The following is a 122,221-nucleotide window of genomic DNA, read 5'->3' on the forward strand; positions in this document are numbered from 1 at the left end:
CACATACCAAGACATGTTTTGAAGGTTTGAAGTTGGTCGATTTTTCGCTTTTTGCGACAAGCCTTTGACAGTACTTAAAAAATCATGTGAATTTTAAAATTAAACCAAAGCTCCTTAAAATGCCACAAATAAAAGTCAAATTAGTTATACTTTGAAGTAAAAACACCCCCGATCTCTTAAGAAACATCCTCCTTCAGTACTAGCGCGCTAAAGGTGCTAAATTTTACTGTATTTTTTCGCATAATTAATTGGGTAAAAACCCGAATTTTCGTTTTTCCCCGTTTCCTCCGACACATTTGATTTTTCAAACTTTGAAATAATTTTTTTGAATATATCTCCCTACAGGGTTTTCCAGGCAAATTATCAGAATTTTCGATTTTTTTCGCCTGACCAGCAATTCTCGATATTTACAGTCACGGCCTCTTAATATGGACATTATGATTAACAACTTGATATTTATTCATTTATTTATTTAATCAATATTTAAACAGGGACATCACATTTAGCATAGCTAGTTTAAAAACGAAGGCGCGCTGTATAAGGAAGTCTTCTCTGGGCAGACCTAGGCTCATTTGTCACCCACCGTTGACGTGTGCGGGTCAAATTTAAATGCTGGTAGACGAACAAAAGGAGCTAATGAGAGATAAATTGTTTACTTCCACCAGCATGGTGGCATGAGGTAAAGTGCGAACCACCTACTTCGATCTCAAATTCACCGCCACAAATAAAGACAGTTTCCATTAGAGAAAGGAAATACAAATCTCAAAAATTCTTGTATTGTGATGAAGACATAAGACAATTTTGAGGAATGCGCCGGCTGTTCACTGCTTTGGAGTAGCTGTAGCTCAGCTGACTTGACTCTAAGAGTTCTACATCACACGACGGTTGATTGACAAATGATCCAGTGGGACCCAAGGTTCCTTTTTATAGCGCGCCTTCGTGTTTAAAGAGAGCCCTGCGAAACAAAATTTGACAGTAGAGAGTTTACACAAGAAATTAACAAATAAAAGGTAAAACTCATTGAACAAAATATATACAAAGTCTATTAATTAAATCCAAGCAATTAAATCCAACTAGTTAAATCTAACTAATTAAATCCAACTAATTAAATCTGCTTAAAAAACCGCTTACACTTAGTTTTAAAAGTTTCAAGGCTTTCCAGTGATCTCATTGCTTTGGGCAGATTGTTAAAAGTGCACCCACCGTTATATCTAAAAATTGCCTTGATATTAACTGCTTTTGGCCAAAGGAAGACGAATCAAATCCCTATGTCGAGTATTATATGTATGATATTTCTTAGCTTGAGTAAAATCACTTAATAAGTAGGAAGGTGCCATGCCGTTCATAGATTTGAAGACCAGCATGCATTTAAGATAGTCTCTACAAGACTGAAGGCAACGCCAATCAAGAATACGAACAATATCTGTTTCACTCACAGCCCTATTTAAGATGATACTCGCCGCACGCCTATGAAGCTTATCAAGGTACCCTTTAGATACAGCCCCACAACTATCCCGTACAACTGAGCAATATTCAAAAAGGGGGAGTATCATTGCGTTGTACAAAATGATACAGGATGACTGAGGCAAGATCTTTCAAGCTCTACGTAACATTCCTAATCTAGACGAGATCTTCTTTAAAAGGTAATTAATGAGGGACTTCCAAGAAAGTGTTGGATCCATAAAAACACCTAGTAGTTAAACTTTTCTAATCTCTCTAAGTCACAGCCGTTAGATGATATGGAGAACGACTTAGAGGCAAGCCTTTGATGAGTACCCACAAGCATTATTTTGGATTTGGTAGAGTTTAGTATTAGGTAATTAGCACTAAGCCACTGAGTAACACTTTCTAAATCAGATGTCAGACTAGACTCAATGATGCTAACATCGCCACTAGCAAAGTAAAGTAGTGTGTCATCAGCATATAGCTCAACATTAGAATATTTAAAGACATGAGACATGTCATTAATATACATTACAAAGAGCAAGGGCCCTAAAACGCTACCCTGGGGGGGACTCCAAAATCGATTTTCTGAGGCTCTGAGACTATCCGATTAACACAAACACTTTGAGAACGATTGGTTTAGTACGCGCAAAACCACTGTCTCGCAGAGGTACAAAAACCAAAAGACTGCACTAACTTATCTAAAAGAAGGTTGTGGTCGAGAGTGTCAAAAGCCTTGCTAAGATCCAAAAATACCAGTCTAGACAACAATCCTTAATCGATATTCTCTAAAAGGGTGTTAGTTACATGTATCAAACAGGTTGAAGTGCTGTGGAGAGGGCGAAAGCCAGACTGCGATGAAAACAGCAAGTTGTTGAGCTGTAGATGGTCATAAACGATTTTGTGTACCCCTCTTTCAAGGATCTTGAAGAATACAGGTAGAACAGATAGGGGCCTGTAGTTAGATGGATCACTTTTATTACCAGCCTTACATACAGGTGTTACAAGGGCGTGCTTCCATTCATCTGGTAGATAACCTTCTCGTAAAGATCTGTTCATAGGCAAGGTAAGGGGCTCAGATATTGCGTCTGAGCCATCCTTTAGAAGTCGTACTTGTAATCCTGGGACGCCTGTTGACTTTTTCACTTTTAAGGACTTTAAATGCTTTTTAAAAAAATCTGGTTCAATCTGGGAGAGCTTGAACGAAGATGGTAATCTTGTTTGAGTTGGGATAATATAGGTACTATCTCGCAATAAACCTTCTCTTAGATTTCCAATGATGGTTTTAAAAAATGGAGCTAAATGAGAAGATAACATCTTGTGTTCTGTGATATTATAACCGTCGACAACAATCTGACTTGAACGAGTACCAGATGAAATAGCTGACTTCATGGCGTTCCAGAGTTTTCTTGAATCGTTTTTGTTTTCCTCAACCAGATTGGAATAGTAGTTACGTTTAGCATAACGAATCTGAGATACAACTTTATTTCTAATAGCTCTGTAAATGGCCCAGTCATTGCAAAATCCTGATTTTTGTGCCTTCTTGTGGTAAAAATTTCTCACCTTAATCAGATTTCTGATGTTTTCATTTAACCATGGAAGAGTAGAAGATCGAATTCTCATTGTCATGAAGGGGGCGTGTTTATCCGCTATTTTCATAAAGGTTCTTTTGAAGGGCATCCAAGCTTCATTTATTGTGATGGAGGTGTCGATGTTTTTCCAAGAGGCAGAGTGCAGATCATCAGCCAAAGTTTGAGAAGAATAGTTATTAAAGCGTCTACATCGCACAGTATTTATTTCTCCTCTGGGAATTCTCGCTCGTCGGACGATGTAAACAAGTCGGTGATCATTAATAGAACAGTTCAAAAAGCCAGAAGTAACAATTCTGTCAGCGTTGGTTGTAAATGCCACGTCAATTAAAGTTTTTGATGCTTCGGTGATTCTCGTAGGGTCTTCGATAAGTTGGGAAAATTGATAGGTGCTAAACAATCTGATGACTTCTTCTGTATCGTGAAGCAGTTTCTTTGGAGATAGATCGTAGTTTAAGTCTCCAAACAGTGATTTTTCTATATTTATTATAACATTTTATATGGGAAAAGAATTTCTTAAACTTAATGTAGGAATAGCCGATAATTTTCACCTTTGCTTTGTCGCATGGCCCGATAAAGAACTGTTTTTCTGTTATTAGTAAATGACATAAAAAAGTTCTTAGATCTGATTGGATAGAAGAAATGCTGTTTTCATAGCGAACTCAACGCGAAAAAAAAAGTGCAAAAGTAAGTTAAAAAGTGAGGTTATAAAAGAAAAATTAAAAAGAACGAAACTAAACACGGCTAGAAAATTGTTTGATTGAATGCGAAGAACAAAAAAAAGTTAAAAAAGAAAAGAGTAAGAAAAACTGGCATGTTTGAGTACATTGGTTCTACTAGCAATTTGTGTACATCTCCATTTTCCCCTCTATGTTACCAGTAGTTAATCACATGATTTTTTTTTTTTAGGAATTGAAAAGCACGCGTATCTTTTTTTCAAAGATTACAGACTTGAGCATTTTTTTTTTTGGTCTTTAAAAGAAATTGCTTGTGCTTATCTGCACCAACTTGCACTCAAACTCATGTGATTACCTTTACCAATTTAATGCTAAGTAGAGCAAATTAAAAAGAAATTTCCTTTTAAAAACTAGTATTAAAATAATCTATTTATCTCTACGTTGAACGCGGCATCATGCCTCCATCTCCATCGGCTGATTTTCTTCATGCACATTTTCCACACCAGGGCGTGTCTCGTCTTGAAGCTGAAAAAAATTGAATTCATTACGTATCATGCATCATGCAAAGAATCCTTGAGCTAGTGTACAGACAACTTAACTTATTACATTCTAGAGTTAATGAGTAATTATCACGCATGTACAGTGGAACCTACATATATTCATAATAGGAAACCATCAGCGAGCTCAATATTTATAGTGGAATTGCCAACAATTTTCTCTTTTTATTGATGGGTCTAAAGTTCAAAATCATACGCTATTAAAGAATTAACAAACCGCTGATAGATCCAGGTCCAACTCTCCTGTTTGAAAAACTATATCTCGGTTTTCGTTCATTAGTGTCGCCTCCATTGTCATGAAGGACGCATTGCTCTTCGGCATGGTAAAAATGAGATTCTTGCCAAGTTTCATTTCATCAATTTTGCGTCGATCGACCTGGGAAGTAGACACCAAAAGGTTGGTCAGTAATGCACTTATTATCACAATCTTACAGGCCTTTTAACGTACCGCTCTTCGCACCGCGCTGGATAGAGAAATATATTTATGATCATAAATTATCGGAGATCTGAAAGGACAGCAACACAAAGCACTAAGACCAGAAAAATCAAGAAAACGGTTTTACCTGCTTTTCGGCTTGGAAATCTTCCATGACTAAATGGGCAAGAAGCTTGGTACCTTCGCTTTTCCTCCAGCAAAAACTGTCTGAATATACAGACCGTAAATTGATCATACCTTGATCAAACTGCTTCTGCATGGAAAAAATGTATTCCATTATTCGATTTTCTTAGTGAATTCTGTTCCTAATAATGAACTGAGAGGCAAGAGTTTAGGAAAGTGGACCACCGTTTTCACTTTCTACCTAATGTGTTCAAAGGTTTCCGCCTTAGATGTACAAAAAAATAAAGGAAAAAAAAATAATTGCTTCTTTACATCTTCAAACCCTAGCCCATACCCCAGCCCCTCATATCACCTCTCTAGTTGTGGACCCTTATCATGAATCATATACAAGTATGTTCCATAATTTTATAAATCCTCAGTTCTCACCTGTTCCATAGATAACAGCGCAGAATCTTCTAAGGCCCTCGTTATAAACATAACTAGTTGTTTAAGTGGTCCTGTACCGCCAATTGGGGTTGGTCGTGCGTAGCTGAACACGTTTATTCTGTAATATTCGTCATCGGTACAAGACTGTTGGGTTGGCAAGGGAATGTAGTCTGACATATTGGATTCTTGTATTTAACAAATAGATCCTGAAGTTGTTGTTATTTCTTCGCTAGTTTCTGTCCTATGAAAAGAAACAGTGTGTGAGGAGTATATAAGTTAACCCATGGTCAAAGTAGCTATTTATGGACGATAAGGAATGCATGGTGCACGATATATCTTATGGATCCGTGTGTCTCATGATCCGAGCGAATGTATCCTCCACAATAGCGATCCCCAAAAGAACTCAGTTTAAAGAACAGATGGTATGTACACAAATATGTGCCTGGTGATATCAAAGGACTACACGAAATAAACGATATATATAGTGCAATATTTAGGAGCAGCATCTGATATTTTATGCTGACGGCTTTAAGACAATTGTCTTAGCTATTCTCCCTATTCATGGCTGGACAAATAAGCTCTCAGGAAAAAGACAAACTGTGTACCCCCCTCCGAAAATGAAAAAAGAAAAGAACTTAAAGGAAAAAAAAAAAAAGAATCAACAACTTTTATTTAAGAACCTTATTAAACTAAATTTACAGTTTGGGTTGCTACGAAGCGTGACCAAACTATTACAGCCCTGTAGATATAAAGATTTTCCATCTACGCGTCGATACACAAAACGCGAATAAGTTGAAAGAATCGCTCAAGTTACCTTTGAAGCCAATATTTCAGCTCTTCGGCAATACTCCCTTCAGCCTGGCCAGGCAATACTTAATCCAATCATCTTGAGCATAAATAGATAATTGTCCTTCTTCTGAAGCTCTGAGTACATTAACATGTAAGAAATCGTTTATCCACTCTTTCTGAAGGAAAACGATGTGTGATTGTCCAAAACACCTGTGGGAGATGATGCCGATTGTTATAGTTAAGTTTGAATTCACAAAGACCATTTCGAAATCATACTTCACCGAACCAAAGGGTTATCACCGCGTCTATAACCCTATTTACATCTAAGCCAAAATATGTTGTGAGGCTGTTTTCTTTCTTTCTTTTTTTTTTTTTTTTTTTAACAGGGGCGAATCTTATGTTCCCCATAGAAGCTGCTTAAACCACTGATTTCGGCCTCAAATAATCGCTACTTGAAACCTATAGAGGACTCGGTTTTGTAGTTTTCTGTTATCAATTTTCATTCGGTCAGACCCGTAGAAACTAAAATTTTTCTACTGTTGTGAATGCTATATATGCTTTTCCTAGCCCGCCATTGCCTCGTATAATACTTTGGCGTAATTGTATTGCAAAGGTTTTCCTGGGTGTCCATTTCGGATACTAAAAATCTGCGAGAAATCTACTTTTTCCACACTTTTTGAAAAGCCCGTATCGTGGCGGTGACGATAGACTCTTTCTCAGACATTAAACATCGCCTCAAGGAAACGATATCTTCCTTCCGTTACTTACCTGATAAGACCCTAATATCACTTGATATGAAACGATTATTTTAGTTTCTTTCCCAAGGGACAACTTTGAGGTCATAAGTTGGTGACGTTCGGCGAGCCTTGTCCAGTTAGTACAAGAGCAGAAGAAATGCTTTCATCAATGCCTAATCTCGTTATATTAGATCACCTGGACCCTGCTGAGACGTGCATCCGAAAAGGGTAATTCCCAAGCAGGTTCACTTTCAATTTATTTAATGTTTGACTTTGCAAGCAGTTTCAGTTTCAAGGGAAAAACCCCATCTTTTGTGTATTGACAATTTATCTCGTTGTTTCAAAGCATCACGTATTTCTATTTTGTTCAACCAGATTAAATTTGATGGAAAACGAAAACGGACTACAAACCGAGTGCAGAGCTAGCTCTGTAATGTTATCCAAGTTTGAGACCAAAATATGGAAAATAAGCGTTCTTTGCGACGAAAATACGCTGATGGGTTTTTTTTTTTTTTTTTGTGGCAACCTATGATTTATTCATCAGGGGGAAACCCCTTGGCCTTGTTTACATTTCAAAATAAGCTGATAAGCATAATTTTAGATTCAATAGCAGGGAAAGAGATGTTCATCGCATCATAACTTGACGACTCGGATCAGAAAACGAACCGCGACAGCAAAGATGCGTGCAGGCAAGTCAGGGGTTACAAATATGCAAATTAAGGGGTAAAACCGATATTAACATACGTTTTTATTCTTATCGATCGAGCAACAAACCTTTTCAGGCAGAATTTCTATTTTGCTTTACTTCATTAATTGCAGCAAGGCTTTTTTTTCTTATTTCTCTGAGTTGCATCGTGTTTTCTGATAGGATTTGCATTTCCTACCTGACCTGCTCCTTAATTTTACTGGTTTAATAACATGCATATTTAAAATAGGCTTTCATATCGTGCAGAAAGTCAGACTTGGAACTTCGAATGTATATTTACGGTTTTTGTAGTGAAGAAATTGAAGCTGCATGCGCTGCTCTTTACCATAAGAAAACGGGAGCCTATTAATCAATTTTGACTTTTTGAAGCCTACTCATTGACACTACAAGAATTTACCAATATATTGCACCATAACTTTTGCATCACCGCAATGTCGCAACATAATGCTTTGAGGCTGAAACATTTGTAATTTTCTAGAACTTTCCCGCTTTTCCATGAAACACTGAAACATAAATAGGTCTCCGTCATTTATCTTTATTTTTCTCCAAGGGACCACTTATTATTCATCTCCGGCGGGGTAAGGGGTGGGAGATGGGGGAGGGGGGGAATTGGGTGGGAGCTTCGCATGGACTTCATTTACATAAATAATTTTTTTTCTAAGGAACCAGTCGTTATTTGGGGTGGGAGTGGGTATTTGAGAACCACATAGTTTTCTTGGGGAACTGTTGGGGATTCACTTGTTATCAACAGAGGCTAAAGGAGGATCTGTAAAAAATTGACAGTCAAAATTGGGGTTTTATAAGAATATTACAGAGCCTTATGGGAGGATCAGGTACATTTAATTTTGACCCAACCAAAATTCTCTGATCCCCCGCACCCCCTCCCCCCCCCCTCAAATTCTCACTCAGGTGATAGATGAATGACTTGTCCAGATCTTGGACTTTCTTTCCGGGTGGGGATTACAAAATGCGTCTACAAAGTTCATTAAACGCAAGACAGGTATTCAAAGTTTGCTGCAGGTTTCATTATCGTCAAACCTTTTTCAGTTGTTCCCGAGTTAAAAGCAAAAGCGACTGCATTGATTTCCCAACAATAGGAAAAGGATTCAAAAACGGTATCTCCAGTTCTTTTATGATTAGTGGTTGCTACAAAGTCCACAAAAATGGACAGCCGACTTTGATCGAACACTGCTGTTTGATGGCGGAGGGAAATTCCTGGACCATATTAGTCAACTGCCGACCATATTCTAATCAACGCAAGAGGAAGAAAAAGTGGCGAAATATAATGGAGGTCTACCCCGATGCTGAGGTGGAGATAAAACACAACGATATTGAGTTGAAGTTGCCTGTGCTAACAAAAAATCTCGAGGTTGCTGCTTTTGGAGTGCCAAGAGAAGATGACCAGAAACGAATGCAAATGGCGATCTTTGGAAAAGAGCCCACACAAGGTCGCAATTGGAATATTCGGGTATATTTGATAGATGATTCAACGATGGCGTTTAAGGTAATGTTAATAGTAATGCAAGTGAGGACGACGATATGAATAATAATAATAATAATAATAATAATAATGTTAATGATAATGTATGTTCGAATGCATTGTTGTATATGGTAAAAAGTAAAGGAGGGCGGGGATTGCGCTCTGTTAAAATGGAGTACAAAGCCACAAAAATCAAGGGTGCAGTCAGACTCCATGGCAATGAAGATCGTGCACTGGGAATGGTACGGGAGTTTGAAGAGCAAGCGGCAAGGATGGGGCTTAAGTCCATTTTTAAAGAAGCGGCTAAGTGCGCGGAGGAGTTTGGGCAGGAGTTGGATTTGGAACACGAGCAAGAGATGAAGAAAGAGGTGCGGAGGTGCCAAATTGAGAAATTAGAAGATGAGATCAGAAACCAACGATGGCAAGGGCGTCTAGTGACTACCAGGCTGGAGGGTGAGAGTTTGAGTGCCGATGGGTGTTTCTGGTGGCTCACAGAGTGGAAGAACTGCCCATCACACACAATTGCTGGACTCGTCGAGCTATACGAGCAGCTCTTGCCAACGCGAGTATACAGAGTCAGAAGACCCACACAAGCGGGGAAGGCGAGGTGAGATGCGGATTATGTGGTAAGGCTCCAGAGAGCGTGGCTCATATCCTGTCAGGATGCAGTGCGCTGGCCCAGGGCAAGTATCTCTCTAGACACGACGCATCACTGAAGGTACTGTTTTACGAACTGTTGTATGATGAGGGAGTTATAGACGAGATACCACCCTGGTACTCACCCGACAAGCCCAAGCCCGTGTATGAGTCAGAGAATGTTAAAGCTTATCGGGATGTCCCTATATATGCTGATCAACAAGAGGTCAGATGCAATAGGGTGGATGCACGCATTGTAAATCATATGTGCCAGAGAGTTGTGACGCTGGAAATGAGCTGCCCGTTGGTTAACAATCGGACAAGAAAAGATGAAGAGAAGACATTGAAGTACGGACCCCTTCTATGGGAACTAAGGCAGCAGCTCCCAGGCTACGAGGTGGAGCAATATAACATCATAATGGATGCCCTCGGGGGGTGGTCACGGGAGCTGGATGTCATGATGCGCGAGTTGGTGGGAGGCAGAAGTACAGACGTACTGCGAAAGATGCAGAGGGCAGTGCTCTCGGGCACGCTGAATATTGCCCGGACTTTCAAGGTGGCAGTTTGAGTTCCTGTTAGAAGGAGGACCGTAGACACAACGAAAAAGCTTTTTAGGATTAGTTAATGTACATTTATTTTTTACTCCATGGCTCACAGGTTACGGTTTTCGCCCTGTGCTGCTTGATTAGAATGAAGCATTCAGTTGATTTCTCTGCGATTATAATAGCAATGATAATAATAATAATAAATAATAATAAATGATAACAGTAATAATAATAACAATAATAACTATGAAAATACTTAGGATTGTAATAGTAGGAGTAATATTTATTTATGATAAAATAGAAATAACAGTGGAAGCATAAATTGCTGTCAACACATTAGGTCCAATGAAGATTCAGACGTTACTGGTTCATATTCAATTCTAAAAAGCTGACTCAGCAGAAGAAAAAGTCAGCTTCTGAACGCGACCAGGACGTTTCTTTTTCAGATAAAGACAAGAACTCTTTCGGAGTAGTGTTTCATCAGCTTCTTAGCGTTATATAAATCTGTTTAATTATTCATAGTTCATTATTTTTTAATAATTTACTCATTCTTTTTACTCCGTTTAGTGGTTGGCTTTGTTTAGCTTGTTAACGTATCATATTTACTTTATAACAGATGGTTTGCAAGAAAGAAGAAGAAAAAGGGAACCGACTTCTTACAACTCTTTCAGGCTTGTTTGTGTCCAACAGCAAGGAAAACATCAAAATTGAGTTAACTGATCTGGATCCAGGATGGGAGATAAAAGGAGCCAACGTAAAGGTGAACTGATGTTTGTGATGGCGAGAAAAAGTTTATAGTTGGTCTGCAATGAATATAGATTTATTGTTTAAGAAAGTAAGGCGTATAGAGAAGAAAAACGTCCAATTAAAGTTACATTGAAATCAGAGTCAATTTTAAAGCCAATCAAGCGGACTTAAATTACACTGAAACTCTAAAAACGTGAAATACACAATAAAAGAAAACAAAAACGGAACGCCTTCTCAATAATTGGTTCTAAACTCTGGAACGGGATACTATGCTTTCTGAGAAACTGCCAAAAAATCACTCAAAGTGTAAATCATGCAAAATATACTGTCCAGTGTTCTCGAAAAAGAAGATTCGTATTATAAGTGTTGGTTGCCCACTGACTACGAGAAGATTGTCCCTCGTCTTTGAGAAAATTTGCATTGACAAAGTTTGAATGAGGAGTTTCCAAATTATGAATACTTAAAGTTTATTCTTAGGGGTAGGCTTTCCTTGACACTTTTTGAATCAGTGGTGCATAGAAAATTTGCGACAAATTTGTGGCCAATCAGTTTAAAAAGCTATGATTGGGAAATGATGTTGTCTGTTTGGATGTCTCTATTTTAGGTGATAAGTATAAAGACTGCATGGAATTCGCCTGAAAACTCCGTAAATTTCCCTCTCTGTGTCTTTAAAGTAAGTCACGTGGATCTCACGAAGCAGCAGTTCTTTTGCGAAATAACAGTCTCACATGATCATGACAGCGCCAATACTGAGATGGTGGCTTTTTTCGAGCAGGTAAATCAACGGCAGGCTATCAAAAAATAATTATGATGATGACAATAATAATAATCATAATAATAACAATACAAGTAATAACAATGATAATGATAATGTTGATGATGATGAAAACAACAACAACAAAAAAATCAATAAAATACGGATAATGACAATAATGAAAATAACAATTAATAACTCGGACAAAATAATAGTGACCAAATTTTTCTTCAATCGGGATCTAACATTTTCTCACTGTTACGTATGATGCACGACCCTCGCAGCAGAGAGCGCTATTTATGCAATAGTGAAAATCAGACCTGACAAAAAAAATCAGGCCTGTACGGGATTCGAACCACTGACCTCTGCGATACTGGTGCAGCGCTCTACCAATTGAGCTAACAAGCCAACTGGGAGCAGGCCGTTAAGTTGATTCGTAATAAACCCGTGATGATAAATCAGATACAATGAATATATGAAGTTCATATATTTTGAACTGCGGTATTATAGATACGTATGATGCACGACCCTCGCAGCAGAGAGCGCTATTATCTCACTGTCGTAGTCAAGCTAGCAAGCTTTGTTCATGTACGTATCGAAACTACGCCCATGAAATACGAGATTGGAGTAAAAACTTACTCGCTCAAAATTGCTTTGAATAATATAACTCTAATTCGTTTATTTTTCAGAGACGAGGCGTAGGAGTGAAGCAGCCAAAGAAACATAAAGGCAACCCCGTGAAACCTCCACACGGTAAGTTATATTTGCTAGTCAAGGGAGGAAGGAAATGATAAGTAATCATGATTGTGCCATTACATCTGTGCATTTAATCTGCAATCCTAAACAATTTTTTATGAGTATGTTATTCTTAGATTTCAAGCAATAACTTATGATGCTAATAGTTAGGTGGTCATGGTAATAATAGCAGCAATAAAGATGATAAGGATAATAGAATTAATACTGGAATTTACAATAATAATTTAAAATCATAATAAAGATGATATTTATAATCATAGCAATAAGCGTTGTAGGCTCCAATTCAAAGTTGAATTTATGAATTCCAGGTTCTCCTTTTTTGACCAGGAAAGTCCACCCAGTTGAAATATATCTCTCGCTTCTTGAGTCACACTCTCACACGAGGCTCCAGAGACGAATGGTAGGAAATGAATCTTATGCTTATTTGTGGAATTTTTTTTGATCGCAATAGACTAGAAAATACTGCTTTGGTTTATCCCCTAGTCAACAAGTACAGCGAATGTTATTTTATTTAAACTTCCTCCCACAGTTTTTGGTTATTTGAAGAAAATATTTGTAGACTAATTGTAAAAAATAGTTTTTAACATGCCTTGTTGTGTATGCTGTGTGATGTTGTTATCAATATAAGATAAGGTCATTAAATATACAAATTAAACTTTATTTCTATCGCTTCCCGCTAAAGCTAACCTCGAACTCATCTCTTTTTCACAGGATCCAGTGTTACTGACTGATTTCCTAAAAGAACTGGGAGAGTTTATCTACATGAAAATTTTCAGGCAAACCTGGGCCGGGTTGTTCAAAGCTGGGTTAAGATAAACCAGGGTTACCGTAAAAGCTGATTTCAGATCTGAAAGCTTTAAAAGGAAATTCAATGGAATTCCTTTTGTCTACAACTTGGTGTTTGGATGCTCTAAAAAGTGTAAGGAATGTTATCCCATAAAAGACTTGTGAACAAAGGATTAAAGAAACCCTGATTAGAATTTAACCTTGGGTTAGTGCTAATTAGCCTTCGAACAACTGGGCCCTAGTTTTTTCCTTTAACCCTAGCGCTTCCCAGTGTACCATCCTCTGTGGGCATCCTCTCTGAAGGTCCTTCAGGCTTTATTTGCACACGTCGACATAGGATTTTATATAGCGGGTAGAGGAAGCGGTCCGCATGATTTTGCAGACCGTCTAATAAATATTTAATCTCAAGGGCGAGAGAAAGAAATTCGAGTGAAAACAACTATGTTGAAGCCGTGAGAGTTTACAAGACTTACATACCTTGGTAAACATAATGTGGCTAACTTCAGGGCTCTGTGATAGAATACAGCTTTATTAAGGCAACCACTGAGCGTTTTAGGACGATGTATTATTATGGTATTAACAATTTCGTGCTTCTCAACAAGATGTTAATCTCATGTGGTTTTCGTAAGTTTCGATGGTGAATATTTTAATTTCATGAAAGCAAACTGCTTTTTCCAAGCTCCACCAGGCTAGCACAAGTATTTTATTTCCCTGAGATTTTCTTCACTTGTAGAATTTGCGAGCATTTGGTACGAAATTAAGCATGAGGTTAGAGGTTTTACACATGCTTCGCAGGCTTGTTTTGTATTCTAGGTGAAGCTTATAACCCTAAAAGCTTTCGCAGTTCCACGTTTCTAAAGTTGCAGTGATCAGGTTAACTTAGCAATTAAAAGCTGAAATGAAAAATGTGCAATTCCGAAATAATAAAGGTGTGCTGAAAAAGAGCTTGGGTGTTAAACAATAATAATAATGATGATAATAATAATAATAATGATGATAATAATGATCAAGGTGCTTTTGACAATGACGACAACAAAGGCTATAACAGAACTACAAAAGGCTTTTCTGGGAAAATACGAAACAAGGATGGTGACCTTTCAATTTGACATAAAATTTGAAAGAAAACTGACAAAGCAGCTTTTACTCATAGGCCGGGGTCCCATAAAACTCAACATGTCGCACCTTTTCACTAGTGTCTAAAATACAGTTTAGACATTAATGTCCACTTTCAGATAGGAGTGTGTTAGATGCAATTCAAGTCGCTAGTGTGCGATTTTAGACACTAGGGGCCGATTATATACACTGCTGTCCGATTTTAGACACTGACGTTCGATTTTCGACAGTAGTGCCCGATTTTAGACTCTTGTGTCCGACTTCAAACGCTGCTGCTCAATTTCTGACACTGAATTCAGCTAAAAGTGCTCTTTTTACACGGTAAGTTCCTTTTTTGAATTCCTTGTAAACGAATGACGAACGCTTGAAACTCCATTTTTTTTGCGATGGCTTGTAATATCATATTAACTCAGTTATATATTTTGATACCCACATCGACGCAGCCCAACTTTCTTTAGAAACTTCCCCCATCCCCATACTATCTCCGAACTTTTCCTTTATCCAAAACTTTATCATTCCTCTCTTCTTAAAGAGAAGGGAGTTAATAATAATCTCCAAGCTTCCAAAGAATAGGAAAACGTATCCACTCATTCCTTCAAACAACAGACAAGATACATTTTTATTTATTCTTACAAAGACAAAGTACTGTACATTCTATCTCATATAAGAATACTAACAAGTACAGCAACAGTCAACGTATCTTGAATATACTGGTAACTCTAAGAATAGATTAGCAACATCTCCTTTTTACGTATATAAGAACGATCCTTCGCAGTAAAGCACTATTTAAGCAATAGTGCTTATAATAGTGCTTATAATAGTGCTTATAATAGTGCTTTACTGCGAAGGATCGTTCTTATATACGTCTCATAACCGCAGTTCACTCATATGTTTCATATCTCCTTTTTAATATGGAAAACGCTAATTGGATACAGGTTTGACTCAATGATGTCCCATTATGGGACATCCTATCGAAGCGAGAACCAATAAGGGAGAATTATTAAGTCTTTAGTACACGCACTAATTAGTGACAAATAACTAACAGTAAGTTAATGAAGAGGAAGTTAATGAACACCCGGCCAAAAAAAAACTTCATGGTTATCAGGGGAAAAAAAGGCTAGGTACTTACTCATGATATTTTATAAGATACCAGGGGTGTTTTTTTTTTTTTTTTTTCTTTCCCACTCTTTTATTATCCCAGTTTGCTTTACACACCCCACTTTTTCAAACACTAAAATACACATATTCATTTGCAAGACTCGTGATATCTATTAAGGATACTATGCTATTTGGATTTCTTTTCAATATGACAAACAGTACTTGTCATTTTAAGGACTTGTTGAACAATTAACATCGAACAAATCACTATATTCATAGTTAAGCTAGCATGTGGGACTATATTCACAAGCTAGTATCACTTCCAACTTAGCTTTTGTTATCTTACTTCTACCTTGCGAGTTAAGTCCCATTTCATCGTGAATTCTGATGTTGTACCTTCTTTTAATCTTTTTGGAGTGTGATTTTGTTCTGGCAGCACTTGGCAGCAGCCACATATTATAATCAATTGTCACGAACGATAAAAGGGAACACAAGTTCGCAAGTTGCTATTTCCTTGCTGAGTTTTACTGAAATTAGAAGCAGTGGTTTCATATGCCAAACTTGGGAATCATGCAATAACAAGCTAAGTTAAAGCGTTTTAAATGAAAAAAAAAATTGAACGTTCGGGTAAGGTTCATTCTAATATCACGAGCATTTTATGTCAGTATGAATACTGAACTGATAGAAAGCTTTAAGTTTAAAAGAAACCTGTACAAACAATTTTTGACTGTTTTCGCTTTAACCTATGTTATCATTGCTAACACCCATTCTCAACTAGCATGGTCCATTGAGAGTATTTTATGTGCTAGTGCCGATTCACATTTTCAACAATATGTTTAATCACACTCAACACAAAAATTCGTCTAAAAGCTTTTGTCAAACTAGATCGATTCGAGTAACATAGTTGTGGTCTTTTTTATTGGTTTTGTTTTTTTTTTGTTTTGTTTTGTTTTGTTTTGTTTGTTTTGTTTTTTGTTTTGTTTTGTTTTTTGTTTGTTTTTGTTTTTTTGTTTTTGTTTTTTGTTTTTTGTTTTCCTTGTTTTCCCCTACCATGCTGCTTGGAGGCTAAGTTAGTAGAATTACGCAGCGTTCAAGCACAGCTCGCCTAATTTCTTTCAGGCGTCGGTATCTGTGGTGGCACCGAAATACAGCTAATTTACCGGCGATGATCAATTCGTCATCATCCACTGTTTCAAATAACATTTATTCCACAATGTCACACATGCATTTGGGATCAAATTCAATCCTTTACAGGGACTAGATTAGTAACCTAATTTATGCCGGGCTTCGCAGCCTAACGAGTATAAGGGAGAACTTCGAGTTTTACTCATGCTCCACTCAAGGCATTTGCATTAAAAAAAAGAAAAACTCAAAATTATCCTGACACCAAAACGCTCGTGTTTTTCTTTAATCCATAAAGCAATGCATGCAGTTGTATGGTTATTTTCCTCTGACCAAAATGTTTAAACATGCCTTTTTATTCTCTTTGCAAAACTTTTTTTTATTTTGAGGGTGGGGAGGAGCTCAAGCACTCTATTTCCTTGTTATTCAGTTCAAAGTTCAAAGTTCATGTTCAAAATTCATGTTTAACCTTTTGGAAGTGCTTGGCCATTTACGACAATATACATCCTGATTTCCTAACTTGGCACAGCAGCTTTTCTTTAAAAAAATCATCACCTGGTGTTTTTGTGTTTTATTTAATTTCTTTTTTTCATGCCAATTGAACTATATTTCTTCTTCAAAACCTATTAACAAATGGCTGCAAAATACACGATTGATATTCAAAACAATACCCTACCTTTCAAGCAAGAAATCTAGAAATAAAGCATAATAGATCATTATATTAGTAAATTTACGCATTTGTCTTCCTATAAGACGTTTGTAATATGGTACCTTTTTCTGTTACGCTATAAGGAACGTATTTTTTGAAAAGCCTTTACACAGCTGTATCCCACACAATTGCAAAGCGACTCGTACATCTAAGGTTGTTCCTATCTCGTTCAAACATTCAAAAGATATTTAATCACAACTCAACACTGAATAAAACGCCATAAAAGGAAGAATTTCTTGAGGATGCATACCAGTGACACCTTCAACTTTAATTTGGTTAAATACCAACTGCGAAGTGTATAATTTAGCAGCGACAACAAAAACCTTCAGAAAAAATGAGTCTCTCTTAAATGATTGGAATCTTGGATCAGCTCGTTAGTTCTTTTGTAGCTCTCTGCCCTGCCGACTAAAATACCTTTTTATTTCGTTTCACAACAATGTCCACACTGCACCGTTTTCCTTTCCTGGAGCGCTTGATAAAATTTGTTCAAATGGTGGTTCATGTTCTAGAAAAAGCTTTTAGAATGCCTTCCTACAAAATCATCTTCCTTACTCAATTTTAATCTTAAAAACACGAGCAACGAAGCAAAGGGATCAATGCCGCTCAAAGTTTACCTAACCTACTGCCTCTCGTCACAGCCACGGCCTAGTTTTAGCTGGAATAACAAATAGAAAGATAAAAAATCACTATAAACAAACCAACCGGTCTTCTCGTTAAAATGTCTGGGAGAAAGACAATTACAAGTTCAAAATCAATTTTCCATATTAGCTGAGAATGGGTGACGCTGAATCTCGACGATTTTACCATTTTTTGACATTCTCTAGTAGAGTTGAGAGAAAATTAATTGCATTAAAACAAAGCTAAAATGTCTTTACAAACTAGTCGCCTTCTCTTCCACCTTAAACCTAAGATCATCTTAAAATACAGATTGTACCCTGCAAAAATACAGGCGAAAAAATGTTATACTTGGTGATTATGGCTAAAAGAAAGCTGACGGGAAAATAAAAATAGAATAAAATGATACAAGATTAGAAGAAGCTATCTCGAATAAAACTACGTACCTTGTCTAGAGCTTCTCTCCAGGTGGTACAAAATTAACATAAAATAAAATGTTTTACATTATATATACAAGGCTAAAAAGATTAAGCAAAATGAAATGTTAAAACCAAACGTTTTCGGCTATTTGCCATCATCAGGGTTGAAGGTGTTGACCGTCTGTACATACATATATATCTTATGTGATTCCCGATGGGAAAAGTTTGGTATATATAATATCTTTTATTAAGTGAACATTATGGGCATAAAATGTTTTATTTGCGCAGTTCTACAATAATGGAAAAAAAAAAAAGAAAAAAGAAACTTACTAGAAACTAGTTCAACCTTACCTAAGTTGCTATATCTTGTTCAACTGGTTCATTGTCTTTAAACTCGTGCTCCTCCCCAGCACGTGTTTCGCCGCCCTGAAACTAAAGAAAAGTAATTTTCAAAGTAGTTAACATTTTGTGTTGTTTACTCACAGCCACAGCACTTAGTGATAAGCTCCAGGTGAGCAAGACTAGTGCCCGCGTGAAATATCCTTGCTTTACTTAAGGTAAGTGGAATAGGAGCTTAAAACACCTTTGAAAATTTGCGTGGTTATTATTAATAATGATGTTACTATTGTAATTACGGTGAAGCAGTGGAAATCATTTAGAATTAGCCTAATTTAATCCTTTAATCCCTAAGAGTGATTACCAGCTAATTTCTCCTATCAGTATCACATCTGAAACAGACATTGAGGTCATGACAAGGAAGTGATCATCAACTAGAGAGTCTCTTGATTTTTAAACAAATTCACTTAATTAATACCATATGAAAGTTATAGAGAACAGTATGGAGAATATGCATATTGATGTTAGGGTGTAAAAGACTGATGATACATGATTATATAATCTCAACCATCCAGCCTCATTTCACAACATTTTCCTGGAACATCTGCAGCATTCTTGATGCCTTCGTGTGGGTATTTTTCAAGCTTAATTTCTCTGGAAATACTTGGCTATTTAAAGTCACCATTCAGAATATTGAGGGGTAGCATTGGAATATCTGGCAGCTAGATACACATAGGGGCGAAATTCTTGAAACAAAATTGATTTCAATGACAAAAACTCACTGTTAAGAGGTCCACGTGCATCTCTCCAATCTCCAAGATATTCTCTTCATCTTCATTCATTAACTTTATTTTAGCTTTCATCATCGAGGCGTCGCTGACTGGCAAGCTGCAAACGACATTTTCTGCCAGCTTCATATGGTCAACCTTCTTCCTTTCAAGCTGGAAAATAATGCGTGATTGGTTTCACACTTTGTTGATTTATTACAAAATTAAACTAATACAATCGACGTTCTTTGTATGAAATTTACCAACCAATGTTCATGCCTTCAGAGCTACTAGACGAACAGATTTTGATCACAGCTTTAGAGCAACGTTTTTGAAGGAAATTACCGAGATACTAAAAGATAAATTGCGATGATGCACTGTCATTAACGTTTTCATTACAAGATGTAGCCGTCAACCGATTATTTGGTGGATCTAGATCTGAACTCTCCTGGGTCACTAATACGAGAAGAAAAAAAAGCATAGAAACAAAAAACAAAAAGAATTCTGACTGCGAATAATTACCTCCTTCTTGGCGTGAAAGTCCTCCAAGGATAAACACGCAAAGAGTTTTTCCCCTTGCGTTTTCTTCCATCGGAAACTGTTTGAGTATATCCTCTTTACGTTTTGATCACCTTGGATCTCCTATAAACAGTTAATAATAAATGCAGAGTTGATATGGATGTATATTGTAGTTACAAGAACCATCATGTACTATCAACGACTATCACCGAATACCTCAGCTGTCCTGTAGTTTGGAAATGTTGAAATTCGACAAGATAGTTAAACGAGCGAATGATTGTGAATGATACTTCTTGGGTGAGCAGTTATGCTTAAAACTCAAAGCGAAATTGCAAATGGTAAAATGACTTGGGCAACCGTTAAAAGTTCGGAGAATGTCTCGATGATCGATAAGTATTGCCTAGTGACTGTCCGAGCTATATAGCATAAACTGAAGGAGGTGCCTATTTTTAGCGAACGAATGCCAAATATTTTGATCTACTGTTAAATCGCCATATTGGATTGCCGGGATCGAAGTAAGCCTGGAACGAGTGAAAAAGAAAACGATAGGGTGGGGGTGAAAATGATCGATTTTAAGGGGGTTGTAGTCGTGTCAGTCTGTTCCAGGCTGTACACAATCTTAACAAACCAATATGGCGGCTTCGACATTCGATGGGAATGACTGATGGATCGGACGAATGGAAAGTCAAGTTCGTTGCCTAGTTTCCGAACTTGTTGGCCCACTAGTTGCCTGACTCGCTGGCGGACTTGCTTACTAACTAACCAGCTAACTACTTAACAATCAAAATGGCCAGCTCGGTGGCAGACTGGTTAGTGGAACCGATAGATTGTCTGACAGGCTGACTGTGCTAAAGTACCCGCTCTCACTTTAAGAACGTCTAAGCGGCCAGAATCCTCCAAGGCCCTGGTGACGTACATGACTAGTTGGTGTAGTGATCCTGTGCCCCCGTTTGTCGCTGGTCGTACATAACTGAAAATATCCACCATGTAATGGTCGTCATCGACGCAAGTTTCTTGGATACGCTCTGGTACGTTATCGGACATTATATCATAATTCTGCGCACAGGGGTAGGATGTTACTTCTTTGCTGTAAACTGCAGCATTAATAAAGAAAAAAATTGGATAAAAAAGATCGTAGAATAAATTTGAGGAGAAGCGTATATTTATATATATGGCGTATGCGTTTCCACGTTGCTTAGATCGTAGGCTTTAGTCTTGTTTTTGTTAACCTCTTGTGCAAACAAGTCATTTGCTTGTGGCAGAATTTATGCTACTGAATGACAATTCTCGTCCACGCATTGACTTAAATAACGGCATAAAGATCGATATTACAAAGAATACTTGTGACTCTATTCGCTGAGATGTGTTAAACACGTGTGTTAGACACGCGTGTTAAACACGAAGTTACATATGTACCTTGATAAGCCTCGTATATGTGTGTAAAGACCGCCTCAGACGAATAGATTAGTTACCTTTGTATGTGTTCCAAAATCCAAAACGAAATCCCGTCAGCAGTTTTCAATCTGGTGCCAAACAGAAAACTTCTGTCATTATGGGTTAATACTGATAATCTTCCTTTTGTCACTTCAGTATGAGATGTGCACTCTACTTTGCCTCCTAGATAACCTTTGATCGGGATGGTAAGGGATCAGTCCTTCTTTTAATAGACAAGAAATGCAATGGACCCCTGCGAAGACTTTCGTCATGGAAAGGTTTTAATATATTCATAGAATACGCCGAAATCACTCAAATGGGGCTTCCCCGAATAAAATGAAAACAAAGGCAAACATTTTACCTCCTAAAGTATTTTCGCTTTCGGGTCAATGAGTGGGAAAAAAATTAGTATTGTCTCAGAATCCATGCAGTTACATATCTGATATTCCTATCATAACAACAATTCAAATTGAACAAGATGCTTGTAAATGAATACCTCTAGTGACTCTTACCCCTTATTCGAAACCAAGATGATTCCTTGTTCGATTCTTTGTTGGCTGCGGTGAGTTATTCTCTTAAGCACCCAAAATTTCGAGCTAATTTGATTTGATATTTTCCGAGCCTCAGTATTAAACGACTGCTCAAATCCTGCTGCCCTTTTCACGCTAAAAAAAATTTAAGGATATGTTCGCTAGATGAAGACACGGCAAGCGAAATCCCTTACGGCGGTGACCTACTTTGCACTCTGCGCTCAAGACACAAACGTTTCACTGATGAATTTCTTTCTTTCTTTCCTATGGCAAGGGGGGTTTCCCTTTGCACTTTCGTTTTGAACACTACCAAACTTGCTTTCACATCAAAATTAAACGATCTTTTCTTTTGGGACGTTTGGGTTCTAAAAAGAGACTATTTTATTTGCTAAGACTGAGTGGTTGCGAAGGTTTTCCTTTTACTTCCTTTTTAGATTTTCGAATGTCCCGAAGGCTGTTACTTTGACGAAAGAGCCTGTCCTGTAAGAGATTTTGAAAGTGCAACAATAAAAAAAAAATGTAAAAAGTGTGGTGCTTCCATCAGCGCTTCTCGATTAGACTTACAGTAATTAATTTAAAAGTGCTCTCTTAAGAGTTTTCTGGAATTCAGATGTTGTGGCTCTGATAATTATTTCAAGGTTAAAAATGTGCTTCATTGCAATTTTTTTGTTTATCGGGGAAAACCCCGGCCTTTTACTCTTATTTTCGATTTACTCATGTAAGACCTGTTTCACAACATGTTCCTTACTTTGGCACTTTTGCAAGACTCGCTATTCGCAGCTCAATATGAAGAAAAAGTGTCAGTAAGAGGAACTATAATCTTATGAGAAGTTTAGTTTTACCTTTTGATTATTTTTAAACTTTCGCAGACGCCGACGGTGACGGTTGATGACCTGCTCCTATCATATTCAATGAATCGGTGGTCTCTGTTTTCATTTGTTCTGAAGACATTTGCCTTTATCATTTAGCTAAATGTAATTCAGAGATCAAATGGACATCGAAAAGGGCTTTGATAAGCAAACTTGGCAACATTAGATGCTTCTCGAGCTTTGTTTAGGGCGCTAATTTTGGCTAGAATATAAACTTAACCTCTAAAATGTTCATTAGGGGAAAACCCCTTGTTTTGATTTCTTTCATTTTCATGGTTAAGTTGCATATTGGCGACACGCACCCGACAAAATCCACCCAGTCAGCACGAATCAAGCAGCGCAAAGAGGGAAAGAGATGTTTGTGATGTTGAAACCATGTAAAACTCAAGAAAAGGCAAAAATCTGGCCCAGCAGCAAGAATGCGTCCAGGTAAGGCAATACGCATGTGTCAATGAAAGCACAAGTCTACAGTCACTGGATCCCACAAAAATGTATTTTGATGCAAGAATGTATCTTGCAAATAACGAAAATGTTGCATATATTAAAATTCATCAGTGTATTACCCAGAATTTAAAATAAGCGGCTGTACTTATGGGATAACACATTGAAAATATCATTGAAAATAAAGATTGAGTTATTCCCTTTTCACCTTTTCTGAACATATGAAATCATTTCAAATTTTATGAGGAAACTTTTTCTTAGTCAGCCGATCTTTGCAGCAAACACTTTCGATTTTTTTGTTTTGTTTGTTTTTTTACCTCTGATGTGGTGCAACATGGTTTTTAGTTGTTTTGGTCGTTCGTTCGTTCATTTGTTTAATTGTTTCGTTTTGTTTTATTTTTTAATTCAGAATGCCGGATGAGCTCCAATTTACTTCAGCACGTTAGTGCGGGTGAATTGTTTGTCAATAGGTTGTCATTTGATGTGGGGACTGTACTGAAGCACCTTTACAGACTCATCATCATCATCTTCATTATAACTTCAACTGTCACCATCTCCATCGTTAGCAGTCTCATCATCATCATTGTCATTATCACCTTCATCATCTCTATCAATATCAGTGCAATCATTATCATCATTATTGTTATTATCGTTATCATTATCATTAAGCAATCGATCGATTGGTTAGCTCAATTGCCCCCGGGTTAGCTCAATTGGTAGAGCGCCAGACTGTTGTGCGGGAGCTCGAGGGTTTTAGCCCCGGCCGGACCAACAATAACGGTCTTAAAATAACTGAGGGGAATTTGCTACCTTTCTATAATAACAAGAAATGGATAGAAATTCTAGTCTTCTCGGATAAGGACGGATAAACCGTAGGCCCCGTCTCCTGCAAGGTTAGGGGTAGGAGACGTTAATTTCCCACGCACAAGATTACTGTGTGGTGGATGTCCTCCCCTGGGGTGGGATGGGTGGGTTTACTGGGCCCGCATGTAATTGGCATATATTTACATATAGATTTATCGCTTTACTTGGTCATCTGGCTTTTTTAAGTCTAGTTCATTATTCATCTCCTTACCTTGTTTTTATGTCGTTTTTTAAAGGCGTGTAACTCGACTGATATGTTATCTTTATCTTTAACAGCGGTGATGGTCAGCGGCCGTTACATAATAAATCAAAATGGGCCCCTTCCTCCACAGCCCATTTTGATCGAACACTGCTGTTTGATGGTAAAGGGAAACGTATGGGATATCTCTATTAAATGCCGGCCACATTCCAATCAACGCAAGAAAAATGAAAACTGGATAAATATCAAAGAAGTGTATCCTGATGCCAAAGTGGAGAGAAAACGTAACGACATCCAGCTAACCTTGCCTTTGCTGAGAGAAAATCTTGAATTGGCAGCCTTTGGAGTTCCAGGAAAAGATGACCAGAAGCGAATGCAAATGGCGATCTTTGGAAAGGACCCAACAAAAGGCTGCGACTGGAAGATTAGGATTTATCTGATAGATGACTCCGAAATGGCGCTCAAGGTAACACATTTACTCATAATCACAATTTTTCTATAGGATTAAAGGTTAAGTTTAAACAAAAAAAAAAAAAAAGAAAAAAGGAGAGAAACAAAAGGAGTTGAAAATTAAGGTTATTGCCTCGATGATCTTAAATACTTCATCCTCATCCAGAATAAGTTTTTTGAATTCGGCCAGAATCTGGGTCTCCTAATTTGGTTTGCTCTTTGCTTTGATGAGTTATTTTTTTGTTGTTGTCTGTTTGTTCGGCATGTTGTTTTGTTTACTTGATCTGTTGAGCCTCTTCAGATGGTTCCTTTTATTCAATTTACAGCAGATTTGTAAGAAAGGAGAAGATTCAGGAATCAAATTGTTGACAACGCTGTCCAGCTTGTTTGTATCCAACAGTAAACAAGATATTAGCATGAAGTTTATTCACTTGGAAGCGGGATGGCAAATCGTTGGGGACGAAGTGAAAGTAAGCTCAGGCTACTCTATAGGGAGTGAGTGCGTTCTTAGATAGTATGACCTTAAGCGATAATTGACACTAGAAATGAGAGTTCGTTTTGATGCTAAAACACACATTAAACCAGTAGATAGCACCTGAAAACGCAGGCATTTAAGGATTTTGATTCCCAGGTTCTAAACTTTTATGCAATCCTTTTGCCTAGACGATAGCATCAAGAGATGCCTGGAATTCTCCAGAAAATGCGACAGATTTTCCTTACTGTGATTTTGTTGTGAGACACGCTGATATGACTAAGCAGCAGTTCTTCTGTAGAATAAGAGCAACACACGAAAACGACACGGCTGATAACGAGGTTGTGGCTTTTTTCCAAAAGGTAAATAAACTCATTATAACTTTTACCTTATTCATGTTATACCTCTACGGTTATATCAATGCTGCCGAAGTTACAAGACGCTTTACAACGAGGAAACCAAAGTAGAAATTACTCATCATTAAAGAAGAATTAATAAACACGACTAAAACATTGATTTCAAAAGATGTGGTTAAGCTACTAACAGTTTACTTTAAGGTGAAAACAAGTGGTTGGGGAAACAATTCAAATCGAAAACAAAACAAAACAAAAACAAAACAAAGACAAAACAAAGTAAAACAAGAAAAAACAAGAGAAAAAGAGAGGAAGAAAAATTGATCAAGAACTCGTTTTAAAACGACAGAGGCTTGATATCAAGATAGTTGATGTATCAATTTCGTTTCCCTATTTCATTCCACAGGACAATGATAGCAAGATCAACAAACCAACTGAAAAGAAACACAAGAAAACTTTTCAGATGAACTGTTCGAAGGGTTAGGCATATTTGTGCTTTTCAATGATTAGACTAAATTATGCTTCCTAGGTCAAATTTAGCTATGTTTCCCTCAATCAAATACACTCAATGTCTTTTAGATGTCAATAGTGGATACGGAGAGACGAGGAAAATGCTCATTCAAATTTAACAATTCTCACCGAACTTTACGTGACCTGTGCTTATAAGAAAGATGAATACTACAATATTTCTTCTGTCTAAAAGACAAGGGTTGTTTGGCTGAAATCTCCCAGCAGTTAACTCGTGAGATGAAATTTGGATCATTTGGTTTTTTTCTAACGACAACAGGATGGGCCACGCTTATTCAAGAGGGTTCGTAACTCAGAAGTAAACATTATCCAGCTTTTAAAACCTTTGGTGGAGAATGTTCGATCAAATTGAATAATCAATGCATTTAATCATTCACTAATCCATGATTTAATAATTTCATCAGAATCCAATGCTGCTGGATGACGTCCCGAAATGGATTGTCAGTGTTCAACTTCAGTACCAAGCCTTGCAGCTTTGTATAAGCGTTATGATTTTCGCCGTCCACTATAGACACGCTAAGGCTAATCAGAAGTCTCTAAAAATAATTAAAAAAAGCCTCGAATCGAATGGCAACAGGGACGGATAGCGTTAAATTGATCTTTACTTAGTTGGAAACATAGCTAAAAAGACTAGAGTGTAACAAGTCAAATTGATATGCAGGGGCCGAATTTTTTTGCCACTTGGACCAAGGTAAATGTCACTTTTCAATCTTTCAACACTTTAAGCAGTCAATTAAAAGGAAAATATGTCCGGCTGTTGGAGGTTTTCTTGTTTGATCCTTGTCTGATGACTCTTTTCTATATTTTTTTTATTCCTTTTCCTTTCTGTTTATATATATATATATATTTAATTCACTCCTTCATCTTATCTTTACAAATTATTTATCTTAATTTTTTATTTGGAAGAAGTTTTATTTTTTTCTTCCATGTTTGAGTACTGCATGCATGGTGCACACATTTCATTTTAAAAATTCGAGAGGAGCTGAACCAAGAAGATCATGATGGCGTTAAAAAAGCAGCGTGACACCCCTTCGCGACTTGAGCAATATCAGATTGAAAATTTAGCAAATAATCGAAAACTTTGCCCTTGTAACCATACGACCACATATATTGATTCGACTAATTGCCTTCAAGAAAGATCATCCCAAACATCTATACATTCAAGTTCACTCCCAAACCCCCTCCCCCCCCCAAAAAAAAAGGGAAAGAAAAAGAAAAATGAGAAATAAATGAAACTTGATCTCGGCATTACTATCTTTATTTTACCATAGCGTACACATAGCATTAAAACTGTGCGGAAAATATTCTCGTTCTAATGCCTTACTAAAAACTGTTCACATGATATAGACTACATCAAAGAGATATTACTTACATGTGATCAAAGCTGTTCGCTATAATACTATGTTAAGTTGCTGTATTTGTAGTCATTTTTCGCTAATCTAAAGAGCGTGGCTAAACAGTACACGTTGCACACTATGCACTATTATAGAGACTTATAACGATGTTTACATATTTACAGAGCGGATAAGAGTAGATCGGACGATTTAGACGTATTCGGTCGCCGTCTGTGCCTTCAACATAGGGCTCCGTACTTGCATCAACCTTAAAACGTTGCGGGCTCAGGACCCTGGATAGACCTAAGCCAGGCGGCTACCTCAGGTGACTAATGTAGTGCATCCAACCGCAGCCTTTGGCGCGAGGCTCGACATCGGCGTCAAACGCCTCTCCGCCTCACCAATAGAATCCCTTTCCTTTTCTTTACTCCGAGGTGTGGTCATGCTCAACCGCTGGTTTCGTCTCTTCCAAGTGAGTCTAGCGGGGAAAATGCAAGTAATCTGATTACTCTTTTATCGATGAAACGTTTCATCGTACTAATATGGTAAAGATGTTAAACCTATGAAACCAACATACAGCAGCTAAATCACTGTCTTTTAATCCATGAACATTTGATGTGATCGCGATCCTTTCAGCGAATATTTCAGCCTATCGCCTTACAGATTATGCATAAATCGATTGCATAGTCTAAAATATTTTTTTAGCCAAGCTTTCTCATTCACCTTCACTAATCAGTTTATCAAAGAAAGGTGTTTCTTAAGCATCTTCACTTATTCGTGACGTCGTTTGTTGCCCCAGCTCATTTTTGTCATTGTAAATAATTACAACGATACCTATTTCAGTTAATTGGTTAATTGATCATTATCCCATAGATCATTTATTTTGTTATTTTTTCGATCAATTTTTGAATTAGTCTTACACCACTTACCGAAGGAAGTTTCACCTCAAAGTGCTCTGTTTCAAGCAGACTCTCATTCCGTTCGTTCGTCAGCAATGCAGCGATCTTCAGAGAAGTTAAATTACCAAGCGGAAGAGTAAAACTGAGTTTCTCTGGTAGCTTGAACTGGTCAATCTTTGTTCTCTCCAACTGCGTCAATGCATGCAATAGCATTAAAAAATATTCAGCGAAAACAAAATTATCCTTCAAGCCACCAATCACACTCGATCGTCGAGGGGGCTCTCAAGGGCAATAATTAGATGACCGCTGACTAGAGGACAACTACAAAACAATTTCAATCTCAAACCTTTTAAAGGTGGGATATAGCCTCAATTGAAACTCTATCTCGACAAAAAAACTTGATTATGTGCAGGTCCTATTATTCAATCTTACTGCATGAAATTATTTTTCTTCAAAATTTTTTTTTTGGCTTTTTATTTTTTAACTAGTACTTTAGCCGAGAAATCACATGTTTCAGTTGCCATCTAACTCCCTTCCTGTTACGTTGGAATGTACTTCAAAGAAATCAGTTATTACCTTTTTAACTGCTTGAAAATCTCCCATTTTCAAATGGGCAATGATTGACGTGGCTCCTCTCTCTCTTAAACAGAGTCGATCAGTGTATGCCTTGATCAGGCCAAGTCGAGTTTGTTCCTCCTTAAAATATTACAACAATACCTCATTTTTTATTCACTCACACACTCATGATGAGTCATTTAAGTCCCAGATGTGACTTAAATTTAAATTTTCCTCAAACTGTTGCTACTTCATACAGTAATCATGTGATGACAATCAAGAAATGCATCAGTACAAGGGTGTTTGCCTTGATTAACCCAACAGAACCCAACTAAGCTACATGGAATTATAGAAAAGCCGGATTGGGAAATTGCTCCTCAGGTGTAAAGTGATATAAAAAGTTAAACGCATTTTCCACAATGTTTTCTCCCAGTCACTATCGCTCTCTAAAAAAACAAAAATTCTTATCTCATTCCGAAAGGTCGTGGCAGTAAAGCTTAAAATTCAAATGCTGATTAACTGAGAGACCCCTCTCCCACTACCCCACCCCCTCCCACTATCCACCCCCTCCCACTACCCCACCCCCTCCCACTACCCACCCCCTCCCACTTCCCCACCCCCTCCCTAACCCCACCCCCTCCCCACCCCCTCCTCCTCCCCTTACCCCACCCCCTGTAAGTGCTTTATTCGGTTTCTTACAGAACATTTCATCTTCGCAACCGATGTGGTCTGCTGAAGTTTCCATTTGGTTAAAAATTGATCAAGAGGTTCTTTAGATATTTGGAGAGAAGTGACCCATGATCCAACATCTCTCCTGGAAGGAAAGCATCACAGAACGTTATGTTTTACCACAATTGGCAGAAAATTCGCGATCTGATTGGCCAATTTGCCGTTGTCGATAAGGGTACAGATAACGCTGCTCGCAAAGTGTCAGCCACTGAAAGAATCGTTTCATTTGACGTCTATATCGTGGTAAAAGCCAAATTGACTGTGGCTTAGCGTGGTCTGTTCTCTTATCGACAACGATATTCTTCATTACATTTCCTAAGAGATACCTGTAGAAAACTTTTTCTCTGCCGGCCTCCATCTTTGGTCATATAGAGGAAAAGCTGCTTGCGAAGCTTAGCGTTGTCATGCTGTCCCGGTTGTACAAGGCTGTACATATCTATGATATAACAATCGTCGCAGCTCTCACCCAAGCATGCTCGTTGTCTCACCAGCGGCACGTCATCAGACATCTTTCTGTTAGAAGAGGGAAGAAAACATATTCAGATAAGCGAAAGTGCCGAGCTAAGTAGGTAAACAGCTTAGTTTGTGCCTAATTGAAAGACTGAATTAATCGTGTGCTATTCTTGCCGATATTGCGCACCCTTAGTCAGCCATGTTGGTTTAGTCGACTGAGGAGGCCTGGGAATGAGTGATAGGAAGTAAATTATGTGTTGCGAGGGGGTAGGGGAGGGAGACAAAAATTCCGTCTCCTTTTCCTCCCAAGTTATCCCCGTATGTTCCCTTCACTGTTTTTTTTTTTTTTTTGTCCTTTTAAAGATGGCGCACGTCCTGTGGCTACCTACAATACAGGCTAAAGGGTAATATCTCTCTGTTTGGAACATAAACAAGCTGCGAGATAAGAATAACACCCTCCGATAGAGCTTGAAAGATCAGCCCGGTGAAACCACAAATCGCTATATGCCTGAGATGAACTTGATAAAGAATAACATCACTAACGTGATATCAACAATTTTCGAATCTCATCGTAAGCAATTGGTTTAGATAGGATGGACCAACTGATCAACAGATTCACTGAACTTACACGCCCTCGCGATGATTTGGTTTCTTCTTGGTCTTTTCCAATTTCTCTGGCTCACAGTTTTGGTATCTCGGCAGTTAACACGCTCACTGAATTGTCGAGACGAGTTCCTTTTCTTTGCGTTATTTATTTGTTTTTTTTTTTATCGGTAGCTTTAGCTAGATGGGTCAAGATAGGGGTTTTTCCCTTTTGTATTTTGATAACACAGCACTTTCGATTTATTCACTCGTAAACTGGAACCAGGAGAAATACGTTTAAACATGTAGAAAGTAAAAACTCGATTATTTTCTTGTCTCTCACTGAAACGAATCATGAAAGTCGTAGCCTGGGTATTCCCTGACAGATACTTTAAAATAGCGTGATTGTGTCCAAATCCCGTGACGGTAAAATACGCATCATTGAATTCAATAACATCCTTTCAAAAGACAAACCGAAGCGTCTGCTCACGTGAAGTTTTAGTTTATTTATGACGAGAGTGCGGCCGGTCTTCTTCATTTCCGAATTTTCATTCCATCTGACGATTTCGAGACGGCAAACACACCGATCGAAATCAGAGGTAGTGCGCTACGGTAAAGAATATTTTACGAACTAATACGGCCATGAGTGGGTTGCGTATGATAGATTAAGTACGTTAGAGTGTAGATAATCACCTTTCACCACAGAGAGCCATTCCCTAATTGTATTAGCCTTACACTTTCTTTTCTGAGATAGTTCTTTCCTATTCTGATGAGTTCACAGATATTCTATAACACACCTCCTCTCTCAGCTGAGACACAAATGATCGGAATACGATTGAGGTTGTGTGATTTTATGCTAGGGCTTAGTCTTTATCTGCTTTTTGTGTTTCGGGGGAATCCCCTTGAGTTCCGCTTTGGACTTCCTAGAAGTCACGCATAAAAGCGTTTAATTTTACTCAGAAATTCATGAACTGGCAGGAAATAGCTAAATTTGCTAGATAAAAATTCCCTGACTAGGAAACACTTCTCTTGCTTCATTTACAAACGTATTCCTTTAATGTTCCTCGTGCGCCACCGAAAGGGGTTTTCCCTTTTATTTTATTACACAGCACTTTTAACGCATCAGTTCCACTCTGACATTAAAGAAAGAGACTATAAGACGAAAATATAGTCGAAATCAAATTCAAATCGGTTCAAATAAATACAAACCACCAAAACAATCCTCAATGAATATTCAACCGGCTCTTTAACGAAGGGTGCGCTTTCAAACGACCCCAGAGGTAACCAATGCAAAGAACACAAATATTCTTAAATACATTCACCTATTTCCATAAAGAACCTACCAATTAGCCAAAGGAGTTGACCTTCAAAACTTTCAAAACAAGTCTTTAGATCTCTAGCTGTCGGTCAACTTCAGTAGTGTTGCAATTCTCTTCGTATCTCTTCAATTCTCTTCCCTTATCTTCACAACTTATCAGGGTGGACGAATCGTTTTGAATAGACAGTATATAAGAAATTTTAACTCCTTTGCCTTCCTGTGAGTTATAAACCTAGCAAGTCTCCCTCTATTACTTTACCGCCTTACAATGCATAAATATGCTGATTTTTTTTTTTTTTTTTCAGAATCGCGTGACTGTTCGTTTTCTCGTACGGTCCGAAAACTTTTGTTCTAAATAAGGAAAATGAAGTTTCATTTTCTAAATTAACTACTATTCTTAAGAATTTCTATTTTTTACCAGACTTCGTGACCGGGTAGAATCACGAAAGTTTATTGTTCAGAAGGGAAAATCCCTTTGAAAAACAAAAGATGAAAACATTTCAAGTATTTTATAAGATTTTGTTGAAATACAAAGCTATTCCTGGTTTAACCTAATGTTTATAAGAGTGTGATCCAAAACCAATGTTAGGCTGTCATTTTTTTCAATCTTAAAAGAAGCGCAATGTACATGTTTGATAATTCAGAAACATTTCTTTAGAAAACGAAAACCAAAGAGATGTGCTTAAGCAAGCAACTGTTTGTTTCTCAGGTGACAACCAAAGTACAAATGTTTTCAGTGCGTGGGATGTCACCTGAAACCAAGGGAAAAACCCCTTTTTATTTTCGGTTCTTTCAAATGCTAATATCGAGTGTTATCGTCAAAGCGTATTAATATTAAATTCTGATCTAACAATGTGTACTTGTTCAAACGAAATTGACTTTGACCTTCCTGTTCTGATGTAATGTTTACACCATAAGGTCTATTTTGAGCACACCATCCGTATAAATGATATAAACTGGAGTTTGGCGTCAAATAGTTGCAGTACTTAAGGCGCGCAGACGACTCAAGCAACTAACTGCCACTCTGCGGAGTTAAAACAAACTATTTCTGTATGGGAAATGGTGAGATTAAACATTTTCCTTTTTATAGGGTGCACAATTTTAATGAGTGTGAGACTAAAAAATTTAAATCAAGCTATTTTGACTACGGAAAGCAAATCCAAAATTATGTTTTAAGGGTAGATGTATAATTTTTCAACGACATTTGATCATCAGTGTCGATGAAAACTGAAGAAAAAGAGGAGAATATGACAGTGTGTTATGTATGCAAATGTTCACTTAAGAAAGACCGGATGTACAACGATGGACTTCGAGGATGAAATATTTCAAGCGCTCAAATTGTCGGAGATGTTGGAAGAAAGAATCAAATTTAAAAGAAAAGGATTAATATGCTAATTTGTACTCAAACTGTCGCGTTGGCTGATTTGAAATATCGAACGGAAGTGACCTCATCATATGAGGATCATCCAAGGTTCGATCAAGTAAGCCTCAAGAGTTTTTACGGCCTCAAAGTAAGTGCATTAGTTTAAGAACGAAGATAAAATAAAATAAAATAATAATAATAATGGAACAGAGTCCCACATTGAATATATATAGACTCTTATAACATTTTGGTTTACTAGAATCAGCAAATAATGAGGTTTGGAAACCAGTCATGTGCCAAGTCAGTGGCAAATACAAAGCCTTCAAAAGCAACACTGCTCCTCCTGTCGTTGTAATCGAGCACAGTTGTTTAGTAGTGCGTGGACACGAATGGAAACTTGTTGTCAAATGTCGAACACCATCAAGTTACCAAGAGAGAAATACTACAAACTCGTGCGTTTGGAGAGAAGTGAATGAGGTTGTTCCAGATGCCAAAGTAGAGCAGAAACATAACGACATTCTTGTGACTCTTCCTCAACTGAAGGAGGACATTGAAATTGCAGCTTTTGGAATTCCAGGAACAGAAGACCAGAAACGAATGAAAATGGCAATCTTTGGAAAAAAGCCGACCCAAGGAAGGGACTGGAAATTAAAGGTTTATCTCATAGACGACTCGAATATAGCTTTTAAGGTAAGACACATGGTACTTAAACTTATACAGTCCTTAGACTCCAACTTGAGGCCTAAATTTGAGCCCAATTTCATTTTAAAAATTCCTTGTTGCAATGGCTGATGCTGAAATATTGCAGGTTTTCTGATGAGTTCTCTCTTTCCATGAAACAGAACGTCTGCGACAAAGAGGAGAGTTTTGGAAACAACTTGTTAACAACCCTTGCTGGTTTATTTGTGTCAAACAGTAACGAAGATATCAGAATTGAAATCAACCCCATTGAAACTGGATGGAAAGTCAAAGGAAACAAAGTCCAGGTATACACTTAGTTCGTTTTATAAGGGGGTGTTCTACATCTCGAAGCACTTGTGGGAAATGAATCATCTGGTTTTGGCCTCAGAATGAGGCTCGGTTCCTCTCGCTGATCATCGATTACCTCAGTGATCAGATGTGGAGGTGCTAACCCTCTTTTACCTTGACCTCAGTTGAGATTAAACATGGTAGGACTCTTAAGGCGTGTAATCTCTGCATCGTTCCCCTACAGCTAAGGCCCTCACGTTAATTAATTTTTTATATTTTTCGATTTACAGAAGATTACAGCAAGAGATGCCTGGCACTCGCTTGAAAATTCTACAGGCTTTCCTCATTGCCAATTTAACATCGAGCATGTCAGCAAATCGAAGCAAGCATTCTTTTGTGGAATAACAGCATCGCACGGAAGAGATCAGGCGAACACAGAACTAGTGGCATATTTTGAACAGGCAGGTCTACGATATGGAATTTTCTATGTATTTGTGGCGCTGGAGACAAAGGTTGTTAAAGGGAGAGGGTTAGAGAATTGGAGCGAGGAGTGTTAGGAGCTCGAACCATCCGATATACTATAGAACTTATAATTAATAAAGGTTTCCTTACGGTCAAACGGTCAAACTGTCATCACTCATTCGAATATATTTTTCACAAGCAGGCACCAATCCATAAACTATTTTTCTGCAAGGATGTGAAAAAATTCATGTGCTTGAAAAGGAACATTTTATCAGTTACCTCACTAACCAGCACAGTGTAAGTTAACTTCGGAACTATTTTGGTACGACAGAGGGAAGATTAGGGTCAACGTTCCGAGCCGATGGCAAAAAGGAAACATAATGTCTTGAAATCAAGATTTTCAAGAAACTCGAAAGTATGTATCAAAATAAACAAATTTATTTACTATTTTTATCTTACAGAAGAGAAGCAGAGGAGAACTCAACCAACCTTCTAGAGCACTACAGACACTGAACAACACCACCCTCCATGCGAAAAATGGTGATAAGATTTATTCCTGTTCTTTTCTATCAAAAAAAAAAGCAACAACAACAACAACAAAAACAATAACAGTAGCAACAACATCGCCAACAGCATTGGGTGCAAAGACATAAAGTAAACCTCCATTAGCAATCAAATTCTGTTTGATTAATAAGGCCTTTGAAAAGGTTACACAGAAATTAGGTCACTTGGATATTTACCACTTCCACCTCTTTACTCATGAGAGACGCATCCATGCTCTTGGACAATTTATGGCTTTGTGGCTAGGTTGAATTCAATGTTTTCAATCCACCAATTTATTCTAATGTTCGATATTGAAAATTATGAAATTGATTGAACGAAAAAAAAAAAAAACTGAAAAAGTATAACAGCTCCAATCAGGCAAGTAAATTGCTAATTATTTAAAATTTGTGTTATAGAGATAAACACCTTAGAACTGATGTTAATCTTAGTCACTGCTCCTGTGGCCCGAGAATGCAAAAGCACACGTTTAAAAGGTAGGAGCTCTTTACTCTAATGCATTCTGTTCTGTTTAATTCATGCTTACGTCTAATCTTGAAAACTATGATTAAAAAACGGAAAAAAGAGTTGAGAAAGGCGTACCAGTTGGAAAGAGGCTGCTGAATTGCTAATTAAATATGTAACAATTACATTACAGAGATGAGCTCCTTGGGAATGATGTTCATCTTGGTAACAGCTCTTGTGGCCCGTGAACTGCGCAAAAGTACACGTTTAAAAGGTATGCATTTTTTTTTATTGTATTCTGTTCTGTTTCTGTTTCTGTTCTGATAATGATAGGCAACTGATGTACCTGATGACAGAAAAACAAAGATAAAGAAAAATATGTTCACGTGTTTGTGGAAAGAATTCTAATTTTAAGAAATCTGAAACAACAAGCCTATACCTAATGACAAAATATCTGTTTCCAACCTATGTTTAGCTAAACTCTGTGAGATTATTTTTTATTGTGTTACTCAATTTTTTACCAATTTATTTTTGTTAACAGAATCAGCCGGCCTGCATGTCAACGTTTGTTGCGAAGAAAGACGGTCTATATTCTATAAAGCTGCCACCTAAACCTAATCAAGACATTCCGAGAAAACAAAGTGGAAATTAATAAATATCGGAACGAATTCCTTATCAGTTACAATATAGATACAAAATCATTTCGTTTTACAATTGTCTTAGTTGCCAGTCAAAACTTTTATTATAAATTTTTTGAACAAAAGATATAGTGAATAACTTATTACCAACGATTGGTATTTGTCTGAGACAATTTTACAAAAAAAAAAAAAAAAAAAAAAAAATTGACAGAACTGACTGCTACCCTCTCTCGAGTTTTTCGGAACTAAAGAAATACTCTAACTCAGTTTTAAGACTCACTAAGTGAGAATGATATATTAAACGTAAACACGCAGTGGATTATGCGATAAACCAATGCATTCCAGTTGAGATTTTGACTTACAGGCGTTCACAATTCTTATCTTATTTTATTTGCATTTACGTAGAGTGAAAGCAGTGTTAGGGACGTTTTTAATTTGTCTAAAATAAATAACAAGTCATCGACAGTGACATTGAGAAAAGCCATTACAAAATGATCAATACCTTGTCTACGAGAGTTGGTCAGTTTTGAGTAGATTCATTGCCAAAGAGGAAGGGCAAAATGTCTTGCATTAACATCCGCACTGTTTCGTGACGTAATAATCTTTGTTTAACGTGGGTAGAAACACTAAGCTGAAGATAGCTTACAGGTTTTCCACAAAATTACAAGATTTAAGTAACTAAAAACGTAATGTTCCTCCCTGCCTCGAGCTCAGTTTAAGCGCAATTCATTTGGAATCCCATTCCATTGTTTTACGGGGAAAAACTTAAAAGAGTTCAATTCATGCTTTGTGGTATTTACTTTTGGTAGCGATAGCATATTATTTCCCCTTAAATCAAAATTATTATTTCTTACTTTAACAAGTTCCTTGATGCATGTGGGGGCGCGCGTTGCCTTGGAAACAGGCGTTTATGGTTGTTAACATGTCCTGGACACGACTGTTTTCTTGCGTGGTTTTCTAAACTTACTCGCTTTAGCAGTTAATGATATGTTGATATTTTTTCTTTGAAGCATGTCTTAATGCACGTTCATTTACTTTTTCTATTTTCTCTGTGTTTCTCGAGCCACAATGATGCCATATCTGACTGCAGTATTAAAAATGAGGCAGAGCAAACGCTCGATACAATAATTCCTTAACTCTGCACGGAAGAATGTTTTCAAGCCTGTTTAGCGCCTGAAGCTCTCGCACCTAAAAAGCTGACTGACATTTAAAGCAAGAACCAGGTCACCTGCCTGGAAGTTAATTTAGATCCCTCATTTGCAAAGGTAAAAACATTAAGAACTGAACAATTCTTACGTTCTACTTTTTCTGACTAGTGAAGCGACTGACTAGTGCAAAATGAACTAAGAAAAAAAAATTTTGTTTTTAAAAGCCCTTTCAAGTGATCATTCTTAACCCACTGGGGGGAGTTATGATACAACCAGAAGTAAATGTCTTTTGTGTCCACACTTTTTTGACGAATTGCAATTTCTCGATAAAAAAGGAAACAATTTAAGTTATATTGAAAGCAGGGATCCTCAGAGATTTCAGCTCTTCCCGTTAGGGGTAATAAAATATTTTCTCACTCAAATGTTTTCAACTCTTTCATCGGGTGGAAATTGACGGAAGAATTGCTTTATAGAATGTAAGCGAAACCTGTAAAAAGCCCGACTGAAACTTAAGAAGAGAGCAGAATATCTTAAAACTCTTACATGAAAAATTTAGTTTATGCAAACAGGATGAAAAATGTATATTGTGGTCGTCATGCATATCAGGAAACAAACTAAGTGGATTAATATGTTGCAGTGAAATATATACCGTCTATTTGATTAATTTCATTTCTATTTCATCACCTTACTTAAGTATATAACGTATTTTTAAACTGTGGTGTAATCTATTTCCGGGAAACGTCAGTAACAGTTAGGTTGTTACCATTGAAGGACCAAGATACAGGTAATATAAATGTTTAATTTGTTCGAATACACTTTCATTCCTTGAAATGGGCTCAGAATCTTCAATATCGATTTCATCCTTAGATTCCTCTCGAAAAATGCGTTTGAGTTCCATTTAAATTCCATTTAAAGTTGTAGTTAACTAGGTAGTGTAGAACGCCTTTGCGACTTGAACAATTTTAGAGTGAAAAATTTGAAAATAATGAAACACTGTACCCTTGTAACCATACGACCACAAATATTGATTCATGATTCGACCCATTGCCTTCAAGCCTTAATAACCCATGCATCAGTACATTCACGTACACCCCACTCCCCTCCTCCCTCTATCCCTCCCCTCCCCCTCGGAAAAAAAAAACAAACAAAAAAGGAAAAAGAAGGAGAAATAAACGAAACTTGACCTCGGCATAACTATCTTTATTTTACTACAGCAAACACAGCATTAAAACTGTGCTGATATATAACATTCTGGTTACGATGCCTTACTAAAAAAAGTCTTCAGATGATGTAGATTACAATCGAAGAGATTTTGTTTACAGGTGATCAAAGCTCTTCTCGATAAAACTATGTTGAGTCGCTATATTTACATCAGTTCTTACTAATCCGGAGAGCGTGGATAAACAATACACGCTGCAAATAATGATCTACCATAGAGACTTATAACGATAAGACGTCTTCCACCGCCGTCTGTGCCGTCAACATAGGGCTTCGCACTTGCGTCATCTGCAAAACATTGCAGGCTCACGACCCTGGACAGTCCCCAGGCCGCCACCTCGGGCGACTAAAGTAGTGCGTCCAATCACGGCATTTGGCGCGAGTCGCGACCACAGCGTCGCGCGTCTCTCCACCCCTTCACTGATAGAACCTCTGTTCTTTTATTTACTGAGAGGTGTGGTCATGCTCAACCGCTGGTTTTGTCTCTTCCAGATGAGTCTAGCGGGAAAAATTTAAGTAAACTGATTATTCTTTATCGATGAAACACTTTTTCCTACTAGGGTGGTAAGGTTTTTGAGGCCCACAGAGTCATCAATGTCTTGGGGTTACTGTTAAGTGTTTTTACCCTCTCTAAATAAAAACCTATTACATGGCAGTAAAAACTTCTGGATGCCCAGATATCCTAAACAGTGATTGGGCGGCAAGCCGTAGCCAACCGATGGACCGACCAAAGTCCTTACAGTTAAAATTCCTTTAGCAATTCCTAGTCATAGCAATAAAAGTCTTAAACTTAATCGCTATGAAGTAAAAAACCTCAATACTTAAGGTTCCATATGTCACTATTGAAACGCTCAAACGTAACAAAACATCTAACATCCCTTAATTCAATCTTAAGAATGTGTCTGTAAGAATCAAACATCTTGGGAAATGAAAATTTTAAACCCCTCCCTCAAATTTTGCATGCAGTTAGGCACTCAGGGGGGATGCACAAAAATTCCCTTTTTAAAGTTTGCAACACTCTTGTTGTCATGGTAACAATGTATTTTCCCTGGGAGTGAATGTGAACACACCAATAGATTTTTAATCTTGGTACAGTTTCGGTCATTTTTGCTGTAGGGTAAAACGGGGAAAATGTTTGTCTAAATTTCTCCAAAAGTACACCGATACTGAAACTACGCACTTAGTTCTTTATAACATTCTAGTTTTTAAATATGTAAAAATCTCTGCGGGTCGGCCCCTACTTTTCATAGTGGCAATTCGCGAACGAAGCTCAAAAATCAGATATTGCATAAATTGGCAATGTTTACATCAAATGTTCTCAACAACAAACGTTTCAGACAAATGAAAAGTACAAGACTTGGAAAGAATGTTATCTTCTGAGCAATATCCCGAAGAGAAATCTCGCCTCTAGCTTTAATATTTAATGTTTTAATATTTACCCGACGTAACTACAAACATGTACCTTAAATCGTGCGCAAATCATCCAGATTCCGAATACTGTACCTTCTTTCATGGGAATTTGAGCTATCCGAAATCCTCTGACGATACACCGTTATACTTGTCTGTCATTTGAAACATGTTAAAGTTGGTTGATCTACACGAATCTATCGCGACACCGGTCATTTGTCATAAACATGTACGTTATCACGATGGCGTAACGCCGGATTTTTCAATGAAGTTTCCATCAGGTCGCTCAAAGAGGACGAGAAATGGAAATTTCTGGATATTGCAGCAGATTTCCGCGCATTTTGAAGTAAAAACAACCGAAAAAAAAGAGAGGAAAACCTTGATTGAACGCTCTTACACATTTAGAGTGAGGAGTGAGAGTATAAATCACAACTTGTCAGCGGTGGTACTACATGTAAAACCTAGTTGCCGCAATAGCAATTTGTACGATGTATTACCTCTCCTTACAAAGAGAAGCTTCAGGCAGTTGTCATTTCCGGGTGACAGGAACTGAAATATTTCGAATCATCTGAAAACTGTTAGAAAACTGTCAGAAAATTTGCATAAGATCTGATAACGTGAGACTTATCACTGCCGAAGTACAATCTTGTAAGTCAATGTTTCCTTCCATGTCTCGATCAAGAAAACATCAAAACAAAGTTCGAAATAAAAGGTTCAATAAAATCATAATGTCATAATTCCACCTTTCAAAACTACTAATTATCCACATGCAAAGCTCAACTCATAACTGGAATGAAACTCCTCATGGTTAATATGTAATCTGGATTGCTTCAGGTCCTTCAAGAAAAAGAACAGTGATTTCATCACGATTATTTTCCACAATTTTTCTCCTGGATATCTTTTGTAAGCTTAAAGAAAGATGAATATAACGCAATCTTCCGGTGATTTACACGACAGGAAGTCAAAGGTCTCTAACTTCTGCCTGAGGTGGCCGGCTCACCAGGAAGAAGGAGGAGATCGTTCGGTCCAATAACGTTAGTTTGTGGAGATTATCGTGCTAATAACTGAGGAGATTATGCCCGTTGGTTCATCAGTGACAAATCTGTACTCCTCGGTCTATGCGACACCGATTTGTAATTTTGTAGGCACTTACTATAGCATTTTATTTCCAAGAAAAAGAAATCTCAAGGCTCAAAGCCAAAATATTGTTCAAGCATGTAAAAGATTCCTTGAAAAAAGCTGAATTTGTGGAAAATGATTATTATAAAATCCCTCTTCCATTTGCTGTAATAAGGGTATAGTTTTCGCGCGAGTGGTGGGTTTTACATGTAGTACTACCGCTGACAAGTTGTGATTTACACTCTCACTCTTGACAGAGCTGAATAATAAATTGCTAAGTCAGAGGCAATGCGGTCAAGAACGCGGGCTCAAATGTCCTAGGTCTAAAATTTAACGAAATTAGCGGAAAATAATGTGGGCTGACTTTTAAACTAAGGAACACTGTTTTCGTCGAAGGCATTTTCCTATTTCAAGAGGTTTTACGGGCAAAATTTATTTTTGAAAATCTTTAGCGGGTGTACAAAGTTTTTGGAGGTTGTTCTGTAAAAGAAAAGTGGCAAGGAAAACGACGCCTCGAAGCAACAGAATAGGAAATCAACCATGGGAACGACTCAAAATCCGTGTTTCCGCGGCAAAACCTGGCGCATGCGTATACGTTATTCAGCTCTGTCCTCACTCTCAATGTTTACGAACGTTTAATCAGGGTTTTCCTCTCTTATTTTTTTTTTTTTCGGTTGTTTTATTTCAGAATGCGCGGAAATCTGCTGCAATATCGAAAAATGTCCGTTTCTCGTCTTCTTTGGAGCGATCTTATGGAAACTTCATGGAGAAATCCAGCGTCATGCTATTAAGATAACATACATGTTTGTCACAAATGACTGGTGTTACGATAGTTTCGTGTAGATCAGCTAACTTTAACATGTTTCAAATGACAGACAAGTATAACGGTGTATCATCAGAGGATTTCGGATAGCTCAAATTCCCATGAAAGAAGGTACAGTATTCGGAATCTGGATGATATGCGCACGTTTAAGGTACATGTTTGTAGTTACGTCGGGTAGTGCTCCATGAAGGTTGATCAAATTTTTTAAAAATATAAAAGCTAGAGGCGAAATTTCTCTTTGGGATATTGCTCAGAAGATAACATTCTTTCAAAGTCTTGTACTTTTCATTTGTCTGAAACGTTTGTTGTTGAGAACATTTGATGTAAACATTGCCAATTTATGCAATATCTGATTTTTGAGTTTCGTTCGCGAATTGCCACTATGAAAAGTAGGGGCCGACCCGCAGAGATTTTTCCATATTTAAAAACTAGAATGTTATAAAGAACTAAGTGCGTAGTTTCAGTTCCAGAATCGGTGTACTTTTGGAGAAATTTAGACAAACATTTTCCCCGTTTTACCCTACAGCAAAAACGACCGAAACTGTACCAAGATGAATAAACTGCTGGTATGTTCACATTCACTCCCAGGGAAAATAGAATGCATCAAAGTAGTTAAAGACAAATGATGTCACTATGTATGCTAGAAGTACCAATCTGTAATGTTGCATTTAGCTTGAGATAGAGAAATAAACATTTTACACTTTCTGCGATGTTTTTGTATGAAAATGAGGCCCCAGGCCTCGAACAAGCAGCCAAGAGTGTTGCAACCTTTAAAAAGGGCATTTTTGTGCATCCCCCCTGAGTGCTTAACTGCATGCAAAATTTGAAGGGGAGTTGAAAATTTTCATTTCCCAAGATATTTGATTCTTCCAGATACTCGTTCTTAATACACTTCGCCATATTGAGCGAACTATGGCAATTCCTAAATTCCTTAACATAAAAATATTATTAAGCTATTATTATTATTATTATTATTATTATTATGGTAGATAGAAGGTAAAGAAGGTGTTAACCTCATGAAATCAACACACAGCAGCTAATTTCACTGCACTTTAATCCATGAACATTCGATGTGATCGCGATCCTTTTCTAACGTATATTTCAGCAGATAACCTTAAGAATATGAATATGTACCTTTTGCGCGGTCTGAAAATTTTCCATGTCACGCTTTCTCATTAATTTTCACTTATCAGTTTGTCAAAGAAAGGTGTTTCTCAAGCGTCGTTACTTATTCCTGACGTCATTTGTTCCCTCAATTCATTTTTGTCATTGTAAATAATCAAAACAATTCCACAAAAGGATAACCTGCAGGTTCAATTGATTGGTGAATTTATCATTATCCAATTGATTATATATTTTGTTATTTTGACGATCGATTGATTTTACATCACTTACCACCGGCAGTTTCACCTCAAAGTGCTCTGTTTCAAGCAGACTCTTATTCTGTTCGTTCGTCAGTAATGCGGCGATCTTCAGAGAAGTTGCATTACCAAGCGGAAGAGTAAAGCTGAGTTTCTCTGGTAGCTTGAACTCGTCGATTTTTGTTCTCTCCAGCTGCGTCCGTCAGTGCATGCAATAACAATATAAAAAAAAGTCTGTTAAACAAAATCCTTTAAGAGACCAGTCACACTCGTTGAAGGGGCCCCAAAGTGCAGTGATCAGATGACCGCTGTCTGCAGGACAACTACAAAACAGTTTTAATCACAAACTTTTTAACGGAAGAATATAACCTCAGTTGAAACTCCATCTCTACACAAAACTTGATTACATACATGACCTTTTCTTCAATCTCACTGCATGAAATTCTTTCTTCAAAATTGCCTTCTTGGTATTATTTTTCACCCTAGTATTTTTAACTAGTACTTTAGCTGAGAAAGCACATGTTTAAGTTGCTATCTAACTCCTTTACTGTTACGTTGTAATGGAGTTTACAGAAATCAGTTAATACCTTTTTTACGGCTTGAAAATCTCCCATTTTCAAATGTGCAATAATTGTCTTGGCTCCTTTCTCTTTTAAACAGAGTCGATCAGTGTATGCCTTGATCAAGCCAAGTCGAGTTTGTTCCTCCTAAAAACAGCATTACAACAATACCTCATTTGTTATTCAGTTCCAAACTCATGGTCAAGTCATTTCAGTCCCAGATGTGACTTGAATTCAAATTTTCCTCAAAATTTTACTACTTCACACGGTAATCAAGTGATGAGAATCAAGAAATGCATAAGTAGGAGGGTGTTTGTCTTCATTAACCCAACAGTAGCCAACTAAGCTACATGGAATTATGGAAAAGCCAGATTGGAAAATTACTCATCAGGTTTAGCCAATTTAAACGCATTTTGCACAATGTTTTTTCCCATTCATTATCACTCTCTAAAAAAAGCAAAAATTCTCAGCTCATTCCGAAGGTTGCATTGTGGCAATAAAAACTGAAATTCAAATGCTAAATAACTGACAGAACTCCCCCCCCCCCCAACCCTCTCGAAGTACTTCTCGATTTCTTAAAGAAGACTTCATCTCCGCAATCGATGAATTCGGCTGAAGTTTCCATTTCTTTAGATATTTGGAGAGAAGTGAACTATGATCCAGCATCTCTCCTGGAAAGGAACCATCACAGCGTATTAATTTTTTCTACAATTGGCAGTAATGTCGTGATCTGATAGGCCAATTTGCCGTTGTCGATAAGAGTACAGACAACGCTGCTCGCATATTGTCAGGCACTAAACGAATCCTTATATTTGACGTCTATATTGTGGTTAAAAACAAATTAACAGTGGTTTAGCGTGGTCTTTACTCTTATCGACAACGATATTCTTCATCACATTTCTTATAAGATACCTGTAGAAAACGTTTTCTCTCCCGGCCTCCATCTTTGGTCAGATAGAGGAAAAGCTGCTTGCGAAGCTCAGAGTTGCTATGCTGTCCTGGTTGCACAAGACTGTACATGTCCATGACATAACAATCGTCGCAGCCCTCACCCAAGCATGCTCGTTGTCTCCTCAGCGACACGTCGTCAGACATCTTTCTGTTAGAAGAGGGAAGAAAACACATTCATTTAAGAGAAAGCGTCGAGCTAAGTAGGTTAACCACTTATTTTGTGCCGAATTAAGAGACATAACCGTGAGCTATTCTTGCCAATATCTTACACCCACTAGCGACTAAATGCAGGAATTGCACCGACCTGTGATTGGGAGATATGAATAGCATTTCAATTCCAGTTAATATTTAAGAGCTACTGTAAACAAAGTCAAACAAAATACTGGTATGATATTAATAGAAAGATCCCAAACGACGATAAGCATCTCATCAATAAGCTACGCTTGTGTGTCGCAACGATTTTATAAAAAGCTTATAGACAGCGTCGAATTTCGCAGAAATCATTTCGAAGCTTTACGCACAAGAGAATAACACTGAATCATTTGTCATATCATAGCAATTAAATTTCCCCCATTTACTGACGTACATTTCGAATGGTCAATGGAAGCAATAAAATGTACAGAAAATAGTCGTTCGTAGAATTTCAAACGGGGGCTTGTGACACATCAAGAACACGAGACATGTTGTTCGGTTGGAGAGATTGGTGTACACTGGTGCGATTCCTGTGAATGCCGCTGTACAGACTAAATGCTGGAATTGCACTCTGCTCTGATTGGCTACTGAAAACATTAAAAATAAGCGGGAAATTGCCGCGCTTTCTCTGCGTTCGCTTGAGAGGACAACACTCACGTACCTGTGAAATAGCAATTCATTCGGTTCTATTTGTTTCTTATTTGATAACTTTGATACAGCCCCCTGGTTAAAATGCAATCTTTGGTGAGTATGACGAATTTTACGTTCCATGTAGCCACAAGTGCAGATAAAATTATTTTTTGTGACCAAGAATACGACACGTGAAACGAAGCAAAAAAGGTTCAAAGTACAACAAAAATTACTCTAATTTCAAGGCCCATAGGAAGATAAGTTTTGTAAAATTTAAATCTGAGTGTGAAAATGATGGATGTAAGAAGAGCTATCCAGACCAGGCCTCTGGGCATGCAGATCAGTGGCAGCCAGAGTAGGTGTAAGGGGCATTAAAATTTTTATTGTGGGTTCCTCAAATTAATAACCTTTGATATCTTTCAGTTTCTGTAAAAACAAAAAAAAGTAGTCTTGCATGTAGCTGTTAATCAAAAGCATAGGAATCTTGCATAGAACCTACCTGCCATTCCCCCCCCCCCCCTCCCTCCTGAACACTTAACTAATGGCTGCAACAGTTAGTGCTTCTAATTGGAAGCTACATGGATGACCCACTTTTTACAATTTTTATAGAAACTGAAGGATATCAAACTCAAATTTAATCTACCTGTTTCTATCAGTCAGTTTATGCATCAAACTTAAGCAAAAACAATTAAAAAAATAGGATAATTATAAATATAATGCCATTACATAATTTATTCACAATGTTAGATATGGCAATAATATAATTGCCTTTTTTTTTCTCTTAATTGTGTGGTTCCAAAAAATTATTTGTATTTTTGTGATACTTTGTAAAAGGGAAATAAAGGAAAATGCTATGAAAGCTGATAAATGAGAAATTTTGAATCAGCCCCTTCTATCTGTCTGGTTGTTGTAGATTGTAATCTAATCTTATTGTATCTTATCTTGTGCTTTCCTGAAAATATCACCTATATGTCAATTGGTAGGTTTGTCAATTTGTGTTAAGCTTATTCAAAAAGAACTTTAAGGTATCAAATTGCAACCGAAAGTTGATTATTATTCTTTCTAAAACATGTATCACTGAAACAGCATTTTTGGCTCAATTTGGGAACCAAGCTAACTGTTTCAAACTCAGAACTTTGCCTCACAGCTGTTGGCACCTGGACATCAGCTTTTCATAAGATTACCCATTGGGTGACAAGTTTTATTAACTTGTCTAGTTGAATAATAAAAATATGGTTAACTGTATCACAACATTTAAACTAAGATAGCCACCTAATATGTGCAAATACTGATGTGATTTCAGTTGAAAACACCATTACCCATGTTTATGAGCACATGCCTTCATTGAAGCAACATATCCAAGCAGGTAACACTCAATACAATTGTAGATTTTCAGCATTTTGGTTAAATTTGAATTCAGTGTGAAGGGCAATGTCCACTTCCTAATACCGGGCTAATACTATTCTTCCTCAATTACCTTTTCCTTCTTCATCTTTAATGAAGCTGTCGTTGAAAAATTGTTCCCAAACTTAGTGCAGACAACAATCCATCTTTCGAATGTGTTCGGCAGCGTCGGTAAAGCACCACCCACATTTTCCTGTTTAACCTATTGTTGTCCGGGCTGTCATTCAGTGCCATTCCTGCATTTAGTTTGAACAGCGGTACCACAGGAATCGCACCGTTTTCAGACCGTTTGCATGTGTCAAATATCCGGGTTTATTTTATTCTTGATCAGCAGGGATTTGCTAAAGCAAAGGCATAGAAAAAACCAGGAAAGATTTATTACTCGACGTTTCGGGGTCATCGTGACTCCATTATCAAGAGACTAGTTTAAAAACATGCAAATAAGGAAAGGTACAAGAATAGCATAAATTAGACTGAACGGCTTAAACAAACACCTTGGCGCGGATGGAATCCGTTTGCACGTTCAGTGTTGGCTTACGCATGCGAATATACAACATTTCATTAATAAGGCAATCAAATTTGCCGTTACATTTCGTGATGACGTTGAATTGCTCGATCAAGCGTTCAGGCATTTCACTATTGTGCTGGAGGTGGTAGTGTTTGTAGATAGAAGATGATTTCCTTTTGTGCCCTTCTACGCGCTCGTGTAAGTGACCACAATAGTGAAATAGTGAAATGCCTGAACGCTTGATCGAGCAATTCAACGTCATCACGAAATGTAACGGCAAATTTGATTGCCTTATTAATGAAATGTTGTATATTCGCATGCGTAAGCCAACACTGAACGTGCAAACGGATTCCATCCGCGCCAAGGTGTTTGTTTAAGCCGTTCAGTCTAATTTATGCTATTCTTGTACCTTTCCTTATTTGCATGTTTTTAAACTAGTCTCTTGATAATGGAGTCACGATGACCCCGAAACGTCGAGTAATAAATCTTTCCTGGTTTTTTCTATATTTTATTCTTATTGTTCCTAATCTAAACTTTGGCGAGATTTCAGAAATGTCGCTTTTTATTGCATCATAGCTTCTATTCGCTTCCTTTTTTAACAAAAGATACCCAAAACATACACCAGTTTTCCCACTAAGTTTCGGTGCAATTCCTTCATTTAGTCAGCACAGCGGTTTTCCACAGGAATCACACCGGTAACACACTCGTGACACATCGATCCTATTGTCTGTTTGGCTAGTTTCGCTGTGAAGTTTATAGTTTTTACAGTCATTCAAAGAAATGTAAGTAAGTCAATTCCCAACGTCCAGATAGCAAAACTCACACGGCAGAGAACTTCGTAACTCTTTCGATATACGGTCTTTATATTTATATGGGTCGTCTGTCTAGTAAGGTACATGTAATAGTTAACTGGTATAAACTGTTAAATATTAACTGGAATTGAAATGCTATTTATATCTCCCAATCACAGGTCGGTGCATTTCCTACATTTGGTCGCTAGTGTGCACCCTTAGTCAGCCATGTTTGTTTAGCTGTCTGAGGAAGCCTGGGAATGAGTGATAAGAAGCAAATTATATGATGCGAGGGGGTAGGGGATGGGGACAAAAATCCCGTCTCCTCTCACTCCCAAGTTATCCTCGAATGTTTCCTTTGCTGTTTTTTCATCCTTTTAAAGATGACACACGTCCTGTGAAAAGTACCTACAATACAGGCTAAAGGGTAATATATCCCTGTTTGAAACGTAAACAGGTTGCGAGTTAGGATAAACACCCTCCGATTGAACTTGAGAGATCAGCCATAAAACCGCAAGTCGCTGTATGTCTGAGATGAACTTGGTAAAGACTCATCACTAACGTGATATCAACAATCTTCGAATCTAATCGTAAGCAAATTTAAATAGCATGGATTGAGTGATCAACAGACTCACTAGACTTATACGTTCTCGCGATGATTTTGTTTCGTCTCGATCTTTTCCGATTTCTCTGGCTCACAGTTTTGATATCTCGGCGGTTAACACGCTCACTTAAATGTTGAGTTGAGTTGGCAATACCCTAGACTTCCCTCGAGTAAGTGACGCAAATAGATGGGCAAGGAGAACACGAACGACTTCTTCATAAACTGAAGACCTCGCCTTAACTACAGCGGTTTCATCTTAGTTCCTGTAAAATTGCCCTTGGATTCCCAAAAAACTGTACTTCCCCCAACAAAGTTAACTCATATCATTTTTATCTATTTTTATCTAATTTCTGTCCTTTTATTTGTGTTTCTGTTTAGTGTTTTTCTGATCTGTGGTTTTAGTTACATGGGTCAAGAAAGGGGTTTTTTCCCATCTGTATTCTGAGAACACAGTGCATTCGATTTATTTACCGGTAAAATGGAATCCGGAGAAATACGTTTAAACATGTAGAAAGTAAAACTCGATTATTTTTTTCTCTCTTGCTGAAACGAATCGTGAAAGTAGCAACCTAGTATTCCCTGGCCGGCATTTTAAAATAGCGTGATTGTGTCTAAATCCCGTGACGGTAAAATACGCATTACGATCACTGATTTCAAGAAAAATCCTTTAAAAAGAAAAACCGAAAGATCTACTCACGCGATGTTTTAGTCTGTTTATGACGATAGTGCGGCCGACCTTCTTCATTTTCGAATTTTCATTTCATTTGACGATTTCTAGACGGCAAATTCACCGAGCGAAATCAGACGTAGTAGCACTTGCGTACAGGCGGAAGAAAGAGGGAAATAATAGGTCATAATACGGCAATCAGTACAAAGAGTCATTCTCTAATCGCTGAACGCGATGATCCCAAGAGAAAGAAACTCTATTAAAAAGATTGCGACAAAGGATGTAAACATCGGTCTATGTAGCAGCCTTACCCTTTCTTTCGATGAGTTGGTTCTTTCCTATTCTTGATGACTTGACAGATATTCAATAACACTCCTCTCTTAGCCGAGGCACAAATGGCCGGGATGCGATTGAAGCTGTGGGATTTTATGCTAGGGCTCAGGGGAATCCCCTTGAGTTCCGCATTGGACTTCATAGAAGTCGCGCACAAAAGCGTTTTATTTTACTCAGAAATTCCTGAACTGGCAGAAAATAACTAAATTTGCTTGATAAAAACTCCCTGACTAGGAAACACTTCTGTTCTGTCGTTTACAAACGTATTCATTTAATGTTCCTCGTGGCCACCGAAAGGGTTTTTCCCTTATTATCTTGTAGATTACACAGCACCTTCGACTTCCGGTTCAGCAAGTTGTAACCAATTGCAAGCGATTAAGTTCGACAATTTAGAGCACGAAAACTCGTCATAACACTATTTCGTCACTTGCCCTAAAATATCGTGCAGCTCTAGATGTGAACTCTCTAACTGTGCTCTTAAAAAAAAATCAAAAGGGCAAAACACAGTAAAATGTCTTGACTGGTTTACACGTAAACGACCGAACTTTTAGGGTTATTTAAATCGCGTGATTTAATGAAATATTCGCTGTTTGTTTGAAATGAAATCCTTTTTTAACGCGAAGCAACGCACCGGCTCCGTTCTGGCATTAAAGGAAGAGATCATTAGACGGACAATATAGTCGGCATCGAATCCAAATCGGCTAAAAATTAATACAAACCCCAAAAACATTTAACCGGCTCGTTAACGAAGGCTGCGCTTTCAAATTATCTCAGAGGTAACCAAAAAACACAAATATGCTTAAATACACTCGCCTATTTCCATAAAAAACCTACTACTTGGCCAAAGGAGTTGTGCTTCAGAACTTTCAAAACAAGTCTTTAGATCTCTGTCAGTCAACTTCAATGGTGTTTCAATTCTCTTCCTTATCTTCACAACTTATCAGAGTGGACGAATCGTTTGGAACAGATAGGCAGTCTATGGGAAATTTTCACTCCTTTGCCTTCCTGTGATTTATAAACTTAGCAAGTCACCCTCTATTACTTTACCGCCTTATAAAGCATATATTGATTTTTTTTTCTAGAATCTCGTGACTGTTCGTTTTCTCGAACGATCGTTTTGTAATCAAGAATAGCTTTAGTTAAAAGTAAGGGAAATGAAGTTTCGTTTTCGAAATTAGCTACTATTCTTAACAATTTCCATTTTTACCAGATTTCGTGACCGGAAAGCGCCACGAATGAGGAAATAAGAAGTTTACCAGTTTCACAGCTCAGGGAATTTCCCAGCAGATTTGCATAACAAACCGTTATCAATATCGATATCCGCTAAAAGTACCTGATAAGCACATTATTCTTCAGAAGGGAAAATCCCTTTGAAAATCAAAAGATGATTTATAAGATTTTGTTGAAATACAAATCTTTTCCAGGTCTAATGTTGCTAATAGTACGATCCAGGACCAATGTTAGGCTGTCATTTGTTTCAATCTTGAACGAAGCGCAATGAACATGTTTAATAATTCGGGGACATTTATTTTGAAACCGAAAACCAAAGAGACGTGTCTAGACAAGCAACTGTTTGTTTCTAGGGTGACAACCAAAGGACAAATGAGTGTAGTGCGTGGGATGTCAGTTGAAACCAAGGGAAAAACCCCTTTTCATTTTCCGATTTTTTTCAAATGCTAATATCAAGTGTTTCCGTCAAAGCGCTTGATATATTAGGTTTCTGACTTAACAATAAAAAACCCGTTTAAACGAAACCGACTTTGACCTTCCTTTTGTAGTGTAATGTTTACACCGCAAGATTAATTTTGATCACATCCATACATTCGAATGATATAAATAGGATCGCTCGGACATATCGTCGCAGTACTCAGAGAGCGCAGACGACTCAAGCACAATCACTGCCAATCTGCGGAGTTAAAACAAATTCGTTCTATATGGGAAATGGTGAGATTGAAATCTTCTCTTTTCATAGGGTTCACAATTTTTGTGAGTGTGAAAGTAAATTTTTTTTAACAAGCAATTTTGACTGTGAAAAACAAACGCAAAATTATGTTTTGCGGGCAGATATTTAATTTTTCAACTACATTTGATCATCGGTCTCCATGAAAATTGAAGGAAAAAATTAGAATATCACGATGTGTCAAGTAGGCATAATTTCACTCAGGAAAGACCGGATGTACAACTCAGAGGTAAACAAACTAGACCCACCCCTTACCTATAATTCATTTAGAGGCACTCAAATTGTCAGAGATGTTGGAAGAAAGAATTAAATTTCAAAGAGGAGAATGAATATGCTAATTTTGAAATATCAAACGGAAGTGACCTCATCATATGAGTATCATCCAAGGTTCAATTAAGTCAGCCTTGAGAGTTTTTACGGCCTCAAAGTAAGTGCGTGAGTTTAGGAACAAAGATAAAATAAAACAAAATAAAAATAATGGAACAGAGTCCCACAGTGAATATCTATAGATTTGTATAACATTTCGGTTTACTAGAGTCAGCAAATAATGAGGTTCGGAAACCATTCATGTGCCAAGTCAGTGGCAAATACAAAGCCTTCAAAAGCAGCACTGCTCCTCCTGCCGTTGTAATCGAGCACAGTTGTTTAGTAGCGCATGGACACGACTGGAAATTTGTTGTCAAATGTCGAACACCATCAAGTCACCACGAGAGAAATACTACAAACTCGTGCGTTTGGCGAGAAGTCACTGATGTTTTTCCAGATGCCAGGGTAGAACAGAAACACAACGACTTTGTTGTGACTCTTCCTCAACTGAAGGAGGACATTGAAATTGCAGCTTTTGGAATTCCAGGAACAGAAGACCAGAAACGAATGAAAATGGCAATCTTTGGAAAAAAGCCGATCCAAGGAAGGGACTGGAAATTAAAGGTTTATCTCATAGATGACTCGACTATAGCTTTTAAGGTAATACATATGGTACTTACACTTAAAATTTAAAACATCCCTAGACTTCAGCTTAAGGCCTAAATTTGAGTCCAATTTTGTTTATTTACAACAAACTTAACCTCCATGGAGCCCCTTTTTCTCTTGAAATATAGATAAGTTGTGGTTGGCAATCACCAGGGAAACCATGCCGGATTAAACAATTTTTTGAAGGCTGAGGAAATAGATTTAGTAACAATTCCTGGTTGCAATGGCTGATGACACGAGACTACTAAAGGGCTATTGTCTTCATTTTCGATACAAAATATTGCAGGTTATCTAAAGAGTTCTTTCTTTCCATCAAACAGAACGTCTGCGACAAAGAGGAGAGTTTTGGAAACAACTTGTTAACAACCCTTGCTGGTTTATTTGTGTCAAACAGTAAAGAAGATATCAGAATTGAAATCAACCCCATTGAAACTGGATGGAAAGTCAAAGGAAACAAAGTCCAGGTATGCACTTAGCACATATTGAGGACCTAAGGGGACACTGTTCTCTCGAGGCACTAATGAGTGGAGAATTATCTGATGTTAGTCTAAGAATGAGGCTTAGTTCCTCTCCCTCGTCATCCGAACTACCTTGATCAGATGTGGAGGTGCAAACCCTCTTTTTCCTCGACCTCAGTTGAGATTGAACCTCGTAGAACTCATAGAGCGTGTAATTTCTGTATCGTTCCCTCGACGTTAAGGCCCTCCCGTTAATTTTTTTTATATTGTTTGATTTACAGAATATTACAGCAAAAGATGCCTGGCACTCACTTGAAAATTTCAAGGACTTTCCTCACTGCCAATTTAACATCGAGCCCGTCAGCAAATCGAAGCAAGCATTCTTTTGTGGAATAACAGCATCGCACGGAAGAGATCAGGCTAACACGGAACTAGTGGCATATTTTGAACAGGTAGGTTTACGATATGGAACTTTGTATGTATTTGTGACGCTGGAAACGAAGGTTGTAAAAGAGAGAGGGTCAGGCAATAGGAGCGATGAGTGTTGGGAGCTTCAACCCTCCGATATGCTGTCCAATTCATTATCACTATACAAAGGTTTCCTTTTGGTCATACTCTTGTCATCTAATACGGATAGAAATGTTAAAAACAGATACCAGTCCATAAAAAATATTTAACTGAATAAGATGCCAAAAAAAGCAAGGTCTTTAAAGGAATCCGTTTAAAAGGAACATTTATCAGCTAAGTCACTAAACAACACAGTTTGGGTAAACTTCGAAACTATTTTGCAATGACTGAGTAAAAATTATGTCAAACCTTTGGATGGGAAAAGAAAAAGAAAGTATGTATTAAGGCATGCATATTAATTCATTATATTGTATCGTACAGGAGAGAAGCATAGGAGAACTCAACCAACCATCTAAAACGCTTCAGACACTGAACAACACCACCCCCTATGTGAGAAATGGTAACACACTTTGTTCCTGTTCTTTTTAATATAAAAATAGCAACATCGCCGACAGCATTGAGTACAAGAACTTAAACAGAACCTCCACTAACAAACGAGTTCTGTCTGATTAACAATGTCTTTGCAAAGGCTATACTGTAACAGTAATTGGGTGACATGCGTTAATTGACCACTTCTCTGCTCATGAAAGACGGATCCATGCTCTTAAACAATTTATGGCTATATCGCTAGGCTGAATTAAATGTTTACAAGTCGTCAATTCATACTAATGTCTAATGAAAATTATGTGATTGATTGAACAAAATAAAAATTGAAAAAAATCTAAAAGTTGCAACAAGTTGATAAATTGCTAATTATTTATCAATTACATTACAGAGATGAGCTTCTTAATCTTCCTAGCTGCTCTTGTGGCCCTAGGATGCAAAAGCACACGTTTAAAAGGTATGAGCTGTTTTATTCTATTTTATTCTGTTCTGTACCCACAGCAATAATGGAAGGGCACCTGATGACAGAAAAAACAAATATGAAAAAAAATTTTAATGTTGACGACGGTATTTTGTGGAAAAAGTCAATTTTAAGAAATCTAAAGCGATAAGCCGATAGCCAATGACAAAATGACTGTTTCCAACTATGTTTAGTTAAGCTCCGTAAGATTTTTTGTTCGTTGTGTCACTTAAATTTGCCACCGATTTATTTTTGTCACTAGGATCAGCCCAGCACGTCAACATTTGTTGCGAAGCAAGAACGTCTTTAGTCTGGTCATGCTGAACACAACTGCCACCCAAACCTAATCAAGACCTTCCGAGAAAATAAAGCTTAAGTAGAAATCAAGAAATATTTGAAGGATCTCCGTATCAGTTGGCAAATAAACACAAATCCCTTTTACAACTTTTATTGATAAAAGAATTACATTCTGTTCGCTTTATATGTTGTAGTTGTCAATTGAAAATCAGTTTACTATTGGTGTTTTAAATGATAAATATCCGGAGTAACTTATTACCAATGATTGTTGTTTAGAATAAGTTAAGGAAAAAAATTATAGAATTATATAGTGTCAACGTGCTTACTTCTACCTTCTCTCGAATTTTACGTATAGAAAGATACACTCTCAATAGCAAAACTCACTGAGTAAGAATGTAATATTAAATGTACAACGTACAGTTGATAATGTCAAAAACCATTGCATTCCAGTTCAGATTTTGACTTACAGGCGTTCACGCACAATTTACATCTCATTCAATTTGCATTTTTGAAAAGTGAAAGTGATGTTAGGGTTGTTCTCCATTCGTCAAAATAGAGACCAGGTCATCGACAGCTTCACAGGATAGTTATAACTAAAATATCCTTGCTTGCTCGTGAGACCTGAGTTGTCTTTTGCGGATACATTGCCAAAGAATAATGGCAATGTTTTGCATTATCAAATTTCCAACACACATTTCACCGAAAAGCTAGCTGACTGACAGATATAAAGCGAGGTACAATTCGCTCATAAAGTTCATTAAGTTATCGAAGCTAAAGAAAGTAGGAGTTAGTCACTTAAGACTTCTTTGATTCTGTCTACTAAAAGACGTCCGATAAAAAATGCAAATTACCATCTTAGCTTTTAAAGGTAGGAGAAAATAATAATAATAATAATAATTATAATAATAATAATAATAATAATAGATTTCTGATATTTATGACAATTTCAAGAGACTTTTCATAACCTAATGGTGAATTCTCAAAAACCCCAAAAGCAGTGTTACTTCTTTGTCATAGTACGTTTTTTCAAAAAATATGTAGTTGTCTTTAAAAAAAGACAGGCTTTTGGCTGAGTCAATAGAAAGGAAACTGAACTTTAATCCAAAGCAAACAGCCTCAATTTACTCATGATCTGAATCCTGAATTACCATTCAAAGAGATAAAATTGATCAAAAAATTTGTTTGTTTTTGTCTACACATTAAAGACCAAATAATATCTAATGGAAACGGTGTAAAAAGCCGGACTGAAACTTAAGTTGACAGAATATCAACACTCTTACAAGTATTTGGTTTATGCAAACATAATTGAAAATATATATTGTGGTCGTCATGCATAAAAGAAAGGAATCAAACTAAGTGAATTAAGATATTAAAGAGTAATATATATATGGTTTTCAGATAAATTTCAAAGGACAGTTAAGAAATGTATTTATATTTGAAGATGTAATTAATTACCGGAAAAGGCTAGGAATAGTTTGGTTGTTAACAGTAAGGACCAAGATACAGCCGGTAATGCAAAGGCTTAAATTTGTTGGAATAAATTGTTATTCCCCGGAATGGGTATTATTGTGTCGTGTACTTCCTAAGATTCCTAAGATTCTTCTTTAGGAATGTGCACAATCCAGAGTTCCATTAAGGGTTCGTTGATTTAGGATACTTTTAACTACAGCGCCGATCACTCCAATCCCTTTAGAGTTATCGATCGAGAGTCTACTGTCTCTCAAACGGGGTTTAAAAACAGTGAGAATTTGTTTGTTTGTTTTAATTTAACCAATTAATCGTTTCTCTGTTTGACCGTAAAACGGAGGTTGAAGGACGTTCTATTTTTGGGACAGCAAGGGACTTTTATAATGCATATTTGTCTCATTCTATTTCTTAGGTTTCTTAGGTAAGATGACGTGTAAAACATATCATGGTATTCACCATGGCCCTCTGGTAATCTTTTCTTTTATCTCCGGATTTTGCTTTTGAAGATGGGTTTATGAAATCATAACTCAAGGGACTTCCCGTACTGTTTGCTTATTGATGATTAAAAGAAAAGCTCAGCAGAAAGAGTAGAGGCAAAGACTAAACTTGTCGGCAATAAGAGAACAACATAGAATCAAATTAAGAAGTTCCAGTTAACTACCAATGAATGATATTTCCACTTTGATTATTTACCATAAAAAATCGTAGAAAACAAATGAGAAAAAGGGAGAGAGCCGACGTTAACTAGAAGCGATTATAAGGTAATAATAATAATTAATAATAATCTATTTACTTAGATAGCGCCCTTTAACATTATAGGATCAAAGGCGCTGTAAAAGTACTTAAAATTAACTCACTACTTGATACAGCAAACATTCACCTGTAGTAAATGTTTGGTATGTTTTTCATCTTTACGAAGCATTGATTTTAAAAAGTTATCCGCAGAATTTATATTTCTTTTTTAACCTTGTTTTCGAAATGAAGTTTAAATAAAGAAATCAAGTGCCCCACACTCCCCTTTATTGGTGGCAACAATGTTTACGAGCAACGACTACGACAATTGGATTACTGTAAAATCAAAAAAAGGTCTTGGCTCTGCCTTTCTCGTTTAACGCTTTAAACTGGAGCTAGCTCCACATTCCTGTCGTCGTCGATGAGAAACTCAGTTTTTGGAGTATTATTAGATGGATTTAACATTAAAGTCGCATATATCTATTAAAAAATTGATGGTCAGGTTGTTGACTTCAAGTTGGCAATGTCGCACACGAAAAAAACCTAGAAAAGAACAAATCGTTAAAAAGAGGTACCTTCCGCAAAAAGACGCAGCTTGGCGTTTATGATGGAGAATATTGGCGCTGTCTCATAATTTGATAATTTACAATGGACTGATTTTCCACGAATATCTAAACACAAGGCAAAACAAACATCTAACACAAGGCAACAGGATAAGAATTCCGTATGTGATCTTCGAAAAGGAAAAATATAGGAAACAAGGAGAAGTATAAAACTATATTTTACTGAGAGCAAATAAACTCAACTCCCACGATGCCCCTTTCTCTCTTGAGATATAGATAAGTTGTAGTTGACAATCGTCAGGTAAAACATGCCGGATCAAACACGTTTTTTGAAGGCTGAGGAAATAGATGTAGTAACAATTGATGGTCAAAATAACTTATGCCTTAAGACTACTAAAGGATTATTTTCTTCATTTTCGAAACAAAATATTGCAGGTTTTCTGATGAGTTCTTCCTTTACATCAAACAGAGAATCTGCGACGAAGAAGTAAAGTTTTGGAAACAACTTGCTAATTCATTTGTGTCGAACAGTAACGAAGATATCAGAATTGAAATCAACCCCATTGAAACTGGATGGAAAGTCAAAGGAAACAAAGTCCAGGTAATACACATTGTTCATTTTATAACGCTAATCTGTACATTGCATGAGGACCTAAGGGGGAGCTCTTCTCCCGAGGCACTAATTGGAGGAGAGTCATCTGGTTTTGATCTCAGAATGAGGCTCAATTCCTCTCCCTGGTCATCAGTTACCTTGATTAGTTGTGGACGTGCAAACCCTCTTTTTCTTCGCCTTCAGTTCAGATTGAAAGTCGTAAGACTCTTAAGGAGTATACAAACTGTTTTTTTCACCCATTAGGCCCTTCCGCTGAGTGGCACGTTTTTGTCCTGAACTTAATTTTTTTTATCGTGCTCAAATTACAGAAGGTTATAGCAAAAGATGCCTGGCATTCGCTTGAAACTTTTACAGGCTTTAACATCGAGCACGTCAACAAGTCGAAGCAAGCACTCTTTTGTGGAATAACAGCATCGCACGGGAGAGATCAGGCTAACACAGAAGTAGTGGCAAATTGCTAGGATCAGGTCTACGATATGGAATTTTCTGTGTATTTGTGACGCTGGAGACGAAGGTTATTGAAGAGAGAGGATCAGAGAATTGGAACGAGGAGTGGTAGGAGCTCGAGCTCTCCGATATACTTTCGAACTTGTAATTACTAAAGGTTTCCTTTTGGTCAAACTCTCATCACTTCACACGAATACATATTTCTCAAGCAGACGCCAATCCATTTTTATTTTGCCGCAAAGATGTGAAAAATGCATGCGCTTGTAAAGAAACATTTTATCAGTTACCTCCCCAACCAACACAGAGTAGATGAACTATTTTGCTATGACAGAGAGAATATTAGGATCTACGCTTCGATGGCAAAAAGGAAAAATTGTGTCTTAAAATCGAAATTTTCAAGAAACTCTAAAGTGTGTAACTATCAAAATAAATATACTAATTTATCAATTTCTATCATACAGGAGAGAAGCAAAGGAAAACTCAACCAACCACCCTCTAAGCGAGAAATGGTAATAAGATTTATTCCTGTTCTTTTCTATTAAAAAAACCCAACAACAACAACAACAGCAGCGACAACATCGCTAATAGCATAGAGTAAAAGGACATAAAGTGAAAATCCACTAGCAATCGAATTCTGTCTGATTAAACCATTTTGAGAGATTATTCTTAACCTATTGGAGGAGTTATGATACAACCAGAAGTAAATGTTTCTCTTCTGTATTCGTGCTTTTTTAACAAATCGCAATTTCTCGTTAAAAAAGGAACAATTTAAGTTCCATCCAAATTGGGGATCCTGAGAGACTTCAGTTCTAGTGGAGAGAAAACGCAATGACGTTCAGGTAACCTTGCCTGTGCTAAGAAAAAATTTGAAGTGGCAGCCTTTGGAGTTACAGGAAAAGATGACTAGAAGCGAATGCAAGGCTTTGACTAGAAGATTAGGATTTAGCTGATAGATGACACCGAAATGGCACTCAAGGAAACACACTCCTAGTCACAATTTTTTTTCTAGGCTTAAATGTTAAGTTAAAAAGAGGAAGAAAGAAAAAAAAAGGGAGAGAAAGAAAAGAAGAAAAGGAAGGATATTACCTTAATGACCCTAAATATTTCATCCTCAGATTAATCTTTTAAATTCGGCCAGCATTTCTGTCTCATTTCTGTCTCATTTCTGTCTCCTAATTGAGTTTGCTCACAGTTGTTCTAATAAATTAGTTTATTGTTGCTGTTTTTTGCATGTTTGACTGACTTGTTTGTTTGTATGTTGGTTTGTTTACTTGATCTGTTAAGCCTCTTCACATTTTTCCTTTTATTCAATTTGCAGCGGATTTGTAAGGAAGGAGAAGATTCAGGAATCAAATTGTTAACAACACTTTCCAGCTTATTTGTACCCAACAGTAAACAAGATATCAGCATAGAATTTATTGACTTGGAAGCGGGTTGGCAAATCGCTGGGGATAAAGTGGACGTAAGATACTCAATAGGGAGTGAGTGTGTTCTTGGATAGTGTGACTATCAGCGATAATTGAACCTATAGCTAGAAATGATAGTTCATTTTGATGTTAAAACACACATATTACCCGCAAATAGCGCGTGACACTGCAATCATTTAAGGGCTCTGATTCCCAGATCCTGAACTTTCATACAATACTCTTCCTTAGACGACAGTATCAAGAGATGCCTGGAATTCTCAAGAAAATACGACGGGTTTTCCTTGGTGTGATTTTGTTGTGAGTCACGTTGATACAACCAAGTAGCAGTTCTTCTTTAGAATAAGAGCAGTACACGGAAACGACAGCGCTGGTAACGAGGTAGTGGCCTTTGTTCAGCAGGTAAATATTATCATCATAATCTTTATTTTTTTCGTTTTAAATCTTCATGAGTATCTTAATGTAATCGTATTTTAGAGAATTCACAAAGACGAAGCAAAACTGAAATTACCATACGATGAAAGCAAAAGATGAATTAATAAATGGGCTTCATTAAGGGAAGTTAAGCTACCTATTACTGTAGTTTACGAGTGGAGGAAAGCAACTTGTTTGGAAGGACAGTGTTTAAAACAAAACGAAACAAAAAATTAAAAACAAAAAAACAACACAGCAAAACAAAAACAAAGCGTAAAAAACAGAGGAAGAAAATTAATTAATAATTAGTTCTGTTGATAAACGTTTGCTAACATCATGAAAAGTGATGAGTCAATCCTCCTTTTTTCTATTCTACAGAACAGCGATACCAAGATCAACAACCCACCTGAAAAGAAAATCAAGAACACTCATCAGACAAACTGTTCGAAAGATAAAACAATATTTGTCTCCTTTTACCTGTATAATTAACTAAACTGGCCATTGGTTCCTCAATCATAAATACACAATGTCTTTTGAACATATCCTAAGGGTTTTAAGCGAGAGACGGCGGAATTACTACAAGATATAGTTCTCGCCGACTATTTTAGAGCCTACAATGTGTATTTATAAGATGTATAGAGACGAAGTTTACAGAGTTTCTGTCGTCTTATGGACGGGAGTCGTTTGGCTAAAACTCCCTCAGCACTTGGCCGTGCTAAGATAGGCATGCTTAATCAAGCAGCGTCATTAAGTAAGAAATATAAACCTTATGGTGGTTAATCTTTAGTTCATCGAGTGAATAATCCATGCATTTATTCATTCATTTATTTGACCAACGAGTTATTCATTTCATCAGAATCCAGTGCTACAGGATGACTTCTCTGAGAAAGATAGTCGGTGTGAAGCTTCTGTACAAGCCTACCTTGTAGCTTTATGTATCAATGTTATGATTCCACAGTTCACTTTAGAGACGCGAAGAAACTCTAGAAACGATGTGAAATCCCCTAATCCAAGAGCAAATAAGGGTATCTAAACAGTTTTGACTTTGTTTTTACAACGCTAGCTAAAGTGCATGAATTGTAGAACACAAATTCATCAAATAAAAGTGTCAAAGGCGCGTTCCTTGGTCATGTTTTCTTTTCATCACTGAAAAATTCGCTTGTATTTGAGTGCACGTTGCCATTTGCCAAATTTGAGAAGAGCTGATTCAAGTGTATGGAGCAATATGAAACGTTTTGGAACTTTTCAACTTGAGAAATTTTAACCCACCCCACCTCCAAACAAAAATAAATAAGCTAAAAGAATACATAATTGAAGCTTGAGTTCAGCATAATTTTGTTTTATTTACCATGACATAGACAGCGCATATGATTTCCTTGTATCTACGTGTAGACTACAATCGAGGGCATACTACTTAAAGATGGTCAAAGCTCTTTACAAACCAATCCGCTAAGGAGACATCTCGAAAAACGATGTTTGTTTGCTTTATTTACATTCAGTTCTGACTAATCTAGGGAGCGTACTTTATGCAATGTTTAATCATTCATGCAACATGAATCCACGGACATTGATAACGATCTTTACATATAATCCTAGGCACTAAGAAAACGACAATGATACGTAGTAGATTAAAATCATTATCATTGTTTGCCAGAACAAGCAAAGCTACATTAAGGGGGGAGGTAAAACCGATTCCGTTTTCGCCCTGGTTTATCCCACCCAAACCTCCAGACAACAAAGATGAGAGAAAAGAAAGGGAGTAAAAACAAAAATAAAAAGGTAAATGGTGAGGGGAGAAGTTATAGAGACAGCGAGAGCGGATCGGCGTAGTTCGGTCGATGTACAGTGAACGTCTTCTGCTATCTGTCACGGCTCACGGCTCACGGCTCACGGCTCACGGCTCACGGCTCACGGCTCACGGCTCACGGCTCACGGCTCACGGCTCACGGCTCACGGCTCGCGCCTCTCGGCTCGCGGCTCGCGGCACCCCGAAACATTGCTGGCTTAGGACACGAAATGTCTCAGTCCTGCTCGCCATCGAGCGACTAATTTCGCGTGTTCAATCGCAGGAACGTCGCTCAGGTTTCGACCTCAGCTTTCCACGCCTCTCCGCCACTCCAAAGAACAGAGGTTCTACTCAGGGGTGTGGCCATGCTCCACTGGTTGTCTCGTCTCGTTCAGATGAGTCTGCTGAAGAAAAGTTAGGAAATTTATCATTATTCATCGATCGATAAGACACGTAATCTTGTTGCGATGTCAAGATAGATACCAGAGTTCAAATACAGTTTCTTGTTGGCATTGCTTTGTTTAGCTTATTTATTAGCTCCTTTCCCAGCAAAATATGTTTCAAATTTATGTTGTTGTTTGAGCATATTCAGAGCGCCTTTCATTTAATTCCAGTGATCAGTTTGTCGCGGGAAGCCGCTTTTCTCGTCGAATTACCTCTTGTCATTCTTACAACACCCCAGGTCATTTGTGTTATACGTAGTAGGTAACACTATGCCACAAAAAGATTGAAGTCTGTACTTGATTACTGATTAATTACTTATATATAGATTTAGTATAATTTCAGAGCTGAGCAAAGAGTTTCCAGCAGTCTGATTGGTCGAGCGGTTCCTTATATGACGCTATATAAACCGCTCCACGCGGTTGATATAAAATGTTAAAATAAAATGTTAATAAATGTTACTAAAATGTTGTGATTTTAGAAATTTCTCTGTTGTTCAGCTCTGAAATTATACTAAAACAATTATTCGCCTCAGGTTCGGTGAATATCGTCGAATAATCCCCGAGACGAGGTCGAGGGGATAATTCGACAATATTCACCGAAGCTGAGGCGAATAACTGTTAAATATATATATTATCATTTTATTCTTGTTTTTGAAAGCCACATTACTCACCGAAGGTATTTTCACCTCCAACAGCTCTGTTTCGAGGAGAAGGTCGTTCCTCTCATTTGTCAGTTTTACACCGACCTTCAGAGAGGTTACGTTACCAAACGGAAGGGTGAAAGTTAACTTCTCTGGCAGTGTAAACTGGTCTATCTTTGTTCTTTCAATCTGAGTGAACATATGAAAAAACAAGTGAAAGTCAGATAAAGCACTATTCTCTAACTACAGCCAAGCTCTTTCAATGGATCACCCATAAAGTGAACCAGTATTAATCGCAAAAACTGTATGATAGAATACAGTCTCCACTGAAACTCTAATCTTACAAAAGATTATTTTGTACATAGATGCATATAACTTTTAATTTTTTGCGCCTAAATTCAAACCTCGAAATTGATTCTTCTCCATAGTTTTCCGCAGAGTAAGTTCGTGTCTAAGTTGGGAGGCTAACTCCCTTCCATGTTAGTGGTAACTGACCCCCAGTCATATGTGGAATTTAGACTTTTGTGTTTATTTGGTTCTTACCTGTTTAACTGCTCCAAAATCACCCGTTTTCAACTCGGCTATTATCATCTGCGCTTCCTTTTCTTTCAAACAGAATCTGTCGATGTGAACCCTCGTCATACCAAGTTGAGATTGCTCCTCCTGAAAACAAAACCACGACATCACTAACTTGTTATTTCTTCCTCGAGCTCAGATGTGACTTCAATTTAGAGCAAGTGACGAGAATTAATAATTGTCTCAGGAGAAGAACGGTTATTTTTATGTAACGCTAAATTTTCCAAACTCATTCACAAATAATATTGAAATAGCCAGATGGGAGAATAATTTTTCTGGTCTGAGAACATTATTGGGCTGTTCATTCATTTTCTCTCTTCAAAAAAAAAAAACAAAACAAAACAGAAGCAAAGACAAAAAAAACAAAACAAAACTGCCAAACACACGAAAACTCGCAACTGCTCCTTCACTTGTGGTGATAAAGTTGGATTTGAAATCAGTTTAAAGATGGAAGGATATCAAGTGTTCTAAGATTTCTCAAAGAGGATGTCTTCTCACATCAAAGTTATGTCTGGCTAAAGTATTTGGTTTAAAACGGTCGAAAAGTTATTTAAAGTTAGAGAGAAGTGACTTGTAGCCACCATTTCTTCTGGAACTACAATAACAGCACAGAACATACTTTTAACAAATACCTGTAAGTAAGCTTTTCTACTAAAGCCTCCATCTTTGGTTAGGTAGAGCCAAAGCTGCTTGCGTAGCTCACTTTGGCTTTGTTGCCCTGGTTGTACGAGGCTGTATGCATCCACGATGTAGTCATACCCACAACCCAAGCATACTTGTTTTGTTGCGACCCCAACGTCGTCAGGCATTTTTCTGCTAGAGGAGGGACGGATACACATTAATTCACAAAAACCGTAGACGCTTTTTTTAATAGGGCAGAGTTAAGAGTGTGTACCGCTAATTTTGTGCCGATTAAATGAAACAATTGTTAAGTATTTGTTCTAATAATGTGCACCCCTCAGTAAGCCACGTTGGATCACTTGACCGAGGAAGCCTGGACTGAATGCAAGTAAGGAAACTTGGATGTGATGTATCCCGAGGGGGGAAGGGGAAGATGAAAATTGTTATGTTACGCTTCAACTCGCAGTGTTTTTTAGATTAACTTGATAAAGGCTCACCATTAGCGTGATATCAACTATCTTCGAATGTTATCCAAAGCAAATTTAGATAGAGTGGATCGACTGATCAACAGATCCACTGAACTTACGCGTCCTCGCGATGCGTTGGTTTCGTCTCGATCTTTTCTGATTTCGCTGGCTCACAGTTTTGGTATCTCGGTAGTTTACACGCTCACTTTAGTGTCGAGATAAGCTAGCAATACCTTAGTCTTTTCTCAGATAAATGACGCGAATGGATGAGCAAGGAGAGCTTCTCCATAAACTTCAAGGCTTCGCCACAATTACAGTGGTTTCATTTCAGTTTCTGTCATGTTGCTTGGGGATTCCCCTAAAACTGCCCTTTGCTCTCACAAAGATGCCTTATATTATTTTCCATCTATTTCTATGGCATTCCTGTCCTTTTCGTTGCGTTTCTGTTTATTGTTTATGTGATCTTTGAAGTGTTTTTAGTCGAATGGATCACGAAAGGGGTTTGCCCTTTATATTTTGATAACACTGCACTTTCGATTTATTTTCTGGTAAAGTGAAACCAGAAGAAATACGTTTAGACGAGTACAAAGCAAAAACTTGATGAATTTTTTCGTCTCTTGTTGAAATGAATCGTGAAAGTCGCGTCCTGAACTTTCGTGAACAACATTTTCAAATGGCAATATTTTGTCAAAACAGCGTGAAGGTTAAATACGCATTATCGATTTCATTAAAACCCTTTCAAATGACAAACCGAATCTTCTGCTCACGCGATATTTTAGTTTGTTTATGACGATAGTACAACCGGCCTTTTTCATTTCTGCATTTTCACTCCATTTGACGATTTCTAGACGGCAAATGCACCAAACGAAATCAGAGGTAGTGCGCTACGGTAGAACTGTAATACTCGCAGGCGGAAGAACAAGGGAAATAATAATCAGTGGGTTACGTATGATAGATTAAGTACGTTAGAGTGTAAATAATCACCTGTCACTACAGAGGGTCATTCTCTAATCACTGAAAGTGATGATCCCTAGAGTAAGAAACCCTAATAAAAATATTGCGACAAAGGATGTTGAATGATCGATTGACCGTATTAGCCTTACACTTTCTTTTGCTGAGATAGTTCTTTGCTATTCTGATGAGCTGACAGATATTATATAAGACTCCTCCTCTCTCAGCCGAGGCACAAATGATCGGAATACGATTGAAGTCGCATGATTTTATGCTAAGGCTTAGTCTCCACATGCCTTTTGTGTTTTAGGGGAATCCCCTTGAGTTCCACCTAGTTGATTTTCACAGAAGTCACGCATAAAAACATCATATTTTACTCAGAAATTCATGAACTGGCAGAAAATAGCTAAATTTTCTTGATAAAAATCCCCCGACTAAGAAACACTTCTATTCCATCGTTTACAACCGTATTCTTTTAATGTTTCTCGTGCGACACAGAAAGGGGTTTTCCCTTTTATTTTGTTGATTACGCAGCACTTTCGACTTCCGGTTCAATAAGTTGTAATCAAGCGATTGAGTTCGACAATTCAAAACACGAAAACTCGTCATGCCACCACTTCGTCCCTTGCCCTGAAATATCATGCAGAGAATTAAACTCTCCAATTGTGCTCTTAAAAGAAATAAAAAGGGCAAAACACTAGAAAAAAGTCTTCTTTGGTTTACGACCGAGCTTTCAGAGCTATTTAAATTGCGTGATTGAATGAAATACTCTTTGTGTGTTTGAAATAAAATCCCTTTGTGATGCGAAGCAACACATCGGCTCAGTTCTGACATTAGAAGAAAGAGACTATTTGATGGACAATATGGCGGCCGGCATCGACATAAATCAGTTAAAACGAATACAAACTAACTTGATCAATATTTAACCGGGTTGTTAACTAAGGCTGGGCTTTTAAACAACGTCAGAGGGAACCAAAGAACAAGAATACTCCTAAATAAATTCGCCTATTTCCATAAAGAAACTACCACTTACCCAAAGGAGTTGTCCTTCAAAACTTTTAAAATAAGCCTAGATCTCTGTCGATCAACTTCAACTGAGTGTTGCAATTCTCTTCGTATCTCTTCGATTCTCTTCCTTATCTTCACAACTTTCAGAGTGGACGAATCGTTTTGAAAAGATAGACAGCCTATGAGAAATTTTAACAGAGCAAGTTTTTCTTTATTGCCTTACCGCCTTACCAAACATGTGTTTGATGTTTTTCTTTTTTAAAAATCACGTGACAGCTTATTCTCTCGTACGATGCTTTTCTAATCAAGGTCATTCAAGGACAGCTTTTGTTCAAAGTAAGGGAAATGAAGTTTCGTTTTCTAAAATTGACTACCATTCTCAATTATTTCCTTTTTTCTTTTACCAGATCTCGTGAGCGGGTAACAACATAAATGAGGAAATCGAAAGTTTATCCACTTTGCAGCTCAGGGAATTTCCCAATAGATTTGCATAACAGACAGAGATCAAAATTAATATCCGCCGAAAGTGCTTGATAAGCACATCAATGTTCGGAAGGGAAATCCCTTTAAAAACAGCAGATGAAACAATTCTAGGTCTTTTTTAAAATTTTGTTGAAATACAAATTTATTCCAGGTTTAAACTTTAAATATAATATTTCCTTATAGCGTCAGTGATCCAGTACCTATGTTGGGCTGTCATTTGTTTCAATCTTGAACGCAGCAAAATAGAAATGTCTGTTGATTCAACAGAATTTCAATTGAAACCGAAAACCAAGAAGTGTCTAAACAAGCAACTGTTGTATTGTTTGGTATCTTTGGTGGCAACCAAAGGACAGCTGCGTACAATGTGTGGAATGCCACCTGAAACCAAGGGAAAAACCCCTTTTCATTTTCGGTTATTTGAAAATGCTAATATCAAGTGTTCCGTCCAAGCGCCTTTGCTATATTAGATTCTGATCTAACAATAGGTACCTGTTCAAGCGAAACTGAATTACACCGTCCTGTTGTTAACCAATGCTTACATCATCATCCGTTGGTAAATATTTAAGAGGGAGCGCGGTGTCAAATCGTTGCAGTGCCTAAAGAGGGCAGACGAATCTAGCAACTCACTGCCACTCTGCGGAGTTAAAACAAAGTCGTTCTCTATGGAAAATGGTGAGATTAAACTTCTTTTTATTGTTTATTTTATGGGATCACAACTTATATGAGGAAAAATTGGATATAAAGCAACTTTGTTCGTGGAAAAAAAAAATCTAAAATTATGTTTTCTGAGTGCATTTATAATTTTCCAACGGCATTTGATCATAAGTCTTGATGAAAACTGAAAGTAAAAAACCGAGAATATGACAGCGTGTCAGGTATGCAAAAACTCTCTCAGAATACTAGGAGAGACCGGATGTACAACTCAGAGGTAAACAAACTTGAAGGCACGTAGTCCGCCAAAAAATTACCTCATGCCACAGCTTTACTTTACTCAATATTTCAACTAGCTGAAAGGATGAAATATTTTAAGCGCTCTAATTGTCGGAGATGTTGGAAGAAAGAATTAGATTTAAAAGAAAATAGTTGATAAGCTAATTTCTACCTAAACTGTCGTGTTGGCGGATTAGAAATATCGAACGGAAGTGACCTCGTCCAAGGTTCAATTAAGCAAGCCTCAAGAGTTTTTACGGCCTCAAAGTAAGTGCGTGAGTTCAGGAACGAAGATAAGATAAAATAAAAATAATGGAATAGAGTCCCACATTGAATATATATAATTCTTATAACATTTTGGTTTTACTAGAATCAGCAAAATATGAGGTTCAGAAACCGTTCATGTGCCAAGTCAGTGACAAATACAAAGCCGTCAAAAGCAACACTGCTCCTCCTGCCGTTGTAATCGAGCACAGCTGTTTGGTAGCGCGTGGACACGACTGGAAATTTGTTGTCAAATGTCGAACACTATCAAGTCACCAAGAGAGAAATACTACAAACTCGTGCGGTTGGAGAGAAGTCACCGATGTTTTTCCAGATGCCAGGGTAGAACAGAAACATAACGACATTGTTGTGACCTTTCCTCAACTGAAGGAGGACATTGAAATTGCAGCTTTTGGAATTCCAGGAACAGAAGACCAGAAACGAATGAAAATGGCAATCTTTGGAGAGAAGCCGACTCAAGGAAGGGACTGGAAATTAAAGGTTTATCTCATAGATGACTCGACTATAGCTTTTAAGGTAATACACATGGTACTTACACTTAAAACATCCCTAGACTTCAGCTTGAGGCCGAAATCTGAGTCCAATTTTCTTTATTACAACAAACTCAACCTCCACGGTGCCCCCTTCGCTCTTGAAATATAGAGAAGTTGTGGTTTGCGATCGCCAGGGAAACCGTGCCGGATTAAACACGTTTTTTTGAAGGCTGAGGAATTAGTTTCAGTAACAATTCCTGGTTGCAATGGCTGATGCCACGAGACTACTAAAGGGCTATTGTCTTCATTTTCGAAACAAAATATTGCAAGTTATCTAATGAGTTCTTTCTTTCCATCAAACAGAACGTCTGCGACAAAGAGGAGAGTTTTGGAAACAACTTGTTAACAACCCTTGCTGGTTTATTTGTGTCAAACAGTAACGAAGATATCAGAATTGAAATCAACCCCATTGAAACTGGATGGAAAGTCAAAGGAAACAAAGTCCAGGTATACACTTAGTTCGTTTTATAAGGCTAATCTGCACATTGAGGACCTAAGGGGGAGCTCTACTCTTGTGGAGAAAGAATCATCTGGTTTTGGTCTCAGAATGAGGCTCAGTTCCTCTCCCTGGTCATCAATTACCTTGATCAGATGTGGAGGTGCAAACCCTCTTTTTCCTTGGCCTCAGTTGAGATTGAACCTCGTAGAACTCATAAGGCGAGTAATCTCTGTATCGTTCCCCTACAGCTAGGACCCTCCAGTTAACTTTTTTTATATCGTTCGATTTACAGGGGATTAAAGCAAAAGATGCCTGGCACTCACTTGAACATGATTCTACAGGCTTTCCTCACTGCCAATTTAACATCGAGCACGTCGGCAAATCGAAGCAAGCATTCTTTTGTGGAATAACAGCATCGCACGGAAGAGATCAGGCTAACACAGAACTAGTGGCATATTTTGAACAGGTAGGTTTACGATATGGAACTTTGTATGTATTTGTGACGCTGGAGACGAAGGTTTTAAAAGAGAGAGGGTCAGGCAATAGGAGCGATGAGTGTTGGGAGCTTGAACCCTCCGATATACTGTCTAATTCATTATTACTGAATAAAGGTTTCCTTTCGGTCATACCCTTGTCATCTAATACGGTTACAAATTATAAAAACAGATACCAGTCCATGAAATATTTAGCTGAATAGGATGTGAAAAAATACACGTTTAGATAACCGTTTAAAAGGAACCTTTATCAACTACGTCACTAAAACAACACAGATTGGGTAGAGCTCGAAACTATTTTGCAATGACCGAGTAAAGATTATGTCAAAGCTTTGGATGGGAAAAGGAAAAATTGTTTTGTGAAATGGAGATTTCCAAGAAACTGGAAAGTATGTATTAAGGCATGCATACTTATTCATTATTTTGTATCGTACAGGAGAGAAGCAGAGGAGAACTCAACCAACCATCTGAAACGCTTCAGACACTGAACACCACCACCCCCTATGTGAAAAATGGTAACACACTTTGTTCCTGTTCTTTTCAATATAAAAACAGCAACATCGCCAACAGCATTGGGTACAAGGACATAAAGAGAACCTCCACTAGCAATCGAGTTCTGTCTGATTAACAAGGTCTTTGGAAAGGTTATATACAGAAATTGGGTCACATGCGTAAATATTTTACCACTTCTCTTCTCTTGAAAGATGGATCCATACTCTTAACTGAATAATTTATGGCTCGGTGGCTAGGTTGAATTAAATGTTTACAAGCCTTCAATTTATACTAATGTTTAAAGACAATTTAGTGATCGATTGAACAAAAAAAAAAGTTGATACAAATCTACAAATTGCAAACAAGTTGATAAATTGCTAATTATTTATCAAATACATTGCAGAGATGAGCCCCTTAATCTTCCTAACTGTTCATGTGGCCCTAGGATGCAAAAGCACTCGTTTAAAAGGTATGACATTGGCTTTCTTATTCTATTTTATTCCGTTTTGTTCCCCGAGCAATAATGGAATTGCATCTGATGACAGAAAAAAACATAAGAAAAAAATATGTATGTTAACGTATTTTGTGGAAAAAGTCAATTTTAAGAAATCTAAAACGATAAGCCTATGGCTAATGACAAAACGACTGTTTCCAACCGATGTTTATTTAAGGTCCGTAAGATTATTTCCTCACTGTGTCACTTAAATTTCCCACCAATTTATTTTTGTCAACAGGATCAGCCCAGCACGTCAACGTTTGTGGCGAAGAAAGACGGTCTTTAGTCTGGTCATGCTGAACACAACTGCCATCCAAACTTAATCAAGACATTCCGAGAAAACAAAGTGTGACAAGAAATTAAGAGATTTTTTTAACGATTTCCATAACAGTTGAAAAATAAAAACAAAATCAGTCCCTTTCTCAACTTGTAGTGATAAATGAGTTGTATTCTGGTCGTTTTATATGTTGTAGTTGCCTGTTGAATATCAGTTATTCCTGATATTTTAAATGATAAATATATTTAGTAACTTACTACCGATGATTGGTGTTTGGAATAACTTAAGGAAAAAATGTTAGAATTATATAATGTTCACGTACTTTCTGCTACTCTCTCTCGAGCTTTACGGATAGAAAGAAACACTATAAATATTAAGACTCGCTAAGTAAGAATTAAATATTAAATGTAAAACGCACAGTTTATAATGTGAAAAACCATTGCGTTCCAGTTAAGATTTTGACTTAAAAGCGTGCACATTGTCATTTCATTTAATTTTCATATTTGAAAAGTGAAAGCAATGTTAGGGTTGCTTTCCATTTGTCCAAAATAAATACCAAGTCATCGACAGCTTCAGTTGTAGCTATACCTAAAATATCCTTAGCTTGCTCGTGAGACCTGAGTTGTTTTTTGTGGATTCATTGCCAAAGAAGAATGAGAATATGTCTTGCATTATTAAATTTCCAACACACATTTCATGTAAAAGCTAGAGTGACATATATAAAGTGAAGTACAATTCGCTCACAAAATTCATTAAGCTATCAAAGGTAAAGAATGTAGGAGTTGGTCACTTACAACTTCTATGATTTTGGCTAATGAAAGGCGTCCGCAAAAAAAAAAATGCAAATTACCCTCTTGGCTTTTAAAGGTAGGAGAAGAGAGTAACAATAAAAAAAATTAAAAATCTGATATTTATAACAATCTCAGGAGACTTTTCATAACCTATCGGGGAATTCTAAAAAAACCCAAAAGTAGAGTTGCTTCTTTGTCATAGTACGTTTTTTTCAACAAGAACACAATTGTTTTTAAAAAGAGACAGGCTTTTAGTTGTCTCAATTGAATAGAAGCTATACTTGACCCAAAGCAAACAGCCTCAATTTACTCCTTATCTGAATCCTAAATTGCCATTCAGAGAGAGGAAATTGATCAAAAAATTGTTTTGGTCTACACATTAAAGACCAAATAATATCTAATGGAAACGGTGTACAAAGCCAGACCGAAACTTAAGTTAACATAATATCAACGCTCTTACAAGTATTTGGATCATGCAAACATAATTGAAAATAAATATTGTGGTCGTCAGGCATAAAAGAAGGGAATCAAATTATGTGAATTAAGATATTAAAGAGTAATATACGGGGTATCAGATAAATTTCAAAGGCCAGTTAAGAAATGTATTTATATTTGAAGATGTAATAATGACTGGGAAAGAGTAGCAATAGCAATATTAATAATAGCAATAGTAGGTTGTAAACATTAAGGGATCGAGATAAAAGAAATGTCAAGGCTTACATACATACATACATACATACATACATACATACCTACATACATACTTTATTTGGCCTCGCAGTCTAAAAAACTGGCAGCCGTTGGCTGATATGGACCTGCGTTACTAATTTACAATGTTTACATCTAAAAGAAAACCGAATATACTATGTGCGAAAGAGAAAAAAAATTAAAAAAAATATCAGTAATAATAAAAGTGATCCGATTTGTTTGTGATCAAAGAGCTCTCCTTTTCAAAGGTGAAATAATTAATAAATTTGGAAAATTGTTTTAAGCGATTTATGAACGAAATGACATTATCATAGTCTTTAACGCTACTGGGAATTGAGTTCCAGATCGTAGTTCCTCTGTGTCGAAAAGAAAGTCTGCCTAAATGATTTCTTTTTTGGGTCTGTCCAGTACCAGTTGTTTAGATCGTCGGGAGTTATACATTGTCGCTTTTGCAGAAAACAATTCCGTTATTTGTGCTGGGCCAGCGTGATAAAAAGCTTGGTGGACGTGGTTTAGTAGAGCTTTTTTGTACATGCATGATAATGGAAGCCAGTTAGCTCTTTTGTAAGATGTAGGTGTTGTCTTGGTCGCGTGGTAGGTCGTGAATAAGCCTGGCTGCTTTCATATGGATCTCCTCTAATTTATTAAATAGCGGTGCGGTGCATCCACCCCACACTGGAATGCAATAGGTGACTCCTGGTACGACTGTTTTCAAATAAATTTCTTCGAGTGTTTTAGAGGAGAGGCGTGGCATTCTCCTCAGGGCTCCAAGCTTTTTCGTGTAGCTCTTACATAGTTTATCAATGAGAGATGACCAGGACAATTTGTTATCAATTTCCACGCCTACGCAACGGGTGGAGTTTACGAAATCAGTACTATTTTCTTCATATCGGAGATCTTGATAGGGACCGAGTAAAGGTTTTGTGGACAGGAGCATAGCTTCACTTTTTCCGTTATGGATCGAGAGTCTGTTTTTTTTGTGACCATCTGTAAATTTATTTCAAGATTAAATTCAGACGCAGGGTGAGAGTATCAAAATTGTGGCCGATGGAGTAAGCAGTGCTGTCGTCTGCATACATCTCGACCTCACCTTCGGTAACAGCGTCAGGAAGGTCATTACGTGGATTGAATTCAGTCTTGTTCTCAGTAAGGAACCTTGTGGAACTCCGTAATTTATAGGTTTTGTTGAGGAGGATGAGCCATTTACTGTAGTAAACTAAGATCTGTCTTTTAGATAGTCTAGTATCCAATAGTAAGAGTCGCCCATAATTCCAACTGCTTAGAGTTTAAGGGGAAGTAGCTCGTGCGAGATGGTGTCGAAGGCTTTTCTGAAGTCTTAAATTTCTTGGAATAAAATGTTATTCTCCAGAATGGGCTTTATTGTGTCGTGCACATCCTAAGATTCCTAAGATGTCTTTAAAAAATGTACACAATCCACAGTTCCAGTCAGGGTTCCACTCAGTGCCGATCACTCCAACCCCTTTTAATTTTCTTTGAACGTTCGAGTTATCTATCGAGAGTCTACTGTATATTAAACGGGGTTTAAAAGCGGTGAGAGTTTGTTTGTTTGTTTTAATTTAACCTATTAATCGCTTCTCTGTTTGACCGTAAAACGGAAGTCGAAGGAGGTTTTTTTTTTTAGACAGGAAGGGACTTTTATAATGCAGATTTGTCTACTTCTATTTCTTAGGTTTTTACCATATAATCAAAAAGGTTGAAATGTTCAAATTCGACGGACATCGAAAAGGTGTCAAAACCAATTTTCTACATGCAAAGTAATTTGGAAGAGACTAAGTTGATTAAGTCAAATTACATGTATCTCATCTACTGGGTCCGTCTGTATGATGAAGATCTATGACGACGGACCAGCTTTTGTATCAGCATATGCTTGCAAACTTTATATAAAGGGGAGCATTTAAAATTACTCTCAATCCCCTTTATGATGTCGCAGATGAGGCTAAGTTGACGTATACAACATATTATGATAATCCCTATGGCTCTCTGGTAACCTCATACAGTTGTTTTGTGTCTTTTCTTTTATCTCCTGATTTTGCTTTTGAAGATGTGTTTATACAACCACAACTCAAGGAACTCCCCGTTCTGTTTCCTGATTGATGAATAAAAGAATGGCTCAGCAGAAAGAGGAAAGGGAAAGACTAAACTTGTCGGCAATAAGAGAACAGCATGTAATCAAAATAGAAAGTTCCCGTTAACTACCAGTGAATGATATTTCCACTTTAATAATTTACCACAAAAAATGGTGCAAAAACAAATAAGAAAAAGGGAGAAAGCTTACATTAAACTAGAAGTAATTACAAAGTACGTACTTTCACTTGACTCACCACTTGACACAGGAAACAATCACCTATGCCTTTCTCGCTGTAAACTGGAGCTAGCTCAACATTCATGTCGTCGTCGATGAGAAACTAATTTTTTGGAATAGTTTTAGATGGACTTAACATGAAAGTCGCATGTATCTAATGAAAATCTGATGGAAAGGTTGTTGAATTCAATTTGGCATTAACTTTGGACTTGAGCGTCACAGCCCTACGATTTATAAAACTTGAGAGAGAAAGTAGGTAATGACAATTTCGCAGAACAAATCGTTAAAGCGTGGTACCTTCCACGAAAAAACGCAGCTTGGCGTTTTTGATGGAGTCATCATCGTCCATGCTAAAAATATAGGCGCTGTTTCATAAATTTGATCATTTACAATAGACTGATTTCCCACGAATATCAAAACACAAGGCAAAAAAAAATATCTAACACAAGGCAGCAAAATAAGAATTTCCACTTGTGAAATTTAAAGAGGAAAAATATTGGAAAAAAGAAGAGGTATAAAAGTATATTTTACTGGGAGTAAAAGGGGTGCTTCCTAGAGGCTGATTTGAAATTAGAATTTAGGTTAGCGTTGCAAATTTGTTGGTAGTTGTAGTTGAGGAAGCCACTCTGGCAAGTTTGTGAGAACTTTGAGAGTACGCTCGACATTAACTCTAAGTTACTTGCGGGCACATGCAATTGCAATACCATCTTAAGCCTTCAGAGGACCAAACTAATAATAACCATTTTAACTAATTCAATGTGGCGTAGAAATTTCAAATTTTCCCAAAGAAGAAAATAATTAGATGTAGGAAGATTGAGAGTTAGAAGGCGTTTTGGGGATCAGGATGAGGAAAAAGACAGCTTATTGGACTATAGCTCAATTGAGTATATATAAATTATATATATAAATAATACGTTAAAAGGCGTCGAGCCAACAGTGACGCCGCGCCAGAAGGATCCAAAAGGATTCACAGTCTAAACCTCGATAAATGGTAGGAGAAGTAGTGTGGCACACGAGGACGGACAACTTCGAGCGAAGGAAGACATATACTCAATAAAAAATCTAAAAAGGTTTAATGAAAACCGTTTCGCTCCGAGACCTTCATCACCGTGGAGTGAAATAATGGATCAACTTGAACAGATGATTCACAGGCAGGATAAGAATATCTATATTTATATCTTATTCACCTGCCGGGAGTATTGGGGAAATCTGTGCCCGAAGTCTTGGTACTCAAGACAGAGGGTGCAAATTTTCCCAGTATTGACCTCCCAACGGGTGATTAAAAATTTCTTTTTTTTCCAACACTTGCAAAAGAACCCGAATAATTTAAGGCTACAACGAAAGTGAATAGGGGCCTGATGACAGAAAAACAAAAATGAAGAAAAATATGTTAACGTAATTTGTGGAAAACAAGATTAATTTTTAAGAAATCTGAAACGATAAGCCTATAGCTAATGACAAAATGACCGTTTCCAACCTTCGTTCTGTTAAACTCTGTGAGATTGTCTTTTGTTGTGGTACTCAAATTTTCCACAAATTTATTTTTGTCAACAGGATCAGCCCAGCACGTCAAAGTTTGTTGCTAAGAAAGACGGTCTCTAGTTTATACAGCTGCCGCCTAAACCTACTCAAGACAATCCGAGAAAACAAAGTGGAATTAACGAATATCTGAACGAATTCCGTGTCAGTCAGAAGATTGATGCAAAATCATTTCGTTTTACAACTTGTATTGGTTTAGTTTCCTGTTCAAATTTTTACTATAAATGTTCTTAGCGATAAATATCGGGAATAACTTATTACCAAAGGTTGGTATTTGAAATAACTTCACAACAAAAAAAAAAACAAAAAAAACAAAAAAAATGACAGAACCAAGTAATGTCCATACACTTACTGCTACCCTCTCGCGAGTTTTTTTGGAAATAGAGAAATACTCTAACAGTCAGTTTTAAGAGTCACTGAGTGAGAATGGATTTTATAACATGACCAAAGCAAAGCGCGCGCTCTGATTTTTCAATTCAGCGTCCACCTTTTGTCCTGGGTGTACGCTGCTGCAAAGTCTATTTTTCCGCACGCGCTTGTTTTTTTCTGGTCACCTAAGATTTGTTAAGGAGGCTAGTACCAGTTTCCTCACGCGGGGAACAGGTTACTCTTGCGTGACGCGCGACAGAAACGTGCGAAAGAAGCGCGAGATCAGAAGATGAAAATTCAAAACAAAGATGGCGGCGCGTGGATTTTTTTTCTACTTTTGTGAGAAGTTTACCTAAGAGCGTGCATTTGATGTGTTGAGCGACCACTGTGAATGCAGGAGATAGAAACAAAGATAAAGAAGACGATTTTCGGAGAAGTAAAGGTTGCTTCACTTCACATCTAAAAGAAATATTCAACCGATATGAAATCTTGCGAAGGCGAAAAAAAGAATAACTCAAGTGAAGGATAATCTACCTGAAGTGGAAGAAGACTTTGAAACTTCAAGGAAAATAATATGAAGCCAGAAGTCGTGTGTAGGATTTTAGAGATGAGCCCGGGAGGCTGTCTTCGACAGCTGTTTAATGATTTTCTGAGCAGTAAACGAGAATTTACGTCTGTAAACATCAGATCGTAGACGCTCGCACGAGCACACGCAATTCTCAGCGGTAGCTATAATAGATCATGAGCAAATGTCGATCTTATGGACTCCAGATTTTGAGATGCGCGAGAACGCGCGTGGAAATCGCTAAATTCACGAAAGCTACTGCATGAAAACAAGTCCGGTGACCACTTATTTTAATTGTTCCAATGTGATAATAACGTCGAAAGAAATCATCAGAAAAAAAAATTGAAAATTCTACGGAAGGAAATTTGCGATGTGTGAAAACTGCCTTTTTTCTAGATTTTCTGAAATTCCGCTCCATGGAATTTTTTAAAAATCTTTGTGCCTTTTCCTTTTCAAGTGCCAAAAGCAATCGATGAAAAAAAGTACGGGGTCACCGGGTTAGTTTTCGAATTATTTAAGTCACAAGCTAAAAATAAGAGTCTGAATAAGCCTATGAAAGCCTTGCCATGGAAACTACTAGTGACGAAATGATAACCAATAATTATATAATTCAACCCCGTAAAAGTGTTCAACTGGCCTTGGTCAGTCTTTCTGTTGTATTCTTTCAAAGTTACAAACCATCAAAAAGATGAAAACTGGTACCAGCCACCTTAAATTAAATGGAATTCTTGCTAAAATGTATCAATATTATGTTATAAAACAAATGGTAAGCACCACAGCGTACTCTATTAATAATCTTTATTTAGCAGTAATTTCCATAGAATCCTCTACAACACAAAATATTAACAGCGTAAAAAACCATTCAAAAATAACTCAATTTCGGCTCACATCTACTCCTTTTTTTACGTCAAAGCGTCTGGAAAACTATAAATAACGGAGTAAAATCTGAACAGATTCAAAGTCTAATAATCTGAAAAGTAAAAGCATATCTAAAACTATACAGAAAAGAGAAAGGTGACTGGCAAATCTAGAACCCTATATACAAGGCTGCTAAAAATCATTAAACAATGTCAATGGCTCCCTCGGCAGCTGCGATTTCAACGTCACAATTATTATAGTCATACGCAGCGCGGCGCCTCACCTGCGATCCTCCGTGTACACTATTTAATCATGGAAGAAGCTAGAGTACCTCTCGGCTATCGCCTCGTGCGACTCCTGCGCTTCTTTCGTGCTTAACAACCTCCCGCGTGCATCCATAACTCAGTAGTGTGCGCTGTGGTGTTTACCATTTGTTAAATTAAACGTAAAACACGCAGTGGATTATGTGATAAACCAATGCATTCCAATTAAGATTTCTGACTTACAAGCTTGCACATTTCTCACATAATTTAATTCGCACTCATGAAAAGTGAAATCGGTATTAGGGAATATTTAAATTTGTCTAAAGCAAATAACAGGTCATCGACAGTGTCAGTGAGAAAAGCCATTGTCAAATTATGATTATTGAAAACTGGATAATTGGATAATGCAACTCAAAACTTTTTATTGGCTTAGCCATTATGGTATATGAGGCAAAACACCATAATCTACAATCAAACAATCAATCAATCAATCAATCAATCAATAAACTTTATTGAAGGAGGGAAGCTCCTTAACCCAAGGAGTTATCTAACATGAGGCCCTCACACTACTGAAACATTGACATAAAATATGAACAAAATACATAATGACAAAGTATAGATAATAAATGAACATATATATATATATATATATATATATATATATATATATGTCATATATATATAGTCATATATATATATATAGTCATATATATATATATATATATATATATATATATATATACATATATATATATATAGTCATATATATAGTCATATATATATATATATATATATGAGTGATAATTGAAAAAAACTCACAGAGTATCATGGAGCATTGTTGATTAAGATTAACGATTGGAAAAACTAAAAACAAAAGACTATGATGTACAACTGCAACGAAGTTTGTAGCGTCAATTGGGACAAAGCAACGTTTCTAGGTGAGAAGCACGAGAGGTAAAGGTTTGAAAAAGAGAGAGAACTTTACCTTTGAAGGCAGGCAGATTAGTCGAAAAAGAGGTACAGGGGTTTGGGAAGCGTAGAAGTTCTTTAAGGTCGAAGTCAAGACAATTGAAAAGCGAGGCTACACTGAAAGCGAAAGTGCGTTAACCGCAGTTTGAGCGGGGATAAGGAAGTTGAAGGTCAAGGTTACAAACTCTAATAATAGCACCAGTTATTCGTCTAGAAGACAAGAAATGGAAAGATTGTTTGAGACAGCTTGGTGCTTCGGGATTATTAAGAATATTAAAGAGGAGGAAAAACTTTCTAAGGTTAACTAAGAGTAATTGGGGAGCCATTTGAGTTTGGCAAAGAGACTGACTGAGGACTAATGCCAGTCGGCGTCAAGAATAAGGCGAGTAAATATGGTAAGCGTACGTGTCAGCTTGAAATTAAAAGGGAGCTAAAATATTTACTAAAATTTAATTATTTAATTTGACGTTTTTAATAAAACAATTATTCCACCCGCGCTTGTTGGCGATGTGAGATGATTATAGCCAACTCGGCGCTACGCGCCTCGTTGGCTATCGATCATCTCATAGCCAACGCGCGCTCGTTGAATTATTGTTAAATAGCTTGTATGTTAGAGTTGATCAGTCTTTAGTAGATTCCTTGCCAAAGAAGAATTCTAAGATGTCTTACATTAGAGTCTGCATTGTTTCGTGCTTAATACTCTCGCGCACATTTCACCTAAAAGCTGACTGACATACAAAGCAGGGACCAGTTCACCTGCCTTGAGGTTAAAAGTTAAATCTCTTAATTACGAATGTAAATGTAGTGTGGATAAGACTTTTCTGACGCTGTCCTGTTTATGGCTAATTAATGAAAAGCAACTCAGCAATGCAATTTAATTTTAAAAAAAAATTTCGAGTTAGTTACAAAAATTTAAAGAGAGTATTCGTAACCTTGGTGGAGGGGATTAATAAAACAACCCAAGTTAATCCTTCGCTTTTGTCATCCCACGTTTTTCAACAAATTTCAGTTGCCTGGTTAAAAAAAAATAACAAACAAAATAAAAAAAAAATTCTATCTGTTTAAGCTCAGAGCCCTATGATGGGGATATTAGTCGTTTTTTATTATTCGGTGGGCACATTATGGACAATTTACATCTAAACGATAGTGTAAAAAGTCAGACTGAAACTTAGGTTGAAGAAGTGCGCCCAATCTCAAAAGTATTTGGTGACAAACAGAGTTATCTAATAGCCATACAAGGCAAACAAAAGATCATGAACTGTTTATGATTTGTTGAAGAAAGAAACTAAGTGAATTAATAAATGAAAGAATAAATCTATATTGTTTTAATAAAGCGACAGTAACTCATTTGCTGATTTTCTAAGATAAAATTTATGACTAGGAAACGGCAGCAATGGTTAGGTTGATAAGATCTATATACACTGAATATAAGGGTCTAACTTATGGATTGAATCACTATTTTCAGGAATGGGCTCACAATCTCTTTTTGTGTTGTGTCACTCCTTATGGTCTTTTGAAAAATACGTAAATACACAGCAGGTTTGAGTTTCACTAAATAAAGCATTTATGGTTTTTTATCTTGTCTGTTAGACTTTTTTTAAAATCTCCTCTCAGCTTCAAGAGATTGACTGCCGCCACGTTCGTCAAGCAGGCAGTAAGCCAAGCGTATGTTATCCCCGCTAAAGAAAACCATGCTCGAGCTGGAAAATTTCCTCGTCTGTGGACGAGCATTTTCTTATTATCTTAGGGAAGAGAATTATGCCTCAATAACCGCCAGTTAGTTGTGCTCCAGTTCAAAAACTACTCTACTTAACTGCAGTCCAACTGCTTTTGCAATAGTCTTATGAGGATTAAGACTACGAAGACGTGGAGAATATAACTAAGAGTAATTACATATTAAATATTTTCAATATTTTAAAATACCCGCTAAACACCACAATCGAAAAAGATCTGTTCCATTTCTTTTTTTGAGAACTTCCAGAAAAAAATTCAAAGAAAAAAGTTTAAAAAATTAGGCGAGGCAATAATTTCGCATCCATACTACCTTCGTTTTATTTTAAGTCTTCCACAATCGCTCTAAGGGTCAAGAAACTTAGTTGTAGAAACTTAGTTCTAATCCGAACAATTAAATCTGTTTTCCACTTAATTGGAAAATAGCCTTGATTGTGCTCTGTAACCTTGATTCTGTAGTAAAGCACGCAGGAATCGGCTAGAGCACAAAAGAAGTGTTGGGAGAAACATTTGACTACGATGCAGTTTGCGACCTTTGCACATGTTCTTGCTCTAAACGTTTCTAAAGTCAACTTTAAAGTTTACGAAGTCAAAAGCCACAGTCTTGATTGATGATATATCCATTTTCAATAAGTAATATAATGCCACTCTACGTTCGAAATACTCCCGTGTAAAACTAAATTACAGAGAAATTTTTTTTAAGGTTCTTCGCGGTCTCTTCCTTGCAAAGGTCGTCTTGGTCACTTGATTGCCGTTAAAAGGGGAGCTCCTCTTTTTTCCAGGAGAGCGCCTCGCTGGTAGCACACGACCTTTCACGCTCCATGTTTTCCCTCCATTTTTTTAGAGAGATTTATTAATATTTTAAGTTTTAAATCTAGTTTAAACTCAAAAACATGGCTTTGACGTATTCAAGATCTGTAATTCAACAGTTATCATCGTTTTCCCCGGCTTTATTGAATCCACTCCTGTGGCGTCGTTTCACTGAGCACGGTATCACTCGCATAAAATCCACACGTCGGGGTTGCCTTGGCGGTCGCAGAAAGCGAGGTAACAGTGTATCGTGCCTAGGAACTGCAAGACAATTCCGTGCCAACGTCTCTCCAACTCCAAATGAAGATGATTCGATGGGTTCTGACCAAATTGCTGCACTGGACCACGAATCTAGTAATTTGCATAACCGCTCGTCGAGCTTATTAAATATTCAAGGTAACACCTTTCAAACCAACAAAACAAACAACCCTTCCGTACCGCCGGTGTTGCTCGAGAACGGAACGAACACTTCAAACTCTCGGATTGACGACAATACGTTTCCAGTCATCACGGATCGTCCCATTGAATCGCGTAGCGTGTTTGATATGAGCTTGATGCTTGCGAACACAATGTCTCTGGCGCCCAAGATCGACGAAGTTCGTTCTACCATCTTGGACTACAAACCAAATTTAGGGTTCATTACTGAAACGTGGCTGAGGGACACCATCAGTGGAAACCACCTCCACATTCCCGGTTACTCGTTTATTTCTAGAAACCGCACCACAGACATTCACGGAGGGATTGGGCTCTATATAGTGGACTCGATCAGGTATAGATCTCTTGATCACTTACAAGATCCTAACCATCCGTTCTTCAACGACAGCGCCAGAGACACTGATTTGTTGGACTATCTATCAGCACCCTTGACTACTGTTGAGGGAGAATTCCCAGGTTGCGGGATTCTACTCTGCGGCGATTTCAATCGGCTAAAGTTGAATCGTTTAGCTGCACAATTCGGACTGCGGCAATTGGTCAACAAGCCCACTAAGGGTGATCAGATCCTGGACTTGGTTTTCACCAACCAACCAGATTTGTACGACATAAATTCCGTTCAGATTTCACCGCCGTTTGGTTTATCGGATCACAATGTTGTCTTCGTGCACCCAACAACTCGTGCTCCAAGGGAAGGCCCAAGTAGAAGAACCCTTTCCAAGCGGGACACTCGGGCCAGTCCCACGTCCGAGCTTGGGCGTTTCCTCGCGTCTATCGACTGGTCAGTGGTTAACGAAGCATCTAACTGCGAGGCTGAATTGGCGCTGTTTACGGATTTCATCAAAATTAGTCTCGACCACTTAATGCCGGTTAAACATGTCAGACTTCACCTGAATGATCCCCCCTGGGTTACTGAGCGGTTCAAGAACCTCGTTAAGCTCCTTCAACACGCCTTCCACAATGGAGACATGGATCAATACCGGCGATATCGAAATGACGTCAACTGCACGCGTAAGTCACTTCGCAGTAAATACTATGCAAGGAAAGTGAATAATTTAAAGAACATCAAGCCCTCGCAGTGGTGGAGCGGAGTTAAACGAATCGCCGGTATGAATCCTGCGTCATCTTCTGAAAGTCTCCTTTCCAGCCTTCAGCTTGGGGACAGTTCCGATCGCCTAAGTGACGTTGAACTAGCTAACGCCATCAACGCTGTGTTCTTAGAACCCATGAAGCATTACCAACCCCTATTCGCTGTCCCTACTGTAGTGGAGGACTCCGATATGCCTTTAATTCCAGAAATTGATGTCCTACATGCTCTAATCAATCTAAACCCGAGGAAGGCAGCTGCACCTGACGACATCGGTAACTGGCTTTTGAGGGAATATGGAGTGATTCTCGCACAGCCTATTACATCTATACTGGCCGCGAGCTTTAGAGAACAAAGGCTTCCCGCCTCTTGGAAGCTTGTGGACGTGGTGCCTCTCCCTAAGCAAAAACCCGTGGTTGATGCTACTAAGCACCTGCGTCCTATCTCCTTGACGCCCGCTATCTCTAAGGTTGCGGAAGATTTTGTGGTACTCAGATACGTCAGTCCAGCGGTGTTGCAGATCATAGACCCGAACCAATATGGCGGTATTCCAAGATCCTCCACCTTGTACACACTGATTTCCATGGTACATAACTGGTCACAAGCCACTGATGCCACAGGCGCAGCTGTTAGAGTGGTATTTTTCGACTATCGTAAGGCTTTTGATCTTATTGATCACAATTTGCTGGCCAGAAAGATCAAAGCCTTGGACATGCCACAGTGGGTTCGCGTCTGGGTGCTGGATTTTCTGTCAGACAGGAAACAACGTGTCAGGTTGTCATCAGACTGCAGGTCAGAGTGGGGCTCAGTCCCCGCTGGGGTACCACAGGGGACCAAGCTTGGTCCCTAGTTGTTCTTATTAATGATCAACGATCTCGAGGTCGACGCGCTCACTTGAAAGTATGTAGACGACACAACTATCGCCCATACTATACCGCGAGGTTTGACCAGTGATGTACAAAGCGCAGTTTCCGCTGTTGAGGCGTGGTCGATCGAAAATAGGATGGAACTGAACGCGGATAAATGCAAGGAGATGCGCATTGACTTTAAAAAACACTCACAACTTTCCACCAATTGTGATTAATGGCAAGGAACTATCAGTATCAAACAGTGTAAAAATCCTAGAAGTCACTATTAGCTCAGATTTAAAATGGAACGAACATATCTCAGAGTGCATTAAGAAAGCGAACAAGCGCCTTTACTTTATTGTTCTTGTAAAGCGCGCAAACGTTCCACTGAGCGACATTATAAATTTTTATTGCACCGTGATAAGATCTGTTTTAAAGTACTGTGCGCCAGTTTTCCATCACGCGCTCCCACAATATCTTAGTGACGACATTGAACGAGTGCAAAAGAGAGCGCTCTCCATCATTTGTCCTTATGCGTCATATTCCGAATGTTTGACCAGGTTCGACTTGGTAACCTTGCACGCGAGACGCGTGGCTCTGTGTAGCAAGCTTTTCGAGTCTATCATGTCATGCCCGGATCACAAACTCGTGCCTGTCTTACCTCCTGAGAGAGAACACAGATATAATCTAAGACAGTCCAGGGCTTATGCCATGCCCCGTACACATACAAATCATTTTAAGAACACTTTTATTCCAAGTATGTGTACATTCAATCTTTTTTTTAGACAAGTTTGTACATATTTATATATGGAGAGTTTTTCGCATTTGTGGTTTTATTATAATTTCAATTGTATTTATTTCTAGTTCTAAGTAATTGGTAACGCAATTCAGTCTACGGACTGCTATGTTCGATATTCTAATAAACTATCCATCTATCTATCTGTCTATCTATCTATCTATCTCTCTATCAACTTTCGCACATTAGATGAACCAAGCTAACATGAATACTGCAATTCATTTCAGTTGTTTTGAAATAGTCCGGGACAAAAAATGACGAAAAAGAAATAAAGAAAAAGCTCGGTAACAATATACTTTTTTGTCAAACTTTGTCTCCTATTCTTGACCATATACTTCAGATCAATGCAAATTACATTTGGGGCAACATGATTTTATTATTTTATTTAACCTTACAAGGTTAAAGATTTCATTGTTATATATTTCACGACAACATTGATACTTTAAAATTTCTAAATAAACCTGGTATAAACTTGTCTCACCCCCACAGATTGTGTTAAAAAAAAAGGAAAGAAAGAAAAAGAAGAAATTCCAGTGAAAAATGAGATCGACTCCTCTTCACTACATAGAAGGTGACAGTGTCATCCGACTCTACATCGTCACCTTACCAGATTTAATATTGCGTTACTCCTTTCTTTTTCATCAGCAACATCAGTATTTCGAAAGTTTTAAATCAACCTGGTATAAACTTGACATAAGTGTCATTTACAATTTTCTGCTATGCAGCGAAACAGCTGACATTCTACATGAACCAAACACTCAGTTGCGCAACACATTAATCATGGTTCTAGGACCGAGTAGAGTCCAGTTCAGTCTGTAATCCTACGAGTAACTTACAAAGCAAACAACAACAAACATATGAAACATATGTGTGAACTGCGGTTATGAGACGTATATGAGCACGATCCTTCGCAGTAAAGCACTATTTGAGCAATAGTGAAAATCAGACCTGAAAAAAATTTCAGGCCTGTACTGCTCATATACGTCTCATAACCGCAGTTCACACATATGTTTCATATGTTTGTTGTTGTTTGATTTATCATCTACGGGTTTATGTCGAATTAATTTGATGGCCTGCTCCCAGTTGGCTTGTTAGCTCAATTGGTAGAGCGCTGCACTAGTATCGCAGAGGTCAGTGGTTCGAATCCCGTACAGGCCTGAAATTTTTTTCAGGTCTGATTTTCACTATTGCTCAAATAGTGCTTTACTGCGAAGGATGGTGCTCATATACGTTACAAAGCAAAGTGGGAGTCCCATCTCTTTATCACGATCGAATTATAACAGACTGAAATGCACAACATTGATTCCTGTTACCAGTTAATCAAACGGATCATGTTTACTGTAAGTAGTGTCGGTCGACACCATCGGTCAATATGCTGACCAACACTCGGTCGATAAATCGGCCGAGTAGCGGTCAACACAGTCGAAAGGGTCGACATATCGATTGATCGTTGGTCGAGTATCAGTGGAGTATCAATCGAGTGCTGGTCGAGTGTCGGTCGAGTATCGGCCGATACTACGGCCGATTTAGTCTCATCGACACTCGGCGGATGCCTTATCAATACTTTACTGATAGTCTGTTGATACCTTATCGATACTCGGTCGTAACTTGACCGATCTAGTGTCGGTCGAGTCTAGTTCGATATGTCGGTCGTTAATTGCCCGACGATATCTTACGATATCTTACTTTGGGCTTTGATATAAAAGAGAACGTGGAGTTTCATCAACTTTTATAATTACTATTGTTATGATGATGATTTTATTATTGGCCATCATTATATGGCTGTGTCAGGGGACAAGCTATTCCAGATAACCGCACCGTTATAGCTAAAGCTATTTTTCAGGAAATTGGTGCGGGGCAATGGAACAGCTAGTTTGTTTTCAGAGTTCCTTAGATTATATGGAGGATCATATTTAGTGAAAAGAGAGCCAAGATAGTCGGACGCAAGACCATGTATAGATTTATAGACCATGGTGACCACTTGTATTTGTCGCTGAGTATCTAACCGTCTCCAGTTAAGTTGCACAAAAAGAGGATCAGCGCTTGTGTCATAACTGGAGAAGGTCAGAATACGGGCAGCCCGGTTTTGCAACTTTTGGAGCTTATTCGAAAGACCCTTGTTACAATTCCCCCAGACCTCGCTGCAGTAATTAAAGTACGGTTGAACTAAGACATTGAAAACGGACTCAAGCGTGGTTCGATTAACAAAAGGCCTACAACGTTTAATTGCTCCAATGCCCGATGCGATTTTCTTGGCTATTTTTTCAATGTGCATATTCCATGAAAGGTTTTCGTCTATATGTACACCCAGAGATTTGACTGAGCTAACTTGTTTAATTATGTCACCACCTATGATTAGTTTAGGGGAAGTATCGTAGGTACCTATCCTTTGCCGCGATCCAATTAACATGAATTCAGTTTTAGATGAATTTAGAGTCAATTTGTTTGCAGTGAGCCATGTGTTAACATTGGATAGGTCGTGATTCATAACATCATTGATCATTTCTATGTTGTTACTGGCAAAGGTCAGGTGAGTATCGTAAACCACAGGTTTACGGTTAATTCTCTAACTATGATGCTACGTTAATTCTCTAACTATGATGCTGATGCAACTGAGCTACTCGAGTTTTTAGGGTGGAAAAATCTTGCACCCCAGCAGGAAATCCATAAAGCCACCATGATGTTTAGATGTCTGCACGGGCTAGCTCCAAGGTATCTATATTCAAAGTTTACTCTGCTTATGACCTCAGGGACTCTGAAAATAAGCTTAATGTTCCACTACCGCGCACTAATTATTACAGAAAAAGCTTTAGCTACAATGGCGCCACATTATGGGACAGTTTACCACGCGATATAAGGAACACAGAGTCTCTGGGGTTATTTAAACGTAAGATCAATGACATTTTTAAAGTCTAATGCACGGCATTCACGGAAAACAGCTTTAGTGTTATAGTATGTAGTTTTAATTTTAAATATCTTAGCGTATGTGATATGTATTTTTATAGGCTGATGAATTGATCGTGTCTAAATAAAGATTACAATACCATACAATATGACGCGACTGTCCCTCTAATAATCTTCTTACACTGTCCTATTAGAGCTCCAATTAGTATTCACGATGCATTATTGCATCCAAAATTTACCATCATGACGAGTTCATTCGTCGCCAATTAAGGTAACAATAATATAGTAATATGAGGAACATGCAATTACGTATTCCTGGCACGGCCACTTGCTGATGAGTTACTTGGTATTCAACGGGAGTGTCAGTGTGTTCCACAGGAGTTCGTCCGCCCATTTTGGTAGTCTGTAAAATGCGTATATTTAAAATTATAGTCCATCAAGTTGTTCGTAAGCATTTTCCCGCACGTTGAAAAACATTTCAAAGATGATAAAAACCTTCATTTGACTAAAGAAGAGGGCTCGTATATTTGTCTCTGGACATTATGTGTTCTTCGAAGCTCACAATTTTCCCACAGTGGAGCTTGAGGAAAACTGTCCGCATCTTAAAAGAGATAACGTGCGCAGAAAAATATCCGAATATTGTTTTCGCGAAAACTGGAGGTCATTTTCTACTTACAATCCCACCCATAGATTTTCACGCGCTCCTATGGCTACTTTACGTCAGGGGGTACAAAATCACTGAGCAGTTATCACGCAAGAATCCCCATTTAAGTCGTTTTTCGGCGAAAAGAAACAAAACCAGCGGAAAAAAGCCAGCTCAAGAGTTCACTTCTAACTCTTTCTCGCTTCACATGGAAGAAAATTGAACTCGTTTCCAAACTGATCTCAAATGCTTCTCCGGTAGGTACAAAAGAGTCGACAAATTCTGCTGTCAACGCACGATACGAAAAATCAGTATAAACTCCCTTTCTGGCTTGCTGTTGTAATGGCTATTACTATTCTTGGCTTAGAGATTTTCCGTAAATTTTCACATTTGTCCTCGAAGCTTTGGTTCCTTTTTGTTTTTCGGAAAGTAATAATTAAGCAGATAAATTTACTTTGCTATGAATATTTGAAAACTTGTCGACAAAGACAAAAGCATTGTTACGATGCAAAATTTTCGAGAAAAAAATAATTAGATAAAAAATTTAGATGAATTTGTCAAGCAGATATTGGTACTGGTTTTTGCAGTTTTGTTTTTTCGAAACCCAAGCAACACTGGAGAGACACTCACCGGTGGTGCTGGTGACTCAACAGTCCGCATTCCCGTGTAAAGAAGCTTGACATCCTGCTCGTTTTCCACGCTCACACTGACTCTCAAAGGTGATGAGAAGGGTACAGGAGGAGCGAACGTGGTCTTCACTCCAGTAAGATTCATTTCGTTCACCTTGGATTTCTCTAGCTGAATGAAGATAACAGAGAAGTCGTAATCTTATTGAATATTTTGCTCAAGTTGCAAACTATGGTTATCTTGCAATAGTCTGCTGCTACCGTTGAAAGTTTCAAAATACAATATAAGTCGAGACTGAGAAATTTTGGCAATAAAACTAAATCTTTAATTTGAGAAGAATTATGATTTAGGTCATTATAATCGGCCACGAAAGGTATAAAGGACTATGAATTAATCTTAAAACAAAGGAAAGTACGCTCTATGAGCCTTTCATAAAAGCAAACGAGAGTTTTAGCAAAAACTTTGTAACAGAGGCTATCCGACAGCGCTCGTTCATAAATTCCTGACTGAAGTTAAGTTCTCAGACAAAACGAACCCAGGTCGTATGGTGAGGCGGTTAACTACCTCTTCTATGAAAGTGATTTCTTACGGAATACCCCAGGAGTCGGTACTTGGTGCAGCTCTCTTTAATGCACATATCAACGGAATTAGGATTGCTTGTCAAAGTTGTCATGTTATTTTATATGCTGGCGATACCGAAGTCCATGCAAGTTCAAAGAATATCGACATAGCTGAGGAGAAGGTCAACAAAGACTTGAGATCAATCAGTAGGTGGTTTGCTTTAAATCCTAATATGCAATACAAAAAATAGTTACGTCATGCTTTCAGGAAATAATCACGCATTTAGAGCTGCCCGTAATTTCAGGTTATAATGGATGATAAACTCTTGAAACAATCTGAACATTTCAAGTATTTGGGACTGAAAATCACTTAAGTTTGAAATTCCATTTTGCTCAAATCTATCTCACTAAGCTTAAAATGCTCAATAATATTTCATTCGGCACAAATATGTTATTCCTCCTAAAGTATATTTGATTATGATTGTACAGTTTGGGGAGATTATGGCATACAGAATTCTCAGCGTTTAGGACGCCTCAAAAACCAAGAAATGCGTATTATTTTATCAGTAAGTATGTCTGGACTTTTAAAGAAAACAACATTGACCACTTTATTTCATATATGTAGATAGATAGATGGATGGATAGATAGATAGATAGATAGATAGATAGATAGATAGATAGATAGATAGACAGATAGATAGATAGATAGATAGATGGTAGATAGATAGTTAGATAAATAGATAGATAGATAAATGCCAGGAGAGAACAAAGATCTGGAGCTTTTTCAGCGGATAGCAAACGGAATCGCCATTAATCTTGAGTGCACATTCACTTTGCGAGTGGTCTTGCCCCAATGGTTTTCAGTAATAATATAAATGAGAATAAAATTACATTGTTGCTACAATTTTCTTGAATAAAAAACAGGCCAACTTTTCCCTCTCGGTGAACAGCCTGGGGAATTGTGGTCGAGAATTTCTGAAGTTCTTTCATTTAAACCGCGCAGCGAAAAATAAAGGCTTGAAAGGAAAAAGGGCTGAGACAAATATATCTACATTATTGTTTGTGGCAATCAAAGCATCCTCTCCATCTTCTCCAAGCCAAATGCCTTTGACAAGTTCGGGGAGTTTGCCCCGTCTGGTCATGAAACTGGTATAATCTGGTTGATAATTTTCCACAGATTTGCTTATTTGAATTATTGGTTTGATTCAAATTCACTGTTGATACATCAACCATCCTAAGCTTTATGAATTATGCCATCGATAGCAAATGTTCGTCCAAAATATAGTCAGACTCCCCACCTTAAAGAGTTAAATCAAAGTTGAGCTGATTTTGGACGCATTCATTCCTTTTAACAAATTACTGTTAGATATATCTCTGAATTCCTGAAAATGGTCTTACCACTTTCGCATCCCGAAATCCTCCCCCTTCTGACATTATCTTGACGATTATGAACTGACCTTGCCAACAGAATTCCCAAGAGCCAACGGGTCGATGGTTAAACCGTTTCTTTTGGCCCTAAAATTCAACCAGTGAGCGTTTAAAGTCATATGATTAATATCAGAACAGCTTTTTAAAGATAGTTCGCCTTCACAAAGCTCAGAAAACTGAGGATAAGCGAAAAAGGCATAGATAGTATACGTACGAAACCATGTAAAATACATCTCAGAATTGTATTTCTTTATTCATCACAGTGGTATGAAGAGAGGTCCATTTACGGTGGTAGAGTTCCTAATGAGGTGATTTAGCCTCACATGCCGAGCAGTGACCTTACCTCAAGAAATCTTTTGTCCATTGCAATTTTGCTTCTGCATCCTTTATGTAGTTTACGTACAACGGCCACAACGCTGTGTCCATCGGAGAGTACCACGAGTTCATACATCTCTTTACTGCAACCTGAGTTGGTCGTTCCAGTCGACATACTTGAGACTCCTCAAGGAAATCAGAAAAAGTATGAGCTTTGTTCTTGTTTGAGCCTCGCCAAGATAACCTAATCTTTCCTTTGCAGACAGCTGTTAGTCAAATGGTAGGGAGAATGAGGAAAACAAATTGTCGGTGTAAAAGCTTGCCTCTCACTCAAAAAGCGTTGCGGAGGAAAATAATATAATTGTGTAAGAGGCATTTTAATGGTGTGCCTCTTTAATTTTTTGCTACTTTTAACTTCACTTTCCGTTCAGAAGCAATGCGCAACGAAAAAAGGCATCGATTTCATTGTTTATATTGGAAAGAGCTTGTTAACGCTCGCAGATAAAATCCGTGCAGGTAGGGAAGTATCTATTGACTACATAACTTAAAAAAGATCAATAAAAAAATAAAGAAAAGGCAAACAGCAAGCATTATTGGATATGCTTAATTGACAAAAAAAATAACAAAACAAAAAAAAAACATCAAACCAAAATAAGAATTTTCTCTCTTTTTTCTTATTCAAAGAGTATTTTTAATTTTTCTTAACTGAAATTTATATTTCATTGACGATAGAACACTATTTTGCTAATTCCTTTGTCTTTTAGTCTTTTTAATTGTATCAAAGAAGTATGGAGCTATTCTATGAGTCAGTTAGCCAATATTGACTATGCATGTAAATCAAGCCAACTCTTGCGAGATCTGTCCTTAAGATAAATGCGCCTCCAATACACCTTTTATGGACAAAACAAAGAAACACCTCAACCTTCCATTGTCCTTGAGAACTACTTGGAAAATTTCATGACACAACTTGCAGAGATTACTGTTTTCAACGAAAGAAAACAATTTGTAACGCAATGAGGTCACAGCTCTAAAATAGTAGCCATAGGAGCGCGTGAAAATCTATGGGTGGGATTGTAAGTAGAAAATAACCTCCAGTTTTTTCTCCCATTCAAAGTAAAAAACAAAGAAATTGAGACTGTTAGTGTGTTTCATCCATGTTAAATCTCATCTGCAATTTACACATGAATGTTAAAAGAAATGTCTCATGTTAGAAGTAGTTTTAAAAAAACTTCAGAGAACACATATCGACTGGCTTTAGCCGCCAGTTTTTTGTTTGCATGATTTGAAGGGGGCCCTTTACCTTGTTTCACGCAAGGGCAGTCTCGGCCACGATAAAATGTCTACAGAAAAAAAAAATTAAATTCTATCCGTTTCCGGTGGGATATCCAAAAGAATGTAACCTCGTGGAAAGGAGGAGTGATGAAAGATGGTTAACTCTGGATTTTTTGATGGTGAACTTGTTAGCTTCGATTCCGCTCTCGCGAATTTGTGTAAACCTTGTTTTAAAAGGGTGACCCAATTACCATATAAAGTATTCTGCCTATTGGCCCTCTACAAACCCACCCTTCACACCCCAGGGGAGGACATCCATCACACAGTATACTCGTGCGTGGGAAATTAACGTCTCCTAACCCTAACCCTGCAGGAGACGGGACCTCTATTTATTCGTCCCTATCCGATAAGACTAGAATTTCTAACCATTTCTAACTATTTATAGAAAGGTCGTATATTCTTCTCATTATTTTTAAGTCCTTGAGTGTTGGTCCGGCCGGGACTCGAACCCTCGACCTCCCACACAACAGTCCAGCGCTCTATCCACTGAGCTAACCGGGAGGCGGTTAGCTCAATGGATACAGAGATAGATCAATTTAGAGAGATTGGAACAAAAAAACAAATAGAAAGCAATTTCTATACTGGTTTCTGGAAAGAATCAATAGGCCGTGTTGCCAACTAGCTTTGGAAATTATGACGGAGAAACCTTCGAGCGTAGTTGTCGATAGTTTCCTTCGAGGTACAGTTTACGATCAAATGGATGTATCTTTGTTGGGACTAACGGCAGCTACGCTTATTGTCGTTTAGGGGATATAGAGTGCGGCAAATATGAACTCGTATTTTGTCAGCAGAACATCACCAGAAATCGGGGACATTTGGAGCCTGTTACAAAATGTCACCGGTATATCGCATTACAGAAAATTCACTAAGGCGGCGGTGGAAGTGAAGTGAACACGTAACTTTCTATTTTCGTAAAACCATGCCAGAGAAAGGCCTGGTACGTTACCATTCCAGAAAGCCATAGGAGACGTCAAAACAAGGAAAATGGCGGCCATATTGTGCAGTTACAGGGATTTGTATCTTTCGTGTTCTTCCTTCCTAAAAGTGGGGAATTTAAAACTGGAGTATTGGGCTTTTGAGCTCTGTGAAATACCAAGAGTCTTCCGGCTCAAGAAAAGTTTGTGGGCCAACATATTCGACGGTTTACGAGCGATTTAGTTGAGCAAACTTCTACGGAATGCATATCGAACTATGGAGTTGCGAATCTTCACGAGTTTGTTCCCGCGACAAAAGAATTGTAAAACCTGGTCAAACAGATTTTAAGAGCTTGTATGGGAAAATGGAGTCAGAAGTTTGAGTTTATTCGTATACCTTGGAAAAAGGTAGGCTTGAATTCGAGTATTCCTTTTTCGGAGCGATGAACGCTTTAACCGATGCAGGCTGCATTTCCAACTGCGCAGCGAAAGAATATCCCATTCTTAGACAGCTATTTTGGAAAAAAAAACAATATTTTTCCATACATTTTCTTATACTGTTTCGGCGCCATTTTGCTCGTAACACGAGAACCGCTTGTAGTTTTTGCTTTCATTGATTTTTCACTAGTTTTTAAGTTCATTCTAATTCTTAATTGATTATATTTTTCTATCACTATCATTGTAAAGCGTCGCTGGATCTTTGAGATCTTTAAAAATGTATTTAATTTAGAGTTTAATTGCATTTACACACGACCCCACAAGCTGTTCAGCTTTAAACATTGTCGTGTCTAAAGAAAGGTATAATTATTGTTATGCAGTATACACGTTTGGATGCTAGTGAGCTAAGCAAGATAGGGCGAAAATTCGTAGCCTATCTGCATGACAGGACTGTTAACTATAATGATATCTAATACTACTTAAATATAAATGATCAATATAAAACGATAAAAGTGTCAATTGGCCCAATACTAAGATGTTTTTTTTTTGTTTTTTTTTTTTTTATGTTCATGATTTACTGTTCGGTTCTTAAAATATCCTTAACTTAAACTTAACTTATTATTAAACTTAACTTAACTTAACTTAACTTATTATTATTATTATTATTATTTTCATTATTATTATTGTTGCGCTATATAAGCTATGTATTGTATTGTATTGTAACCACCTCCGCCATATTGTCCCATATTTCTGGCAATGAGAGGTTTTGGCGTAACCATTTCTTTCGTTGATGAAAAAAAATTCACCAAAAAATACACCGGTTCGCATCAAAAAAATTACGTTGGGTGAATCTTCTACTACAGTTGTTTATTTTCTTCAAAGTACAGTTTGCGATCAAATGATCACATTGTCAGAAGACAGTGCAACGTGAACTTTACCTCAGGCTTCACATCGAAATTCCATAACGAAGAGTCTAACGAGGAAGCGAAGTGACAAAATAACAAAACGCAATTACGCAACGAGCGATTACTTGAATTCAGTCAAAGCCGAATGTTTTAGTTACGCATAAATCACGCTTTATGGCAGCCATTTTTAATTTGCGTTTCCCGAAGACCCTATGACGTATTTACTCTGACTGCTCAGGATAAAGAAGTCAAGAACTATAGGAAAGGTTATGTCCCTTCTAATAACGGAATCCAACTAAACACGAAATTAAAAAAAAAAAAAATTGAAAAAGTGGCTGTAAACTTTCTCGAATCCCTCGTTATTTCGGCTATGCAGCAGTAAGCACTCCCGCAACCGTGCATAAAATTCTTTTGCTATGGCCCTTCGTACCTAAAGTTTTTATTATTGCTATCGTTACTCAGAATTCGAGTGACAATGCAGAGATATGCTTCGTGATACGTCCTCAAATTCACGAACGAAACCTTATCTAAATAGCTGAAAACTGTGAATTTAACAGAACCTCTCGCATTATAACCAATATAAAAGGGAAGGTCTGATACTACTTTTTAAACGTTAGGTAATTTTTTGCAATACCATGGCGTAAAAATCTTCAAATAAAATCGTGTACCTTTCAAATGAGTCCATTAATTTAAAAAAAAATACAGTAGGATGTACCTGAATAATTCGCTCTCCTTTGGCTCGACTCTTCCTTGAGAGTCTCTGTAAAATAAGTATAAATTTTTTTACTCCAAAAGAACAAAGAGGTAAGAAATCAGGTAGTGTATCAGCAAACAATCGCATACCTAGCAATTATTCGCACCTAAAAGCCGATCACTTTCAACATAAGATAGTGCGGCCAGCCTCGTCTGTTTTCCTTGCCCACAATTGTCTTCCTTCTTTGTACGTATGATCCCCCCCCCCTCCCCCCCACGGCCTCGTCTAGGGAATTTCCCTCCGCACTGTTTTTACGGTTAACTCATACACAAAAAAATGTGCCTACGAAGTGGCTCTTGGTTTCGATTCAAGTTAGCTGTTCCACAATTTCTGACTGTGGTGCCATACATTAAGACTGAAATTTTGGGATTATGTTTTCTTCAGCACTCTTATTTGATACGATCGGCTGTCTTCTCTGAAAACCATCGATACCTACATCTAGTTGAGATTTTGCGTATTCGTGACATCGGCGCTTTGTCCAAAAAGGTGTTTTTCCCAACGAGCTTCGTCTAGGGAACCTCCCTCCGTATTTTTTTATGTTTTCAACTTCTATATAAAAAAAAAAGAAGGTGCTTACGAAGTAACTTTTGGTTTCGATTCAGGCCAGCTGTTCCACAATTTCTGACTCTCGGTCTCATACCTTCAGATTGAGATTTTGGGATTTTAATTCTTAGCTCTCTTATCTAAGACGATCTGCTGTTTTCTCTAAAAATCATCGAAACATACATTTAGTTAAGCTTTCGCGTATTCGTGACATCGGCCCTTTGTCCGAATAGGGGTTTTTCCCATTGGGTTGTTTGTCTTCCTGTTTTCATCCTAGAATTACTTCCCTTGACCTTCAACCACACTTTCAGTTTCGGCAACGCTATTCACTGGTAAGTTATATCGCTTATCACACGGCTTCACCCATCAAAGCAGTTATTAATTTGTTATAATCTGTACTTCTTTTTGAAGTAAACCAAATATTCTGCTTCATCTTTTCCACAGGGCGCTAAAAAAATAATGATAATAATAAAAAAAGAAAACATGTCGTGCGTAGGTTGATTAGTATGCATGGAATGTGAACATAGCCAAAGATATCACAAAGGGAAAGTCCCTTTCAGTTTCGTCTCGTAGTGCTTCCGATTAATGCAACTTGGTTGATTCCAAAGGAAGGTTCAACGACTGTGTGACAAGTCAAAAGTGGAAACCAAGTGAAAAGGTATTGTATCCATTACGAGCATAAACTACATTCGCCTTTCGCATTTTTGACATTCTCTGGTTCTTCAGATTTCTGAAACTACCGGACCAGTTGCATTTTGTGACGGAAATCAGTACACTAAACATGTATTTCGATCTTTTGGTGGGGTTCCCTTCAGGTAAGTTTTAGTAAACCTTTAGTACTACTGGTGATATAATTTAAGGAACAAACGACTCGCAGTTACAAATGGGTCCGCGAGAGGCGATTATATGACCGTTTACTCTCGTCGTTCACTCTCAATCGCAAGTGAAAAACAAAACAAAACAAAGAAACTGTCCAGCACGGTACCGAAGCGTCTAGTTACGATTCGAAGGCATTTCAAATTTTAAGAGATTTTAGATGTGCTATTCTGAGAATTATAGCTTTGTCATAGTGAGGGTCGTCCTCTTGAGAATGATGGCGAGGACAAGGGAATATACGAAATTTGATTTATGAATAATTCTGGTAGAATGCCTCTTTCCGTTCTGAGCTCTTTCGACTCACTGTATCTTAGGGTCTACTAACAATCTTCTTCATACTCCCCCCCCCCCCCCCTCCCACCCAATTTATCAATCTGTAACCAAACAGAGATTAAAGGCTCTGCGAAAGCTTAGGTTAGGTTTTCAAAATAAATTGCATCTGCGAGGCACATATATCACCAAGTCATCGTGTTTCCCTCTGGCACTGTGTTTTGTAATATACAAACAGCCCACTGCGGAGTACGTTTCAGATACATGCACGGATACCCTGTAAGGACCTGATCCATGTCCCGTACATTTCCTATATTTTGATATTGATGCTGAAAAACCTCTTCACCGATGGTCAACAAAATGTACATATTTTTGTAATATGTAGGCATGATCTATGCATGGTTGTCGAACATTTAATCATGCTGAAGTGCTGTCTTCGGTCTTCTTTCCTCGATGATCACAAATTTAGTTTATAGAGTCAAGAAAATATTGATTAAGCAGTCCAAATGTTTCATTTAGCTGTATGTTGCCGTCACGGGCATCTAAAAGGTGTATAACATTCCCGTTTGACTAAAATGTAGTGTCGATATCTCTATGTCGTTCGAAACATAGTTTGATAAAAAATTATTACCCAATGTCGTTTAAGAATAAAAAGATAAATACAAATGGAAACGGTAACAGTTAAAAATAAAACAAATAGTTATGATCAGTGATGCAGGCCCCGCGGAGCGGATTTTCAAGTGGGGGAGGGGGGGGAGGCTAATGCGAACACGTTAGCGTGAGCCAACAAGGGGGTTCGAGGGCATGCTCCCCCGGAAAACTTTGGAATTATAGTCTTCTTAAATGGCTAGAAATGGATCCAAAACTGCCGAGAGTAAAGTTGATTTTTAATTCTTATAAAACAACAAGTAACAAACTGGCCTTCACGTTTGACCAAATTTAAATAAATAGACTGACTTCTAAGTAAAAAGAAATGGTGATTTAATCAGCCAAAATAACGGGGTGGGGGGTGTAAGGTGGCCGATGCTTGCCATTCATATTTTTCGTTGTTTTGTTAAGATTTTTCAAAAATATCTGATATAAAATCAAAACCAACTCAATCAGAAATTAAATTGGATAATCAAAGTAAAATCAAAATTAAATTACTAAGCAGTTACAAATGCAACAAAAAACGAACTATAAAGCAAAACAGCTTTAAAAACAAAGTGCAATCAAAACAAAGAATTGATTGATGTTAAAAATAATTGGCTGAGGAAAATGAAAATAACAACTCTCTTCTTTCCTAAAACGAGAGCGAAATGAAACGCATTTGTCAAATAATTTTTAAAACAAAAGCAGAAGAAAAAATAAAACGCAAATCAATTTAAACTCACCGTGGCCTATCGTTGCCATAGCCCACAAGGCTTTGCGATTTTAAAAAGGGGAAAATGGCGGCGGCGCGGAAAAATTTCAAAACAGCAATGAAGGAGAAAAGAACTGGTAAGAGGGGTGGTGTGAGCCATGACATACTGGCAAGAGAAGAGGTTGTTATTCAACGGCTAAGTGCGGAAGTGTCCGGCAAAGCGCAAAATTATTCACGTATTGGGCCGAGAGAGTTTGTACCATATGACTACGAGGAGGTGACATTAGCTAACATCAAGAGTGCTTGCCAAAAACATTTCGCATGAACTATTGGAAATGACATGATGTGTGAAATCTTAGCTGGAGAGCAAGGTCCATCCTGCTATTCGTTGGCCCAAATACCCGATATGAGAGTCGTGTATATCCGGTTCATCGAGGCAGCTCAGTCGTATTCTGCCACGAGTGTACATGAAGCTGCCGACCTCGTGCCAGGAATGAAAAGAAAACAACAAACACAGTTTAAGAGTGAGCCTTCACCAAAAAAGAAAGAGTCATGTGTCAGCGAAATGGTAGCCAAAAGTCTCTCAGTTGTTGAGATGCTCAAGCTCGGGAAAGTTATCCATGACAGATCTACAGATATTATCCAGTTGTACACTTTCGACGTCAACCAAATGAGCTGGTCTAGAAATCCACAAGAGGTCGAATTCGCCATTGAAAAGGAGCCCTTCGGAATTGGGGGATTCCGGAGAGCATTTAAAGCTAGCAGCACAACACTAGGTTTTCATAATTGTAAATGGGTCGTAAAGAAATATCTGCAAGCTGCTGTTGATAATATTGAAGCAGTAAAGCAGACAGTAGAGCAGCATACGAAAAAGGTCGTTCAAATGCACATGTTAGCTAAAAACATTGCAACTAAGTTGCAGAGCGAACTTGCCAAAGAGGACGCTTTGGTGTTGTACGGAGAAACTCTAAAGTATAAAGAGGTTTTTATGGGTAAAATAGAAGGGGGTGAGTTTGTCACTATTGAAGAATTTCTTGAGGGGAAGTTCACTAAGTATATAAACAACAATGGAGAATTGAGTATCAATGACTCAGAAATCTTGAAGAAAGCAGAAAGTCTTGCTCATTTTTCTTACGAGCACTCAGAGAAGGAGCTTATGATATTAGACATGCAAGGTAGTGGATATGACCTCTTTGACCCTGAAATAGCATCCCGAAAATTGATTGAAGATGAAGAGGTTCTATTTTCTACTGGAAATCTGTCAACTACAGCCATCAATAACTTCATTAGTGTGCACAATTGCAATGTGTATTGTAACCTGTTAGGTTTACAGACCTTGTAAGTTAAAAGCTGTCTTTGAAACAGGATTTTTCCCTGAGGGTGTATGCATCAGTAAGTGGCTTTTGCCTAGGGTGGGGCTCTCTTTGTTCTCTTGCAATGGGGCTCTCTAGTTCTTTGTACAGTTTGAGTAATCAGTGGTTCAAGCAACATTGTGAAATTAGTTCTGTACAACATGTATACCTTTGAAAACCAAAAGATTGAATCTAGGCTTTAGACGTTAACATGAGTTAATATTAAATAGAATGAGAATTGCACGCTTGTTACAGTATGTTTGGATTGAGATTGTATGAGACTATCATGAATAAGCTGTCTTTTACTGTGTCGAAGTCAGAATTTTCCTGACAAAAAGGGTCTTGGACAGTTCTTTAACAGGAGAAAACATTAGTTGGCTCCATGGGGGTTGGGACTATAGGTAGGTGGTTAACGTGATATAGGGCAGGCATTTACAAAATAATTTTGAAAATTCGTAAAGGTATGTAAAACGTATTATTACAACCATACACTAAACGAGACATTTTGGAATGTACACAGCCAACTTCAAAAACATAGTTGGCATTTTAGCTTCTACACAAATGTACATTAGGTGGGAAATTGTTCTTCAAGTACAAAAACGAATCCGTGCAGTGTTTTGGCTCAACCTCTTCAGGGGATGGTATAATGTCCTCGCAGGCTTTCCGGAGGTCAGGATGAAGAAAATCTGATGGAGTTTGTAGTAGCCCTGAGTGGGAAGCAACTTCCCCTAGCTGGTCTTCTGTCACAGGCCATCCTGAAAGAGAGCATGTCTGTTCAAATGCGCTTACAATAAAATATTGGATTGTCACTTGCTAACTACTCAGTTTCAGTTATATTATCACTAATTTTATTAGTGTTCCACTGTTATGCTTTTCTGCATCCTTCACTAGTACTGCAAACTGTCCTGCACAATTGTAATGTTATTATTTACATGAAGAAGTTTCAGGAAAGGATTGAAGTGATGATCGAGATTCAAAACCATTGACACTTTAGACTTAGTTTTTATAAACTCAGCATTCTATGATGCAATGTGAATCAAAATGATAAGGAATTGGTTTCTTTCATGACTCTATTCGAATAAACTTTGCTTTCGTAGGGCACACAATGACAAATCACTACTATGAAAGGTAATTCGTTATAAAAATTATATGATACAGGGTGAACCAGAGTCGTGAAGTGTCAACATTTTCTCAAGTCTCATTGCATGTGATAGAACTACCAGCAGCATCTATTTTATTGTCTGATTGAAGGAAACTGATTAGGATTCTTTACCGCACTCTTCCAACCCATATTCTTGTGGAAAGTTGTAAATGTGATCCGACACTCCATCAGGAAGAGAAGTATTTTTTTGTCTTCTGATTCTATGAGTGTTCCAGATGGTTTCTCGAAATGAGTCTAGCTGTTTTTGTATGACTGGAATTAAAATGAAAGCCAACAGCATCCTGAGGGAAAAAAAAAAAAGAAGGTAAAAGTTAGGTACTACCATAACTGGAACTTGCAATTGGACATGAACAAATTATGCCCAGGCCTTGTTTCATACTGTTCTTGACAAACCTGACTTCATTTAAAACACTTTAGGAAACCATGTTTGTATTTTTTCACTTTTTTTGAAGATTACAAAGAGACACTAAAAGACACTTTTGTCATGGGCTTTGATGCTTTTTTTGCCCCAAGTATGATTAAACCACTTGTAGATCCGTGTGAATCTCTTCTTAAGCTACAGGTTCCCAAGGAAGATGTCCTCTCCAATATTATTCTCAGAGGATACACCATAAGCAATACTCTTCACTATTTCTACAAAATATGCACTTTTTTTCCACATTGGTAATGCATGTCATCCAACAAGGAAAAATTAGATGATTACCTATGGGTCTCATTGTCTGGGTCATATAGGCCTTGTCTTTCAGCATGCAGAGCTGCACTTTAAATTTCTTTCTAACCTCTCGTGTAACTCCCTCCACCAACGCTCAATCTGTCAATTAATTAAATACTGCAATAAGTATGAACGACTACAGTTGTCTTTACATGTATATTACACTACTTTTTGACTTCTTCTTGATATAAACTACACATCCACATTATATATACACACACATGTATCTTTATCTCAAACCAAAAATTTGTTATATAGTATCTACCTGATTGCCGTTGATGGTCCATACACAACTGTATCAGTTGGTTCTATGTCGCCATGGTTTTGTCTTAGAAATGCCTGCTTGGTAGCCATAATGCCAGTTTCACTGCCCCTGTCAACTCTTATGATTGACGGCATTTTCCTAGATTCGTAAAGGTACTCCAAATACCATCGACCTATAAGCTTTGGATCAGAGTTGGTCACCCATACTCTTAGCCATAGCAACTTACGACTTGCGGTATCAATGCTGCTATAAACTGCAAGTGGGAATGTCCTGTTCTGACATCCCATTAACTTGTCATGACCGTCCATGGAATGGACCCAGTTAACTCCTTATGTGGTAAAACTGCCCCTTAACTTTGTTATTCCTATTGGTGGGACATCTTGCTGCCAGACCAACAGGGTCGAGATCAAACATAACATCGTGCACTAAATCTATAGGTACATTGAGTTTGTACTCTTGCCTTAACTTATTTTGCATTGCTCTATACACAAGAAGACATCCAGGACCGTCAAGCTCATTCTTGATTGCTTCCTTTACTTGTTCAACCGAAATTCTCGTGTCAGAGAAATGTACATCAAACTCTCGACGTCTTCTATCAAGAGTGCGAAGACTCCACGCATACTGTGGAAAGTCTCGTACGAGAAAGTTTAATATTTCCTCTCGTCGCAACCCTCGACTGACGTATGTCTCCATGTCTTCCCTTACTTTTGCGTCAGATCGCCAGGTAGGATTTCGAATATTGGAAGCCATTTTGTTCCATCCCTAGAACATTTCCCAGTTCTCCTCCCCTTAATAAAATCGCAAAGCCTTGTGGGCTATGGCAACGATAGGCCACGGTGAGTTTAAATTGATTTGCGTTTTATTTTTTCTTTTGCTTTTGTTTTAGAAATTATTTGACAAATGCGTTTCATTTCGCTCTCGTTTTAGGAAAGAAGAGAGTTGTTATTTTCATTTTCCTCAGCCAATTATTTTTAACATCAATCAATTCTTTGTTTTGATTGCACTTTGTTTTTAAAGTTGTTTTGCTTTATAATTCGTTTTTTCTTGCATTTGTAACTGCTTATTAATTAAATTTTGATTTTACTTTGATTATCCAATTTAATTTCTGATTGAGTTGGTTATGATTTTATATCAGATATTTTTGAAAAATCTTAACAAAACAACAAAAAATATGAATGGCAAGCATTGGCCACCATAGGTGTACGGCTAAGGCCCCCCCCCCCCAGCCCCACCTCCTGCGCGGTTCCAGAGATGAAGTATGAGTTTGATTACCAAATGATGGTAGCGAATCTTCCTTTTTTCGAATTTTACCTTTTCTATCATTTCTCTCATTATCGTTATCGTTATATTTAGACTAACTTCTAATTAGTAATCCTTCAGTACCACTGGTGATAACCTCTAAGTGAAAAAAAAATAGTGATTTAATCAGCCAGAAAAATGGGTTGGGGGGGACTAGAATCCCCCCCCTCCCCCCAAGCCCAACCTCCTGCGCGGTCCCAGTGCTGAAGTATGAGTTTGATTACCAAATGGAATAAAAGAACAACTCCACTGTCCTACGACTAGTAAAATGCATCGTGATTGGAAGGTTTTCCGACTGTTTCGAAATGAGTAGAAACCAACTTTGAAATATTGATCCATCACGAACATAAATTATATTTGCCTATCGCATTTTTTACACTCTTTGGCTCTTCATATTTGTGAAATTCGGCAGAACTCAGAGTGGAATCTTGTAAAGAGGATACAACACTACTGATCGGAAGTGAAAGTGGCAAAACTTCACTTCTTAATGGTAAGTATAGGGCGTTTAAGTAATCCTTCAGTACCACTGGTGATAACCTCTAAGTGAAAAAAAAATAGTGATTTAATCAGCCAGAAAAATGGGTTGGGGGGGACTAGAATCCCCCCCCCCTCCCCCCAAGCCCAACCTCCTGCGCGTTCCCAGTGCTGAAGTATGAGTTTGATTACCAAATGGAATAAAAGAACAACTCCACTGTCCTACGACTAGTAAAATGCATCGTGATTGGAAGGTTTTCCGACTGTTTCGAAATGACTAGAAACCAACTTTGAAATATTGATCCATCACGAACATAAATTATATTTGCCTATCGCATTTTTTCGGCAGAACTCAGAGTGGAATCTTGTAAAGAGGAGACGTATACAACACTACTGATCGGAAGTGAAAGTGGCAAAACTTCACTTCTTAATGGTAAGTATAGGGCGTTTAAGTAATCCTTCAGTACCACTGGTGATAACCTCTAAGTGAAAAAAAAATAGTGATTTAATCAGCCAGAAAAATGGGTTGGGGGGGACTAGAATCCCCCCCCCTCCCCCCAAGCCCAACCTCCTGCGCGGTCCCAGTGCTGAAGTATGAGTTTGATTACCAAATGGAATAAAAGAACAACTCCACTGTCCTACGACTAGTAAAATGCATCGTGATTGGAAGGTTTTCCGACTGTTTCGAAATGAGTAGAAACCAACTTTGAAATATTGATCCATCACGAACATAAATTATATTTGCCTATCGCATTTTTTACACTCTTTGGCTCTTCATATTTGTGAAATTCGGCAGAACTCAGAGTGGAATCTTGTAAAGAGGAGACGTATACAACACTACTGATCGGAAGTGAAAGTGGCAAAACTTCACTTCTTAATGGTAAGTATAGGGCGTTTAAGTAATCCTTCAGTACCACTGGTGATAACCTCTAAGTGAAAAAAAAATAGTGATTTAATCAGCCAGAAAAATGGGTTGGGGGGGACTAGAATCCCCCCCCCCCATCCCCCCAAGCCCAACCTCCTGCGCGGTTCCAGTGCTGAAGTATGAGTTTGATTACCAAATGGAATAAAAGAACAACTCCACTGTCCTACGACTAGTAAAATGCATCGTGATTGGAAGGTTTTCCGACTGTTTCGAAATGAGTAGAAACCAACTTTGAAATATTGATCCATCACGAACATAAATTATATTTGCCTATCGCATTTTTTACACTCTTTGGCTCTTCATATTTGTGAAATTCGGCAGAACTCAGAGTGGAATCTTGTAAAGAGGATACAACACTACTGATCGGAAGTGAAAGTGGCAAAACTTCACTTCTTAATGGTAAGTATAGGGCGTTTAAGTAATCCTTCAGTACCACTGGTGATAACCTCTAAGTGAAAAAAAAATAGTGATTTAATCAGCCAGAAAAATGGGTTGGGGGGGACTAGAATCCCCCCCCCCCCCCATCCCCCCAAGCCCAACCTCCTGCGCGGTCCCAGTGCTGAAGTATGAGTTTGATTACCAAATGGAATAAAAGAACAACTCCACTGTCCTACGACTAGTAAAATGCATCGTGATTGGAAGGTTTTCCGACTGTTTCGAAATGAGTAGAAACCAACTTTGAAATATTGATCCATCACGAACATAAATTATATTTGCCTATCGCATTTTTTACACTCTTTGGCTCTTCATATTTGTGAAATTCGGCAGAACTCAGAGTGGAATCTTGTAAAGAGGATACAACACTACTGAGCGGAAATAAAAGTGGCATGACTTCACTTCTTATTCGTAAGTATAGGGCGTTTAAGTAATCCTTCAGTACCACTGGTGATATAATTTTTGGAACAAACGACTCCCTGATACAAATGCGTTCGCGAGAGACGATTTAATGGACTAAAGACCGTCGTTCCTTCTCGCTCGCAAGAATAAAATCAAAACAAAACAAATAAGTATTCCAGCGCGGCATCGAAGCGGTTAATAACGATTCTAAGGCATTTCAAATCTTTTGAGAATTGAAATATGTTATTCTGTACAATGCAATGACATAAAAATTGCGCTCGGTTCGTTCTCTTGGGAATTGTGGCGTGGATAAGGGAAAATTGAATTTATGAATAATTCTGGTAGAATACCTGTTTCTCTTTGAGCTCTTTTGACTCACTTCATCTAAAGGTCTACTGATAATCTTCTCCATTTCCTCGCCAGTTTATAAATCTATAACCGAACAGAGACTGATAATCTTCTTCATTTCCTCCCCAGTTTATAAATCTATAACCGAACAGAGACTAAATGCTTTTCGAAAGGTACAAAGTTGGAGGTTAATGGTTTTAAAGTAAATCGTATCTCTCATTTTTTAATTTTGTTTTTTCAGATCTTTTCAAGTCTACTAAAGGCATGTTAAAAGGTATGTATAACTTTAAAGATTTTATATGTGAACAGTTCAGATAACCTGTTAATGGTATAACAGGTAACGAATCCTCCTTTTACGAATTTTACCCTTTCTATCATTTCTCTCATTATCGATATCGTTATCATTACAACTATTGTCCCCATAATTATTATTAGTAAAATTATAAATAGTAATAGCAGTAGTAATAAATTTAGATAAATAGACTTACTTCTAAGTAAAAAAAAAGTAGTGATTTAATCAGCCAGAAAAATGGGTTGGGGGGGAATAGAATCCCCCCCCCCCCCCAAGCCATACCTCCTGCGCGTTCCCAGTGCTGAAGTATGAGTTTGATTACCAAATGGAATAAAAGAACAACTCCACTGTCCTACGACTAGTAAAATGCATCGCAATTGGAAGGTTTTCCGACTGTTTCGAAACAGTCGGAAAGACTAAAGGCTCTTGGATAGGCACAAAGTTGGATGTTAATGGTGTCAAAGTAAATTGTAACTCTCTCATTTTTTAATGTTTTTTTTTTTCAGATCATCTGGATCTTTATCCAGGTATGTTGATAAATTTAAAGATTTTATCTGTAAACACTTAAGGAGGCCTCTTAATGGTATAACAGGTAACGAATCCTCCTTTTTCCGAATTTTGCTTTCTCTACCATTTCTCTCGTTATCTTTATTGTTATCATTATAACCTTTGTCCCCATAATTATTAATAGTAAAGTTATAAATAGTAATAGTAGTAGTAATAATAGTATTCAAACATAAACTGGTCGATTCTTGATAATCACATATACAAACTAAATGATTTTGAATTTCGAAACAGATCAGTCGTTTTTTCTTTGAAAAATTAATCAAATTTAAGATGAATCTTCAGCGAATTGTATTTTCTGTTAACTGCGCGCTCCACTCGTATACAGCGTCGCAGATAAACGTTTTAGGACCGTGTATTGTTTTTTTGTTTTTTTTTTGCAAATTTTAGCTTTTCTTAAGAAGATTGATAGTCTGAAAGTGGAAATTAGTGACTTCCAAAAAGTGATGTATTAACTTTATGAATTACCATGAAAATCTCAGTTTGTCATACACAAACTGTTGTAATCTGTCAAACCGCCCCGTTTTATGGGAGTTTGATTGTATATGAGAACAAAAACTGGGTAATGATGATATGTCAGATAGATTTCATGGAGGTTTTCTTTTATGCTTAAGTTCTCTATCTAACTATTTTTTGCGGACATTATGAAGCATGAAGTTATAGCAAGGGAAATCGCTTCTTTTTTTTTGCCAAGTTCGCCAATTGGTATATCTACAGTGTTTATTTTATGGGTCGTCCATGAGGATCTTTGATCAACTTTTTTCCTATTTTTTTAAAAGCTAGTCAAGTCAATCGTCAATTCTAATAATTCTGCACATTTCTGTTCAGGGCCTCCCTACTACACATGATAACCTTACCCTAACCCTATCATTTTAAAATTTTTGATTAGGCAAAGATTAGAGAATTGGCGAGTAGAGATATTGACACAAAACTGGTTTACTATGTCCTAAGTATATTGCTGACCTATTTCGGAGGTCTGATACGAAATATGCCCTACGTAGCAAAGAATTTGTTATTCCTAGATTTAATACAGCAACATATGGTAAGCACTCTATCAGATATACTGGACCTAAGTTATGGAATATTGTACCTAAGAACATTAGAGATCTGCCAACATTATCATCTTTCAAGATAAATATCCGTAAGATTGATCTAAATACTTTACTGACCGATAATTACTGTACCAACTGTATTTTATGCAGTACTTAATGTAAAAAAAAGTTTTTTAATGTACATTTTATCTTGTACATATTGTAAACATTTTAGCATGTTAACCAATCTTAGTATGTTTAGCTCAATTAGCATTTTAACTTTAATTAATATATGGATTTAGTCATTTTTAATTTATTTTGTAGTGTCCCCATTTAGTGGTTATGTACTGCTATTTTAGTCTGACACTTAAATAAAGGTATTCATTCATTCATTTGCATTTTTAATAGTGTTTTGCCGGCTTTCACTGTCACGCCATCATCAAAAACCATTCAACAAATATATTCATGAATGAAAAAGATAAAAGAAGATAATATTTAACCCGCTGTCTTGCAAACATTCAGATTTGTACGATGACTTTTCGTGCGGTAGATATTCAAAGAAATGTTTTACTAAAATTCGTAAGGCTTTGTATTGAGACACCATGTTTATGTCCCTTTGAGGGGTACAAATATGGTGACCGGACGCTAACAGAAGCATAAATCGTCGAGTTTTCCTATAAAAATCCAGTACGTCTTTTGAGGCCTCGTAAACATCTATATGAGCACTTATTCTCATACAAGAACTGTTCAGATTACCAAATCTCGACGGATAACTCACTTTTTAACCTACGTGACAGCATTTTGATATCATGTCACGCAAAAGCTTAGAAATTCTGAACCTTGCTTCATGTCAAGACGAAAATCCTTATTAAACTGAGAATTTTTCAAAAGATAAGTCTTCAGCTTTTCTTATAAATAACTGAGTTAAAATCTCAAAAGGATTAATAGTTCCTTGTTTTTAATTTTGATGACGTCAGGTGAAAACCAAGAATTAAATTATTGCTCTCAGCTTTTAACATTGTACCATTCTTCAATGTTTACCTTATCTTACAGTTATTAAATCCTTCAAAAGCTCAGGTGGAAAAGAAATAAAACGAATAAGTGGTACGTATAGCCTTTTGGGCAGAAATGGTAAAGAATAACATTAAATGAAGAAGCCTTTATTTTTATGTAGTGCAAACAATTTAGTATGGGGACTTCGATATGCAAACTAATCACTCACTCCCTAAGATGTTGATTATTGTTTATTAATCGTCCCGAACTCGCCCGAACACGAAACCATATTGTAGTACTACCAGGTGTTCTGGTGACGTCACTGAACCTGGGAGTAAATTTTAATTTTGTATTCCATAGGGAGGATTGCGCGTAGTTGTCAGTACATTTTGATTTTTGGCGATCGCGGTCGCATCGAGTGTTCTGATCGATGGCCTCTAGAATTTCGTTTTCTTTGCTAAAACCTCGATTGGATATCGAATTTAGCTGTCAAAATTATTTATTTAAAGCCCCTAGAAAAGAAAAACAGAGTTTCATTAAAAAAAATCTTGGAAAAACTGCCCATAAAAATATCTGTGAAACCTGAAACCACGGGTTTTGATTGGCTGCAGGTGAAAAATCAGATCATTACTAAAAAAATATCTTCAAAAATCTCATTCGAACGAAAACTGTCACGAAAAAAGGTTGTAATAAAGAGCATTAGGCGTGCAAGGCATTTCTGTGCGGCTTTAAAAATTAAAATGTTCCTTTTAAAAATATTCTTCTTACTGATTGGCTTATTATTTTCGGCCAAATCACCTGGTTAGTAACCGCACATAAAACAGTAGTGAGGCCTTGTGATAGCTTATGCTAGAATCGTTGCTTTAAATATCACCTTCCAAGCGAACAAAAATTCGTCGAGTTGAGGCACAAACCCAATGCTGTGAATTACTTCGATTGTTTATTAGGTCGGAGTGCTCTTCGATGCCTTTTAAGCTCTGTCAGGTTTTACCCCAAAGTTTACATGAAAGGGAGTGTTATTCTCATACACCAGCATATGTTTACAGGAAAGTATGAACTGAATCAAGATTTTCGAAACTACCTTCCCATGCGGTTAATGTAAAACGTTTGGTGTTCCGTTTAACTGAAATTTTAAGCACGGGGAGGGGGAGGGGAGGTAATTGATATTATAGTCGGTGGCCTATATTAATAATAACAACTTGAGAACAAAATTTTGGAAGTATGCAAGGTATGAGAAAGATGCTATTCTATCGTATTTAATATATCGGAAATAGCTGCATTACTCAGAAGGGTTGAGCTTATGCTTCTATTTCTTCTCTGTCTGTCTTTCTCTCTGTCTCCCTGTTTGTTTGTCTGTTTTAGTTGTCGGTCGCTTTCTCTGATGAATGGACTTACTGTTTGTGTTTCATTCTTGTAAACGATTTCTTGTAGGACTGTACAGTAAGGATGATTGGAATCTGGACAAAGAAGACGGGATTTGGATGGAGCACAGCGCTTTGAATGATCCCAGCAATAAGTGGGAATTTTATGTAGGATACAGGCAAAGAGGTCATTCTGCTCTTGCGAAACAGTGGCGAAGTGTAACGGAATATTACCGGGACGCCACAGTAAAGATCAATCACAATATCATAGAACTGACAATTCCATCGCCAAATGAGAATCACGAATTTGCAGTATTCGGAAAACCAGAGATAGAGGACAAAAAGAGGATGCAAGTGGGACTCTTTGGTAAAAAACCAACGAAAGGGAACAATATCCTAGTCCATGTGGTTCTCTTTGATGACACGTTGATGGCCTTTGAGGTAATAATGAAAAGATGGCACCAGAAATAATTATTAAAGATTTGCAGATTGTGAACAACTTATAAATTAAGCATTGGAAGTCTCTTTTGAACCTTAATTGACTATTACGGTGACAGAGCCAAAATTTTCCAAAGAATATGCCAAACACATCCTCCAAAATTCTTCTTTATTTACTGGAAATTGCGTCTTTTGAAGAATTAGGCGAAAGTTTATTCTTAATACAGCTAAGAAGTTTTTTTCATACGTTTGAGCGAGAGGCAATCACCGACTCCGTCAATAACACCCAAAATTCTTATTCACAACCACCCACATTACGTCTGGCTTTAACATTTTAAGTGCGAACTTGTAGACCTGTTTTAGGGTCTTTATATTTTAATCGGAGTTCATTTTCTTGATATTTATATCCTTTATTTCTATATCACAAACAGAATGTGTGCGAAAAAGAAGAGAGTAAAGACCGCCAATTGTTAACAACATTAGCGGGATTGTTCATCTCTAACAGTGACAAAGATATCATGATTGAGGTCAACGGTTTGGAACCTGGATACGAGATCAATGGCAGCACTGTAAAGGTAACCAAAGCAATTTTAAAGATTAAACCAGGTAAAACAAGATGGAACGTTCAACACCGAAAAAACAAAAGACAGTTGCAGCGATTTCACCCGGCAAACTCTAATGGGAATTGAAAGTCTTCTGCGAAAAATAAATATTCATCCATCTATCTAAGCATCAAGTACCTATTAATCCATTGATCCATTAGTTTATTATTCATTCCTTCGTTCATTTTTCCATCCATTTGTTCATCCTTTATATTTGGTTAGGCAATAATAAAACAATTAATTTCCATTGCTTACATGTCAGTTCAGCTTAAATATGACATCATACTTGGATGGGCAAATTACAAAAGCCTTCGTTATCATTAATTCGCAAATTTCTGTTTAACACGGGTTTCTGCAAATTTTCTAACTCCCTTGACACTCCATATACCTAAGTGTCCTCTATCTCCTTAAGCATCGTCAAGGTAATTTGTGAAACTAGAGATCTATAAAACCTGTTACATGTAGCTAGTATTAAGAGCTACCACCTATCCACAGTGATAGCTATGTTCTTCTCATAGACGATCAAGTCTAAGGATGCCTGGAGGACACCTGAAAATTCAACTGACTATCCCAACTGCCTCTTTGAGATAAGTTGCAAAGATAAAAGGACCAGCTCATTCAAGTGTGAGATTATCGCTTGCCAGGAAACAGACACAGCTGAAGCTGAGGTTGTTACCCACTTTGGTCAGGTATGGGTTGATAGCCGCTCTGATTAGGTTTTGGTTGTGATCTGTTTTTATCAGGTCTATACTACTGCCCTCTTTAATTAGGTCAGGGTTAATACCTGCTTGAACAGGTGCTTGTGACTACCCAATTCGATCAGGTTAGGGTTGCCATCCGCTTTGAACAGGTGCGTTTGGCTACCCGCTTGTATTAATTCTAGGCTGCTACCCGCTTTGAACAGGTGTGTTTGGCTACCCGCTTTGATTAGTTCTGGGCTGTCACCCGCTTTGAACAGGTGTGCGGGCTACCCAATTTGATAAGGTCTGGGTTGCTACCTGCTTTAATCGGTTGATATGGCTACCCATATTGTTCAGTTGTGTGTGGCTACCCACCTTGAACAGGTGTGTATGGCTACCTGCTTTGAACAGGTTTGGGTTGCCACCCACTTTGATCATATGTGTGTCGCTACCTGCTATGCTCAGGTATGTGGCTACCCGCTTTGAACAGGTGTGTGTGACTACCCACTTTGATCAAGTCCGAGTTGGTAGCCGCTTTGATTAGTTATGGTTGCTACCCGCCTTGATCAGGTATGGTTTGCTTACTGCTATGATCAAATATAGGTGGCTATCTGCTTTCGTAAGGTTGGGCGGCTTCCCGCTTTAATTAGGTATGGGTTGCTACTTGCTTAGAGCGCCGGATTGTGTTGTGCGGAAGTTCGAGGGCTCGAGCCCCGGCCGAACCAATACTCATGGTCTTAAAATAAGTGAGGAGAGTTTTGCTACCTTTCTATAATCAAGAAATGGATAGATATTCTAGTCTTCTCGGATAAGGACGAATAAACCGTAGGCCCCTTCTCCTACAGGTTTAGGGGAAGGAGACGTTAATTTCCCACGCACGAGATTACTTTGTGGTGGATGTCATCCCCTGGTTGGGATGGGTGGGTGTTGGCCCTGAAAAAGCCCCTATGGAGAGTGGTCAATTAACCTATGTATGTAGTTTGGGTGGGTATCTGCCTTGATCAGGCATGGTTTGCCACCTGGTTTGATCAATTAGGGGACACTGTCTGCCTTGATCAGGTATGTTTGGAAACCCGCTTTGATCTGCCGCGGTACAGTTTGCCACCCGATTTGATCGGTGAGGGTAGGCAACCTGATTTGATCCAGTGTGGTTGGCTACTGACTATCATCTGGTCTAAGTTGCCACCCGCTTTTATCGGGTATGGATTGCCACCAGCTTTAACCTAAAGCAGTTAGCAACCCATAGATGAAAACAAAACGGATGTACAGTTACCCAGCACTAACTCATCTTTCCGTTGCATGACCTTCAGTAACACTTATTGAGAGATATAGATATCAAACACTTTTGAAAGGGTTTTTTTTTTTGTTGATAACATGTCCAAACACCTCAAAACTCAAAACGAATGCACGAAAGGATTTTGAACTTCTTCCATTTTATTACTAATACACCTCGACTTTTGCTAAATTTCAATCAAAGCAAATGAGAAAAGAGGTGAAGCCCTTTCCGAGGACAAGGACGTACATTAAATCACATCCTACCAATGCATGCATACCTTTCTTTTTTGTTTCAGAACTATGAAGCGACTGCAACTGAAAATGGTGTGACCGAACAACCCCAGAAGGAACTGGAGAAACTTATCGGTGTGCACAGCTGCCATTTTTTCTAGTATATTATCAAGAGGGTATTTCTTCACATGCCTTTAATGTCCTTTTAAGCCTTTTAGGCCTAGAGAACAACCGAAACGGACTCCACCATAATAACATATGGGGTCGGGCGAGTCCCAATAGTGGCTTGCACTGAATTTAGCAACTAACCAACTACTCGTTAGGAACTACTCTTTGAAGGGAGTAAAAAGTGTTGGGTAGTGAAGGACCGGGAGGTCAAGTAAGAATGAAGTTTGGGATAAATGATATAAAAATCCGCGCCCCAATGAATGTAACCACCAAACCTCGTGTGTTCATTGTATCTTATCTTAAATGTTTTTTCCCAGGTATTTGTTTCTTCCAAGTGTCTTTTTTCTTGGCATGCTGTTTTACTGATTCTGATCAGTCAAACTACTGGTGCAAAGTAGCGCACGGTATGTCTGGTAGTAGGAGTCCAATTATCAAGTCTTTTAGAACATGTGTTATCAACAGAATGGATCTACCTATGAATGGAATTTAATGACTTAAGATCCTTTTTTCAAATGATTGAAACACAATAGCTGTCTGACGCTTCATAAATAAATTAGTTGAAGTTAACGTTTAACTTTTTCCACAAGAAAAGTAGCTCGACAGCGAGTCTTAATTACGCTTCCTGTTCCATCTGCGCATAAACTCTCCTGTTTTTGTCACTGGTACAACACTTCACCCTTAATATCCAAATCGGGCTGCTGATAACCTATATTACGTTGAGTAATTTTGTTGTTGCCTTGCCAAGACCTGAAGTTATATTTCACAACGACATAATTTCCTAATGTGACCTATTTTGTTTCACCCATAATCAAATATTGTTAGTGTTCTTCTAAATTTCTTCCTGCCATTCTGAGTTGGACTGGATTTTTATTTAGTTTTAGGAGCTGTACCGCATTTGCCTGCAGACGACTGTATTCCAACCGGACACCAAGGAATAGATTGCAACGTTTACAAGACCGCAAAAAGGGGAAAGCAGACCAGACACCGTGGAATGGATCGTGAATACTGCTTGGAACGTCCCGAATCGGCTCGTGATAGATTGGGTTGCTTATAAAGCGAAATTTTGTTCTGTTAACAAGTGTGACATGTTGTTAGTACATTTGATTCTTGTAAAACAAATTGAAGCGTAACTTTTAAGATTAGAACATGTGATGAAGTACTCTATTAAATTTGCAGCTCTTTCAAAAGACCATAGTTTTGCCTAACAAGAGAGGAAGGGTGCCAAGATACACAAAAGTTCTCAGTAGATCTAAAATAATTAACAAATGGTGAACATCACAACGTACACTATTGAGTTATGGGTGCACACGGTGATGCGGAAGCGTCTTTGGCCTCTTGGGTGCTTGGAAAACCTCCTAGGTTGATCAATCAGAGCGCGGGCTTTACTTTGGTTATATCACAAAGATTCTTCTTTAGCTTTATTGCTCCGGTCTTATCCTAAAGCATTGTAGCGACGATCTCACGATAATGGCTACTTTAGCCTATAATAATTGTTATCATAAGTCAATAATGGAGTCAATACAATACTTTATTCAAGAGAAAGGAAAATAAAAATTGTAAAAGTATCTCTCGAAATGGGATATTCTAGAGGTTAGCCCTATATAAAAGATTCTCCGTCTGCAAGGAAGAAGATGTTGAATCCAAATTATAATTTTATATAAACTCTAACTACCTACGGATTTATTTATACCGATTTGATTGGCCTTAAAGGCCATGAAACACTCGAATAAAAGAATGAGTGAGCACTGTGATGGTCATTGTTTTTGGTTTGCTTGTGAGTGATACGATATTTTTTTTAACTTGGAGACCTGAGGCAATACATCTAAAAAGTACACACCTATGAAAATGTTACTTGTTACACTATCTAAGGTGTAAAACCCAAAATGCTCCAACACTACCTGGCAAGAACTCATGTGGTAGGTATGCCATCGAATTTCTATTTTCATTTCCCCTAATTAGCTCTTCTATTCAGTTTGAACAGCAGTAATGCAATAATCGAGAAACAAATTGGATTCTCCCTATTCTAACTAAACATCATCAAAAGGAAGAAAACTGCTCTAAACACAGTTTGAAACACTTTCACAAAATTTCCGAAAGGGACATTGAGAGTGTTATCCTCGTAAGAAAAAATAGAATTTATGAATTTCCAAAATTATTGGTAGGGTCAAAAAGGTAACTCGATCGCATTGCAGGAAACGATGAGTAATTGCACTGATGAGAGTCTAAGACAAAATCAAGGAAGAATTCAAGCAATGATTTCATATGCTTGTTTCCTGTATTGGTCAGTTTTGTGTACGTGGACCGTGTAACTATCTGCGCCCCGATCATTCAAAAAACCGACAGGAAAATCCTGAACTCTGCTTTTATATCAACATCAAAGCTTAATGAATTGAATGATGCACCATTAAACATAGGAATATTGGGAGTTGATAGGTTACAAAAAGATAAGTTGAAGTCGGTTGAAGGTGTTATGAATTCCCCTAAATCATCTGGATAATGTGCACATTTCCATTTTCACAGCCCACAAGAGCAGATTTTAGGCCTACTCAGGGGCCTTAAGTTGCCGTAACTTAGGCGATTTAAGGCAACTTTAGCAAAATTAGCAGAAAAAACATTGCAAAGTTAGGCGACTTAAAGTGATTTTATTTGACTGAAGTGATAAAATCAAAGTTAGCAACGTCTCTCCATAAAGTGACCTTGAAAATATTTACAGAATCCCTTGCAATAAACGCAATAATTATTTTGGTTACTTTTGTATGCTCAGAAGTCACCATTGCCTAGAATATCCAGATTTCAAACCAATTTACCGAAAAATAATGAGACAGAATTACCACAACAGTTATGGTTAAATTATACAATCAAAGCTAGTAAATAAATAGACAGGAAACTAGTTTAGCTTAAAATGTTTAGACAGAATTACCCCAGCAGTTATTGTTAAAATATTCAGTCAAAGCTAGCGAATAAATAGCCAGGAAACCAATTTAGCTTAAAATGTTTAGACAGAATTACTACAACAGTTATTGTTAAATTATACAGTCAAAGCTAGTAAATAAATAGCCAGGAATACATTATGGGTTATATGCCCAACATCAAACAAACCTATCAAAAAATATATATATACACATAAAGACACACAGTTTTAATTTTAGAAAGGAGACACGATTTGCATAAAACTATCAATACGTTTTCACATAATTAATTAAAAATAACTTCAATTAATTATTTCACAAGGCCTCACAAAATATAAAAATTGGGCTTATCCTCGGTGTAAAAACCTGTGAAGCTCACGAGTGAGGTAAAAAAAAAAGTAAAACATTATAAACAATAGCGTACAGCAAAACAATATCTCATGAAACAAAGAAAACCTCGTCAGATTTTTACACCAAGGATGACCCAAAAAATTGTTAAAAGGCTGATAGTTTCGAAAGAAAATGTTTGGGGCTGCGTCGGTGGGAGTAACGAAATAATTTGGATCTATCAACAAAGTTGAAATGGTAAATTGGCTACCGTAACGATTACAAAAGCTGACGTTTCGAGCGTTAGCCCTTCGTCGGAGCGAATAGAGGAATTGTGGGTTGTGTATGCTTTTAAAGGCAGAAAATGGAGCAACGTTATTGGCGGGAACATGGCAACGAGAAAACAAGAGTAAATTAGTGGAATGAAAAGCGTTCGTTGATCCCTGTGGGATTTATACTGCCGGTTTGAAAGATGAGCTTTTGTTCAAGATTTTTACGGCTTTCCGTGCTACCTAAGTGTAAGGAAAGACTGCAGATTGTCATATGTTGCTTAGAATGATTAGGTAAATTAAAATATACCTAGCGACTGGTTTCGATGTGTCCTTGTCATTCCTTTCCACGTCTCGAAAGTGTTCTCGGAATCGGTCACCTCTGCCTGTTTCGCCGATGTATATCTTTTTGCAATAAGTGCAAGTTATGCAATAGATTACATTGGCGGAGGTGCACGTGAAGTGATCGGTGATCTTAATGGATCGTTTAGGTCCCGATATTTTATCAGTGTTGTGAATGAAAGGACACGTTTTGCATCGTGCACGAGCGCATTTAAAAGTGCCTGGTTGGTCATTAGTCTGAAAAGAACTTCTGACCAAAAAATTGCTTATGTTTTTGTTGCGTTTGAATGAAATGAGCGGAGGCTGCGAAAAGATAGTGCTTGTCTCTGGATCGTTTTGAAGTAATTTAAAGTCTTTAAGAATGATGGATTTAACTGAGCGGTTGTGAGGGTCAAACGTGAGAGTGAATGGAATGCGGTCGGAATCTTCCTTATGCGACGTTTGTAGTGCTGAATGTCGATCAATAAGTTGGGCGCGTTGGTAACCCTCTTGAACGACAGAAACAGGGTAACCACGTTTATCGGAAAACTAGCACATTGACTCTGATTTGTGGTGGAAATCAGAGTCATCACTACATAAAAGACGAATTGTTAGAAACTGAGAAAAAGGAATGGAATTCTTAACGAGAGATGGATGCGAAGACGAATATAACAAGTAATTATGCGAGTCTGTGGGTTTGTAATACACATTAGTGCATAAACCGTTACCTTCAACTGAAACTCTGATGTCTAAAAAGGATAAAGAATTGTCAGAAATTTCCCAGGTATATTTCAGAGCCGGGCGAAAAGAATTGACTGCCGTTATGAAATGAGTGAGCTCCTCTCTGGTAGAGGAGGTAGCGCCGATACAGTCGTCGATGTAGCGACCGTAGAGTTCAGGTTTGGAGCCGTTGTATTGGCTGAAAAATTGATGTTCGACAAAACCTACAAAAAAATTGGCATAGCTAGGTCCCATTTTGGTGCCCATGGCTACACCATTGGTTTGTTTCAAGAAGTTGTTTCCGAATGAAAAACAATTGAGTGTGAGCACTAATTCGGCTAAGCGTAGTAGTGTTTCAGATTTAGGTTCCTTATCAGTGCGTTGATCAAAAAAATGTTTAAGGGCCAGAAGGCCTTCGCCATTAGGAATGACAGTGTAAAGAGACGTAATATCCATGGTGAAAAGAAGTTTGTTTTGGCCAAGGAAATATAAGTCTCGAAAAATTTGAAGAGCGTGTTTGCTGTCTTTAATATACAATGGTAAAGTTTTGACGATGGGAGCCATCATTTTGTCTAGATAGCTAGAGATAAGTTCGGTAGGGCAACTGCCAGCCGAGACAATGGGCCGACCCGGGTTGTTAGGTTTAGGAATTTTAGGTAAAAAGTACCTTACAAAAAACTGTTATCTTGGTAAACTTGTCTCCCATATTTTTGCCACTTGCACTGTCAATTTCGGCATGAAAGTTTGGCAAATCGCATATCTTTCCAACAGCATCCAAAATTGCACTGTCCTTTTCAGGGACCCAACAACTTTGTTGTTCTCCTGCCTCAGTCAGACAAAACACTCCAATGCCAGACTGAGAACCACATGCTAGGGTCTTTCTCCACTGCTGATCGCATCAGCAGGACTTTCTAAGCATTCAAGTTTTATCTTTAGACTGATGGCAGTATTACAGGTTTGAAAGCATTCATTGTTACTTCACACCTGTCCAGAAACTAACGAGTCACAACGAAATTCTCCAAGCTTACAACTGGCCCTGTAGTCTCTGCCATTTTAATTCTCCAAGCAACCTATGCGCCGCTAACTAGTTTCCATGCTTCCAAGTTAAGAGCGGGACAACATTTTAGGGTTTCTCTCGCCAAGTACGCTCATGCTATCTGCTATTACCAAAAACATTTCCTTTAATTTACCTCTAATTTTCTAATTTACCATTTCTTTCCGCAATGCAAGCAGGTAACCAGTCAATAGACACAAGGCGGAATTTTTCGGTGGGTACGGATCGGAAAGAATACCGGCCATAATGATAATCTACTTCACGAGGGAAAAGCACATGCGTGGTATTTTCATTGAAGCGGTCGCCCAGTTTAACTTTCAGAGTGAATTTTTTTTAAAGCTCTTTGATGAATCTTTTTTTCTCTTTGCACTTTTTCCTTTTTTTTTTTTTTCCTTTGTATACTTTTCAGCAGACTCGCGTGCGTGTTGTTCTCGCGTGCACTTTGGCCACGGGACAAAACTTAAGTCACGTGATCAAATATGTCTGGCAGCCATGTTTACTGTCATGAAAAGGCTTTTCTTTGCTCAGAAGTAGTTCAAGTGTGTTGATCAGCAAACTGACGAAGAAGAAATGTACAAAAAGACTATCAAAGTCTCAGGAGAGATAAATATTTACGCCTTTTTATCGTCTTATCTTGATGATCTGATACTGTATGTTTTATGTGATTCAATATTCATTATATCCTGATGATAATACACAATGTCAACCCTTTTATCAACTTTTTCATCATTAAATATGACACAGAATTGTTTTTGGAACAGAGAGCTGGGGAAAGAGTTCCATATAACCCCATACATTAATTATGCATTCTTTTCATAAAGACTAATTATAGAGGTTTCTTTGCAACACTCTATGCATAATTAATGTATGGGGTTATATGGAACCCTTGCCAATAGCTGTTTTAGTAAGAGGATGGAAGAGAATACATTGTCATATTTCCTACATGAGGATTGTGTATATGTAGGAGTTACTCATGCCAGCATAGGGGCTAGAGAGGTGCATGACTATTTTCACAAGGGGTTTCTATGTATATGGAAACCATTTCCCACCTCACAATAACAATAATTAAACTCATAGTCTATTGCAGAGTTACCTCCCCCCTACCAACCAGTACCCATATTTACATCAAGAAAAGGTGAGGCGCTTTGAGCTTACAGTATCTTGCCCGAGAACATAATGAAATGCTCCAACACTACACACCAAAACTGGACTAATGTCAAGTCCAATGCATTAAATTCCCCAAAGCCATATCATAGCTTTTCCAAAGTGAAGATCTTGGGAATACTTTGTAGGGGATAAGTTCAAAGGAGGCATGGAATTCATCCGAAGATGCTCTGGACCGTCCTACTCTTGTATATAAAATTGCACATGTTGATGAATCGAAGTCCACGTTCTTCGGTGATGAAGCATGCTGTAGATATGAATACATGGTCGAAAAAGCAAACGCGTGAAAAAAAAAATTCTTTTACTAAGAGACTGTGTGCATAGAACTGTCAAGAGAAAAGTAAAGCTATATAAGGATAGCGTACAATTTCTACTCTGTTACCGAGTAAGATATATACTCGGTCACAGAGTATATATGGGTTAAAATATATATATATATATATATATATATATCTAACCACAACACACTTAACTTAAGCCACCGTGAGCCGCATGAGCACCATCAAAACAATAATATTTAATCATAACAAAGCTTTAATTAATAAATCCGCACGCACCAACGATGAGAAAAAGAACTGTAATTGCCGCAAACCTCACTTCTGCCCTATGAATGGTAACTGCAACGCGGAAAATGTCACCTACCAGGCTGAAGTCACAATTGCAACCACGAAGGAAACATACATCGGACTTTGTGACACTTCCTTCAAACTAAGATATAGGAATCATATGTGTTAATTTCGCAATGAGGGGTATAGGCACGCAACGGAACTAAGTAAGTTC

The 122,221-nt window shown here is 37.7% G+C and overlaps 13 protein-coding genes and 2 pseudogenes across 46 annotated transcripts; 8 read left to right on the forward strand and 7 right to left on the reverse strand.

Annotated features, from left to right (window-relative positions):
* Positions 1 to 3,500: 3,500 nt before the first annotated feature.
* LOC148724427 (uncharacterized) lies at positions 3,501 to 6,966 on the reverse strand. The gene is made up of 6 exons (XM_088729292.1): positions 6,809 to 6,966; positions 6,066 to 6,250; positions 5,252 to 5,492; positions 4,830 to 4,955; positions 4,484 to 4,642; positions 3,501 to 4,234 (listed from the first exon to the last, which is right to left on the reverse strand). Exons 3-6 carry the CDS (start codon positions 5,426 to 5,428, stop codon positions 4,163 to 4,165), a joined length of 534 nt encoding a protein of 177 aa, XP_088585418.1. The 5' UTR covers positions 5,429 to 5,492; positions 6,066 to 6,250; positions 6,809 to 6,966; the 3' UTR covers positions 3,501 to 4,162.
* A 352-nt stretch (positions 6,967 to 7,318) lies between these two features.
* LOC111325841 (netrin receptor UNC5C) lies at positions 7,319 to 14,131 on the forward strand. Of its 3 annotated transcripts, none has more exons than XM_022929757.2 (7): positions 7,319 to 7,466; positions 8,581 to 8,987; positions 10,761 to 10,904; positions 11,496 to 11,666; positions 12,335 to 12,398; positions 12,710 to 12,801; positions 13,113 to 14,131. In XM_022929757.2, the coding sequence occupies exons 1-7, from the start codon at positions 7,457 to 7,459 to the stop codon at positions 13,215 to 13,217; spliced, it is 993 nt and encodes a 330-aa protein (XP_022785492.1). In that variant the 5' UTR covers positions 7,319 to 7,456; the 3' UTR covers positions 13,218 to 14,131. The 3 variants fall into 3 exon arrangements, with proteins under 3 accessions (XP_022785492.1, XP_022785491.2, XP_022785490.2); XM_022929756.2 differs by having other exon boundaries at positions 12,729 to 12,801; XM_022929755.2 differs by having other exon boundaries at positions 7,349 to 7,466; positions 8,531 to 8,987.
* LOC148724428 (uncharacterized) lies at positions 8,994 to 10,754 on the forward strand (annotated as a pseudogene).
* Positions 14,132 to 14,905: 774 nt separating the features above from the next.
* Positions 14,906 to 22,424, reverse strand: LOC111325811 (uncharacterized). Of its 2 annotated transcripts, XM_022929720.2 has the most exons (7): positions 21,832 to 22,424; positions 21,358 to 21,408; positions 20,753 to 20,979; positions 19,889 to 20,008; positions 19,382 to 19,540; positions 18,615 to 18,695; positions 14,906 to 18,164 (listed from the first exon to the last, which is right to left on the reverse strand). In XM_022929720.2, exons 3-6 carry the CDS (start codon positions 20,927 to 20,929, stop codon positions 18,615 to 18,617), a joined length of 537 nt encoding a protein of 178 aa, XP_022785455.1. In that variant the 5' UTR covers positions 20,930 to 20,979; positions 21,358 to 21,408; positions 21,832 to 22,424; the 3' UTR covers positions 14,906 to 18,164. The 2 variants fall into 2 exon arrangements, with proteins under 2 accessions (XP_022785455.1, XP_022785456.1); XM_022929721.2 differs by lacking the exon at positions 21,832 to 22,424 and having other exon boundaries at positions 14,906 to 17,884; positions 21,358 to 21,534.
* Positions 20,775 to 26,780, forward strand: LOC111325810 (uncharacterized). Of its 3 annotated transcripts, XM_088729261.1 has the most exons (9): positions 20,871 to 20,913; positions 21,507 to 21,597; positions 23,000 to 23,147; positions 23,569 to 23,600; positions 24,300 to 24,688; positions 24,999 to 25,142; positions 25,336 to 25,506; positions 25,904 to 25,976; positions 26,430 to 26,780. In XM_088729261.1, the coding sequence occupies exons 3-9, from the start codon at positions 23,074 to 23,076 to the stop codon at positions 26,447 to 26,449; spliced, it is 903 nt and encodes a 300-aa protein (XP_088585387.1). In that variant the 5' UTR covers positions 20,871 to 20,913; positions 21,507 to 21,597; positions 23,000 to 23,073; the 3' UTR covers positions 26,450 to 26,780. The 3 variants fall into 3 exon arrangements, with proteins under 3 accessions (XP_022785451.1, XP_088585387.1, XP_088585388.1); XM_022929716.2 differs by lacking the exon at positions 21,507 to 21,597 and having other exon boundaries at positions 20,775 to 20,913; XM_088729262.1 differs by lacking the exons at positions 20,871 to 20,913; positions 21,507 to 21,597; positions 23,569 to 23,600 and having other exon boundaries at positions 22,918 to 23,147.
* Positions 26,781 to 27,265: 485 nt separating this feature from the next.
* LOC111325807 (uncharacterized) lies at positions 27,266 to 32,173 on the reverse strand. 4 transcript variants are annotated; one of them, XM_088729289.1, is made up of 5 exons: positions 31,921 to 32,173; positions 29,869 to 30,055; positions 28,835 to 28,954; positions 28,289 to 28,447; positions 27,266 to 27,837 (listed from the first exon to the last, which is right to left on the reverse strand). In XM_088729289.1, exons 2-5 carry the CDS (start codon positions 30,049 to 30,051, stop codon positions 27,784 to 27,786), a joined length of 516 nt encoding a protein of 171 aa, XP_088585415.1. In that variant the 5' UTR covers positions 30,052 to 30,055; positions 31,921 to 32,173; the 3' UTR covers positions 27,266 to 27,783. The 4 variants fall into 4 exon arrangements, with proteins under 4 accessions (XP_088585415.1, XP_022785435.1, XP_088585414.1 ...); XM_022929700.2 differs by lacking the exon at positions 31,921 to 32,173 and adding an exon at positions 31,271 to 31,429; XM_088729288.1 differs by lacking the exon at positions 31,921 to 32,173 and adding an exon at positions 30,624 to 31,245.
* Positions 32,174 to 32,799: 626 nt separating this feature from the next.
* Positions 32,800 to 36,838, forward strand: LOC111325803 (netrin receptor UNC5C). The gene is made up of 8 exons (XM_022929695.2): positions 32,800 to 32,957; positions 33,518 to 33,948; positions 34,101 to 34,244; positions 34,518 to 34,688; positions 35,151 to 35,229; positions 35,649 to 35,726; positions 35,888 to 35,968; positions 36,236 to 36,838. The coding sequence occupies exons 1-8, from the start codon at positions 32,948 to 32,950 to the stop codon at positions 36,304 to 36,306; spliced, it is 1,065 nt and encodes a 354-aa protein (XP_022785430.2). The 5' UTR covers positions 32,800 to 32,947; the 3' UTR covers positions 36,307 to 36,838.
* A 1,826-nt stretch (positions 36,839 to 38,664) lies between these two features.
* LOC148724429 (uncharacterized) lies at positions 38,665 to 50,271 on the reverse strand. The gene is made up of 5 exons (XM_022929698.2): positions 50,027 to 50,271; positions 44,881 to 45,067; positions 43,996 to 44,115; positions 43,443 to 43,601; positions 38,665 to 39,196 (listed from the first exon to the last, which is right to left on the reverse strand). Exons 1-5 carry the CDS (start codon positions 50,188 to 50,190, stop codon positions 39,143 to 39,145), a joined length of 684 nt encoding a protein of 227 aa, XP_022785433.1. The 5' UTR covers positions 50,191 to 50,271; the 3' UTR covers positions 38,665 to 39,142.
* A 1,561-nt stretch (positions 50,272 to 51,832) lies between these two features.
* Positions 51,833 to 55,467, forward strand: LOC111325805 (netrin receptor UNC5C). The gene is made up of 7 exons (XM_022929697.2): positions 51,833 to 51,992; positions 52,544 to 52,974; positions 53,301 to 53,444; positions 53,720 to 53,890; positions 54,327 to 54,405; positions 54,781 to 54,846; positions 55,112 to 55,467. Exons 1-7 carry the CDS (start codon positions 51,983 to 51,985, stop codon positions 55,171 to 55,173), a joined length of 963 nt encoding a protein of 320 aa, XP_022785432.1. The 5' UTR covers positions 51,833 to 51,982; the 3' UTR covers positions 55,174 to 55,467.
* Positions 55,468 to 62,129: 6,662 nt separating this feature from the next.
* LOC111325808 (uncharacterized) lies at positions 62,130 to 67,721 on the reverse strand. 11 transcript variants are annotated; one of them, XM_022929711.2, is made up of 5 exons: positions 67,325 to 67,721; positions 64,885 to 65,065; positions 64,220 to 64,339; positions 63,707 to 63,865; positions 62,130 to 62,996 (listed from the first exon to the last, which is right to left on the reverse strand). In XM_022929711.2, the coding sequence occupies exons 2-5, from the start codon at positions 65,059 to 65,061 to the stop codon at positions 62,940 to 62,942; spliced, it is 513 nt and encodes a 170-aa protein (XP_022785446.1). In that variant the 5' UTR covers positions 65,062 to 65,065; positions 67,325 to 67,721; the 3' UTR covers positions 62,130 to 62,939. The 11 variants fall into 11 exon arrangements, with proteins under 11 accessions (XP_022785446.1, XP_022785442.1, XP_022785444.1 ...); XM_022929707.2 differs by having other exon boundaries at positions 64,885 to 65,068; XM_022929709.2 differs by lacking the exon at positions 67,325 to 67,721 and adding an exon at positions 66,444 to 66,563 and having other exon boundaries at positions 64,885 to 65,068.
* Positions 67,722 to 68,296: 575 nt separating this feature from the next.
* Positions 68,297 to 71,877, forward strand: LOC111325804 (netrin receptor UNC5C). Its single transcript, XM_022929696.2, has 7 exons — positions 68,297 to 68,454; positions 69,083 to 69,513; positions 69,834 to 69,977; positions 70,262 to 70,435; positions 70,900 to 70,978; positions 71,359 to 71,424; positions 71,690 to 71,877. The coding sequence occupies exons 1-7, from the start codon at positions 68,445 to 68,447 to the stop codon at positions 71,749 to 71,751; spliced, it is 966 nt and encodes a 321-aa protein (XP_022785431.1). The 5' UTR covers positions 68,297 to 68,444; the 3' UTR covers positions 71,752 to 71,877.
* A 10,860-nt stretch (positions 71,878 to 82,737) lies between these two features.
* LOC111325784 (uncharacterized) lies at positions 82,738 to 85,023 on the forward strand. The gene has a single exon (XM_022929675.2). It carries the CDS (start codon positions 82,738 to 82,740, stop codon positions 85,021 to 85,023), a length of 2,286 nt encoding a protein of 761 aa, XP_022785410.2.
* A 729-nt stretch (positions 85,024 to 85,752) lies between these two features.
* Positions 85,753 to 97,289, reverse strand: LOC111325767 (uncharacterized). 6 transcript variants are annotated; one of them, XM_022929646.2, is made up of 6 exons: positions 97,215 to 97,289; positions 96,599 to 96,643; positions 92,323 to 92,477; positions 91,950 to 92,066; positions 89,995 to 90,162; positions 85,753 to 89,124 (listed from the first exon to the last, which is right to left on the reverse strand). In XM_022929646.2, exons 1-6 carry the CDS (start codon positions 97,273 to 97,275, stop codon positions 88,963 to 88,965), a joined length of 708 nt encoding a protein of 235 aa, XP_022785381.1. In that variant the 5' UTR covers positions 97,276 to 97,289; the 3' UTR covers positions 85,753 to 88,962. The 6 variants fall into 6 exon arrangements, with proteins under 6 accessions (XP_022785381.1, XP_022785380.1, XP_022785385.1 ...); XM_022929645.2 differs by having other exon boundaries at positions 92,323 to 92,480; XM_022929650.2 differs by lacking the exon at positions 97,215 to 97,289 and adding an exon at positions 97,074 to 97,092.
* Positions 97,290 to 97,721: 432 nt separating this feature from the next.
* Positions 97,722 to 116,428, forward strand: LOC111325831 (uncharacterized). 10 transcript variants are annotated; one of them, XM_088729230.1, is made up of 16 exons: positions 97,722 to 97,838; positions 97,907 to 97,995; positions 104,871 to 104,948; positions 105,282 to 105,365; positions 105,729 to 105,812; positions 106,179 to 106,256; positions 106,626 to 106,703; positions 107,284 to 107,316; positions 107,841 to 107,861; positions 109,983 to 110,033; positions 111,354 to 111,724; positions 112,153 to 112,296; positions 112,842 to 113,012; positions 114,575 to 114,644; positions 114,995 to 115,081; positions 115,553 to 116,428. In XM_088729230.1, the coding sequence occupies exons 2-16, from the start codon at positions 97,962 to 97,964 to the stop codon at positions 115,729 to 115,731; spliced, it is 1,563 nt and encodes a 520-aa protein (XP_088585356.1). In that variant the 5' UTR covers positions 97,722 to 97,838; positions 97,907 to 97,961; the 3' UTR covers positions 115,732 to 116,428. The 10 variants fall into 10 exon arrangements, with proteins under 10 accessions (XP_088585356.1, XP_088585359.1, XP_088585357.1 ...); XM_088729233.1 differs by lacking the exon at positions 106,626 to 106,703; XM_088729231.1 differs by lacking the exon at positions 106,179 to 106,256 and having other exon boundaries at positions 97,723 to 97,838.
* On the reverse strand, positions 101,567 to 103,929 carry LOC111325832 (uncharacterized; annotated as a pseudogene). The gene is made up of 4 exons (XR_015990248.1): positions 103,164 to 103,929; positions 102,886 to 102,998; positions 102,294 to 102,463; positions 101,567 to 101,775 (listed from the first exon to the last, which is right to left on the reverse strand). The product of XR_015990248.1 is annotated as an uncharacterized LOC111325832 (transcript).
* Positions 116,429 to 122,221: the final 5,793 nt, after the last annotated feature.

The sequence above is a fragment of the Stylophora pistillata genome, chromosome 8 (assembly GCF_964205215.1).
Source record: "Stylophora pistillata chromosome 8, jaStyPist1.2, whole genome shotgun sequence".
Taxonomy (NCBI): Eukaryota; Metazoa; Cnidaria; class Anthozoa; order Scleractinia; family Pocilloporidae; genus Stylophora; species Stylophora pistillata.

Coding starts and splice junctions, on each gene's coding strand:
- LOC111325807 (XM_022929700.2), bottom strand. CDS start 31,290: ATGGCTCTCTGTGGTGAAAG. Junction 28,955..29,868: donor AGAGAAAAAGTTTTCTACAG/GTATCTCTTAGG, acceptor TAATATTTTAAG/GAGGAACAAACTCGACTTGG. Junction 28,448..28,834: donor ATTTTCAAGCAGTTAAAAAG/GTAATAACTGAT, acceptor GCATTGACGCAG/TTGGAGAGAACAAAGATTGA.
- LOC111325767 (XM_022929645.2), bottom strand. CDS start 97,275: ATGAGACCGAGAGTCAGAAATTGTGGAACAGCTGGCCTGAATCGAAAC. Junction 96,644..97,214: donor TCGAAACCAAAAGTTACTTC/GTAAGCACCTTC, acceptor CTTATTTTACAG/AGACTCTCAAGGAAGAGTCG. Junction 90,163..91,949: donor GATTTCGGGATGCGAAAGTG/GTAAGACCATTT, acceptor ATCTTCATTCAG/CTAGAGAAATCCAAGGTGAA.
- LOC148724429 (XM_022929698.2), bottom strand. CDS start 50,190: ATGAAGTCCAATGCGGAACTCAAGGGGATTCCCCTGAGCCCTAGCATA. Junction 45,068..50,026: donor CCAACTCATCGAAAGAAAGG/GTAAGGCTGCTA, acceptor CTCTTCTAACAG/AAAGATGTCTGACGACGTGT. Junction 43,602..43,995: donor ATTTTCAAGCCGTAAAAAAG/GTATTAACTGAT, acceptor TGACGGACGCAG/CTGGAGAGAACAAAAATCGA.
- LOC111325810 (XM_022929716.2), top strand. CDS start 23,074: ATGTTTGTGATGTTGAAACCATGTAAAACTCAAGAAAAGGCAAAAATC. Junction 25,507..25,903: donor TTGTGGCTTTTTTCCAAAAG/GTAAATAAACTC, acceptor TTCATTCCACAG/GACAATGATAGCAAGATCAA. Junction 25,977..26,429: donor TCAGATGAACTGTTCGAAGG/GTTAGGCATATT, acceptor TAATTTCATCAG/AATCCAATGCTGCTGGATGA.
- LOC111325808 (XM_022929701.2), bottom strand. CDS start 65,629: ATGGAGAAGCTCTCCTTGCTCATCCATTCGCGTCATTTATCTGAGAAA. Junction 63,866..64,219: donor ATTTTGGAGCAGTTAAACAG/GTAAGAACCAAA, acceptor ATGTTCACTCAG/ATTGAAAGAACAAAGATAGA. Junction 62,997..63,706: donor TGGAGGTGAAAATACCTTCG/GTGAGTAATGTG, acceptor ACTTTTCTTCAG/CAGACTCATCTGAACGAGAC.
- LOC111325811 (XM_022929720.2), bottom strand. CDS start 20,929: ATGTCCGATAACGTACCAGAGCGTATCCAAGAAACTTGCGTCGATGAC. Junction 20,009..20,752: donor GCCGCTTAGACGTTCTTAAA/GTGAGAGCGGGT, acceptor AACTGTTTATAG/GAGATCCAAGGTGATCAAAA. Junction 19,541..19,888: donor ACTTTCACGCCAAGAAGGAG/GTAATTATTCGC, acceptor ATTATTTTCCAG/CTTGAAAGGAAGAAGGTTGA.
- LOC111325805 (XM_022929697.2), top strand. Junction 53,445..53,719: donor TCAAAGGAAACAAAGTCCAG/GTATGCACTTAG, acceptor TTTGATTTACAG/AATATTACAGCAAAAGATGC. Junction 54,847..55,111: donor CAAAAGCACACGTTTAAAAG/GTATGAGCTGTT, acceptor TTTTGTCACTAG/GATCAGCCCAGCACGTCAAC.
- LOC111325804 (XM_022929696.2), top strand. Junction 69,514..69,833: donor ACTCGACTATAGCTTTTAAG/GTAATACACATG, acceptor TCCATCAAACAG/AACGTCTGCGACAAAGAGGA. Junction 70,979..71,358: donor CACCCCCTATGTGAAAAATG/GTAACACACTTT, acceptor AATACATTGCAG/AGATGAGCCCCTTAATCTTC.
- LOC111325784 (XM_022929675.2), top strand. CDS start 82,738: ATGGCTTTGACGTATTCAAGATCTGTAATTCAACAGTTATCATCGTTT.
- LOC111325841 (XM_022929757.2), top strand. Junction 8,988..10,760: donor ATTCAACGATGGCGTTTAAG/GTAATGTTAATA, acceptor ACTTTATAACAG/ATGGTTTGCAAGAAAGAAGA. Junction 10,905..11,495: donor TAAAAGGAGCCAACGTAAAG/GTGAACTGATGT, acceptor TCTCTATTTTAG/GTGATAAGTATAAAGACTGC.
- LOC111325803 (XM_022929695.2), top strand. Junction 33,949..34,100: donor ACTCGAATATAGCTTTTAAG/GTAAGACACATG, acceptor TCCATGAAACAG/AACGTCTGCGACAAAGAGGA. Junction 35,230..35,648: donor CACCCTCCATGCGAAAAATG/GTGATAAGATTT, acceptor TTTGTGTTATAG/AGATAAACACCTTAGAACTG.
- LOC148724427 (XM_088729292.1), bottom strand. CDS start 5,428: ATGTCAGACTACATTCCCTTGCCAACCCAACAGTCTTGTACCGATGAC. Junction 4,956..5,251: donor CGCTGTTATCTATGGAACAG/GTGAGAACTGAG, acceptor TTTTCCATGCAG/AAGCAGTTTGATCAAGGTAT. Junction 4,235..4,483: donor TGGACCTGGATCTATCAGCG/GTTTGTTAATTC, acceptor AATTTTTTTCAG/CTTCAAGACGAGACACGCCC.
- LOC111325831 (XM_088729230.1), top strand. CDS start 97,962: ATGTATTTCGATCTTTTGGTGGGGTTCCCTTCAG. Junction 107,317..107,840: donor TACTAAAGGCATGTTAAAAG/GTATGTATAACT, acceptor TTTTTTTTTCAG/ATCATCTGGATCTTTATCCA. Junction 115,082..115,552: donor CTGGTGCAAAGTAGCGCACG/GTATGTCTGGTA, acceptor ATTTTTATTTAG/TTTTAGGAGCTGTACCGCAT.